At 39.6% G+C, this 144,179-nt stretch overlaps 7 protein-coding genes and 2 pseudogenes across 10 annotated transcripts; 6 read left to right on the top strand and 3 right to left on the bottom strand.

Annotated features, from left to right (window-relative positions):
• The window catches only part of LOC140549162 (uncharacterized), a 44,928-nt pseudogene extending 11,516 nt beyond the window's left edge, over positions 1–33,412 (top strand).
• A 62-nt stretch (positions 33,413–33,474) lies between these two features.
• Positions 33,475–37,921, top strand: LOC140537918 (uncharacterized; annotated as a pseudogene).
• Positions 37,922–50,797: 12,876 nt separating this feature from the next.
• LOC140549180 (myosin heavy chain, fast skeletal muscle-like) lies at positions 50,798–60,734 on the top strand. The gene is made up of 38 exons (XM_072672566.1): positions 50,798–51,004; positions 51,100–51,243; positions 51,357–51,513; positions 51,651–51,678; positions 51,779–51,890; positions 51,982–52,074; positions 52,185–52,248; positions 52,338–52,436; positions 52,536–52,639; positions 52,732–52,870; positions 52,978–53,096; positions 53,185–53,334; positions 53,418–53,588; positions 53,678–53,978; positions 54,070–54,140; positions 54,219–54,306; positions 54,403–54,520; positions 54,611–54,734; positions 54,824–54,960; positions 55,059–55,314; positions 55,411–55,653; positions 55,751–55,927; positions 56,011–56,156; positions 56,272–56,362; positions 56,461–56,850; positions 56,963–57,089; positions 57,239–57,357; positions 57,734–57,930; positions 58,050–58,233; positions 58,345–58,510; positions 58,663–58,787; positions 58,917–59,225; positions 59,378–59,581; positions 59,664–59,789; positions 59,872–60,042; positions 60,197–60,301; positions 60,387–60,482; positions 60,594–60,734. The coding sequence occupies exons 1-38, from the start codon at positions 50,798–50,800 to the stop codon at positions 60,732–60,734; spliced, it is 5,799 nt and encodes a 1,932-aa protein (XP_072528667.1).
• A 4,225-nt stretch (positions 60,735–64,959) lies between these two features.
• On the top strand, positions 64,960–74,900 carry LOC140549167 (myosin heavy chain, fast skeletal muscle-like). Its single transcript, XM_072672539.1, has 38 exons — positions 64,960–65,166; positions 65,262–65,405; positions 65,519–65,675; positions 65,813–65,840; positions 65,941–66,052; positions 66,145–66,237; positions 66,346–66,409; positions 66,499–66,597; positions 66,697–66,800; positions 66,893–67,031; positions 67,140–67,258; positions 67,347–67,496; positions 67,582–67,752; positions 67,842–68,142; positions 68,234–68,304; positions 68,383–68,470; positions 68,573–68,690; positions 68,781–68,904; positions 68,993–69,129; positions 69,228–69,483; positions 69,580–69,822; positions 69,919–70,095; positions 70,179–70,324; positions 70,438–70,528; positions 70,628–71,017; positions 71,127–71,253; positions 71,403–71,521; positions 71,911–72,107; positions 72,223–72,406; positions 72,518–72,683; positions 72,821–72,945; positions 73,075–73,383; positions 73,575–73,778; positions 73,861–73,986; positions 74,069–74,239; positions 74,369–74,473; positions 74,558–74,653; positions 74,760–74,900. The coding sequence occupies exons 1-38, from the start codon at positions 64,960–64,962 to the stop codon at positions 74,898–74,900; spliced, it is 5,799 nt and encodes a 1,932-aa protein (XP_072528640.1).
• Positions 74,901–80,999: 6,099 nt separating this feature from the next.
• On the top strand, positions 81,000–91,176 carry LOC140549175 (myosin heavy chain, fast skeletal muscle-like). Its single transcript, XM_072672551.1, has 38 exons — positions 81,000–81,206; positions 81,294–81,437; positions 81,779–81,935; positions 82,127–82,154; positions 82,232–82,343; positions 82,435–82,527; positions 82,635–82,698; positions 82,788–82,886; positions 82,986–83,089; positions 83,181–83,319; positions 83,428–83,546; positions 83,635–83,784; positions 83,868–84,038; positions 84,128–84,428; positions 84,520–84,590; positions 84,669–84,756; positions 84,859–84,976; positions 85,067–85,190; positions 85,279–85,415; positions 85,514–85,769; positions 85,866–86,108; positions 86,205–86,381; positions 86,465–86,610; positions 86,724–86,814; positions 86,915–87,304; positions 87,414–87,540; positions 87,679–87,797; positions 88,187–88,383; positions 88,499–88,682; positions 88,794–88,959; positions 89,097–89,221; positions 89,351–89,659; positions 89,851–90,054; positions 90,137–90,262; positions 90,345–90,515; positions 90,645–90,749; positions 90,834–90,929; positions 91,036–91,176. The coding sequence occupies exons 1-38, from the start codon at positions 81,000–81,002 to the stop codon at positions 91,174–91,176; spliced, it is 5,799 nt and encodes a 1,932-aa protein (XP_072528652.1).
• Positions 91,177–97,282: 6,106 nt separating this feature from the next.
• On the top strand, positions 97,283–107,426 carry LOC140537908 (myosin heavy chain, fast skeletal muscle-like). The gene is made up of 39 exons (XM_072660225.1): positions 97,283–97,489; positions 97,577–97,720; positions 97,878–98,034; positions 98,222–98,249; positions 98,327–98,438; positions 98,530–98,622; positions 98,731–98,794; positions 98,884–98,982; positions 99,082–99,185; positions 99,277–99,415; positions 99,524–99,642; positions 99,731–99,880; positions 99,964–100,134; positions 100,224–100,524; positions 100,617–100,687; positions 100,766–100,853; positions 100,956–101,073; positions 101,164–101,287; positions 101,376–101,512; positions 101,611–101,866; positions 101,963–102,205; positions 102,302–102,478; positions 102,562–102,707; positions 102,817–102,907; positions 103,008–103,397; positions 103,507–103,633; positions 103,784–103,902; positions 104,290–104,486; positions 104,606–104,789; positions 104,901–105,066; positions 105,196–105,320; positions 105,450–105,758; positions 105,907–106,110; positions 106,193–106,318; positions 106,401–106,571; positions 106,704–106,808; positions 106,893–106,988; positions 107,095–107,226; positions 107,412–107,426. Exons 1-39 carry the CDS (start codon positions 97,283–97,285, stop codon positions 107,424–107,426), a joined length of 5,805 nt encoding a protein of 1,934 aa, XP_072516326.1.
• Positions 107,427–119,925: 12,499 nt separating this feature from the next.
• Positions 119,926–121,688, bottom strand: hspb15 (heat shock protein, alpha-crystallin-related, b15). Its single transcript, XM_072692820.1, has 3 exons — positions 120,921–121,688; positions 120,638–120,701; positions 119,926–120,174 (listed from the first exon to the last, which is right to left on the bottom strand). Exons 1-3 carry the CDS (start codon positions 121,324–121,326, stop codon positions 120,030–120,032), a joined length of 615 nt encoding a protein of 204 aa, XP_072548921.1. The 5' UTR covers positions 121,327–121,688; the 3' UTR covers positions 119,926–120,029.
• Positions 121,689–122,036: 348 nt separating this feature from the next.
• On the bottom strand, positions 122,037–139,683 carry dab2 (DAB adaptor protein 2). 4 transcript variants are annotated; one of them, XM_072692815.1, is made up of 15 exons: positions 139,572–139,683; positions 131,281–131,581; positions 130,593–130,732; positions 130,105–130,203; positions 129,879–130,010; positions 129,302–129,385; positions 128,496–128,522; positions 128,358–128,408; positions 128,149–128,211; positions 127,940–127,963; positions 125,633–125,768; positions 124,464–125,108; positions 124,160–124,371; positions 123,903–124,003; positions 122,037–122,410 (listed from the first exon to the last, which is right to left on the bottom strand). In XM_072692815.1, exons 2-14 carry the CDS (start codon positions 131,453–131,455, stop codon positions 123,929–123,931), a joined length of 1,863 nt encoding a protein of 620 aa, XP_072548916.1. In that variant the 5' UTR covers positions 131,456–131,581; positions 139,572–139,683; the 3' UTR covers positions 122,037–122,410; positions 123,903–123,928. The 4 variants fall into 4 exon arrangements, with proteins under 4 accessions (XP_072548916.1, XP_072548918.1, XP_072548919.1 ...); XM_072692817.1 differs by having other exon boundaries at positions 124,160–124,317; XM_072692818.1 differs by having other exon boundaries at positions 124,160–124,290.
• Positions 125,724–127,477, bottom strand: LOC140570756 (disabled homolog 2-like; the record flags this gene model as incomplete). Its single annotated transcript, XM_072692637.1, has 1 exon — positions 125,724–127,477. A coding segment is annotated over one exon (699 nt), but the record flags the coding sequence as incomplete, so codon positions are not given.
• Positions 139,684–144,179: the final 4,496 nt, after the last annotated feature.

Below are 144,179 nucleotides of genomic sequence, written 5' to 3'. Positions count from 1 at the left end.
TTATAATGCAATTCTAATGCCAGGTAATGCTTGCATATCCCTTAAATTAGCAATTAAAAAACATGATTATTAAGTCAACGATGTAAGGAATGGACGTTTGGACCTACTGGCCCATCAGTGGATGTTTTAAAGAAAGAGGTCAAGGTAAGATAAGAAAGACTTGTCAAACCATGTCTGCTGCAACGAGGGAAAAATATGAAAGATGTATTTGCTGTAGCCAGCATTAAAATGAAAAAAAAAAAAAAAACTGAACTGATAGTATTCTGAACACTGTCAATTTTATTAAAAACGTACAAATAAATACATTTAACTAATATTAAAGATATTAAAATGGTAGAATAAAATCATGTCATATATAGAAATTAACTGTAAATATCTAAGCAAGGACCATGGCAAAAAGCCTACATTCCTTGTAATGAATCTGTCCCTTACATTTGGATTGTAGCCATAAACATTGCATGCACCACTTCATCCAAAAAGGGAATCATGTGTTCTTTGGAACCGAACAGGCTACTTCAGGAGGTTAATAATAGGTTTTAAATCATCTTAATGCTTGTCAATGAGTTAAGTAATATTTATTTAAATGTATTCCTGACTGAAAATTACTGAAATATTTAATGCAGAATTATGTTTGTGCAAGTTGTCTTGTATGCGTTTCCCAAATTCTCCTAGCATGTCATGAATTAGTAACAAATTAAATGAATAAATTAAAAAATGACAAATGAAAAATAATAAAAATTAAAATTATTAAGCAATTAATTTTACAATAAAAAAGGTCTGAAATTGACCACAAGCATACTCCTAAATGATTTACAAATAAATTATACACATACTAAAAGCATTAAGTAGACTTTGATGTAGGTTGAATACATATACACCATTTAACTAGGATAGCAAACTCGAGAACCAGTAAGGCAGGCAGTTTTATGATACCTTAAAATAAATCAAAAGGTCTGAGCCTGCCTTTAATGGATTCTGCTTAGTATGCACATTGACCTTAATATAAGCTTGAGGGGAGCTGCAAGGGCTGCAGAGGAGACCTGAGAAGTTGCTGCCAGTGGTAAGAGACTGCATGACCTGTTACTGAAATCTATGGTACTTGTAATAGAAGTAACTGCGCATGAAATTCATTTCAGTATTTTCATTTCAAGGGCTGTGGAAATTTCATCTGGTCTCAGGCGAGAAAAAAGTGAGATACATGGCTTCTCCTACAAATATAAACAATACAATTTAAATAATAATCAGAGCTTTAGAGAAAATGTATGTATTGTATGCAAAACATGCAATGACTTTCATTTATTCTTAACACACGCCTAGATTTACATTGGCTAGCAGTTTCAGAATAACACTACACGAAGATTCTTAAAATAATATTACATTAAAACCTAGTACTGAATGTAGACATGATCCTACAAAAGATATAAAACAATAAAATTAGAAGTGAACTGAATTCTGGTTTTGTATACATGTGGATCACACAAATAGTTGCATCTACGGCTCATTAGAGGCTTTGTAAAGTATATAAACAGAATGCATGTTTTTAAATATAATGAACTTATCAGATGTAAAAGTAATTTTATGTATCATTGGCGAATTAACAGTAAGCCGCCACCATGAGTACGGATGCGGAGATGGCCGTTTACGGCAAAGCTGCTGTCTACCTCCGAAAGCCTGAGAAGGAGAGAATTGAGGCTCAAAGCAAGCCCTTCGATGCAAAGACTGCTTGCTATGTAGCTGATACAAAAGAGCTGTACCTGAAGGCTACAATCAAGAGCAGAGACGGTGGCAAAGTCACTGTTGAACTGCTCAACACCAAGGAGGTGAGAGTTATTGCAGAAATATACATTACTGTATCATCATTTCTGTCTAATGAACTAACCATACCTTATCCTATTCACTAACAGGAGAGAACAGTTAAGGAGGATGATGTCAGCCCCATGAATCCTCCCAAATTCGACAAGATTGAGGACATGGCCATGATGACCCATCTCAATGAAGCCTCTGTGCTCTATAACCTCAAAGAGCGTTATGCAGCATGGATGATCTACGTAAGTCATAAGTAGCACAGCTTCACTGGTTAATAGCAAAATCATGTAGTGCCAATTTCTAAGAACTGTAATTTTGTAGCTTAATAACAATGATCTGTACATATCTGCTTCAGACCTACTCTGGATTGTTCTGCGCTACTGTGAACCCCTACAAGTGGCTCCCAGTGTATGATGCAGAAGTGGTGGCTGCCTACAGAGGCAAAAAGCGCATGGAGGCCCCACCCCACATCTTCTCTGTCTCTGATAATGCCTATCAGTTCATGCTTACTGGTAAGATCATATCGAGAAAAACTTCTGAGATAAAAAAAATATATGCATACAGAACATGTGACTACTATATTTACTATATATTTACAATATTATATTTTTATCTAACAGACAGAGAGAACCAGTCAGTCCTGATTACGTAAGTATACATTACAGATTTTTTTCAAACTGCTGCATCTACTTATGTTACACAGCTTTAAAGACTAATTTTCATTTTGTCTAAACCAGCGGAGAATCCGGTGCTGGAAAGACTGTGAACACCAAGCGTGTCATCCAGTACTTTGCAACAGTTGCAGTACAAGGTGACAAGAAGAAGGAGCAAGCTTCCGGCAAAATGCAGGTAAAATATACATCTATAACTAAAAACACTTACCTGTAAGATCACCAAACTTTAAAACACTCATTAAAATGATACATTTTTGTGTGCTGCAGGGATCTCTTGAGGATCAGATCATTGCTGCTAACCCTCTGCTTGAGGCCTATGGTAATGCCAAGACTGTGAGAAATGACAACTCCTCTCGTTTTGTAAGTAATTCACTTCAACACGTTTCAGCCTAACAAAATTATTGAGGAGTTTAGTGATGTTCCCACTCTACAACTTTATTCTCACCATATTTTATTTTTGTTCTAAAAAGGGTAAATTCATCAGAATCCACTTTGGCACAAGTGGCAAACTGGCCAGTGCTGATATTGAGACCTGTAAGTTACTCATTTTTACATTAAAAGTGTAATTCTACAGATCGGTCTGTTGATAATTAGTAGATAAAATTCCTGAATTGTCTGAACAGATCTGCTGGAGAAGTCTAGAGTAACATTCCAGCTTCCAGATGAGAGAGGCTACCACATCTTCTACCAGATGATGACCAACCATAAGCCTGAGTTGATTGGTAGGACACTATCCAGAAACTGCATTTCTTACCTTTTTCTGTCCCAAAATATACCAAAATATCTGTGAACCAGTTTAAAATGAAGTCTCTGTGTTGCAGAAATGACACTCATCACCACCAACCCCTATGACTTCCCCATGTGCAGTCAGGGTCAGATCACAGTGGCAAGCATTGATGACAAGGAAGAGCTGGTTGCCACAGATGTAATATGCTGTTGAAACCAAAGCAATGACAGATTATTAATTTGATCTTTTCATTCATGACATTTTTATAATGATGATTTTTATTGTTCAGACTGCTATTGACATTCTGGGCTTCACGGCTGAGGAGAAGATGGGCATCTACAAATTTACTGGAGCTGTCCTCCATCATGGTAACATGAAGTTCAAGCAAAAGCAGCGTGAGGAGCAGGCTGAGCCTGACGGCACAGAGGGTGAGACTGTTACTCAGAGGTTGTGTTTTTGTTCAAACTGCAAATTTGCTCTGGTTATTAAGCACAAATGAAAATGGATCATAGTGACTGATGGTGCATATTTGTGCTGCTCCTAACAGAGGCTGACAAAGTTGCCTATCTTCTGGGCTTGAACTCAGCTGATATGCTGAAGGCTTTGTGCTACCCAAGAGTGAAGGTCGGAAATGAGTTTGTCACAAAGGGGCAGACCGTGCCACAGGTAATATTCATATTTACTACAAAATGTTTCATAATAATGGTTTATTGAGATGGAAAAATATTAATAGAAAAATAAGATGTTCAGGAAATAAAATCTTTCTTTTTTTTTTTTAGGTCTACAATTCTGTGAGCGCCTTGGCCAAATCCATCTATGAGAGGATGTTCTTGTGGATGGTCATTCGTATCAACCAGATGTTGGACACAAAACAAGCCAGAAATTTCTTCATTGGTGTGCTGGACATTGCTGGATTTGAAATCTTTGATGTAAGTTTGTTCAATGATCACCAGCTACATTTGATCAGATCATGCTGAACACAGACTCTACTGACTTTATTTTATACACCTGTAGTTCAACAGCATGGAGCAGCTGTGTATCAACTTCACCAATGAGAAGCTGCAGCAGTTCTTCAACCACCACATGTTTGTCCTGGAGCAAGAAGAGTACAAAAAGGAGGGCATTGTCTGGGAGTTCATTGACTTCGGCATGGACTTGGCCGCTTGCATTGAGCTCATTGAGAAAGTGAGTTCATAATGTACATTCTTATACACTACATGATTTGCATTCCAGTCAATGTATTGCTTCATAAACCTGTTTATTTCTGAAAACAGCCCATGGGCATCTTCTCCATCCTTGAAGAGGAGTGCATGTTCCCCAAGGCTACAGACACCAGCTTCAAGAACAAGCTGTATGATCAGCATCTTGGAAAGTGCAATGCTTTCCAGAAGCCCAAGCCTGCCAAAGGCAAGGCTGAAGCCCACTTCTCCCTGGTTCACTATGCTGGTACTGTGGACTACAACGTTGCTGGCTGGCTGGATAAGAACAAGGACCCACTGAACGAGTCTGTTGTGCAGCTGTACCAGAAGTCCTCAGTGAAACTGCTGGCTACCCTCTACCCACCTGTTGTTGAAGGTATTTTCCTTTTCTTTAATAATATACTTACTGAAATCATTTAGTTGTCTGCTGAAAATTGTCCACATTTCTAAATGAACTATTTTACACAGAGGCTGGTGGCAAGAAGGGAGGCAAGAAAAAGGGTGGTTCCATGCAGACTGTGTCCTCACAGTTTAGGGTATGTTACATTTACAGGTCATTACACCAACGCATTTCTTTATAATATGAGAATGCCAATAATATGTTCACTCTGCAGGAGAACTTGGGCAAGCTGATGACCAACTTGAGGAGCACACATCCTCACTTTGTGCGTTGCCTGATTCCTAATGAGTCTAAGACTCCAGGTAAAATATAACACATAAAAATACAATGAAAAGGAGTGTTTAAGCATATTATGTGGAATGACATATATTTATTTTGTGAGATTAATGTTTATTGTTGCTGTAATTGTCAGGTCTCATGGAGAACTTCCTGGTTATCCACCAGCTGAGATGTAATGGTGTGCTGGAAGGTATCAGAATCTGCAGAAAGGGATTCCCCAGCAGAATCCTTTACGGTGACTTCAAACAAAGGTAGAGAGAAACATAAAGAAATGTAAGGCTGTAGTTTTCGATTTGTATGAAGCAGAGTTGAAACCTTTATGTGTTCACAGATACAAAGTGCTGAATGCCAGTGTCATCCCCGAGGGCCAGTTTATTGACAACAAGAAGGCCAGTGAGAAGCTTCTAGGGTCCATTGATGTTGACCATGACCAGTACAGATTTGGACACACTAAGGTGATTACTTACCACAGGAGCTTAAGATATCAATAAAAAAAGTAATACTCAATGTGATACAAGTAGTAAATTGCTTTCCTTTCATTCAGGTGTTCTTCAAAGCTGGTCTGCTTGGTACTCTTGAAGAGATGCGAGATGAGAAACTGGCTAGTCTGGTCACAATGACTCAGGCTCTTTGCCGTGGATACCTCATGAGAAGGGAGTTTGTCAAGATGATGGAGAGGAGGTATTTACAAAGACATGTGATCTGAATAGTCTGCACGATATTGGAAAACATAATTTGTTTTCATGCCATTTATATTACCACTATTAAACCGGAAATTTTAAGAGATTATGCAATATCAAATTAATAGTGTCCTTTGTGTATCAAAGAGTGTAGAAAATATAGCAATGTTAATTATCAGAAAAGCAGAGTGTAATGAACTACTTTATTTCCCAGGGAATCCATTTATACCCTTCAGTACAACATCCGCTCATTCATGAATGTCAAACACTGGCCATGGATGAAGGTGTACTACAAGATCAAGCCTCTGCTGAAGAGTGCTGAGACCGAGAAGGAACTGGCTAACATGAAAGATGACTTTATCAAATGCAAAGAAGATCTGGCCAAAGCTGAGGCCAAAAAGAAGGAGCTTGAGGAGAAAATGGTGTCACTGCTGCAAGAGAAGAATGATCTGCAGCTTCAAGTGGCATCTGTCAGTATTACCTCAATACCAACATAATCCAAACCCAAAATTTATAAAGTACATTAGATATTTATATAATTAAATCTATTTTTTTCCAAAAAAAGGAAGCTGAGAATCTTTCAGATGCTGAAGAGAGATGTGAGGGTCTGATTAAGAGCAAAATCCAGCTTGAGGCTAAACTCAAAGAGACCACTGAGAGACTGGAGGATGAGGAAGAAATCAACGCTGAGCTGACTGCTAAGAAGAGGAAACTGGAGGATGAGTGCTCAGAGCTGAAGAAGGACATTGATGACTTGGAGCTTACCTTGGCTAAAGTGGAAAAGGAGAAACACGCCACTGAAAACAAGGTCAGAACAACAAGAGAGCAAAGAAATACATTCAAATTGAATTTAACAATAACTGGTTTCCTAATAATATGTCAAATGTGGAATCAAAAATGCAGGTCAAGAACCTCACTGAGGAGATGGCAGCTCAAGATGAGAGCATTGGTAAACTCACAAAGGAGAAGAAAGCCCTCCAAGAGGCACACCAGCAAACTCTTGATGATCTTCAGGCAGAGGAGGACAAAGTCAACACTCTGACCAAGTCCAAGACTAAGCTTGAGCAACAAGTGGATGATGTGAGTTACATGACATGAACATGCAACTGGACTTCACATAAGATAATTCTGCTTACCTCTAAACAAGCATTGTGTTTTTACAGCTGGAGGGTTCTCTGGAGCAAGAGAAGAAGCTCCGTATGGACCTGGAGAGAGCCAAGAGAAAGCTTGAGGGTGACCTGAAACTGTCTCAGGAATCCATCATGGACCTGGAGAATGACAAGCAGCAGTCTGATGAGAAGCTGAAGAAGTAATTTTGAACAGAAAAACTACAGAAACAAATAAATAACACAAAATTAGATTTCTTATTATTATAAGATGTTTTCTATGTATGATATAACACAGATTCTGTTTAATTTCCTCAGGAAAGACTTTGAAATAAGCCAGCTTCTTAGCAAGATTGAAGATGAGCAGTCTCTGGGTGCTCAGCTTCAGAAGAAGATCAAGGAACTTCAGGTAGTTATATGTTTCTGTTATAATGAGGCAGTTTTGGAGCAAATGTAGCTTTTTATCATTTAAACATGATACTTAAACATGAAAAAAATAACATTTCTTTTTACTAATAGGCTCGTATTGAGGAGCTGGAGGAAGAGATTGAGGCTGAGCGTGCTGCTCGTGCCAAGGTTGAGAAACAGAGAGCTGATCTGTCCAGGGAACTTGAGGAGATCAGCGAGAGGCTTGAGGAGGCTGGAGGAGCAACTGCTGCTCAGATTGAGATGAACAAGAAGCGTGAAGCTGAGTTCCAGAAGCTGCGTCGTGATCTGGAAGAGTCCACTCTGCAGCATGAGGCAACTGCCGCTGCCCTCCGCAAGAAGCAGGCCGACAGCGTGGCTGAGCTTGGAGAACAAATCGACAACCTCCAGCGTGTCAAGCAGAAGCTTGAGAAAGAAAAGAGTGAATACAAAATGGAGATTGATGATCTCTCCAGCAACATGGAGGCTGTTGCTAAGGCCAAGGTCTCTGTTACAAACACCAAGCTTATACATAGACAGAATCATTTCATATACATACAAATAATATACTCTAAAACTGGCTTTAAAATAGCAATGATTGTTGAATTTACAGACAAACCTTGAGAAGATGTGCAGAACCCTTGAGGATCAACTGAGTGAAATCAAGACCAAAAATGATGAGAATTTGCGCCAAATCAATGACCTCAGTGCTCAGAAGGCTAGGCTCCAGACTGAGAACGGTAAATGTTATTTACCACAATTACTGCATTCAATGACTTACATCTCTTGTAAAAACATGTAGGTTTTCATAAGAAAACCTAATCTTAGTTACCTTTTACCTCTTACCTTTACTGTAACTCTGATGAGGTACATACAGAGATACTTCTCCACTGTGCAGATAATGCTGATAAATATAAAGATGATTGAAAATTCATTTTAGTCATGTTCAATGATGTGCAGGTGAGTTTGGACGCCAGCTAGAAGAGAAAGAGTCTCTGGTTTCTCAGCTGACCAGAGGCAAACAGGCTTTCACTCAGCAAATCGATGAGCTGAAGAGACAGATTGAGGAGGAGGTTAAGGTAAGCAAAAGGTTTCCTTATGAAATAGATGATGAATCAGATGATCTGAAATGAATGAATGGCACAAAAAAACATGGTCTTTTCTACATCACAGGCAAAGAATGCCCTGGCCCACGGACTGCAGTCTGCTCGTCATGACTGTGACCTTCTCAGGGAGCAGTTTGAGGAGGAGCAGGAAGCAAAGGCTGAGCTTCAACGCTCAATGTCCAAGGCCAACAGTGAGGTTGCCCAGTGGAGGTCTAAATATGAAACTGATGCCATTCAACGCACTGAGGAGCTTGAAGAGTCAAAGTAGGAACAAATAGCTGATTTATTGTATTGTTTATGGATACAGATGTTCATCATTTACAGAAAATATTCACACCTCTAAAACAAACATTCAAAACTATTATGAAATCTTAATAGGAAGAAGCTGGCACAGCGTCTGCAGGAGGCTGAGGAACAGATTGAGGCTGTGAACTCCAAGTGTGCCTCTCTAGAGAAGACCAAGCAGAGACTCCACGGTGAGGTGGAGGACCTCATGATTGATGTGGAAAGAGCCAATGCCTTGGCTGCCAACCTTGACAAGAAACAGAGGAACTTTGACAAGGTAAACTTTTGCAATAATTCAGTGATATAATCATTTGACATAGACTCATCATTGTATTGGTGGTTACATATTATGTTTTCTGAATAGAGGATTGTGTCTCTACAAACAGGTGTTGGCAGAATGGAAGCAGAAGTATGAGGAGGGTCAGGCAGAGCTGGAGGGAGCCCAGAAGGAGGCTCGTGCTCTCAGCACTGAGCTCTTCAAGATGAAGAACTCTTATGAGGAAGCTCTTGACCAACTGGAGACCCTCAAGAGAGAGAACAAGAATCTGCAACGTATGTTACAACAGTCCAGAAATATTTTAGATGCTGTTTTTACTAAATTACTAGAATTTATGTTCTTCACAGATAAAAATATGTGTTAGAAATATTAATTAAAATAAACTGTGTTGTCATTTCATTACAGAGGAGATCTCAGACCTGACTGAACAGATTGGTGAGACTGGAAAGAGCATTCATGAGCTGGAGAAGGCCAAGAAGACAGTAGAGACTGAGAAGGCAGAGATTCAGACTGCCCTGGAAGAGGCTGAGGTAGATTCATACACTAAATGAAAACAGTAAACTGCTGTAATTTGTGTTAATGTGTTTGTGCTCATCTAAGTTTGTTTGAAACCAGTATACTCAACTGAAGAAAACTGAACTTACCTAACACTCTTACAGGGCACTCTGGAGCATGAGGAGTCCAAGATTCTTCGTGTCCAGCTTGAGCTCAACCAGGTCAAGGGTGAGATTGACAGGAAGCTTGCAGAGAAGGATGAGGAGATTGAGCAGATCAAGAGGAACAGCCAGAGAGTGATTGAATCCATGCAGAGCACTCTGGACTCTGAGGTCAGGAGCAGGAATGATGCTTTGAGAATCAAGAAGAAGATGGAAGGAGATCTCAATGAGATGGAAATTCAGCTGAGCCACGCCAATCGCCAAGCTTCTGAGGCCCAGAAACAGCTGAGGAATGTGCAGGGACAACTGAAGGTATTAGCCTTTAAAATACAAACCTTTGTTTAATAGGCTACCCACCTTTATTTGTACCTAGAATATTTACAGGCCCAAATGTTTCACAGTTTTTTACCTATTTTACTGTTGTTTGCAAAGTGACCGCATACATGTTATGAGTCATCTCAGATGGGTCACCTCAATCTAATGCAGTATGTTGCATTTGTATCTTTTCTGATCTGTAGGATGCCCAACTGCACCTTGATGATGCTTTGAGGGGACAAGAAGACATGAAGGAGCAGGTGGCCATGGTGGAGCGCAGGAACACTCTGATGTTGGCTGAAATTGAGGAGCTCAGAGCTGCCCTGGAGCAGACAGAGAGAGGTCGTAAGGTGGCTGAGCAAGAGCTGGTGGATGCTAGTGAGCGTGTTGGACTGCTTCACTCTCAGGTATTTTAACTGTCTTGTTACACTATTGAGAAATGAACACCTGTTTGGGAAAATTATTAATGATTTACATAATTTATTCCAGAACACAAGTCTGATGAACACCAAGAAGAAGCTTGAGGCTGACCTTGTTCAAATCCAAAGTGAGGTTGATGACACTGTGCAGGAAGCAAGAAATGCAGAGGATAAGGCCAAGAAAGCTATCACTGATGTGAGTGCTTTTCCTCATTTAGTTGATGGTCTTGTTTTATGCTTTACTCCAAAATCTGATCACATTTTGTTTGACTGGTCAGGCTGCCATGATGGCAGAGGAACTCAAAAAGGAGCAGGACACCAGTGCTCACCTTGAGAGGATGAAGAAGAACATGGAGGTCACAGTGAAGGACCTGCAGCACCGCCTGGATGAGGCTGAGAATCTGGCCATGAAGGGTGGAAAGAAACAACTCCAGAAACTGGAGTCCAGGGTTAGTCTAACCTGGATGCTAATATTTACTCAGTGCTCAGTTACGGTCTTTGAACATCAGATATATTGTCAGTGATGTTTGTTTCATTAAATATAACCTAAAGAGTTTTTATGTATATATGTATGAACTAATCCAGGTGCGCGAGCTGGAAGCTGAGGTTGAGGCTGAACAGAGACGTGGAGTTGATGCTGTTAAGGGTGTCCGCAAATACGAGAGAAGAGTGAAGGAACTCACTTACCAGGTATGTGTAATCTTCATGTCCATGTTAAATCATGAGGGTACTTTTCTCATTAATATAAACTAATAGCTGTATGATCTGTAGACTGAGGAAGACAAGAAGAATCTCACCAGACTCCAGGATCTGGTTGACAAGCTGCAGCTGAAGGTCAAGGCTTACAAGAGACAAGCTGAGGAGGCTGTGAGTCACATTTCTTGAGGCACATTGGTACAGGAAATAATGTCTTTGCTAAAAAATAAAAATATCACAAAACTAAATTGCAAATGTGCAACAATTCTACATTTAGGAGGAACAAGCCAATGGCCACTTGTCCAAGCTCAGGAAGGTGCAGCATGACCTGGAGGAGGCTGAGGAGCGTGCTGACATTGCTGAGTCTCAAGTCAACAAGCTCAGAGCCAAGAGCCGTGATAGTGGCAAGGTGATGTAGACAAAGACTTTTACTCACTAAGGCATACTCATAGCACATACTCAATGTCAACATGAGGGTTAACAAATACGTTCTCTCTTCCCTAGGCCAAAGAAGAGTAAATCTCTAAGGCGGGATTCTGCTGTGGTTGTACAATATGACTGTACCAGAATAACTTTGTCAAATCCTGTTTAATAAAATTGTATATAACTGCATCAATCACTTGTGTTCAAGTCATTCATAACACAAAGCATGTCAGATAGCAAATGAGATATATCTTGGTTAATGTTTCCTGTTGACTGGTTGAGCTCTGCTGTTTTATGAGGAAAATGTACACAGTATGTGTAAGTGGTATAAGTTCAATTTCCAGCTTTTTTCAACATTATTGAGCAGTGTTTACATTATCTGCAAATGCGAGATGCATAGCACCTTGTACAGCAGCAAGACTGAATTGCTCCAGTGCTCAAGTCACAAAACCCAAAAGGCCAAAGGCCAAAAGCTTCTTCAGGAAAAAGGGACTTTTTTCCACCAGACTTTGTCTAGTGCTGATAGTGCTGTGCTTCACTTAGTCATTTTCCATAGGTATCCTTTCATTCTCAGAGTCTCCAAATCTCTTATGCTTCAGTTTCACATGACTTGCAAGCACTGGGACTGGGACAGACATGGATATGTCTGCTCAAGTCACAAAACCCACCAGAGGAACTTAAACATCACAAACTAACACAGTCTTTCATACAAATAAAATCTGAACTACAGATTAATTATAAATATTTCTCATATATAAAAATAGTCAATGGTAATTTGTTGCAGATTTAAAGTCAGCACCTATTAACATTTTGCAAAAAGCAGCAAACATCAGTTGCATTAATAGCAACCGGTACACTCAAAACATTTTAAGGTGTTAGTGTGAAAATGATTTTGTTTTAAGGGCAGGAATTTGCTAATGTCTAAAACACTTCAAATCATATTTTGACTGTGTGCATCTGCAATGTTGTAATATTTACAAATAGACTCTGCACCGTACAAACCAGACACGCCTCCTTCTTTCAGATCAAACGTCTCAGACCGCCATCAAGCTTACTATACAGCCCCAAGGGCCAAAAGCTTCTTCAGGAAAAAGGGACTTTTTCTAGTGTTGATAGTGTTGTAGTGCTTTAGTTATGGCTCTCCCAGTGTTTCTGCAGCATCTGCCTCCTTAGCTTTCAAGTTTCTAACCAGGCCAGGTTCCAAATGGCTGGAAAGTGAGTAGACCGCAAATCCCCTCATGCTAGTTTTATTGCTACGTGACCTGCTGTAGATCATTTCCATGGCTTTGCTGGCCTTCAAAGGAAAAACTGAAATAATAAACTTTGCTTTCCTATTACTTTTACAATGTACTTGTCTTGTGTCTTATATTTGGCATGCAGAGATAAAAATGCTTTGTCAATTAAGGTTGTCTTATCCTATAGAGAACTGTGAGAACAAATGATTCAGAAAATAATGATATAAGGAAAATATATATGAACAAAACCTCTTACCCGTGTGTATGGTTTTAGATCTCTTGAATGTTTCTTTGGAGTGACTAATACAAAAGAGGACAAGTGCTAAGTGCTTCAGCACAGGCCCACCTTGAATTTATGTGGTCTACTGCCTCATAGCTGAATGTACACACGTCAATCTAACAAACAAGACAGAAGCTTTCCTAAACTAGCTTGTGGAAAATGAAAGTCCTACATTTAATGTTACTGACCTATTATAATGCAATTCTAATGCCAGGTAATGCTTGCATATCCCTTAAATTAGCAATTAAAAAACATGATTATTAAGTCAACGATGTAAGGAATGGACGTTTGGACCTACTGGCCCATCAGTGGATGTTTTAAAGAAAGAGGTCAAGGTAAGATAAGAAAGACTTGTCAAACCATGTCTGCTGCAACGAGGGAAAAATATGAAAGATGTATTTGCTGTAGCCAGCATTAAAATGAAAAAAAAAAAAAAAAACTGAACTGATAGTATTCTGAACACTGTCAATTTTATTAAAAACGTACAAATAAATACATTTAACTAATATTAAAGATATTAAAATGGTAGAATAAAATCATGTCATATATAGAAATTAACTGTAAATATCTAAGCAAGGACCATGGCAAAAAGCCTACATTCCTTGTAATGAATCTGTCCCTTACATTTGGATTGTAGCCATAAACATTGCATGCACCACTTCATCCAAAAAGGGAATCATGTGTTCTTTGGAACCGAACAGGCTACTTCAGGAGGTTAATAATAGGTTTTAAATCATCTTAATGCTTGTCAATGAGTTAAGTAATATTTATTTAAATGTATTCCTGACTGAAAATTACTGAAATATTTAATGCAGAATTATGTTTGTGCAAGTTGTCTTGTATGCGTTTCCCAAATTCTCCTAGCATGTCATGAATTAGTAACAAATTAAATGAATAAATTAAAAAATGACAAATGAAAAATAATAAAAATTAAAATTATTAAGCAATTAATTTTACAATAAAAAAGGTCTGAAATTGACCACAAGCATACTCCTAAATGATTTACAAATAAATTATACACATACTAAAAGCATTAAGTAGACTTTGATGTAGGTTGAATACATATACACCATTTAACTAGGATAGCAAACTCGAGAACCAGTAAGGCAGGCAGTTTTATGATACCTTAAAATAAATCAAAAGGTCTGAGCCTGCCTTTAATGGATTCTGCTTAGTATGCACATTGACCTTAATATAAGCTTGAGGGGAGCTGCAAGGGCTGCAGAGGAGACCTGAGAAGTTGCTGCCAGTGGTAAGAGACTGCATGACCTGTTACTGAAATCTATGGTACTTGTAATAGAAGTAACTGCGCATGAAATTCATTTCAGTATTTTCATTTCAAGGGCTGTGGAAATTTCATCTGGTCTCAGGCGAGAAAAAAGTGAGATACATGGCTTCTCCTACAAATATAAACAATACAATTTAAATAATAATCAGAGCTTTAGAGAAAATGTATGTATTGTATGCAAAACATGCAATGACTTTCATTTATTCTTAACACACGCCTAGATTTACATTGGCTAGCAGTTTCAGAATAACACTACACGAAGATTCTAAAAATAATATTACATTAAAACCTAGTACTGAATGTAGACATGATCCTACAAAAGATATAAAACAATAAAATTAGAAGTGAACTGAATTCTGGTTTTGTATACATGTGGATCACACAAATAGTTGCATCTACGGCTCATTAGAGGCTTTGTAAAGTATATAAACAGAATGCATGTTTTTAAATATAATGAACTTATCAGATGTAAAAGTAATTTTATGTATCATTGGCGAATTAACAGTAAGCCGCCACCATGAGTACGGATGCGGAGATGGCCGTTTACGGCAAAGCTGCTGTCTACCTCCGAAAGCCTGAGAAGGAGAGAATTGAGGCTCAAAGCAAGCCCTTCGATGCAAAGACTGCTTGCTATGTAGCTGATACAAAAGAGCTGTACCTGAAGGCTACAATCAAGAGCAGAGACGGTGGCAAAGTCACTGTTGAACTGCTCAACACCAAGGAGGTGAGAGTTATTGCAGAAATATACATTACTGTATCATCATTTCTGTCTAATGAACTAACCATACCTTATCCTATTCACTAACAGGAGAGAACAGTTAAGGAGGATGATGTCAGCCCCATGAATCCTCCCAAATTCGACAAGATTGAGGACATGGCCATGATGACCCATCTCAATGAAGCCTCTGTGCTCTATAACCTCAAAGAGCGTTATGCAGCATGGATGATCTACGTAAGTCATAAGTAGCACAGCTTCACTGGTTAATAGCAAAATCATGTAGTGCCAATTTCTAAGAACTGTAATTTTGTAGCTTAATAACAATGATCTGTACATATCTGCTTCAGACCTACTCTGGATTGTTCTGCGCTACTGTGAACCCCTACAAGTGGCTCCCAGTGTATGATGCAGAAGTGGTGGCTGCCTACAGAGGCAAAAAGCGCATGGAGGCCCCACCCCACATCTTCTCTGTCTCTGATAATGCCTATCAGTTCATGCTTACTGGTAAGATCATATCGAGAAAAACTTCTGAGATAAAAAAAATATATGCATACAGAACATGTGACTACTATATTTACTATATATTTACAATATTATATTTTTATCTAACAGACAGAGAGAACCAGTCAGTCCTGATTACGTAAGTATACATTACAGATTTTTTTCAAACTGCTGCATCTACTTATGTTACACAGCTTTAAAGACTAATTTTCATTTTGTCTAAACCAGCGGAGAATCCGGTGCTGGAAAGACTGTGAACACCAAGCGTGTCATCCAGTACTTTGCAACAGTTGCAGTACAAGGTGACAAGAAGAAGGAGCAAGCTTCCGGCAAAATGCAGGTAAAATATACATCTATAACTAAAAACACTTACCTGTAAGATCACCAAACTTTAAAACACTCATTAAAATGATAAATTTTTGTGTGCTGCAGGGATCTCTTGAGGATCAGATCATTGCTGCTAACCCTCTGCTTGAGGCCTATGGTAATGCCAAGACTGTGAGAAATGACAACTCCTCTCGTTTTGTAAGTAATTCACTTCAACACGTTTCAGCCTAACAAAATTATTGAGGAGTTTAGTGATGTTCCCACTCTACAACTTTATTCTCACCATATTTTATTTTTGTTCTAAAAAGGGTAAATTCATCAGAATCCACTTTGGCACAAGTGGCAAACTGGCCAGTGCTGATATTGAGACCTGTAAGTTACTCATTTTTACATTAAAAGTGTAATTCTACAGATCGGTCTGTTGATAATTAGTAGATAAAATTCCTGAATTGTCTGAACAGATCTGCTGGAGAAGTCTAGAGTAACATTCCAGCTTCCAGATGAGAGAGGCTACCACATCTTCTACCAGATGATGACCAACCATAAGCCTGAGTTGATTGGTAGGACACTATCCAGAAACTGCATTTCTTACCTTTTTCTGTCCCAAAATATACCAAAATATCTGTGAACCAGTTTAAAATGAAGTCTCTGTGTTGCAGAAATGACACTCATCACCACCAACCCCTATGACTTCCCCATGTGCAGTCAGGGTCAGATCACAGTGGCAAGCATTGATGACAAGGAAGAGCTGGTTGCCACAGATGTAATATGCTGTTGAAACCAAAGCAATGACAGATTATTAATTTGATCTTTTCATTCATGACATTTTTATAATGATGATTTTTATTGTTCAGACTGCTATTGACATTCTGGGCTTCACGGCTGAGGAGAAGATGGGCATCTACAAATTTACTGGAGCTGTCCTCCATCATGGTAACATGAAGTTCAAGCAAAAGCAGCGTGAGGAGCAGGCTGAGCCTGACGGCACAGAGGGTGAGACTGTTACTCAGAGGTTGTGTTTTTGTTCAAACTGCAAATTTGCTCTGGTTATTAAGCACAAATGAAAATGGATCATAGTGACTGATGGTGCATATTTGTGCTGCTCCTAACAGAGGCTGACAAAGTTGCCTATCTTCTGGGCTTGAACTCAGCTGATATGCTGAAGGCTTTGTGCTACCCAAGAGTGAAGGTCGGAAATGAGTTTGTCACAAAGGGGCAGACCGTGCCACAGGTAATATTCATATTTACTACAAAATGTTTCATAATAATGGTTTATTGAGATGGAAAAATATTAATAGAAAAATAAGATGTTCAGGAAATAAAATCTTTCTTTTTTTTTTTTAGGTCTACAATTCTGTGAGCGCCTTGGCCAAATCCATCTATGAGAGGATGTTCTTGTGGATGGTCATTCGTATCAACCAGATGTTGGACACAAAACAAGCCAGAAATTTCTTCATTGGTGTGCTGGACATTGCTGGATTTGAAATCTTTGATGTAAGTTTGTTCAATGATCACCAGCTACATTTGATCAGATCATGCTGAACACAGACTCTACTGACTTTATTTTATACACCTGTAGTTCAACAGCATGGAGCAGCTGTGTATCAACTTCACCAATGAGAAGCTGCAGCAGTTCTTCAACCACCACATGTTTGTCCTGGAGCAAGAAGAGTACAAAAAGGAGGGCATTGTCTGGGAGTTCATTGACTTCGGCATGGACTTGGCCGCTTGCATTGAGCTCATTGAGAAAGTGAGTTCATAATGTACATTCTTATACACTACATGATTTGCATTCCAGTCAATGTATTGCTTCATAAACCTGTTTATTTCTGAAAACAGCCCATGGGCATCTTCTCCATCCTTGAAGAGGAGTGCATGTTCCCCAAGGCTACAGACACCAGCTTCAAGAACAAGCTGTATGATCAGCATCTTGGAAAGTGCAATGCTTTCCAGAAGCCCAAGCCTGCCAAAGGCAAGGCTGAAGCCCACTTCTCCCTGGTTCACTATGCTGGTACTGTGGACTACAACGTTGCTGGCTGGCTGGATAAGAACAAGGACCCACTGAACGAGTCTGTTGTGCAGCTGTACCAGAAGTCCTCAGTGAAACTGCTGGCTACCCTCTACCCACCTGTTGTTGAAGGTATTTTCCTTTTCTTTAATAATATACTTACTGAAATCATTTAGTTGTCTGCTGAAAATTGTCCACATTTCTAAATGAACTATTTTACACAGAGGCTGGTGGCAAGAAGGGAGGCAAGAAAAAGGGTGGTTCCATGCAGACTGTGTCCTCACAGTTTAGGGTATGTTACATTTACAGGTCATTACACCAACGCATTTCTTTATAATATGAGAATGCCAATAATATGTTCACTCTGCAGGAGAACTTGGGCAAGCTGATGACCAACTTGAGGAGCACACATCCTCACTTTGTGCGTTGCCTGATTCCTAATGAGTCTAAGACTCCAGGTAAAATATAACACATAAAAATACAATGAAAAGGAGTGTTTAAGCATATTATGTGGAATGACATATATTTATTTTGTGAGATTAATGTTTATTGTTGCTGTAATTGTCAGGTCTCATGGAGAACTTCCTGGTTATCCACCAGCTGAGATGTAATGGTGTGCTGGAAGGTATCAGAATCTGCAGAAAGGGATTCCCCAGCAGAATCCTTTACGGTGACTTCAAACAAAGGTAGAGAGAAACATAAAGAAATGTAAGGCTGTAGTTTTCGATTTGTATGAAGCAGAGTTGAAACCTTTATGTGTTCACAGATACAAAGTGCTGAATGCCAGTGTCATCCCCGAGGGCCAGTTTATTGACAACAAGAAGGCCAGTGAGAAGCTTCTAGGGTCCATTGATGTTGACCATGACCAGTACAGATTTGGACACACTAAGGTGATTACTTACCACAGGAGCTTAAGATATCAATAAAAAAAGTAATACTCAATGTGATACAAGTAGTAAATTGCTTTCCTTTCATTCAGGTGTTCTTCAAAGCTGGTCTGCTTGGTACTCTTGAAGAGATGCGAGATGAGAAACTGGCTAGTCTGGTCACAATGACTCAGGCTCTTTGCCGTGGATACCTCATGAGAAGGGAGTTTGTCAAGATGATGGAGAGGAGGTATTTACAAAGACATGTGATCTGAATAGTCTGCACGATATTGGAAAACATAATTTGTTTTCATGCCATTTATATTACCACTATTAAACCGGAAATTTTAAGAGATTATGCAATATCAAATTAATAGTGTCCTTTGTGTATCAAAGAGTGTAGAAAATATAGCAATGTTAATTATCAGAAAAGCAGAGTGTAATGAACTACTTTATTTCCCAGGGAATCCATTTATACCCTTCAGTACAACATCCGCTCATTCATGAATGTCAAACACTGGCCATGGATGAAGGTGTACTACAAGATCAAGCCTCTGCTGAAGAGTGCTGAGACCGAGAAGGAACTGGCTAACATGAAAGATGACTTTATCAAATGCAAAGAAGATCTGGCCAAAGCTGAGGCCAAAAAGAAGGAGCTTGAGGAGAAAATGGTGTCACTGCTGCAAGAGAAGAATGATCTGCAGCTTCAAGTGGCATCTGTCAGTATTACCTCAATACCAACATAATCCAAACCCAAAATTTATAAAGTACATTAGATATTTATATAATTAAATCTATTTTTTTCCAAAAAAAGGAAGCTGAGAATCTTTCAGATGCTGAAGAGAGATGTGAGGGTCTGATTAAGAGCAAAATCCAGCTTGAGGCTAAACTCAAAGAGACCACTGAGAGACTGGAGGATGAGGAAGAAATCAACGCTGAGCTGACTGCTAAGAAGAGGAAACTGGAGGATGAGTGCTCAGAGCTGAAGAAGGACATTGATGACTTGGAGCTTACCTTGGCTAAAGTGGAAAAGGAGAAACACGCCACTGAAAACAAGGTCAGAACAACAAGAGAGCAAAGAAATACATTCAAATTGAATTTAACAATAACTGGTTTCCTAATAATATGTCAAATGTGGAATCAAAAATGCAGGTCAAGAACCTCACTGAGGAGATGGCAGCTCAAGATGAGAGCATTGGTAAACTCACAAAGGAGAAGAAAGCCCTCCAAGAGGCACACCAGCAAACTCTTGATGATCTTCAGGCAGAGGAGGACAAAGTCAACACTCTGACCAAGTCCAAGACTAAGCTTGAGCAACAAGTGGATGATGTGAGTTACATGACATGAACATGCAACTGGACTTCACATAAGATAATTCTGCTTACCTCTAAACAAGCATTGTGTTTTTACAGCTGGAGGGTTCTCTGGAGCAAGAGAAGAAGCTCCGTATGGACCTGGAGAGAGCCAAGAGAAAGCTTGAGGGTGACCTGAAACTGTCTCAGGAATCCATCATGGACCTGGAGAATGACAAGCAGCAGTCTGATGAGAAGCTGAAGAAGTAATTTTGAACAGAAAAACTACAGAAACAAATAAATAACACAAAATTAGATTTCTTATTATTATAAGATGTTTTCTATGTATGATATAACACAGATTCTGTTTAATTTCCTCAGGAAAGACTTTGAAATAAGCCAGCTTCTTAGCAAGATTGAAGATGAGCAGTCTCTGGGTGCTCAGCTTCAGAAGAAGATCAAGGAACTTCAGGTAGTTATATGTTTCTGTTATAATGAGGCAGTTTTGGAGCAAATGTAGCTTTTTATCATTTAAACATGATACTTAAACATGAAAAAAATAACATTTCTTTTTACTAATAGGCTCGTATTGAGGAGCTGGAGGAAGAGATTGAGGCTGAGCGTGCTGCTCGTGCCAAGGTTGAGAAACAGAGAGCTGATCTGTCCAGGGAACTTGAGGAGATCAGCGAGAGGCTTGAGGAGGCTGGAGGAGCAACTGCTGCTCAGATTGAGATGAACAAGAAGCGTGAAGCTGAGTTCCAGAAGCTGCGTCGTGATCTGGAAGAGTCCACTCTGCAGCATGAGGCAACTGCCGCTGCCCTCCGCAAGAAGCAGGCCGACAGCGTGGCTGAGCTTGGAGAACAAATCGACAACCTCCAGCGTGTCAAGCAGAAGCTTGAGAAAGAAAAGAGTGAATACAAAATGGAGATTGATGATCTCTCCAGCAACATGGAGGCTGTTGCTAAGGCCAAGGTCTCTGTTACAAACACCAAGCTTATACATAGACAGAATCATTTCATATACATACAAATAATATACTCTAAAACTGGCTTTAAAATAGCAATGATTGTTGAATTTACAGACAAACCTTGAGAAGATGTGCAGAACCCTTGAGGATCAACTGAGTGAAATCAAGACCAAAAATGATGAGAATTTGCGCCAAATCAATGACCTCAGTGCTCAGAAGGCTAGGCTCCAGACTGAGAACGGTAAATGTTATTTACCACAATTACTGCATTCAATGACTTACATTCTCTTGTAAAAACATGTAGGTTTTCATAAGAAAACCTAATCTTAGTTACCTTTTACCTCTTACCTTTACTGTAACTCTGATGAGGTACATACAGAGATACTTCTCCACTGTGCAGATAATGCTGATAAATATAAAGATGATTGAAAATTCATTTTAGTCATGTTCAATGATGTGCAGGTGAGTTTGGACGCCAGCTAGAAGAGAAAGAGTCTCTGGTTTCTCAGCTGACCAGAGGCAAACAGGCTTTCACTCAGCAAATCGATGAGCTGAAGAGACAGATTGAGGAGGAGGTTAAGGTAAGCAAAAGGTTTCCTTATGAAATAGATGATGAATCAGATGATCTGAAATGAATGAATGGCACAAAAAAACATGGTCTTTTCTACATCACAGGCAAAGAATGCCCTGGCCCACGGACTGCAGTCTGCTCGTCATGACTGTGACCTTCTCAGGGAGCAGTTTGAGGAGGAGCAGGAAGCAAAGGCTGAGCTTCAACGCTCAATGTCCAAGGCCAACAGTGAGGTTGCCCAGTGGAGGTCTAAATATGAAACTGATGCCATTCAACGCACTGAGGAGCTTGAAGAGTCAAAGTAGGAACAAATAGCTGATTTATTGTATTGTTTATGGATACAGATGTTCATCATTTACAGAAAATATTCACACCTCTAAAACAAACATTCAAAACTATTATGAAATCTTAATAGGAAGAAGCTGGCACAGCGTCTGCAGGAGGCTGAGGAACAGATTGAGGCTGTGAACTCCAAGTGTGCCTCTCTAGAGAAGACCAAGCAGAGACTCCACGGTGAGGTGGAGGACCTCATGATTGATGTGGAAAGAGCCAATGCCTTGGCTGCCAACCTTGACAAGAAACAGAGGAACTTTGACAAGGTAAACTTTTGCAATAATTCAGTGATATAATCATTTGACATAGACTCATCATTGTATTGGTGGTTACATATTATGTTTTCTGAATAGAGGATTGTGTCTCTACAAACAGGTGTTGGCAGAATGGAAGCAGAAGTATGAGGAGGGTCAGGCAGAGCTGGAGGGAGCCCAGAAGGAGGCTCGTGCTCTCAGCACTGAGCTCTTCAAGATGAAGAACTCTTATGAGGAAGCTCTTGACCAACTGGAGACCCTCAAGAGAGAGAACAAGAATCTGCAACGTATGTTACAACAGTCCAGAAATATTTTAGATGCTGTTTTTACTAAATTACTAGAATTTATGTTCTTCACAGATAGAAATATGTGTTAGAAATATTAATTAAAATAAACTGTGTTGTCATTTCATTACAGAGGAGATCTCAGACCTGACTGAACAGATTGGTGAGACTGGAAAGAGCATTCATGAGCTGGAGAAGGCCAAGAAGACAGTAGAGACTGAGAAGGCAGAGATTCAGACTGCCCTGGAAGAGGCTGAGGTAGATTCATACACTAAATGAAAACAGTAAACTGCTGTAATTTGTGTTAATGTGTTTGTGCTCATCTAAGTTTGTTTGAAACCAGTATACTCAACTGAAGAAAACTGAACTTACCTAACACTCTTACAGGGCACTCTGGAGCATGAGGAGTCCAAGATTCTTCGTGTCCAGCTTGAGCTCAACCAGGTCAAGGGTGAGATTGACAGGAAGCTTGCAGAGAAGGATGAGGAGATTGAGCAGATCAAGAGGAACAGCCAGAGAGTGATTGAATCCATGCAGAGCACTCTGGACTCTGAGGTCAGGAGCAGGAATGATGCTTTGAGAATCAAGAAGAAAATGGAAGGAGATCTCAATGAGATGGAAATTCAGCTGAGCCACGCTAATCGCCAAGCTTCTGAGGCCCAGAAACAGCTGAGAAATGTGCAGGGACAACTGAAGGTATTAGCCTTTAAAATACAAACCTTTTTTTTAATAGGCTACCCACCTTTATTTGTACCTAGAATATTTACAGCCCCAAATGTTTCACAGTTTTTTACCTATTTTACTGTTGTTTGCAAAGTGACCGCATTCATGTTATGAGTCATCTCAGATGGGTCACCTCAATCTAATGCAGTATGTTGCATTTGTATCTTTTCTGATCTGTAGGATGCCCAACTGCACCTTGATGATGCTCTGAGGGGACAAGAAGACATGAAGGAGCAGGTGGCCATGGTGGAGCGCAGGAACACTCTGATGTTGGCTGAAATTGAGGAGCTCAGAGCTGCCCTGGAGCAGACAGAGAGAGGTCGTAAGGTGGCTGAGCAAGAGCTGGTGGATGCTAGTGAGCGTGTTGGACTGCTTCACTCTCAGGTATTTTAACTGTCTTGTTACACTATTGAGAAATGAACACCTGTTTGGGAAAATTATTAATGATTTACATAATTTATTCCAGAACACAAGTCTGATGAACACCAAGAAGAAGCTTGAGGCTGACCTTGTTCAAATCCAAAGTGAGGTTGATGACACTGTGCAGGAAGCAAGAAATGCAGAGGATAAGGCCAAGAAAGCTATCACTGATGTGAGTGCTTTTCCTCATTTAGTTGATGGTCTTGTTTTATGCTTTACTCCAAAATCTGATCACATTTTGTTTGACTGGTCAGGCTGCCATGATGGCAGAGGAACTCAAAAAGGAGCAGGACACCAGTGCTCACCTTGAGAGGATGAAGAAGAACATGGAGGTCACAGTGAAGGACCTGCAGCACCGCCTGGATGAGGCTGAGAATCTGGCCATGAAGGGTGGAAAGAAACAACTCCAGAAACTGGAGTCCAGGGTTAGTCTAACCTGGATGCTAATATTTACTCAGTGCTCAGTTACGGTCTTTGAACATCAGATATATTGTCAGTGATGTTTGTTTCATTAAATATAACCTAAAGAGTTTTTATGTATATATGTATGAACTAATCCAGGTGCGCGAGCTGGAAGCTGAGGTTGAGGCTGAACAGAGACGTGGAGTTGATGCTGTTAAGGGTGTCCGCAAATACGAGAGAAGAGTGAAGGAACTCACTTACCAGGTATGTGTAATCTTCATGTCCATGTTAAATCATGAGGGTACTTTTCTCATTAATATAAACTAATAGCTGTATGATCTGTAGACTGAGGAAGACAAGAAGAATCTCACCAGACTCCAGGATCTGGTTGACAAGCTGCAGCTGAAGGTCAAGGCTTACAAGAGACAAGCTGAGGAGGCTGTGAGTCACATTTCTTGAGGCACATTGGTACAGGAAATAATGTCTTTGCTAAAAAATAAAAATATCACAAAACTAAATTGCAAATGTGCAACAATTCTACATTTAGGAGGAACAAGCCAATGGCCACTTGTCCAAGCTCAGGAAGGTGCAGCATGACCTGGAGGAGGCTGAGGAGCGTGCTGACATTGCTGAGTCTCAAGTCAACAAGCTCAGAGCCAAGAGCCGTGATAGTGGCAAGGTGATGTAGACAAAGACTTTTACTCACTAAGGCATACTCATAGCACATACTCAATGTCAACATGAGGGTTAACAAATACGTTCTCTCTTCCCTAGGCCAAAGAAGAGTAAATCTCTAAGGCGGGATTCTGCTGTGGTTGTACAATATGACTGTACCAGAATAACTTTGTCAAATCCTGTTTAATAAAATTGTATATAACTGCATCAATCACTTGTGTTCAAGTCATTCATAACACAAAGCATGTCAGATAGCAAATGAGATATATCTTGGTTAATGTTTCCTGTTGACTGGTTGAGCTCTGCTGTTTTATGAGGAAAATGTACACAGTATGTGTAAGTGGTATAAGTTCAATTTCCAGCTTTTTTCAACATTATTGAGCAGTGTTTACATTATCTGCAAATGCGAGATGCATAGCACCTTGTACAGCAGCAAGACTGAATTGCTCCAGTGCTCAAGTCACAAAACCCAAAAGGCCAAAGGCCAAAAGCTTCTTCAGGAAAAAGGGACTTTTTTCCACCAGACTTTGTCTAGTGCTGATAGTGCTGTGCTTCACTTAGTCATTTTCCATAGGTATCCTTTCATTCTCAGAGTCTCCAAATCTCTTATGCTTCAGTTTCACATGACTTGCAAGCACTGGGACTGGGACAGACATGGATATGTCTGCTCAAGTCACAAAACCCACCAGAGGAACTTAAACATCACAAACTAACACAGTCTTTCATACAAATAAAATCTGAACTACAGATTAATTATAAATATTTCTCATATATAAAAATAGTCAATGGTAATTTGTTGCAGATTTAAAGTCAGCACCTATTAACATTTTGCAAAAAGCAGCAAACATCAGTTGCATTAAAAGCAACCGGTACACTCAAAACATTTTAAGGTGTTAGTGTGAAAATGATTTTGTTTTAAGGGCAGGAATTTGCTAATGTCTAAAACACTTCAAATCATATTTTGACTGTGTGCATCTGCAATGTTGTAATATTTACAAATAGACTCTGCACCGTACAAACCAGACACGCCTCCTTCTTTCAGATCAAACGTCTCAGACCGCCATCAAGCTTACTATACAGCCCCAAGGGCCAAAAGCTTCTTCAGGAAAAAGGGACTTTTTCTAGTGTTGATAGTGTTGTAGTGCTTTAGTTATGGCTCTCCCAGTGTTTCTGCAGCATCTGCCTCCTTAGCTTTCAAGTTTCTAACCAGGCCAGGTTCCAAATGGCTGGAAAGTGAGTAGACCGCAAATCCCCTCATGCTAGTTTTATTGCTACGTGACCTGCTGTAGATCATTTCCATGGCTTTGCTGGCCTTCAAAGGAAAAACTGAAATAATAAACTTTGCTTTCCTATTACTTTTACAATGTACTTGTCTTGTGTCTTATATTTGGCATGCAGAGATAAAAATGCTTTGTCAATTAAGGTTGTCTTATCCTATAGAGAACTGTGAGAACAAATGATTCAGAAAATAATGATATAAGGAAAATATATATGAACAAAACCTCTTACCCGTGTGTATGGTTTTAGATCTCTTGAATGTTTCTTTGGAGTGACTAATACAAAAGAGGACAAGTGCTAAGTGCTTCAGCACAGGCCCACCTTGAATTTATGTGGTCTACTGCCTCATAGCTGAATGTACACACGTCAATCTAACAAACAAGACAGAAGCTTTCCTAAACTAGCTTGTGGAAAATGAAAGTCCTACATTTAATGTTACTGACCTATTATAATGCAATTCTAATGCCAGGTAATGCTTGCATATCCCTTAAATTAGCAATTAAAAAACATGATTATTAAGTCAACGATGTAAGGAATGGACGTTTGGACCTACTGGCCCATCAGTGGATGTTTTAAAGAAAGAGGTCAAGGTAAGATAAGAAAGACTTGTCAAACCATGTCTGCTGCAACGAGGGAAAAATATGAAAGATGTATTTGCTGTAGCCAGCATTAAAATGAAAAAAAAAAAAAAAAACTGAACTGATAGTATTCTGAACACTGTCAATTTTATTAAAAACGTACAAATAAATACATTTAACTAATATTAAAGATATTAAAATGGTAGAATAAAATCATGTCATATATAGAAATTAACTGTAAATATCTAAGCAAGGACCATGGCAAAAAGCCTACATTCCTTGTAATGAATCTGTCCCTTACATTTGGATTGTAGCCATAAACATTGCATGCACCACTTCATCCAAAAAGGGAATCATGTGTTCTTTGGAACCGAACAGGCTACTTCAGGAGGTTAATAATAGGTTTTAAATCATCTTAATGCTTGTCAATGAGTTAAGTAATATTTATTTAAATGTATTCCTGACTGAAAATTACTGAAATATTTAATGCAGAATTATGTTTGTGCAAGTTGTCTTGTATGCGTTTCCCAAATTCTCCTAGCATGTCATGAATTAGTAACAAATTAAATGAATAAATTAAAAAATGACAAATGAAAAATAATAAAAATTAAAATTATTAAGCAATTAATTTTACAATAAAAAAGGTCTGAAATTGACCACAAGCATACTCCTAAATGATTTACAAATAAATTATACACATACTAAAAGCATTAAGTAGACTTTGATGTAGGTTGAATACATATACACCATTTAACTAGGATAGCAAACTCGAGAACCAGTAAGGCAGGCAGTTTTATGATACCTTAAAATAAATCAAAAGGTCTGAGCCTGCCTTTAATGGATTCTGCTTAGTATGCACATTGACCTTAATATAAGCTTGAGGGGAGCTGCAAGGGCTGCAGAGGAGACCTGAGAAGTTGCTGCCAGTGGTAAGAGACTGCATGACCTGTTACTGAAATCTATGGTACTTGTAATAGAAGTAACTGTGCATGAAATTCATTTCAGTATTTTCATTTCAAGGGCTGTGGAAATTTCATCTGGTCTCAGGCGAGAAAAAAGTGAGATACATGGCTTCTCCTACAAATATAAACAATACAATTTAAATAATAATCAGAGCTTTAGAGAAAATGTATGTATTGTATGCAAAACATGCAATGACTTTCATTTATTCTTAACACACGCCTAGATTTACATTGGCTAGCAGTTTCAGAATAACACTACACGAAGATTCTAAAAATAATATTACATTAAAACCTAGTACTGAATGTAGACATGATCCTACAAAAGATATAAAACAATAAAATTAGAAGTGAACTGAATTCTGGTTTTGTATACATGTGGATCACACAAATAGTTGCATCTACGGCTCATTAGAGGCTTTGTAAAGTATATAAACAGAATGCATGTTTTTAAATATAATGAACTTATCAGATGTAAAAGTAATTTTATGTATCATTGGCGAATTAACAGTAAGCCGCCACCATGAGTACGGATGCGGAGATGGCCGTTTACGGCAAAGCTGCTGTCTACCTCCGAAAGCCTGAGAAGGAGAGAATTGAGGCTCAAAGCAAGCCCTTCGATGCAAAGAGTGCTTGCTATGTAGCTGATACAAAAGAGCTGTACCTGAAGGCTACAATCAAGAGCAGAGACGGTGGCAAAGTCACTGTTGAACTGCTCAACACCAAGGAGGTGAGAGTTATTGCAGAAATATACATTACTGTATCATCATTTCTGTCTAATGAACTAACCATACCTTATCCTATTCACTAACAGGAGAGAACAGTTAAGGAGGATGATGTCAGCCCCATGAATCCTCCCAAATTCGACAAGATTGAGGACATGGCCATGATGACCCATCTCAATGAAGCCTCTGTGCTCTATAACCTCAAAGAGCGTTATGCAGCATGGATGATCTACGTAAGTCATAAGTAGCACAGCTTCACTGGTTAATAGCAAAATCATGTAGTGCCAATTTCTAAGAACTGTAATTTTGTAGCTTAATAACAATGATCTGTACATATCTGCTTCAGACCTACTCTGGATTGTTCTGCGCTACTGTGAACCCCTACAAGTGGCTCCCAGTGTATGATGCAGAAGTGGTGGCTGCCTACAGAGGCAAAAAGCGCATGGAGGCCCCACCCCACATCTTCTCTGTCTCTGATAATGCCTATCAGTTCATGCTTACTGGTAAGATCATATCGAGAAAAACTTCTGAGATAAAAAAAATATATGCATACAGAACATGTGACTACTATATTTACTATATATTTACAATATTATATTTTTATCTAACAGACAGAGAGAACCAGTCAGTCCTGATTACGTAAGTATACATTACAGATTTTTTTCAAACTGCTGCATCTACTTATGTTACACAGCTTTAAAGACTAATTTTCATTTTGTCTAAACCAGCGGAGAATCCGGTGCTGGAAAGACTGTGAACACCAAGCGTGTCATCCAGTACTTTGCAACAGTTGCAGTACAAGGTGACAAGAAGAAGGAGCAAGCTTCCGGCAAAATGCAGGTAAAATATACATCTATAGCTAAAAACACTTACCTGTAAGATCACCAAACTTTAAAACACTCATTAAAATGATACATTTTTGTGTGCTGCAGGGATCTCTTGAGGATCAGATCATTGCTGCTAACCCTCTGCTTGAGGCCTATGGTAATGCCAAGACTGTGAGAAATGACAACTCCTCTCGTTTTGTAAGTAATTCACTTCAACACGTTTCAGCCTAACAAAATTATTGAGGAGTTTAGTGATGTTCCCACTCTACAACTTTATTCTCACCATATTTTATTTTTGTTCTAAAAAGGGTAAATTCATCAGAATCCACTTTGGCACAAGTGGCAAACTGGCCAGTGCTGATATTGAGACCTGTAAGTTACTCATTTTTACATTAAAAGTGTAATTCTACAGATCGGTCTGTTGATAATTAGTAGATAAAATTCCTGAATTGTCTGAACAGATCTGCTGGAGAAGTCTAGAGTAACATTCCAGCTTCCAGATGAGAGAGGCTACCACATCTTCTACCAGATGATGACCAACCATAAGCCTGAGTTGATTGGTAGGACACTATCCAGAAACTGCATTTCTTACCTTTTTCTGTCCCAAAATATACCAAAATATCTGTGAACCAGTTTAAAATGAAGTCTCTGTGTTGCAGAAATGACACTCATCACCACCAACCCCTATGACTTCCCCATGTGCAGTCAGGGTCAGATCACAGTGGCAAGCATTGATGACAAGGAAGAGCTGGTTGCCACAGATGTAATATGCAAGCAATGACAGATACATACCAAAGCAATGACAGATTATTAATTTGATCTTTTCATTCATGACATTTTTATAATGATGATTTTTATTGTTCAGACTGCTATTGACATTCTGGGCTTCACGGCTGAGGAGAAGATGGGCATCTACAAATTTACTGGAGCTGTCCTCCATCATGGTAACATGAAGTTCAAGCAAAAGCAGCGTGAGGAGCAGGCTGAGCCTGACGGCACAGAGGGTGAGACTGTTACTCAGAGGTTGTGTTTTTGTTCAAACTGCAAATTTGCTCTGGTTATTAAGCACAAATGAAAATGGATCATAGTGACTGATGGTGCATATTTGTGCTGCTCCTAACAGAGGCTGACAAAGTTGCCTATCTTCTGGGCTTGAACTCAGCTGATATGCTGAAGGCTTTGTGCTACCCAAGAGTGAAGGTCGGAAATGAGTTTGTCACAAAGGGGCAGACCGTGCCACAGGTAATATTCATATTTACTACAAAATGTTTCATAATAATGGTTTATTGAGATGGAAAAATATTAATAGAAAAATAAGATGTTCAGGAAATAAAATCTTTCTTTTTTTTTTTTTAGGTCTACAATTCTGTGAGCGCCTTGGCCAAATCCATCTATGAGAGGATGTTCTTGTGGATGGTCATTCGTATCAACCAGATGTTGGACACAAAACAAGCCAGAAATTTCTTCATTGGTGTGCTGGACATTGCTGGATTTGAAATCTTTGATGTAAGTTTGTTCAATGATCACCAGCTACATTTGATCAGATCATGCTGAACACAGACTCTACTGACTTTATTTTATACACCTGTAGTTCAACAGCATGGAGCAGCTGTGTATCAACTTCACCAATGAGAAGCTGCAGCAGTTCTTCAACCACCACATGTTTGTCCTGGAGCAAGAAGAGTACAAAAAGGAGGGTATTGTCTGGGAGTTCATTGACTTCGGCATGGACTTGGCCGCTTGCATTGAGCTCATTGAGAAAGTGAGTTCATAATGTACATTCTTATACACTACATGATTTGCATTCCAGTCAATGTATTGCTTCATAAACCTGTTTATTTCTGAAAACAGCCCATGGGCATCTTCTCCATCCTTGAAGAGGAGTGCATGTTCCCCAAGGCTACAGACACCAGCTTCAAGAACAAGCTGTATGATCAGCATCTTGGAAAGTGCAATGCTTTCCAGAAGCCCAAGCCTGCCAAAGGCAAGGCTGAAGCCCACTTCTCCCTGGTTCACTATGCTGGTACTGTGGACTACAACGTTGCTGGCTGGCTGGATAAGAACAAGGACCCACTGAACGAGTCTGTTGTGCAGCTGTACCAGAAGTCCTCAGTGAAACTGCTGGCTACCCTCTACCCACCTGTTGTTGAAGGTATTTTCCTTTTCTTTAATAATATACTTACTGAAATCATTTAGTTGTCTGCTGAAAATTGTCCACATTTCTAAATGAACTATTTTACACAGAGGCTGGTGGCAAGAAGGGAGGCAAGAAAAAGGGTGGTTCCATGCAGACTGTGTCCTCACAGTTTAGGGTATGTTACATTTACAGGTCATTACACCAACGCATTTCTTTATAATATGAGAATGCCAATAATATGTTCACTCTGCAGGAGAACTTGGGCAAGCTGATGACCAACTTGAGGAGCACACATCCTCACTTTGTGCGTTGCCTGATTCCTAATGAGTCTAAGACTCCAGGTAAAATATAACACATAAAAATACAATGAAAAGGAGTGTTTAAGCATATTATGTGGAATGACATATATTTATTTTGTGAGATTAATGTTTATTGTTGCTGTAATTGTCAGGTCTCATGGAGAACTTCCTGGTTATCCACCAGCTGAGATGTAATGGTGTGCTGGAAGGTATCAGAATCTGCAGAAAGGGATTCCCCAGCAGAATCCTTTACGGTGACTTCAAACAAAGGTAGAGAGAAACATAAAGAAATGTAAGGCTGTAGTTTTCGATTTGTATGAAGCAGAGTTGAAACCTTTATGTGTACACAGATACAAAGTGCTGAATGCCAGTGTCATCCCCGAGGGCCAGTTTATTGACAACAAGAAGGCCAGTGAGAAGCTTCTAGGGTCCATTGATGTTGACCATGACCAGTACAGATTTGGACACACTAAGGTGATTACTTACCACAGGAGCTTAAGATATCAATAAAAAAAGTAATACTCAATGTGATACAAGTAGTAAATTGCTTTCCTTTCATTCAGGTGTTCTTCAAAGCTGGTCTGCTTGGTACTCTTGAAGAGATGCGAGATGAGAAACTGGCTAGTCTGGTCACAATGACTCAGGCTCTTTGCCGTGGATACCTCATGAGAAGGGAGTTTGTCAAGATGATGGAGAGGAGGTATTTACAAAGACATGTGATCTGAATAGTCTGCACGATATTGGAAAACATAATTTGTTTTCATGCCATTTATATTACCACAATTAAACCGGAAATTTTAAGAGATTATGCAATATCAAATTAATAGTGTCCTTTGTGTATCAAAGAGTGTAGAAAATATAGCAATGTTAATTATCAGAAAAGCAGAGTGTAATGAACTACTTTATTTCCCAGGGAATCCATTTATACCCTTCAGTACAACATCCGCTCATTCATGAATGTCAAACACTGGCCATGGATGAAGGTGTACTACAAGATCAAGCCTCTGCTGAAGAGTGCTGAGACCGAGAAGGAACTGGCTAACATGAAAGATGACTTTATCAAATGCAAAGAAGATCTGGCCAAAGCTGAGGCCAAAAAGAAGGAGCTTGAGGAGAAAATGGTGTCACTGCTGCAAGAGAAGAATGATCTGCAGCTTCAAGTGGCATCTGTCAGTATTACCTCAATACCAACATAATCCAAACCCAAAATTTATAAAGTACATTAGATATTTATATAATTAAATCTATTTTTTTCCAAAAAAAGGAAGCTGAGAATCTTTCAGATGCTGAAGAGAGATGTGAGGGTCTGATTAAGAGCAAAATCCAGCTTGAGGCTAAACTCAAAGAGACCACTGAGAGACTGGAGGATGAGGAAGAAATCAACGCTGAGCTGACTGCTAAGAAGAGGAAACTGGAGGATGAGTGCTCAGAGCTGAAGAAGGACATTGATGACTTGGAGCTTACCTTGGCTAAAGTGGAAAAGGAGAAACACGCCACTGAAAACAAGGTCAGAACAACAAGAGAGCAAAGAAATACATTCAAATTGAATTTAGCAATAACTGGTTTCCTAATAATATGTCAAATGTGGAATCAAAAATGCAGGTCAAGAACCTCACTGAGGAGATGGCAGCTCAAGATGAGAGCATTGGTAAACTCACAAAGGAGAAGAAAGCCCTCCAAGAGGCACACCAGCAAACTCTTGATGATCTTCAGGCAGAGGAGGACAAAGTCAACACTCTGACCAAGTCCAAGACTAAGCTTGAGCAACAAGTGGATGATGTGAGTTACATGACATGAACATGCAACTGGACTTCACATAAGATAATTCTGCTTACCTCTAAACAAGCATTGTGTTTTTACAGCTGGAGGGTTCTCTGGAGCAAGAGAAGAAGCTCCGTATGGATCTGGAGAGAGCCAAGAGAAAGCTTGAGGGTGACCTGAAACTGTCTCAGGAATCCATCATGGACCTGGAGAATGACAAGCAGCAGTCTGATGAGAAGCTGAAGAAGTAATTTCAAACAGACAAAGAACAGAAACAAATAAATAACACAAAATTAGATTTCTTATCATTAGAATGTTTTCTATGCCTGATATAACAAAGATTCTGTTTAATTTCCTCAGGAAAGACTTTGAAATAAGCCAGCTTCTTAGCAAGATTGAAGATGAGCAGTCTCTGGGTGCTCAGCTTCAGAAGAAGATCAAGGAACTTCAGGTAGTTATTTATTTCTGTTATAATGAGGCAATTTTGAAACAAATGTAGCTTTTTATCATTTAAACATGATACTTAAACATGATTTTCTTTTTATTGATAGGCTCGTATTGAGGAGCTGGAGGAAGAGATTGAGGCTGAGCGTGCTGCTCGTGCCAAGGTTGAGAAGCAGAGAGCTGATCTGTCCAGGGAACTTGAGGAGATCAGCGAGAGGCTTGAGGAGGCTGGAGGAGCAACTGCTGCTCAGATTGAGATGAACAAGAAGCGTGAAGCTGAGTTCCAGAAGCTGCGTCGTGATCTGGAAGAGTCCACTCTGCAGCATGAGGCAACTGCCGCTGCCCTCCGCAAGAAGCAGGCCGACAGCGTGGCTGAGCTTGGAGAACAAATCGACAACCTCCAGCGTGTCAAGCAGAAGCTTGAGAAAGAAAAGAGTGAATACAAAATGGAGATTGATGATCTCTCCAGCAACATGGAGGCTGTTGCTAAGGCCAAGGTCTCTGTTACAAACACCAAGCTTATACATAGACAGAATCATTTCATATACATACAAATAATATACTCTAAAACTGGCTTTAAAATAGCAATGATTTTTAAATTTACAGGCAAACCTTGAGAAGATGTGCAGAACCCTTGAGGATCAACTGAGTGAAATCAAGACCAAAAATGATGAGAATTTGCGCCAAATCAATGACCTCAGTGCTCAGAAGGCTAGGCTCCAGACTGAGAACGGTAAATGTTATTTACCACAATTACTGCATTCAATGACTTACATTCTCTTCTAAAAAAATGTAGGTTTTCATAAGAAAACCTAATCTTAGTTACCTTTTACCTCTTACCTTTACTGTAACTCTGATGAGGTACATACAGAGATACTTCTCCACTGTGCAGATAATGCTGATAAATATAAAGATGATTGAAAATTCATTTTAGTCATGTTCAATGATGTGCAGGTGAGTTTGGACGCCAGCTAGAAGAGAAAGAGTCTCTGGTTTCTCAGCTGACCAGAGGCAAACAGGCTTTCACTCAGCAAATCGATGAGCTGAAGAGACAGATTGAGGAGGAGGTTAAGGTAAGGAAAAGGGTTCCTTATAAAATAGATGATGAAACAGTTGATCTGAAATGAATGAATGGCACATAGGAACATTGTATTTTCTACATCACAGGCAAAGAATGCCCTGGCCCACGGACTGCAGTCTGCTCGTCATGACTGTGACCTTCTCAGGGAGCAGTTTGAGGAGGAGCAGGAAGCAAAGGCTGAGCTTCAACGCTCAATGTCCAAGGCCAACAGTGAGGTTGCCCAGTGGAGGTCTAAATATGAAACTGATGCCATCCAACGCACTGAGGAGCTTGAGGAGTCAAAGTAGGAACAAATAGCTGACTTATTGTATTGTATTGCTGTCTTATGGATATAGAAGATGTTCATCATTTACAGGAAATATTCACACCTCTAAAACAAACATTCAAATCTATTATGAAATCTAATTTTAATAGGAAGAAGCTTGCACAGCGTCTGCAGGAGGCTGAGGAACAAATTGAGGCTGTGAACTCCAAGTGTGCTTCTCTAGAGAAGACCAAGCAGAGACTCCACGGTGAGGTGGAGGACCTCATGATTGATGTTGAGAGAGCCAATGCCTTGGCTGCCAACCTTGACAAGAAGCAGAGGAACTTTGACAAGGTAAACTTTCTGAATAATTCAGTGATGAATAATCTATTCACGTAGAATCATTGTTCTGGTCTTTGCATATTATGCTTTGTGAATTAAGGATTGTGTCTCTACAACTAGGTGTTGGCAGAATGGAAGCAGAAGTATGAGGAGGGTCAGGCAGAGCTGGAGGGAGCCCAGAAGGAGGCTCGTGCTCTCAGCACTGAGCTCTTTAAGATGAAGAATTCTTATGAAGAAGCTCTTGACCAATTGGAGACCCTCAAGAGAGAGAACAAGAATCTGCAACGTATGTTACAACAGTCCAGAAACATTTTAGATGCCATTTAAATTATTAGAATTTTTATTCTTCTCAGATATTTGTGTTAGAAATATTAATTGAAAATAAACTGTGTTGTCATTTCATTACAGAGGAGATCTCAGACCTGACTGAACAGATTGGTGAGACTGGAAAGAGCATTCATGAGCTGGAGAAGGCCAAGAAGACAGTAGAGACTGAGAAGGCAGAAATTCAGACTGCCCTGGAAGAGGCTGAGGTAGATTCATACACTAAATGAAAACAGTAAACTGCTGTAATTTGTGTTAATGTGTTTGTGCTCATCTAAGTTTGTTTGAAACCAGTATACTCAACTGAAGAAAACTGAACTTACCTAACACTCTTACAGGGCACTCTGGAGCATGAGGAGTCCAAGATTCTTCGTGTCCAGCTTGAGCTCAACCAGGTCAAGGGTGAGATTGACAGGAAGCTTGCAGAGAAGGATGAGGAGATTGAGCAGATCAAGAGGAACAGCCAGAGAGTGATTGAATCCATGCAGAGCACTCTGGACTCTGAGGTCAGGAGCAGGAATGATGCTTTGAGAATCAAGAAGAAGATGGAAGGAGATCTCAATGAGATGGAAATTCAGCTGAGCCACGCTAATCGCCAAGCTTCCGAGGCCCAGAAACAGCTGAGGAATGTGCAGGGACAACTGAAGGTATGAGCCTTTAAAAAACAAATTCTATCTGATAGAAAACTAATTCACATATTTCATTATTTACCAAGGTTTAGTAGATAAGCAAGTATGTGTAATATAATGTGATATAATGTTTACAATGGCAGATGCTCTTTTGTCAATCTGCTACACATTTATATAAACTACAATAGAAACTACAAAAGATATCATAAATACTACCCGTATATGGTTCTTAGGATGCCCAACTGCACCTTGATGATGCTCTGAGGGGACAAGAAGACATGAAGGAGCAGGTGGCCATGGTGGAGCGCAGGAACACTTTGATGTTGGCTGAAATTGAGGAGCTCAGAGCTGCCCTGGAGCAGACAGAGAGAGGTCGTAAGGTAGCTGAGCAAGAGCTGGTGGATGCTAGTGAGCGTGTTGGACTGCTTCACTCTCAGGTATTTTAACTGTCCTGTTACACTATTGAGAAATGAACACCTGTTTGGGAAAATTATTAATGATTTACATAATTTCTTCCAGAACACAAGTCTGATGAACACCAAGAAGAAGCTTGAGGCTGACCTTGTTCAAATCCAAAGTGAGGTTGATGACACTGTGCAGGAAGCAAGAAATGCAGAGGATAAGGCCAAGAAAGCCATCACTGATGTGAGTGCTTTTCGTCATTTAGTTAATGGTCTTGTTTTATGCTTTACTCCAAAATCTGATCACATTTTGTTTGACTGGTCAGGCTGCCATGATGGCAGAGGAACTCAAAAAGGAGCAGGACACCAGTGCTCACCTTGAGAGGATGAAAAAGAATCTGGAGGTCACAGTGAAGGACCTGCAGCACCGCTTGGATGAGGCTGAGAATCTGGCCATGAAGGGTGGAAAGAAACAACTCCAGAAACTGGAGTCCAGGGTTAGTCTTACCTGGATGCTATTATTTACTCAGTGCTCAGTTACAGTCTTTGAAATACAGAGAGAGGGGGTAGGAACACCAGAAATATTGTCAGTGATGTCTGTCTCATTAAAATATGAACTAGTTTATAAACTGAGTTTTTATGTATGTATGAACTCATCCAGGTGCGCGAGCTGGAATCTGAAGTTGAGGCTGAACAGAGACGTGGAGTTGATGCTGTTAAGGGTGTCCGCAAATACGAGAGAAGAGTGAAGGAACTCACTTACCAGGTATGTGTAATGTTCATGTCCATTTTAAATCATGAGGGTACTTTTCTCATTAAAAAATATAAACTAATAGCTGTATGATCTGTAGACTGAGGAAGACAAGAAGAATCTCACCAGACTCCAGGATCTGGTTGACAAACTGCAGCTGAAGGTCAAGGCTTACAAGAGACAAGCTGAGGAGGCTGTGAGTCACATTTCTTTAAGCACATTAGTACAGGTAATAATGCCTTTGCTAAAAAATAAAAATATCACAAAACTAAATTGCAAATGTGCAACAATTCTACATTTAGGAGGAACAAGCCAATGGCCACCTGTCTAAGCTCAGAAAGGTGCAGCATGATTTGGAGGAGGCTGAGGAGCGTGCTGACATTGCTGAGTCTCAAGTCAACAAACTCAGAGCCAAGAGCCGTGATAGTGGCAAGGTGATGTAGACCAAGACTTTTACTCAATAAGGCATACTCATAGCACATACTCAATGTCAACATGAGGGTTAACAAATACGTTCTCTCTTCCCTAGGCCAAAGAAGAGTAAATCTCTACCGCGAGATTCTGCTGTGGTTGTACAATATGACTGTACCAGAATAACTTTGTCAAATCCTGTTTAATAAAATTGTATATAGCTGCATCAATCACTTGTGTTCAAGTCATTTATAACACAAAGCATGTCAGATAGCAAATGAGATATATCTTGGTTAACGTGACCGGTTGACTGGTAAAGCTCTGCCGTTTCATGAGGATAAAATACAGAGTATGTGGTATATGTTCCATTTCAGTTTTGAGGGGGATACACAACTTATGCTTACTTATGCTTACGTACTTACTTCCCACTGGTGATAAGCTGTTTTTTTAATCATAATATTAAGCAGTGTTTATATTATCTGCAAATGCAAAATGTGTAGCACCTTTTACAGCAGCAAGACTGAATCGCTCCAGTGCTTAAGGCAGAAAAATGCCATCAGAGAAACTTAAACACCCCAACCAAACAGTTTTTATACAAATAGAATCAGAACTACAGATTTATTACACATATTAATCATATACACTGCTTAAAAAAGTAAAGGGAACACTCAAATAACATCATCCTAGATCTGAATGAATTAAATATTCTCATTGAATACTTTGTTCTGTACAAAGTTAAATGTGCTGACAACAAAATCACACAAAAATCATCAATGAAAACCAAATTTATTAACCAATGGAGGCCTGGATTTGGAGTCACACACAAAATTAAAGTGGAAAAACACACTACAGGCTGATCCAACTTTGATGTAATGTCCTTAAAACAAGTCAAAATGAGGCTCAGTATTGTGTGTGGCCTCCATGTGCCTGAATGACCTCCCTACAATGCCTGGGCATGCTCCTGATGAGGATCTCCTCCCAGACCTGGACTAAAGCGTCCGCCAACTCCTGGACAGTCTGTGGTGCAACGTGACGTTGGTGGATGGAGCGAGACATGACAGGTCTGGGGAACGGGCGAGCCAGTCCATAACTTCAATGCCTTGATCTTGCAGGAACTGCTGACACACTCCAGCCACATGAGGTCTAGCATTGTCCTGCATTAGGAGGAACCCAGGGCCAACCGCACCAGCATTTTGGTCTTACAAGGGGTCTAAGGATCTCATCTCGGTACCTAATGGCAGTCAGGCTACCTCTGGCGAGCACATGGAGGGCTGTGCGGCCCTCCAAAAAAATGCCACCCCACACCATTACAGACCCACTGCCAAACCGATCATGCTGAAGGATGTTGCAGGCAGCAGATCGCTCTCCACTGCGTCTCCTGAAACATCTGTCACATGTGCTTAGTGTGAACCTACTTTCATCTGTGAAGAGCACAGGGCGCCAGTGGCGAATTTGCCAATCCTGGTGTTCTCTGGCAAAAGCCAAACGGTGTTGGGCTGTGAGCACAACCCCCATCTGTGGACGTCGGGCCCTCATACCATCCTCATGGAGTCGGTTTCTAACCGTTTGTGCAGACACATGCACATTTGTGGCCTGCTGGAGGTCATTTTGCAGGGCTCTGGCAGTGCTCCTCCTGTTCCTCCTTGCACAAAGGCGGAGGTAGCGGTCCTGCTGCTGGGTTGTTGCCCTCCTACGGCCTCCTCCACATCTCCTGGGTTACTGAGAGACTTATATTGTGTTGTTTAAGTGTTCCCTTTAATTTTTTGAGCAGTGTATATATAAACAGCCAACTGTAGTTTGCTGCAGATTTGAGGTCAGCACCTATAATTTTCACTAAACACTGCAAACATCATATACTCAAAACATGGTGCTAGTGTGAATGCTGCTTTAGTTTTAAGGATAGAAATTTGCTGAACACTTTAAATCGCACTTTGTGCATTCCTATAGATCCAAGTTTGCATAAAACACAGAAGTGATTGGTCACATCAGTAATGGATGAACTGGCCTACAAGGAGGAGATCAAGCAGCTCATTGTGGACTACCAGAAAACCAAAGGCTATACACACCCTCCTGTCCAAATAACTGGGACAGAGGTAGTGATTGTCTCTAACATCAAGTTCCTGGGGGTCCACATCTCTGAGGAGCGTTTATTAAAAATGTCCTGACCAACTGTATCACAGTGTGGTAGGGCAGCTCCACTATGACTGACAGGAGACTCGCCTACTTATTGGGTTAGATGCCTACTTCTTTCAGATCAAGTGTGTCAGGATTCAGACTCATGCATTTTCTAGTATTGATAGTGTTGTGCTTCCCATAGGTATCTTTGGGACATTGCTGGATTTGAAATCTTGAAAATGATGTAAGTTTTTTCAGTGATCACAAGGTACATTTGATCAAATCATGCTGAACACGGACTCTACTGACTTTATTTTATACACCTGTAGTTCAACAGCATGGAGCAGCTGTGTATCAATCATTGCTGGCTGTCTGGATAAGAACACCAAAGCTGCAGATATGAAAGGCTGCCAGGGACGAACGCTGGCCACCTCTAAACCTTGAGGAAAACAAAAACTAAAGAAAAAAATGACCCCCTTAAAGAAATAAAAGAACTGAGAGGTTACAGAGAAGGCAGACACTCTTGCCTTCCTCTGTTAAACGAGTGTATGTGAGCAAACGCACACACACACACACACACACACACACACACACACACACTACACAGATACAGGGAACTCAAGGGAAAGAGGGGGGGGGCTCGGAGTTCAGACAGAGGAAGAACACACAAAGGAGAGTGAGACCCACTCAGCCTTCCACTCGAACATGGCTAATACAAACCCCTCCCAAAAAAGGGGGATGGCACCTGACGTCCCCAACTCAGCCGCACGGCCCCAACAAAACGATTGGATGAGCTCGGGGTCCAGAATGTGGGATCCGGCGGATCGGCGGGACCCACAGAACATGACAGGTTTGATGCAGGACATGTGGAAGGTGGGGTTAATGCACATTGAAGGGGGAAGGGCGAGGTGGTAGGCGACAGGATTGACATGGCGAAAGATCTTGAACGGCCCAATGTAACGAGGAGCCAACCTGCGGGGAGCACCACATATGGGCAAATACTGAAAGCCAAACCCATTGCCCATGGCGATAGGTCGGAGCTGGCATCTGACTCCTGTCTGCACAGCATTTCTGAGCAGCTGCCTCAGACAGGAGGGACCTGCAGGTCCTCTGCCAGGTCATTTGTTCAGCCAAACAGACCGCCGTTCCCGTCTCCTGTCCGAGGAACATGGGCAGAGCGTATCCGTACTGGCACTCAAAGGCTGACATTACCAGGGACAAGTGCCAGAGAGTGTTTTGTGCATACTCAGCCCAAATCAGTTGATCAGACCAGGTAGACCGTGAGGAGGAGGCCAAACAGTGGAGGGTACGCTCCAGGTCTTGATTGACCCTCTCTGTCTGGCCATTAGACTAGGGGTGGAAGCCAGACGAGAGGCTGGCCTCTGCCCCCAACAGTTGACAAAAGGCTCCAGCTGGTGAATTGTCTCCGTCCATGCGGGGCCACCAGAATTGCTGTTGCAGAAGCTGAAGCGTGCGTGTAGTCCCTGGGTTTGCTGCCTGGGAGGACGCATGGTCCCACTAAAGCACCCGTTCCCTTAGCCCTATGGTTGTGGGCGAGTTCGACAGAGGAGGGGGTTCCCACTGGCAAGAGAGAGCATCAGGCTTGAGGTTCTTTAAGCTGGGTCAGAACGATAATTTTGCGAATGCGGACCACGCTAGCTGGGGCAAGGAGGAGACCTTCAGAAATTTGAGCTGGAGTTCTGGGGGGCTTCAAGCTGATGGGACCCGAAGCCAGACCCCCCTTGCCAGGTAGAGTATGACTGGATAATCAGGAAGAGCAGGGGCGGTGGTAGGGTGCAAGTTTTTGTCACGAGAATAAGAAGGGAGAGAAACAGTTTTATAGTGTGTAGAAATGGAGGGCAGGAGTTTGGGCGTAGTCATTCACCCAAACTTTCAGTCATAACATAACTTCATTTTGCAAATGCAGACCACGAAAGCTGAGGCAAGGAGGAGAACTTAAGAAATTTGTCCTGGAATTCTGGGGGGCTTCAAGCTATGGGACACGAAGACAGACCCCAAAAGTTCTGGCTTACAGTGAGGAAAGTTGCTCATGTACTCTGACTTTTAAATTTCTTTGAGAAGAAGCAAGATCTGGGGGTGGTTAGAGGACGAATGAGGTAAACCGGTGATGAGTTTTATGAAGAAATTGATGGCAGCTAGATATACTTTTAAGGTGGAGGATCAGATTGAGTGCAGTGAGCTGGCAGATGTGAGGAAGGCTGAGGTTATGAAGGGGTTGTTTGAGGGGAAGGTAACGTTGTGCAAGGTGTGGAAGTTCTGGAAGGATTTCCAGCCTGTCCAGTAGGTTGACAGCGTTCGCTGGGAAACGGCAGAGAGGATAGTATCCTGGGCTTGGGATATAAGTTGTACTAGCTGAGGGTTAGATGGAGAATAGTGAAATGGAGTTACTGGCGTTGGTTGAAAGTCTGCTTGAGGCACTAAGGATCCAAATTTCTGAAACTGAAAACAAGAGAGAGAATCAGCAATGGCATTTGACATGAGCGGCCCTAAGAATGTATTTGTGTATTACTGAATGCCAAGTGAGGCGACGGATAAAGGGTGTGAAAGATAAGGTTCTGGATGATTATGTGGCAAGATTATCAAGGTGGATTCGGATTGCCTTTTTTTGTCCACGCATGTCCCCAAAGAAGGGCGGCGACAACGACAACTGGGTAGAGCTCCCAGAGGGCTGAAGAATTATCAGGCCTGGACACAATGCAAATGAACTGAGTAGGCCAGGGAGAGGCAAACCAGCGGCCATTATAGTAGCCCCCGAAGCCGGTAGAAGAGGTCGCGTCTGTAAAGAGCTGAATGTCTGCAGGGTCGATGATGACATCTTCGTAAAAGAAGGATATGTCATTCCAGTGACGAAGCAAGGCAAGACAAAACTTAAGCTTCAGGAGGCAGAAGTTGTCCAACATGACGATGATGTGTGATGCAAGGATTGGACTGAAGAAGCGAGGTGAAGGAGGTGAGCTATGAAGGAGCGACCCTGTGGAATGATTTGAGTCGCGTAGTTAAGGTGGCCCAGAAGGGAGAAGAGCTGCTGGAGAATTGAGAAAATCGAAAGACTGAGTAATGCGGCCATGCTTCTCCTGAGGAAGGGAAGCTTGGAACAAAACATTCAAGGTGATGCCAAGGAACTCAAGGGAGGTTGAAGGGCCCATAGTTTTCTCATCAGAGAATCCCCAGGTGACAAAAGGTGTTGGAAAGGGCTGTGAGACTGCGTGCTGGGGGTGGAGAAGGGGGGTGGATGACTAGAAAATCATCAAGGAGGTGGAGAACAAAAGGCAACCTTTGTAAATTAAGCAAGATCCAACAGAGGGCTTCAGCAAGGGTATCAAAAATCTTTGGACTACTTTTACTACCAAAGGTAAGACAAACTGAAAAGAACAATTTGCCATCCCAGAAGACCCCAAAGATTTGCCAGAAATCAGGGTGGAGAGGTAGGACCTTGAAGGCAGAGACAACATCAGCCTTGGACAGCCAAGCACCAAGGCCAGCCAGTTTAATCAAGGCGATGACGTGGCCCACGGTGGCATAGCTGCGATAGAAATTCGAACTGGGGATAAGGCTGTTGACAGAGGGCTCAGAGGAACCATGGGGGGCAAAAAGATCAATGAAAAGGCACTTCTTGCCAGAGTACTTGCGAGTAGCAATGCCATGGGGCTGATCTGGTAAGATGAAAAGGGGAGAGAGGAGAAAGAGCCAATCATTAAACCCTCAGATACTTCCTTCTTCAAAAGTGACAAGACGACATCAGGCTCGGAGAAGGCAGAGAGAAGGTTGCGACACGAGAGGGAGAAAGCAGGTAGTGCAATGAGGCCAGGGAAGAACCCAAAAAAGAAGACCATCGAGAAGGTAACAGGCAAAGGACGCATCAGGATGTCCTGCCAGATGAGCAGCTAGGGCAAGCATGTTGACAGGAGTGGAGAGAAACTGGAGCAGTTAGCTACTGCCGAACTTCAGGGGGGCACCAAGGGCAGGAGGAGCGAGAGTGTGCCTGACCACAATATGAGCTGACATGCAGCAGTCTGCAAGAGAACGTGAAACAGCCAAGATGGTTGAAGTTATTGCAGACCATCTGTCCGTTCAGGAAATACACAAGATGGCCGTGGCTATCGCGAGCACTGTAGGAGGACAGCCGGGCTGCCGGAACAAGGTTGTAAAGAGGGCGCATCAATAAGGGAGTAGGAGGAAGCGGGATGAGTGGGGCAGCCACAAGCCTCGCAGGAAAGCGCAGTGCGGACAGCAAAGACCCGGCAGAAGAGCTCCAAGTCCAGTACCCCAGTACGTGGGGAGATTCCACTGCTGAAGTCAGAAAAGAGCTGTTGGTACTCATAAAAAACAGTCCCACCGAAACGAACAGCCAGATCCAGAATGGTGGCCAAACAGTCATCCAATTCCTGGCAACAAGAAGGGAAGGCAGAGCACAGAACATCTCGATAAATAGAGAAAGGTGAGGGCAAATTCAGGAACAGAGAGAAATTTGGAGGTGCGAAGGTGAGAGGAACGGACAGTGAGCGACACGTCACCTGTATCTACAGTGTGAGGGACAGGAGAAAGAGAGACGAGAATAAACAGAAGGCGGATACAGAAGAGACAGAAGCACATGCAGGCTGCACAGACCCAACAGAAACAGCAGGGGGCAGCAAAACCCCGCCGGAGGCATGACGTCATCGGGAAGCGCAGAGGCCGCATGAGCGGGTTGTTTACCTCCTAAGGAGACGAAGATGATTCTCCAGGAGCAACTGGAGAACCCACCGGACGTGGGTGACGTCTTCGTCTACGGACCTACTATAGATGTACCTGACCTACTATACACGTACCCGTCCAAGGCCTTCTTAAGGACCTCATTAATGTAATGTAGGTTTACAGTGGGCGTGTTCATCAATCTGAATGGCATGACGAGGTTCTTAGAACCAACCGAAAGTCAGAAGCGCTGATAATGCAAAACACTATCTGTGTCAGGACCGACTCACAGCGTGAGAGGGTGGGTTTGGTGGAACACCACCCCGGGCTCCAGTGACCGACCGTCTATAGCCGCTAGGGGCATGGGCTTAAGGGGACCAGCGGTAGGGCTAGCTTTCTGGCGAGGCCGGCATCCAGAAAGTTTCCTGCTGCTCCAGAGTCCAAAAAGGCAGGCAGGTGGGGTGGCGCAGGCTAATGCCCTACCAGTGAGGAGAGTGATGATGTATGCCACCTTAGCACGCTATGGCGGAAAGCGGGATGGCTGCTGCTCGAAAGCCAGTGAACACTGAAGGAGGAACCCTCTACAGCCTCCTGGTTCACCAGCATACCTGCTCTAGGGCTGGTAGAGAGGGCTCAGCATGAGGCACCACGGCTGCCTGGGCAGCTGCAGGAGTTTGCTGGCTAGGAAGTTGTCCTACTAAATTTGTCAGACCCTGAGAAAGAATCTGCTGCAGGGCCTGCTCATGTCTCCATACAGTTGCCCCCTGGCTAGGTAGAGCGATTTTTGTCTGCGATGTTTGTAAATGTCTCTGCTGAGTTCATGTTTTGGCTGGATCTTTCTGTAATGTGATGCTCACCTACACCTGGGTTTAAACCCAGGCTGCCATGTTTGCCGGGCATGAGTCAAAAGATCTAGCAGTGGGCAACTAGATCTGAGTGCTTATATAGCCTCTTGGCAAGATGTGGTACATCAGGCTTAATTGCTAGCTGGCATGACTCGGGACCTCCCCCTGTTGGCAGGAGGAGGCCTTGCCTTAGAGCTACCCCTTACACTTTCTTAATGACCCCCACACCCTGATTACTCTTTTGTACAGATATTACAAAAAATGCTCCAAATTACACATTCTGATAATAAAAAATTGCTCATATTTTTAATGATGTGCAGGTGAGTTTGGACACCAGCTGGAGGAGAAAGAGTCTCTGGTGTCTCAGCTGACCAGAGGCAAACAGGCTTTCACTCAGCAAATCGAGTTTAAGAGACAGATTGAAGAGGAGGTTAAGGTAAAAACATCATAAATAAAACCATTCAAAACTCTTATGATGAAGCTCTTGACCAACTGGAGACCCTCAAGCAAGAGAACAAGAATCTGAACCGAATGTTACAACAGTCCAGAAACATTTTTTTCAATGCAGTTTTAAAAATATAAACTAATAGCTATACGATCTAGACTAAGAAAGACGAGAAAGAATCTCACCAGACTCCAGGATCTGTTTGACAAGCTGCAGCTAATGGTCAAAGCTTACAAGAGACGAGCTGAGAGGCTGTGAGTAATTTTTTAGAACACTTTGGTACAGGAAGTAATGTCTTTGCTAAAATATGTAAAATACTACAAAAATCTCACATCCATATTATGAAAACTGTACAATTAGGAGAAACAAGCCAATGGCCACCTGTCCAAGCTCAGGAAGGTGCAGTATGACCTGGAGGAGGCTGAAGAGCGTGCTGACATTGCTGAGTTTCAGGTCAACAAGTTCAGAGCCAATAGCTGAGATAGTATCAAGGTGAGACAGAAGAAGAAATGTATTGATCAAGGCACACAGAAACCCTTTAGGAAACAATGTACACAAAAATAACACACATATATATACAAGGGACCATGAAGAAGTACATAGATCCAGACAATTAGTTTTACCTGAATATGAAAAGAAATTTCAAAGAAATGGAACATTAAAAGTAAATACATAAATAAATCATTAATCAAAATTTCCTTTCTCATACTTTAGTTAAGAGACATTTCATAGGGGCATAGGTTTGGGGATTTAAAGTTTGGGGATTTAAATTTGGGGATGTACATTTGGCAAGGAGTCATTTCACTGCACTTCATGAAATTCTGCACAATACACACACACACACACACACACATTTTGTATATATAATTACCCATTAGTAATCCTTAGGGTGTAATAAAAGACATGGAGGGGTTAAAGTTTTGGAAAACACTCAAAGCACATGCTTAAACAGAAAATTTCACAAGTGAAATGCTTACCTGGTCACATTTTTCTCCTCTCTCTGTTCACTCTTTCACTCTCTCTTTTTTTCTGCTCCTATCTCTCTCTAGCACCTGTATGGACAACAATTATGTAATAAACTGATAATTACAACCATATTTGTTGCGTTTCAGTGTTAAACATTGGATATATTTATTTTTAAATTAAAGGAATGTGCTCAATTAGATCATGTAAAACTACATAGGTCTGTCTACAATACTTGTATTCACAAGCACTGACTGATACGCCTTAACTAAGAATCTGTTCATGCACTTTCAATGAGTGATAGAAAAAACTTGTTCAACACAATGCTCCAATCAGAATTATGTGCTCTTTAAGGCAGCATTACAGCTTATATTGCAAATTCCAACTTGTTCACTTTTCTTGTTTTTACCTTAACTGATCTGGGTCGTCTCTCTTTCTTTTTCTCTCGAATGCTAATTAGAACAATTATCACTGGACTGAAGAAGTAGCCAAACAGTTCATTGCATTACACAACCCTATTTTGGTATAATGACAATAATGTTTAACTGAACAAAGATAAATAAAAATGAATGAATCTCTTAGTTTTCTATACATCAGACTGTGCTTTTGATGTGTGTGTACCTAAACTATAGGAAAATTGGGGAAAATTTGAGATTTCACTTCAACAGAAATCAATAATCTAACGCATAATGATATTAATTATATGCTCCATGTGTCCAAGACTAGTAAAATAATAATAATAATAATAATTATTATTATTATTAAGAAAATCATTCACTCTATTTAACAATCCATTCCCTCAAGAGAAGCAACAGTTTAAGTCTCTAAATATTATATTTCTGCCTAACTTGATACTTTAGAGGCTCTGTAGAATAGCTAGCTAGCTTGCAAACCGAAAAAGAATTGGCTAGCTAATAATTCTCCACTTATTTGGCAGCTATTTTATTACAGATGTTTTAAATGTTCATTAAAGAACAGGTAATGTTTTCAAAGTTATAAAATAAGTAATAAAAGCCTAAGGTAAAACCACATATCACCCTACAGCAAATTCACTTAGTCACAACGTTTATTCTGCTAGTTCATGTTCATCAGTTCATGTTAAGTTTAACTTATAGACTATACGAGCTTGTATAACACAAATATGTGCTGCTAACCATAGCAAGACAATTGCAAATCCTGCTCTGAATGAACAGGACAGCAGACAGTGAAGACACTTAAGTGTTTGCAGAGATGATGGAAATTACAGCATATTTAATTTTTATTTAGATATGGGATATGATTTCAACATATATTCATATATTCATAATTTAAGACATCTGAAATGCAGCATAAAGCTGCATAAATTACACCCACGTGTGTTAAAACACATACAGAGGCTGGACTGTAAAAAAAATCTTTCTAAAATGAGTTTTCTTTCTGAGATTATTTTTTTTACTACAGAAAAGACATATACACACATACAGTAAATTACACACATTACATTACATCAAAGCTACATGAAATCTCATCAAAATATTTTAAGGATTACAGATTTAGGAGAATAGTAAAGGTTACTTTTAAATGGACCCAACAAAATTGCAAATCCAAAAAATGAATGATGGGTTTCTGTGAAAGCAAGAACGTGACACAAGTTGGTTAATATGTTTTAAATAATTGACATTTCTGACCAATACATTATTGGCAACATGTATGTATATTTATATCTATATGTTTAAATCTGTTTTAGGTTTTGTTGTTCCTTGTAATTGAAGGCAAAATCTGTAAAATCTGAAAACTATATCACCAGCATAATAGCATCATTGTGGAATTGGGTGAAAAGTGACTTGAGATGATTTAAGAACATGGACCTGAATGAAAGTGACTGCTGCAGGTGTCATTATTCATGTCATTTCCATTAGAGACATTACTATAGGCTCTGTGTTTGTGAGCCAGTCCAAGTATGCATTTTATTAGATTTGATATATAATAATGTTCATAAAGCTAAAGCTGCTTGGACCATATGTATGCTATGTGAGGAGAGAAAACTATGCTATTTGTTCCATTTGAAATTCTATCTTTAAAGTCTTCACTTGTGAGGATATGTGAACTCAAAGACTGTGACAGTTATTCTCAGTTATTATCCTAAAAATTATAGGTTCCCAAACTAAACACTGAAAAGAGCTTTTTCTAAGATGTTTTACAATATGGAGGTATGAAATAACTGAAATACCCTCCCAACACAACATCCTATAAATTCACATTTCTACCTTGTCCATGATCACATTTTCCCACCCCACCAACATCACATCTCCTCCCTTTAGAGTCATATGGCTCTGTCCTACGTCCAGTTATCAGAGGGGGGTCTGGCCTTTTAGAACCTGACAAATCAAAGTTGTCAGAGTCACCTCCCACATTACCATATACAGAAGGTATGATCCGAAATCAAAATTGGTGTTCAGGTTTATTACATAATGTGTTTTTCATATTTCCTGTATTTCAAAAATAGTCTTGCTCTGCTGAACAAAAAAAAATACACAAGACCCAGAAAAGGTATTGCAAGAAGCCAAAAAAAAAAATCTTTCACGTTCCTTTATTTCTAACGTGACTAGACTGTCATTGTTTAATTACTTCAACAGCAGTTTGACTGTCAGTAAAAAGTCTGAGATAAAGAATCTCTAGTATGCATATAGTAAGCATTAACAACTGTTGAGAACTGTCCATGCATGGTGAGGGTACAGGAGCAGCACAAGAATCTTACAGTGTCACATTTCACAGATAAGCATTTTCAACACAGCCATACGATAAAATAAATAAATAAAATAAATAAATAAAATAAATAAATACATGTAGAAAATGTGTTAGTAACTCAAATGCTTTCTGATTAATTATTTATTCCTTATTATTTATTTAATTAGAACTCTGCATATTCAAACATCACAATGAAAACTGAAGAAGTAAAGACCACATTTACTCTTTTTAAATACAAATTGTTTGGGCAAAAAGTTGGGCTTAATTCTTTAAACTTAATACAATTATTTCAAATGAATACACATATATCATTTGCTATAACTTAAATAAGCATGCCAGTTTGTCTACAAAAGTGTTCGCTCGACATCCAGTAAGGCAGCTATCACTTCTGTTTGTGACTGTAGATGGCTGAGACTACTCAAAATAAATCAAAAGGCTTGTGCTTGCCCTTAATGGATTCTGCTTAGTCTGCACAAAGACCTCAATATAAGCCTGACTGGGGCTGAAAGAGCTGCAGAGGAGACCTGAGAACCTGCCTGTGGTAAGAGGCTGTGCTGCCTGTCAGTAAAATCTGTTCATTACAAATCTTTACATACATATGTAATTAGTAACTATTAAATTTTGAATGTTCATTTTCAGGGCTGTGAAAATTTCCTCTGGTCTCTGGCAAGAATAAAGTAAGACATATTTTGGTTAATTGCTCTAATATTCATTACTAATTGTACTAATAATGATTGTCAGTTATCTATAAAACATGTTTAGCAAAATATGTTAGTATATTTGTTTTACATAATGCAGGTGGAATAACATTTAAAAACTGAATGACTTGATGAAGGCATAGATTAAGAGGCAGCTAAATACAAACCATTCAAACTCAACAATAATTGAGGAGGAATGATTTCTCACATTGGTCTAATATTCTATGCATGGACAATACAACAATACATATAAACAATATCTTATACATATAAAATTAGAGATTAAAGTAGTATAAATAACTGTACTGTAATACACAGTACTACAACTATACTTTAGAGATATGAAGAGAAGCAGCTCTGAAATACAATGAATGTAATTTTAGTTTTTACTGTAATCAGCTTGCCAAGTGAAACATTAATCTTATTGTCTCATATATTTTCAGTGAAATTTTGGAAAACAAATGAGCTTGTCACATGTAAGAACAATTTTTATTTTCTAATCCTACTCTTAGCAAGCCGCCACCATGAGTACGGACGCGGAGATGGCCGTTTATGGCAAAGCTGCCATCTACCTCCGAAAGCCTGAGAAGGAGAGAATTGAGGCTCAAAGCAAGCCCTTCGATGCAAAGAGTGCTTGCTATGTAGCTGATACAAAAGAGCTGTACCTGAAGGCTACAATCAAGAGCAGAGATGGTGGCAAAGTCACTGTTGAACTGCTCGACACCAAGGAGGTGAGAGATGGTGAAAAATTGCAGAAATATACATTACTGTATCATCATTTCTGTCAAACCATGAACTAACCATACCTTATCTTATTCACTAACAGGAGAGAACAGTTAAGGAGGATGATGTCAGCCCCATGAATCCTCCCAAATTCGACAAGATTGAGGACATGGCCATGATGACCCATCTCAACGAAGCCTCTGTGCTCTATAACCTCAAAGAGCGTTATGCAGCATGGATGATCTACGTAAGTAATAAGTAGCATAGCTTCACTGGTCAATGGCAAAATGATGTAGTACCAATTTCTTAGAACTGTAATTTTGTAGCTTAATAACAATGATCTGTACATATCTGCTTCAGACCTACTCTGGATTGTTCTGCGCTACTGTGAACCCCTACAAGTGGCTCCCAGTGTATGATGCAGAAGTGGTGGCTGCCTACAGAGGCAAAAAGCGCATGGAGGCCCCACCCCACATCTTCTCTGTCTCTGACAATGCCTATCAGTTCATGCTCACTGGTAAGATATAAAAAAGGATATACACCCACAGTTACATTTTTCCATTTCCTCATAAAATATAAGGAAACAGTGTACTTTACAATGTATCAAACATAAATGAGAGTAATGTGACTCAATACTATATTTTCATCTCATAGACAGGGAGAACCAGTCTGTCCTGATTACGTAAGTATCCACAAGAAAAAATGTCTTAAAATAACTCAAACTGCTGCATCTCCTTCTGTTACACAGCTTTAAAGACTAATTTTCATTTTGTCTAAACCAGCGGAGAATCTGGTGCTGGAAAGACTGTGAACACCAAGCGTGTCATCCAGTACTTTGCCACAGTTGCAGTACAAGGTGACAAGAAGAAGGAGCAAGCTTCCGGCAAAATGCAGGTAAAATATACATCTTTAACTAAAACACTTACCTGTAAGATCACCAAACTTTAAAACACTCATTAAAATAATACATTTTTGTGTGCTGCAGGGATCTCTTGAGGATCAGATCATTGCTGCTAACCCTCTGCTTGAGGCCTATGGTAATGCCAAGACTGTGAGAAATGACAACTCCTCTCGTTTTGTAAGTAATTCACTTTAACACATTTCAGCTTAACAAAATTATTGAGGAGTTTAGTGATGTTTCCACTCTACAACTTTATTCTCACCGTTTCTTATTTTTGTTCTAAAAAGGGTAAATTCATCAGAATCCACTTTGGCACAAGTGGCAAACTGGCCAGTGCTGATATTGAGACCTGTAAGTTACTCATTGTTACATTAAAAGTGTAATTCTACGGATCAGTCTGTTGATAATTAGTGGATAACATTCCTGAATTGTCTGAACAGATCTGCTGGAGAAGTCTAGAGTAACATTCCAGCTTCCAGATGAGAGAGGCTACCACATCTTCTACCAGATGATGACCAACCATAAGCCTGAGTTGATTGGTAGGACACTATCCAGAAACTGCATTTCTTACCTTTCTCTGACCCAAAATATGCCAAAATATCTGTGAACAAGTTTAAAATAAAGTCTCTGTGTTGCAGAAATGACACTCATCACCACCAACCCCTATGACTTCCCCATGTGCAGTCAGGGTCAGATCACAGTGGCAAGCATTGATGACAAGGAAGAGCTGGTTGCCACAGATGTAAGATACTGTTGAAACCAAAGCAGATGGCAGATTATTAATATGATCTTTTTATTCACAGCATTTTTATAATGATGATTTTTATTGTTCAGACTGCTATTGACATTCTGGGCTTCAGTGCTGAGGAGAAGATGGGCATCTACAAATTTACTGGAGCTGTCCTCCATCATGGTAACATGAAGTTCAAGCAAAAGCAGCGTGAGGAGCAGGCTGAGCCTGACGGCACAGAGGGTGAGACTGTTAGTCAGAGGTTCTGTGTTTTTGTTCAAACTGCAGATTTGCTCTGGTTAAAATGGATCATAGTGACTGATGGTGCATATTTTTGCTGCTCTTAACAGAGGCTGACAAAATTGCCTATCTTCTGGGCTTGAACTCAGCTGAAATGCTGAAGGCTTTGTGCTACCCAAGAGTGAAGGTCGGAAATGAGTTTGTCACAAAGGGGCAGACCGTGCCACAGGTAATATTCATATTTACAATAAAATGTTTAAAAATAAAGGAAGATTTTCTGGAAATATGATCAAATTTTTCATTTATTGTACTTGTAGGTGTACAATGCTGTCAGCGCCTTGTCCAAATCCATCTATGAGAGGATGTTCTTGTGGATGGTCATTCGTATCAACCAGATGTTGGACACAAAACAAGCCAGAAATTTCTTCATTGGTGTGCTGGACATTGCTGGATTTGAAATCTTTGATGTAAGTTTTTTCAGTGATCACCAGCTACATTTGATCAGATCATGCTGAACACGGACTCTACTGACTATTTTATACACCTGTAGTTCAACAGCATGGAGCAGCTGTGTATCAACTTCACCAATGAGAAGCTGCAGCAGTTCTTCAACCACCACATGTTCGTCCTGGAGCAAGAAGAGTACAAAAAGGAGGGCATTGTCTGGGAGTTCATTGACTTCGGCATGGACTTGGCTGCTTGCATTGAGCTCATTGAGAAAGTGAGTTCATAATGTACATTCATATACACTACCTGATTTGCATTCCAGTCAATGTATTGCTTCATAAATTTGTTTATTTCTGAAAACAGCCCATGGGCATCTTCTCCATCCTTGAAGAGGAGTGCATGTTCCCCAAGGCTACAGACACCAGCTTCAAGAACAAGCTGTATGATCAGCATCTTGGAAAGTGCAATGCTTTCCAGAAGCCCAAGCCTGCCAAAGGCAAGGCTGAAGCCCACTTCTCCCTGGTTCACTATGCTGGTACTGTGGACTATAACATTGCTGGCTGGCTGGATAAGAACAAGGACCCACTGAACGAGTCTGTTGTGCAGCTGTACCAGAAGTCCTCAGTGAAACTGCTGGCTACCCTCTACCCACCCGTTGTTGAAGGTAATTTCCTTTTCTTTAATAATATACTTACTAGACTCATTTAATTTTCCCCAAAAAATTGTTCACATTTCTCATTTAACTATTAACAAAGAGACTGGTGGCGGCAAGAAGGGAGGCAAGAAGAAGGGTGGTTCCATGCAGACTGTGTCATCACAGTTTAGGGTATGTTACATTTACAGGTCATTACATCAAAGCATTTCTTTATAATATGAGAACGCCAATAATATGTTCACTCTGCAGGAGAACTTGGGCAAGCTGATGACCAACTTGAGGAGCACACATCCTCACTTTGTGCGTTGCCTGATTCCCAATGAGTCTAAGACTCCAGGTAAACATTTCAATCTGAGCTGTAAAAGTTGCAAAAATTTGTATTTACCTGCATAATTTAATATTTATGAATGTTTACCACTACTGTATTTGTCAGGTCTCATGGAGAACTTCCTGGTTATCCACCAGCTGAGATGTAACGGTGTGCTGGAAGGTATCAGAATCTGCAGAAAGGGATTCCCCAGCAGAATCCTTTACGGTGACTTCAAACAAAGGTAGAGAGAAGAAGAGTATAGAGTGATACAATTTAAGGCTGTAGTTTTCGTTTTGAATGAAGCAGAGCTGAAACCTTTATGTGTTCACAGATACAAAGTGCTGAATGCCAGTGTCATCCCCGAAGGCCAGTTTATTGACAACAAGAAGGCCAGTGAGAAGCTTCTAGGGTCCATTGATGTTGACCATGACCAGTACAGATTTGGACACACTAAGGTGATTACTTACCACAGGAGCTTAAGATATCAATAAAAAAAGTAATACTCAATGTGATACAAGTAGTAAATTGCTCTCCTTTCACTCAGGTGTTCTTCAAAGCTGGTCTGCTTGGTACTCTTGAAGAGATGCGAGATGAGAAACTGGCTAGTCTGGTCACAATGACTCAGGCTCTTTGCCGTGGATACCTCATGAGAAGGGAGTTTGTCAAGATGATGGAGAGGAGGTATTTAAAAAAACATGAAGACATATAAACAATGAATTTTGTACTGTTGATGTTACTAGAGTAGAACAGTGGGACAACAAGTTATTTTATTTCTTCAGGGAATCCATTTATACCCTCCAGTACAACATCCGCTCATTCATGAATGTCAAACACTGGCCATGGATGAAGGTGTACTACAAGATCAAGCCTCTGCTGAAGAGTGCTGAGACCGAGAAGGAACTGGCTAACATGAAAGAGGACTTTATCAAATGCAAAGAAGATCTGGCCAAAGCTGAGGCCAAAAAGAAGGAGCTTGAGGAGAAAATGGTGTCACTGCTGCAAGAGAAGAATGATCTGCAGCTTCAAGTGGCATCTGTCAGTATTACCTCAATACCAACATAATCCAATCCCAAAATTCTATAAAGTACAGTAGATATTTATGAGATGTTTGTTTAATGAATTCTTTTCCAGGAATCTGAGAATCTTTCAGATGCTGAGGAGAGATGTGAGGGTTTGATTAAGAGCAAAATCCAGCTTGAGGCTAAACTCAAAGAGACCACTGAGAGACTGGAGGATGAAGAAGAAATCAACGCTGAGCTGACTGCTAAGAAGAGGAAACTGGAGGATGAGTGCTCAGAGCTGAAGAAGGACATTGATGACTTGGAGCTTACCTTGGCTAAAGTGGAGAAGGAGAAACATGCCACTGAAAACAAGGTCAGAACTACAAGAGAGCAACGAAATGCATTCAAATTGATTTTAACAATAACTGGTTTCCTAATAATATGTAAAATGTGGAATCACAAAAATGTAGGTCAAGAATCTCACTGAGGAGATGACAGCTCAAGATGAGAGCATTGGTAAACTCACAAAGGAGAAGAAAGCCCTCCAAGAGGCACACCAGCAAACTCTTGATGATCTTCAGGCAGAGGAGGACAAAGTCAACACTCTGACCAAGTCCAAGACTAAGCTTGAGCAACAAGTGGATGATGTAAGTTACATGACATGAACATGCAACTGGACTTCTCATAAGATAATTCTGCTTAACTCTAAACAAGCTTTGTGTTTTTACAGCTGGAGGGTTCTCTGGAGCAAGAGAAGAAGCTCCGTATGGACCTGGAGAGAGCCAAGAGAAAGCTTGAGGGTGACCTGAAGCTGTCTCAGGAATCCATCATGGACTTGGAAAATGACAAGCAGCAGTCTGATGAGAAGCTGAAGAAGTAATTTTAAACAGAAAAACAACAGAAACAAAAAAATAACACAAAATTAGATTTCTTCTTATTATAAGATGTTTTCTATGTATGATATAACACAGATTCTGTTTAATTTCCTCAGGAAAGACTTTGAAATAAGCCAGCTTCTTAGCAAGATTGAAGATGAGCAGTCTCTGGGTGCTCAGCTTCAGAAGAAGATCAAGGAACTTCAGGTAGTTATATGTTTCTGTTATAATGATGCAGTTTTGGAACAAATGTAGCTTTATCATTTAAACATGATACTTAAACATGATTGTCTTTTTATTGATAGGCTCGTATTGAGGAGCTGGAGGAAGAGATTGAGGCTGAGCGTGCTGCTCGTGCCAAGGTTGAGAAGCAGAGAGCTGATCTGTCCAGGGAACTTGAGGAGATCAGTGAGAGGCTTGAGGAGGCTGGAGGAGCAACTGCTGCTCAGATTGAGATGAACAAGAAGCGCGAAGCTGAGTTCCAGAAGCTGCGTCGTGATCTGGAAGAGTCCACTCTGCAGCATGAGGCAACTGCCGCTGCCCTCCGCAAGAAGCAGGCCGACAGCGTGGCTGAGCTTGGAGAACAAATCGACAACCTCCAGCGTGTCAAGCAGAAGCTTGAGAAAGAAAAGAGTGAATACAAAATGGAGATTGATGATCTCTCCAGCAACATGGAGGCTGTTGCTAAGGCCAAGGTCTCTGTTACATTAAAAACACCAAGTCAATACATATAGAATCATTTCATATACATACAAATAATATAGTCTAAAAATGGCTTTAAAATAGCAATGACTGTTGAATTTACAGGCAAACCTTGAGAAGATGTGCAGAACCCTTGAGGATCAACTGAGTGAAATCAAGACCAAAAATGATGAGAATTTGCGCCAAATCAATGACCTCAGTGCTCAGAAGGCTAGGCTCCAGACTGAGAATGGTAAATAAAAATTGCACTGCACTTTACAGACATGTTTTCTTCGTAAATTAGCATTCCCTAACTATCCTCACACCCTGATTACCATTTCGTACAGATAATGCTCATAATATCCTGACAATTAAAAATTACATATTTTCAATGATGTGCAGGTGAGTTTGGACGCCAGCTGGAGGAGAAAGAGTCTCTGGTGTCTCAGCTGACCAGAGGCAAACAGGCTTTCACTCAGCAAATCGATGAGCTTAAGAGACAGATTGAGGAGGAGGTTAAGGTAAAAACATCATAAATAAAACTATTAAAAACACTTCAATTAAGTGAATGCCACAAAGAAACATTGGGCCAGATTCATACATCTCATAAGCCATGTGAAGTGTACAGTACAGTACAGTAATTTATCAAAGCTTTTCACCTTCACAAAGCTAAGCAAATGACTTTTTTTCAGAGGAGCAAAATCATATCTCTCCTCACTAGTTTTATTTTGAATAGTTGAGCAACATCCTAAACCATGCAAAATACTCAATTTTACAATCACTTTGACTTGCTATTGTCTTTTGTAATGAATCACTAATAACACAAGCATAAATGCATGCATGCTATATTTAACTGTGTTGTTTATGAATCTGGACTACTGCTTTTGTATTTCCCAGGCTAAGAATGCCCTGGCCCACGGACTGCAGTCTGCTCGTCATGACTGTGACCTTCTCAGGGAGCAGTTTGAGGAGGAGCAGGAAGCAAAGGCTGAGCTTCAACGTTCAATGTCCAAGGCCAACAGTGAGGTTGCCCAGTGGAGGTCTAAATATGAAACTGATGCCATCCAGCGCACTGAGGAGCTTGAAGAGTCCAAGTACGAACAAAAAGCTGACTTATTATATTGTTTATGGATACAGATGTTCATCATTTACAGAAACTATTCACACCTCTAAAACAAACATTCAAATCTATTATGAAATCTAATTTTAATAGGAAGAAGCTTGCACAGCGTCTGCAGGAGGCTGAGGAACAAATTGAGGCTGTGAACTCCAAGTGTGCCTCTCTAGAGAAGACCAAGCAGAGACTCCAGGGTGAGGTGGAGGACCTCATGATTGATGTTGAGAGAGCCAATGCCTTGGCTGCCAACCTTGACAAGAAGCAGAGGAACTTTGACAAGGTAAACTGTCTGAATAATTCAGTGACGAATAATCTATTCACATAGAATCATTGTTTTTCTGGTCTTTGCATATTATGCTTTGTGAATTAAGGATTGTGTCTCTACAAACAGGTGTTGGCAGAATGGAAGCAGAAGTATGAGGAGGGTCAGGCAGAGCTGGAGGGAGCCCAGAAGGAGGCTCGTGCTCTCAGCACTGAGCTCTTCAAGATGAAGAACTCTTATGAGGAAGCTCTTGACCAACTGGAGACCCTCAAGAGAGAGAACAAAAATCTGCAACGTATGTTTCAAAAGTCCAGTTCAGAAGTCCATTTTTTTTATGCAGTACTAGTACAATTTTTAGTTCAATTACTAACATTTTTGTTTTGCTCAGATGAAAACATTTTATTAGAAATATTAACCAAATTACAATATTTGTTCATTTTATTACAGAGGAGATCTCAGACCTGACTGAACAGATTGGTGAGACTGGAAAGAGCATTCATGAGCTGGAGAAGGCCAAGAAGACAGTAGAGACTGAGAAGGCAGAAATTCAGACTGCCCTGGAAGAGGCTGAGGTAGATTCATACACTAAATGAAAACAGTAAACTGCTGTAATTTGTGTTAATGTGTTTGTGCTCATCTAAGTTTGTTTGAAACCAGTATACTCAACTGAAGAAAACTGAACTTACCTAACACTCTTACAGGGCACTCTGGAGCATGAGGAGTCCAAGATTCTTCGTGTCCAGCTTGAGCTCAACCAGGTCAAGGGTGAGATTGACAGGAAGCTTGCAGAGAAGGATGAGGAGATTGAGCAGATCAAGAGGAACAGCCAGAGAGTGATTGAATCCATGCAGAGCACTCTGGACTCTGAGGTCAGGAGCAGGAATGATGCTTTGAGAATCAAGAAGAAGATGGAAGGAGATCTCAATGAGATGGAAATTCAGCTGAGCCACGCTAATCGCCAAGCTTCCGAAGCCCAGAAACAGCTGAGGAATGTGCAGGGACAACTGAAGGTATTAGCCTTTAAAATACAAACACCCATTTTTGGAAAACCTTTGTTTAATGAGCTACCCATGTCTATGGTACTCTTAAAGCTCAAATATTTATTTAGCCATAACCTCAATCTCATGCAATATGTTGTATTTTTAACATTTCTGATCTTTAGGATGCCCAACTGCACCTTGATGATGCTCTGAGGGGACAAGAAGACATGAAGGAGCAGGTGGCCATGGTGGAGCGCAGGAACACTCTGATGTTGGCTGAAATTGAGGAGCTCAGAGCTGCCCTGGAGCAGACAGAGAGAGGTCGTAAGGTGGCCGAGCAAGAGCTGGTGGATGCTAGTGAGCGTGTTGGACTGCTTCACTCTCAGGTATTTTAACTGTCCTGTTACACTATTGAGAAATGAACACCTGTTTGGGAAAATTACTAATGATTTACATAATTTCTTCCAGAACACAAGTCTGCTGAACACCAAGAAGAAGCTTGAGACTGACCTTGTTCAAATCCAAAGTGAGGTTGATGACACTGTGCAGGAAGCAAGAAATGCAGAGGATAAGGCCAAGAAAGCTATCACTGATGTGAGTGTTTTTCCTAATTTAGTTAATGGTCTTGTTTTATGCTTTACTCCAAATTCTGATCACATTTTGTTTGACTGGTCAGGCTGCCATGATGGCAGAGGAACTCAAAAAGGAGCAGGACACCAGTGCTCACCTTGAGAGGATGAAGAAGAACCTTGAGGTCACAGTGAAGGACCTGCAGCACCGCTTGGATGAGGCTGAGAATCTGGCCATGAAGGGTGGAAAGAAACAACTCCAGAAACTGGAGTCCAGGGTTAGTCTTACCTGGATGCTAATATTTACTCAGTGCTCAGTTACTGTCCTTGGATTACAGGGAGAGGGGGCAGGAACACCAGATATATTGTCAGTGATGTTTGTCTCATCAAATATAAACGAAAGAGTTTTTATGTATGTATGAACTCATCCAGGTGCGCGAGCTGGAATCTGAAGTTGAGGCTGAACAGAGACGTGGAGTTGATGCTGTTAAGGGTGTCCGCAAATACGAGAGAAGAGTGAAGGAACTCACTTACCAGGTATGTGTAATGTTCATGTCCATGTTAAATCATGAGGGTACTTTTCTCATTAAAAAATATAAACTTATAGCTGTATGATCTGTAGACTGAGGAAGACAAGAAGAATCTCACCAGACTCCAGGATCTGGTTGACAAGCTGCAGCTGAAGGTCAAGGCTTACAAGAGACAAGCTGAGGAGGCTGTGAGTCCATTTTTAGAACACTTTTTTAGAACACAGGAAGTAACATCTTTGCTAAAATATGTAAAATACTACAAAATTCTCACATACATATTTTGAAAACTGTACAATTAGGAGGAACAAGCCAATGGCCACCTGTCCAAGCTCAGGAAGGTGCAACATGACCTGGAAGAGGCTGAAGAGCGTGCTGACATTGCTGAGTCTCAGGTCAACAAGCTTAGAGCCAAGAGCCGTGATAGTGGCAAGGTGAGGTAGAAGAAGAAATTTATTGACCAAGGCACAAAAACACCTTTTAGCAAAAAATGTACACAATGTATATATGTAAATATATGTTGCTTGTGCTCTTTGACAAGAAAGACATCAGAGTAAATAAATAATTTCTCTTTTTCCTAGGCTAAAGAAGAGTAAATCTTTACGGCGGGATTCTACAACATGACTGTAGCAGCATAACTTTGTCCAATCCTGTTCAATAAAATTGTACATACCTGCATCACTTGTGTCCAAGTCATTTATAAGGAAACCCATAGGAAACCATACCGTTGTGTAGAGTTCATAGCAATCAGCTATAACTAGCATACACAAAAATTCCTTTATATTAAATGGTGTCAGATACTGCTGGAAAAAATATCTAAAAAAATAAATAAAAAAAATTTATAAAATAAATAAATCCTTCTATTCCGGTTTTTGCATACCTATTACTTGAGCCTATGCTCTGCAGCACTGTATGAAAGAGGCTGGTAATAGGGACCTTGAAGAAGTAAACAGATCCAGGCAATTAGTTTCACCAGATTATAAAAAGAAATATCTAAGAAATGGAACCTCAGATAGCAGACATTTCATAGGGATATAGGTTTGATTTAGAATTAAATTTGGGGATGTACATTTGGCAAGGAGTCATTTCACTGCACATCATGAAATTCTGCACAATATACACACACATATTTTGAATATATAATTACCCATTAGTAATCCTTAGGGTGTAATAAAAGACATGGAGGGGTTAATAAAGTTTTGGAAAACACTCAAAGCAGGAATTCAAATTAGACAGCACCAAATCTCACAAGTGAAATGCTTACCTGGTCACATCTCTCTGCTCTCTCTGTTCCTGGCCTGGACTCTCTCTTTCTTTCTGCTTCTATCTCTCTCTAGCGCCTGTATGGACAGTGTTGAACATTGGATAAATTATTTTTAACAATTCATTCCCTCAAGAGAAGCAACCTTTTAAGTCTCTAAATTTCATATTTCTGCCTACCTTGATACTTTAGAGGCTCTGAAGAATAGCAAGCTAGCTTGCAAAACGAAAAGAATTGGCTAGCTAATAATTCTCCACTTATTTGGCAGATATTTGATCTGCCAAATATAAAGATATCTTTTAAATGTTCATTAAAGAACAGGTAATGTTTTCAAAGTTATAAAATAAGTAATAAAAGCCACATATCACCCTACAGCAAATGACTAAACTGACACTATCAGTTCATGTTAAGTTTAACTTATAGAGACTATATGATTTTGCAAAACACAAATATGTGCTGCTAACCATATCAAGACAATTACAAATTCTGCTCTGAATGAACAGGACAGCAGACAGTGAATTTCATATTACAAAACAGTGAATGTTAGCTACCTGTTTAATTTGATACTGGTACCATAACAGGCTCCAGCTCTGTCTCCTTTTACTGGACAGCGCACACACAAGATTCCAGCATCAACATCAACTTCATGGCATGTTTAGGTGGGAACACTATTAACCCATAAACACGAGACACTGTTTGCAGAGCTAATGGAAATTCTAGCATATTTAATTTCGATTTAGATGTGATATGATTTCAACATATATACAGTTAGTAGGATATCAAATAGTGGTGAGTATAATTTAAGACATCTGAAATGTGGAATAAAGGTGCACCCACATGCTTTGGTGTTAAAACACATATATAGAGGCTGGACTGTAATAAAATCTTTCTAAAATGAGTTTTCTGCCTGACATTTTTTTTTTACTCCAGAAAAGACAGTCACATACATACATACAGTAAATTACATACATTACATCAAAGTTACATAAAAAACTCAAAATATTCTTACAGATTTAAGAGACTAGTAAAGATTACTTTAAAATAGACCCAACAAAATTGCCAATACAAAAAATGAATGATGGGTTTCTGTGAAAGCAAGATGGTTATTAATGTTTTAAAAATGTATATTTCTGACCAATACATTATTGACTTAAGCAACATACATGTATATTTAAATCTGTTTTAGGTTTTGTTGTTCCTTGTAATTGAAGGCAAAATCTGAAAACTATATCACCAGCATAATACCATCATTGTGGAATTGGGTGAAAAGTGACTTGAGATGATTTAAGAACATGGACCTGAATGAAAGTGACTGCTGCAGGTGTCATTATTCATGTAACTTCCATTAGAGACATTACTATAGGCTCTGTGTTTGTGAGCCAGTCCAAGTCTCCATTTTATTAGGTTTGATATATAATAATGTTCATAAAGCTAAAGCTGCTTGGACCATATGTATGCTATGTGAGGAGAGAAAACTATGTTATTTGTTCCATTTGAAATTTTATCTTTAAAGTCTTCACTTGTGAGGATATGTGAACTCAAAGATTGTAACTCAGTTATTCTCTTAAAAATTATAGGTTCTCAGAATTAACACTGAAAAGAGCTTTTTCTAAGATGTTAAGAAGACAATTTTCTAAGATGTTCTAAGATGACGATATGGAGGTATGAATACTTTCCCAATCCAACATCCTATAAATTGACATTTCTACCTTGTCCATAACGATGTTTTACCACCCCACCAACATCACATCTCCTCCCTTTAGAGTCATATGGCTCTGTCCTACATTCACTTATCAGAGGGGGGTCTGGCCTTTTAGAACCTGACAAATCAAAGTTGTCAGAGTAACCTCCCACATTACCATATACAAAAGGTATGAACCGAAATCAAAATTGATGTTCAGGTTTATAACATCATGTGTTTTTTCATATTTCCTGTATTTCAAAAATAGTCTTGCTCTGTGGAAAGAATTAGATACACAAGACCCAGAAAAGGTATTGCAAAGGTATTGTAAAAAAAAAATCTCTCACCTTTATTTCTAACGTGACTAGACTGTCATTGTTTAATTACTTCAACAGCAGTTTGACAGTCAGTGAAAAGCCTGATAAATCTCTAGTATGCATATAGTAAGCATTAACAACTGTTGAGAACTGTCCATGCATGGTGAGGGTACAGGAGCAGCACAAGAATCTTGTCACAGTGTCACATTTCACAGATAAGCATTTTCAACACAGCCATACGATAAAATAAATAAATAAAATAAATAAATAAATTAAATAAATACATGTAGAAAATGTGTTAGTAACTCAAATGCTTTCTGATTAATTATTTATTCCTTATTATTTATTTATTTAGAACTCTGCATATTCAAACATCACAATGATAACTGAAGAAGTAAAGACCACATTTACTCTTTTTAAATACAAATTGTTTCAAAGTTGGGCTTAATTCTTTAAACTTAATACAATTATTTCAAATGAATACACTGAACATATATCATTTGCCAAACTCAAATAAGCATGCCAGTTTGTCTACAAAAGTGTTCGCTCGACATCCAGTAAGGCAGCTATCACTTCTGTTTGTGACTGTAGATGGCTGAGACTACTCAAAATAAATCAAAAGGCTTGTGCTTGCCCTTAATGGATTCTGCTTAGTCTGCACAAAGACCTCAATATAAGCCTGACTGGGGCTGAAAGAGCTGCAGAGGAGACCTGAGAACCTGCCTGTGGTAAGAGGCTGTGCTGCCTGTCAGTAAAATCTGTTCATTACAAATCTTTACATACATATGTAATTATTAACTATTAAATTTTGAATGTTCATTTTCAGGGCTGTGAAAATTTCCTCTGGTCTCTGGCAAGAATAAAGTAAGACATATTTGGCTAATTGCTCTAACATTCATTACTAATTGTACTAATAATGATTGTCAGTTATCTATAAAACATGTTTAGAAAAATATCCGTTAGTATATTTGTTTTACATAATGCAGGTGGAATAACATATTTAATAACTGAATGACTTGATGAAGGCATAGATTAAGAGGCAGCTAAATACAAACCATTCAAACTCAACAATAATTGAGGAGGAATGATTTCTCACATTGGTCTAGTATTCTATGCATGGACAATACAACAATACATATAAACAATATCTTATACATATAAAATTAGAGATTAAAGCAGTGTAAATAACTGTACTGTAATACACAGTACAACTACACTTTAGAGATATGAAGAGAAGCAGCTCTGAAATACAATGAATGTAATTTTAGTTTTTACTGTAATCAGCTTGCCAAGTGAAACATTGATCTTATTGTCTCATATATTTTCAGTGAAATTTTAGAAAACAAATGAGCTTGTCACATGTAAGAACAATTTTTATTTTCTAATCCTACTCTTAGCAAGCCGCCACCATGAGTACGGACGCGGAGATGGCCGTTTATGGCAAAGCTGCCATCTACCTCCGAAAGCCTGAGAAGGAGAGAATTGAGGCTCAAAGCAAGCCCTTCGATGCAAAGAGTGCTTGCTACGTAGCTGATGCAAAAGAGCTGTACCTGAAGGCTACAATCAAGAGCAGAGATGGTGGCAAAGTCACTGTTGAACTGCTCGACACCAAGGAGGTGAGAGTTGGTGAAAAATTGCAGAAATATACATTACTGTATCATCATTTCTGTCAAACCATGAACTAACCATACCTTATCTTATTCACTAACAGGAGAGAACAGTTAAGGAGGATGATGTCAGCCCCATGAATCCTCCCAAATTCGACAAGATTGAGGACATGGCCATGATGACCCATCTCAATGAAGCCTCTGTGCTCTATAACCTCAAAGAGCGTTATGCAGCATGGATGATCTACGTAAGTCATAAGTAGCACAGCTTCACTGGTTAATAGCAAAATCATGTAGTGCCAATTTCTAAGAACTGCAATTTTGTAGCTTAATAACAATGATCTGTACATATCTGCTTCAGACCTACTCTGGACTGTTCTGCGCTACTGTGAACCCCTACAAGTGGCTCCCAGTGTATGATGCAGAAGTGGTGGCTGCCTACAGAGGCAAAAAGCGCATGGAGGCCCCACCCCACATCTTCTCTGTCTCTGACAATGCCTATCAGTTCATGCTCACTGGTAAGATATAAAAAAGGATATACACCCACAGTTACATTTTTCCATTTCCTCATAAAATATAAGGAAACAGTGTACTTTACATTGTATCAAACATAAATGAGAGTAATGTGACTCAATACTATATTTTCATCTCATAGACAGGGAGAACCAGTCTGTCCTGATTACGTAAGTATCCACAAGAAAAAATGTCTTAAAATAACTCAAACTGCTGCATCTCCTTCTGTTACACAGCTTTAAAGACTAATTTTCATTTTGTCTAAACCAGCGGAGAATCCGGTGCTGGAAAGACTGTGAACACCAAGCGTGTCATCCAGTACTTTGCCACAGTTGCAGTTCAAGGTGACAAGAAGAAGGAGCAAGCTTCCGGCAAAATGCAGGTAAAATATACATCTATAACTAAAAACACTTACCTGTAAGATCACCAAACCTAAAAACACTCATTAAAAGAATACATTTTTGTGTGCTGCAGGGATCTCTTGAGGATCAGATCATTGCTGCTAACCCTCTGCTTGAGGCCTATGGTAATGCCAAGACTGTGAGAAATGACAACTCCTCTCGTTTTGTAAGTAATTCACTTTAACACATTTCAGCTTAACAAAATTATTGAGGAGTTTAGTGATGTTTTCTCTACAACCTTATTCTCACCGTTTCTTATTTTTGTTCTAAAAAGGGTAAATTCATCAGAATCCACTTTGGCACAAGTGGCAAACTGGCCAGTGCTGATATTGAGACCTGTAAGTTACTCATTGTTACATTAAAAGTGTAATTCTACGGGTCAGTCTGTTGATAATTAGTGGATAACATTCCTGAATTGTCTGAACAGATCTGCTGGAGAAGTCTAGAGTAACATTCCAGCTTCCAGATGAGAGAGGCTACCACATCTTCTACCAGATGATGACCAACCATAAGCCTGAGTTGATTGGTAGGACACTATCCAGAAACTGCATTTCTTACCTTTATCTGACCCAAAATATACCAAAATATCTGTGAACCAGTTTAAAATGAAGTCTCTGTGTTGCAGAAATGACACTCATCACCACCAACCCCTATGACTTCCCCATGTGCAGTCAGGGTCAGATCACAGTGGCAAGCATTGATGACAAGGAAGAGCTGGTTGCCACAGATGTAAGATGCTGTTGAAACCAAAGCAGATGGCAGATTATTAATATGATCTTTTTTTTCACAGCATTTTTATAATGATGATTTTTATTGTTCAGACTGCTATTGACATTCTGGGCTTCAGTGCTGAGGAGAAGATGGGCATCTACAAATTTACTGGAGCTGTCCTCCATCATGGTAACATGAAGTTCAAGCAAAAGCAGCGTGAGGAGCAGGCTGAGCCTGACGGCACAGAGGGTGAGACTGTTAGTCAGAGGTTCTGTGTTTTTGTTCAAACTGCAGATTTGCTCTGGTTAAAAATGGATCATAGTGACTGATGGTGCATATTTTTGCTGCTCCTAACAGAGGCTGACAAAATTGCCTATCTTCTGGGCTTGAACTCAGCTGAAATGCTGAAGGCTTTGTGCTACCCAAGAGTGAAGGTCGGAAATGAGTTTGTCACAAAGGGGCAGACCGTGCCACAGGTAATATTCATATTTACAATAAAATGTTTAAAAATAAAGGAAGGTTTTCTGGAAATATGATCAAATTGTTCATTTATTGTACTTGTAGGTGTACAATGCTGTCAGCGCCTTGTCCAAATCCATCTATGAGAGGATGTTTTTGTGGATGGTCATTCGTATCAACCAGATGTTGGACACAAAACAAGCCAGAAATTTCTTCATTGGTGTGCTGGACATTGCTGGATTTGAAATCTTTGATGTAAGTTTTTTCAGTGATCACCAGCTACATTTGATCAGATCATGCTGAACACGGACTCTACTGACTTTATTTTATACACCTGTAGTTCAACAGCATGGAGCAGCTGTGTATCAACTTCACCAATGAGAAGCTACAGCAGTTCTTCAACCACCACATGTTCGTCCTGGAGCAAGAAGAGTACAAAAAGGAGGGCATTGTCTGGGAGTTCATTGACTTTGGCATGGACTTGGCCGCTTGCATTGAGCTCATTGAGAAAGTGAGTTCATAATGTACATTCATATACACTACCTGATTTGCATTCAAGTCAATGTATTTCTTCATAAACTTGTTTATTTCTGAAAACAGCCCATGGGTATCTTCTCCATCCTTGAAGAGGAGTGCATGTTCCCCAAGGCTACAGACACCAGCTTCAAGAACAAGCTGTATGATCAGCATCTTGGAAAGTGCAATGCTTTCCAGAAGCCCAAGCCTGCCAAAGGCAAGGCTGAAGCCCACTTCTCCCTGGTTCACTATGCTGGTACTGTGGACTACAACATTGCTGGCTGGCTGGATAAGAACAAGGACCCACTGAACGAGTCTGTTGTGCAGCTGTACCAGAAGTCCTCAGTGAAACTGCTGGCTACCCTCTACCCACCCGTTGTTGAAGGTAATTTCCTTTTCTTTAATAATATACTTACTAGACTCATTTAATTTTCCCCAAAAAATTGTTCAGATTTCTCATTTAACTATTAACACAGAGACTGGTGGCGGCAAGAAGGGAGGCAAGAAGAAGGGTGGTTCCATGCAGACTGTGTCCTCACAGTTTAGGGTATGTTACATTTACAGGTCATTACATCAACGCATTTCTTTATAATATGAGAACACCAATAATATGTTCACTCTGCAGGAGAACTTGGGCAAGCTGATGACCAACTTGAGGAGCACACATCCTCACTTTGTGCGTTGCCTGATTCCCAATGAGTCTAAGACTCCAGGTAAAGATGAACATTTCAATCTGAGCTGTAAAAGTTGCAAAAATTTGTATTTACCTGCATAATTTAATATTTATAAATGTTTACCACTACTGTATTTGTCAGGTCTCATGGAGAACTTCCTGGTTATCCACCAGCTGAGATGTAACGGTGTGCTGGAAGGTATCAGAATCTGCAGAAAGGGATTCCCCAGCAGAATCCTTTATGGTGACTTCAAACAAAGGTAGAGAGAAGAAGAGTATAGAGTGATGCAATTTAAGGCTGTAGATTTAGTTTTGAATGAAGCAGAGGTGAAACCTTTATGTGTTCACAGATACAAAGTGCTGAATGCCAGTGTCATCCCTGAAGGCCAGTTTATTGACAACAAGAAGGCCAGTGAGAAGCTTCTAGGGTCCATTGATGTTGACCATGACCAGTACAGATTTGGACACACTAAGGTGATTACTTACCACAGGAGCTTAAGATATCAATAAAAATGTAATACTCAATGTGATACAAGTAGTAAATTGCTTTCCTTTCATTCAGGTGTTCTTCAAAGCTGGTCTGCTTGGTACTCTTGAAGAGATGCGAGATGAGAAACTGGCTAGTCTGGTCACAATGACTCAGGCTCTTTGCCGTGGATACCTCATGAGAAGGGAGTTTGTCAAGATGATGGAGAGGAGGTATTTAAAAAAACATGAAGACATATAAACAATGAATTTTGTACTGTTGATGTTACTAGAGTAGAACAGTGGGACAACAAGTTATTTTATTTCTTCAGGGAATCCATTTATACCCTCCAGTATAACATCCGCTCATTCATGAATGTCAAACACTGGCCATGGATGAAGGTGTACTACAAGATCAAGCCTCTGCTGAAGAGTGCTGAGACCGAGAAGGAACTGGCTAACATGAAAGAGGACTTTATCAAATGCAAAGAAGATCTGGCCAAAGCTGAGGCCAAAAAGAAGGAGCTTGAGGAGAAAATGGTGTCACTGCTGCAAGAGAAGAATGATCTGCAGCTTCAAGTGGCATCTGTCAGTATTACCTCAATACCAACATAATCCAATCCCAAAATTCTATAAAGTACAGTAGATATTTATGAGATGTTTGTTTAATGAATTCTTTTCCAGGAATCTGAGAATCTTTCAGATGCTGAGGAGAGATGTGAGGGTCTGATTAAGAGCAAAATCCAGCTTGAGGCTAAACTCAAAGAGACCACTGAGAGACTGGAGGATGAAGAAGAAATCAACGCTGAGCTGACTGCTAAGAAGAGGAAACTGGAGGATGAGTGCTCAGAGCTGAAGAAGGACATTGATGACTTGGAGCTTACCTTGGCTAAAGTGGAGAAGGAGAAACACGCCACTGAAAACAAGGTCAGAACTAAAAGAGGAGCAAAGAAATACATCCAAATTGAATTTAACAATAACTCGTTTCCTAATAATATGTAAAATGTGGAATCAAAAATGCAGGTCAAGAACCTCACTGAGGAGATGACAGCTCAAGATGAGAGCATTGGTAAACTCACAAAGGAGAAGAAAGCCCTCCAAGAGGCACACCAGCAAACTCTTGATGATCTTCAGGCAGAGGAGGACAAAGTCAACACTCTGACCAAGTCCAAGACTAAGCTTGAGCAACAAGTGGATGATGTGAGTTACATGACATGAACATGCAACTGGACTTCACATAAGATAATTCTGGTTATCTCTAAACAAGCTTTGTGTTTTTACAGCTGGAGGGTTCTCTGGAGCAAGAGAAGAAGCTCCGTATGGACCTGGAGAGAGCCAAGAGAAAGCTTGAGGGTGACCTGAAACTGTCTCAGGAATCCATCATGGACCTGGAGAATGACAAGCAGCAGTCTGATGAGAAGCTGAAGAAGTAATTTCAAACAGACAAAGAACAGAAACAAACAAATAACACAAAATTAGATTTCTTATCATTAGAATGTTTTTTATGCCTGATATAACAAAGATTCTGTTTAATTTCCTCAGGAAAGACTTTGAAATAAGCCAGCTTCTTAGCAAGATTGAAGATGAGCAGTCTCTGGGTGCTCAGCTTCAGAAGAAGATCAAGGAACTTCAGGTAGTTATTTATTTCTGTTATAATGAGGCAATTTTGAAACAAATGTAGCTTTTTATCATTTAAACATGATACTTAAACATGATTTCCTTTTACTGATAGGCTCGTATTGAGGAGCTGGAGGAAGAGATTGAGGCTGAGCGTGCTGCTCGTGCCAAGGTTGAGAAGCAGAGAGCTGATCTGTCCAGGGAACTTGAGGAGATCAGCGAGAGGCTTGAGGAGGCTGGAGGAGCAACTGCTGCTCAGATTGAGATGAACAAGAAGCGTGAAGCTGAGTTCCAGAAGCTGCGTCGTGATCTGGAAGAGTCCACTCTGCAGCATGAGGCAACTGCCGCTGCCCTCCGCAAGAAGCAGGCCGACAGCGTGGCTGAGCTTGGAGAACAAATCGACAACCTCCAGCGTGTCAAGCAGAAGCTTGAGAAAGAAAAGAGTGAATACAAAATGGAGATTGATGATCTCTCCAGCAACATGGAGGCTGTTGCTAAGGCCAAGGTCTCTGTTACAAACACCAAGCTTATACATAGACAGAATCATTTTATATACATACAAATAATATACTCTAAAACTGGCTTTAAAATAGCAATGATTGTTGAATTTACAGGCAAATCTTGAGAAGATGTGCAGAACCCTTGAGGATCAACTGAGTGAAATCAAGACCAAAAATGATGAGAATTTGCGCCAAATCAATGACCTCAGTGCTCAGAAGGCTAGGCTCCAGACTGAGAATGGTAAATAAAAATTTAACTGCACTTCACAGACATGTTTTCTTTGTAAATTAGCATTCCCTAACTATCCTCACACCCTGATTACCATTTCGTACAGATAATGTCCATAATGGTCTGACAATTAAAAATTACATATTTTTAATGATGTGCAGGTGAGTTTGGACGCCAGCTGGAGGAGAAAGAGTCTCTGGTGTCTCAGCTGACCAGAGGCAAACAGGCTTTCACTCAGCAAATCGATGAGCTTAAGAGACAGATTGAGGAGGAGGTTAAGGTAAAAACATCATAAATAAAACTATTAAAAACACTTCAATTAAGTGAATGCCACAAAGAAACATTGGGCTAGATTCATACATCTCATAAGCCAGTACAGTACAGTACTGTACAGTACAGTAATTTATCAAAGCTTTTCACCTTCACAAAGCTAAGCAAATGACTTTCCGTTTTCTTTAAAGTCAGAGGAGCAAAATTATATCTCTCCTCACTAGTTTTATTTTGAATAGTTGAGCAACATCCTAAACCATGCAAAATACTAAATTTACAATCACTTTGACTTGCTATTGTCTTTTGTAATGAATCACTAATAACACAAGCATAAATGCATGCATGCTATATTTAACTGTGTTGTTTATGAATTTGGATTACTGCTTTTGTATTTCCCAGGCTAAGAATGCCCTGGCCCACGGACTGCAGTCTGCTCGTCATGACTGTGACCTTCTCAGGGAGCAGTTTGAGGAGGAGCAGGAAGCAAAGGCTGAGCTTCAACGTTCAATGTCCAAGGCCAACAGTGAGGTTGCCCAGTGGAGGTCTAAATATGAAACTGATGCCATCCAGCGCACTGAGGAGCTTGAAGAGTCCAAGTACGAACAAAAGGCTGATTATATTTTTTATGGATACAGATGTTCATCATTTACAGAAACTATTCACACCTCTAAAACAAACATTCAAATCTATTATGAAATCTAATTTTAATAGGAAGAAGCTTGCACAGCGTCTGCAGGAGGCTGAGGAACAAATTGAGGCCGTGAACTCCAAGTGTGCCTCTCTAGAGAAGACTAAGCAGAGACTCCAGGGTGAGGTGGAGGACCTCATGATTGATGTGGAGAGAGCCAATGCCTTGGCTGCCAACCTTGACAAGAAACAGAGGAACTTTGACAAGGTAAACTGTTGGAATAATTCAGTGACGAATAATCTATTCACAGAGAATTATTGTTGTTCTGGTCTTTGCATATTATGCTTTGTGAATTAAGGATTGTGTCTCTACAAACAGGTGTTGGCAGAATGGAAGCAGAAGTATGAGGAGGGTCAGGCAGAGCTGGAGGGAGCCCAGAAGGAGGCTCGTGCTCTCAGCACTGAGCTCTTCAAGATGAAGAACTCTTATGAGGAAGCTCTTGACCAACTGGAGACCCTCAAGAGAGAGAACAAGAATCTGCAACGTATGTTTCAAAAGTCCAGTTCAGAAGTAAAATTTTTTTCGATGCAGTTTTAATTACTAACATTTTTGTTCTGCTCAGAAGAAAACATTTTATTAGAAATATTAACCAAATAACAATATTTGTTCATTTCATTACAGAGGAGATCTCAGACCTGACTGAACAGATTGGTGAGACTGGAAAGAGCATTCATGAGCTGGAGAAGGCCAAGAAGACAGTAGAGACTGAGAAGGCAGAGATTCAGACTGCCCTGGAAGAGGCTGAGGTAGATTCATACACTAAATGAAAACAGTAAACTGCTGTAATTTGTGTTAATGTGTTTGTGCTCATCTAAGTTTGTTTGAAACCAGGATACTCAACTGAAGAAAACTGAACTTACCTAACACTCTTACAGGGCACTCTGGAGCATGAGGAGTCCAAGATTCTTCGTGTCCAGCTTGAGCTCAACCAGGTCAAGGGTGAGATTGACAGGAAGCTTGCAGAGAAGGATGAGGAGATTGAGCAGATCAAGAGGAACAGCCAGAGAGTGATTGAATCCATGCAGAGCACTCTGGACTCTGAGGTCAGGAGCAGGAATGATGCTTTGAGAATCAAGAAGAAGATGGAAGGAGATCTCAATGAGATGGAAATTCAGCTGAGCCACGCTAATCGCCAAGCTTCCGAAGCCCAGAAACAGCTGAGGAATGTGCAGGGACAACTGAAGGTATTAGCCTTTAAAATACAAACCTTTGTTTAATGGGCTACCCACCTCTATTTGTACCTAGAATATGTACAGTTTTTTTTACCTATTTTACTGCTGTTTACAAAGTGACCGCATACATGTTATGAGTCATCTCAGATGGGTCACCTCAATCTCATGCAGTATGTTGCATTTGTATCTTTTCTGATCTTTAGGATGCCCAACTGCACCTTGATGATGCTCTGAGGGGACAAGAAGACATGAAGGAGCAGGTGGCCATGGTGGAGCGCAGGAACACTCTGATGTTGGCTGAAATTGAGGAGCTCAGAGCAGCCCTGGAGCAGACAGAGAGAGGTCGTAAGGTAGCTGAGCAAGAGCTGGTGGATGCTAGTGAGCGTGTTGGACTGCTTCACTCTCAGGTATTTTAACTGTCTTGTTACACTATTGAGAAATGAACACCTGTTTGGGAAAATTACTAATGATTTACATAATTTCTTCCAGAACACAAGTCTGGTGAACTCTAAGAAGAAGCTTGAGGCTGACCTTGTTCAAATCCAAAGTGAGGTTGACGACACTGTGCAGGAAGCAAGAAATGCAGAGGATAAGGCCAAGAAAGCCATCACTGATGTGAGTGCTTTTCGTCATTTAGTTAATGGTCTTGTTTTATGCTTTACTCCAAAATCTGATCACATTTTGTTTGACTGGTCAGGCTGCCATGATGGCAGAGGAACTCAAAAAGGAGCAGGACACCAGTGCTCACCTTGAGAGGATGAAGAAGAACCTTGAGGTCACAGTGAAGGACCTGCAGCACCGCCTGGATGAGGCTGAGAATCTGGCCATGAAGGGTGGAAAGAAACAACTCCAGAAACTGGAGTCCAGGGTTAGTCTTACCTGGATGCTACTATTTACTCAGTGCTCAGTTACAGTCTTTGAACACCAGGAATGTTTGTTTCATTAAATATAAACTGGTTTATAAACTGAGTTTTTATGTATGTATGAACTCATCCAGGTGCGCGAGCTGGAAGCTGAGGTTGAGGCTGAACAGAGACGTGGAGTTGATGCTGTTAAGGGTGTCCGCAAATACGAGAGAAGAGTGAAGGAACTTACTTACCAGGTATGTGTAATGTTCATGTCCATGTTAAATCATGAGGGTACTTTTCTCATTAAAAACATAAACTTATAGCTGTATGATCTGTAGACTGAGGAAGACAAGAAGAATCTCACCAGACTCCAGGATCTGGTTGACAAGCTGCAGCTGAAGGTCAAGGCTTACAAGAGACAAGCTGAGGAGGCTGTGAGTCCATTTTTAGAACACTTTGGGACAGGAAGTAACGTCTTTGCTAAAATATGTAAAATACTACAAAATTCTCACATACATATTTTGAAAACTGTACAATTAGGAGGAACAAGCCAATGGCCACCTGTCCAAGCTCAGGAAGGTGCAACATGACCTGGAAGAGGCTGAAGAGCGTGCTGACATTGCTGAGTCTCAGGTCAACAAGCTCAGAGCCAAGAGCCGTGATAGTGGCAAGGTGAGGTAGAAGAAGAAATTTATTGACCAAGGCACAAAAACACCGTTTAGCAAACAATGTACACAATGTATATATGTTAATGTATGTTGCTTGTGCTCTTTGACAAGAAAGACATCAGAGTAAATAAATAATTTCTCTTTTTCCTAGGCTAAAGAAGAGTAAATCTTTACGGCGGGATTCTACAACATGACTGTAGCAGCATAACTTTGTCCAATCCTGTTCAATAAAATTGTACATACCTGCATCACTTGTGTCCAAGTCATTTATATGGAAAACCATAGCAAACCATACCATTGTGTAGAGTTCATAGCAATCAGCTATAACTATCATACACAAACATTCCTTTTATATTAAATGCTGTCAGATACTGCTGGAATGTACAGCTTCTGAAAATAAATCATTTTATTTATATTTTTACATACCTATTACTTGAGCCTATGCTCTCCTCAGAATGTCCTTCTCACACCTGCCATCTTTCTCTTCGCTGTTTTTTGAAGCTGAAAGAACAAAACACTCAAGCTATGCATTCAGCTTAATTTACAACTGCTCTACCCTAGAGATCCAGTCTAACTTCAGAAGAACCTTGAGTCTACAGACAAGGCTCTGCAGCACTGTAGGGCTGAAACGATTATTTAAATAACTCGAATAATTTGATTACAAAAAATGTCTTTGCACAGCTCCTGTCTCATTGTTTTACACGGGCTGTTATAACTGACGCGCATTTCAAAGAATAAAGGTGGCATGATATATTTTGCTCTTTTTGGCAATGGCAGAAGATGAAGGTACTGGTGTGCGAGTGTGGAACCATTTTATGCTGAGTAAGGCAGGCAATGATGTGCAGTGTATACACTGTGAAACGGACCTGGACTACCAAAGTAGTACTTCGTCAATTTTGCAGCACCTGAACCGAAAGTCTCCTCACATGAACTGCACTTTACCAAGCGGACATGAAGCTGCTACAGCGTATGTTTTTGTAAAAAAATTGTAGACAGTATTATAAGTCGATAGTGACTAGGCATGCTAAGTAGCAAGACAGCAAATGCACTAAGATCTCACTCATGTAATTTATCCCTCTTCATCTCTCCCTCCCACACACACACACCAAGATAGGTTACAGCTCATAACACCCCTTTCCCATATATAAGGTAGTAAAAATAAATGCAACAGATGGGCAAATACATTTATAACTACATAAATGACTACATTCTTTAGCTTATAGATTTACTTTTGGAGATGATTGGGAAATGAAGTACCTTTACACTTTTTGTTATTTATTATTTATTCTCAAATGGGCTTTTGCCTTAGTTTTTAAATGATGGACAAATATGTTTGTGAAATTGTATTTCAGAGTTTTTTCATGTACATCATAAAAGATAAAAAAAATAAAAATCTTTTTAAGAGAAAAACAGCCAGTTGCTGTATAGTTGTTTAAAAACACAAAAGTATGATTTATCCAATTACTCAATTAAGCAATGAAAAAAATTAAGCAATGAAAAAAATAAACAGAATACTCAATAAAAATATTCAATAGTTGCAGCCCTACAGCACTGTATGACAGAGACTGGAAATAGGGAGAATATAAAGCAACACACACTCAATATAGATATGTTAAAGAACACAGAGACAATTAGTTTCACCTGAATATGAAAAGAAATATCAAACTGAGATTTGGGTTTAAATAAATCATGTAAGAAAACAAATGCATTTGGAATTGCTCAAATGTGTGGATAAACTTGCTTTTAACAACAATTTAGAAAAGAAAATCAAAAAAAGGAATTTCCTATTCTTTCTTATACTTCAGATGAGAGACATTTCATGGGGGCATAGGTTTGATTTAGAATTAAATTTGGGGATGTACATTTGGCAAGGAGTCAATGCCCTTCATGAAATTTCACACTATACACACACACACACACACACACACACACACATTTCATTTCTAGAATTACCCATTAGTAATCTTTAGGGTGTAATAAAAGACATGGAGTGGTTAATAATGTTAGATAACACCAAATCTCATAAGTGAAATGCTGACCTGGTCACGTCTTTCTCCTCTTTCTTCCTGTCCTGGACTCTCTCTCTTCCTTTCTGCTGATGTCTCTCTAGCGCCTGTATGGACAACAATTATGTAATAAACTGACAACGACAACCATATTTGTTGAGTTTTAGTGTTGTGCATTGGCTAAATTATTTTTAACAATTACATTAAAGGAATGTGCTTCACCAAATTTTACTTCAACAGAAATCAATGACGCATCATGATATTAACAATGCGCTCCATGTGTCCAAGACTGGAGTAAAATAAACAATACAAGGCATATATAATCTGCCTTTGGCAGAAACAGTGGAAAATAAGAACCAGGTAAATTGTTGTTGCATCTGATATAATTTGCCGCTGCTTCTTACAGTCCTGAAATGTGACTAATACACATGTGCACATTTCGATGGTGATGCTGAAATGTTATAATGTGTAGCCCTATATGTAATATCAAACTTTCAATATCAGACTTTCTTAATCTACATTTTCTTTTAGAAACACTTCAAGACCCATGTTTGTTCTCTAGCTTTTAAGTTGTGATCACTGCTAATGTGCTTGACTGTGTCTGTCTTGTTCCTTCCTCTTTTTGTGTTAATTAAGTTATTGTGAAGCACTTTGTAGCTCTTACTTACCAAGAAATAAGACCTGTCTCATGTTTATTCCATGTTGCTAATCCCAGAGGAGGAATATATCTGTCAGAAATAAAAAAAAATAATAAATAATAGGTAAAAAAAATAATTAATAATAATTAAGAAAATCTCTCTCTTTTTAACAATCCATTCCCTCAAGAGAAGCAACATTTTAAGTCTCTAAATATTATATTTTGGCCTAACTTGATACTTTAGAGGCTCTGTAGAATAGCTAGCTAGCTTGCAAATCGAAAAAGAATTGGCTAGCTAATAATTCTCCACTTATTTGGCAGATATTTTATTACAGATGTTTTAAATGTTCATTAAAGAACAGGTAATGTTTTCAAAGTTATAAAATAAGTAATAAAAGCCTAAGGTAAAACCACATATCACCCTACAGCAAATTCACTTAGTCACAACGTTTATTCTGCTAGTGTTAGCTATCCAGCTAGCTGACTAACTAACTAGCTAACATTACAATATCAGTTCATGTTAAGTAACTTATAGAGACTATACGAGCTTGTATAACACAAATATGTGCTGCTAACCATAGCAAGACAATTACAAATCCTGCTCTGAATGAACATGACAGCAGACAGTGAATTTCATATCACAAAACAGTGAATGTTAGCTACCTGTTTAAATTGATACTGGTACCATAACAGGCTCCAGCTCCCTGTCCTGTTACTGGACAGCGCGCGCCGTGATTCCAGCATCAACTTCCCTGCATGTTTAGGCGGGAACAAACACGAGACACTTAAGTGTTTGCAGAGATGATGGAAATTACAGCATATTTAATTTTTATTTAGATATGGGATATGATTTCAACATATATTCAGTTAGTAGGATATCAAGTAGTGGTGAGTATAATTTAAGGACATCTGAAATGCAGCATAAACCTGCATAAATTACACCCACGTGCTTTGGTGTTAAAACACATATATAGAGGCTGGACTGTAATAAAATCTTTCTAAAATTAGCTTTCTTCCTGAGATTATTTGTTATTCCTTAAGACGTTTTCCCCCTTCTTTTTCTATGAGGAAAAACTACAGAAAACTACAGTTTTATTACAGAAAAGACATTTACATATATACATACATAAAGTAAATTACACACATTACATTACATAGAAGTCCATCAATCATCAATATTCTTAAGGATTACAGATTTAGGAGATTAGTAAATGTTACTTTCTTCAACTTTAAATGATGGGTTTTTGTGAAAGCAAGAATGTGACAGGTAAGTTATTTATATGTTTTACATAACATAAAATACACTGACCAATACACTATTGACTACAACACACATGTATATTTAAATCTGTTTTAGGCTTTGTTGTTCCTTGTCATTGAAGGCAAAATCTGTAAAATCTGAAAACTATATCACCAGCATAATAGCATCATTGTGGAATTGGGTGAAAAGTGACTTGAGATGATTTAAGAACATGGACCTGAATGAAAGTGACTGCTGCAGGTGTCATTATTCATGTAATTTCCATTAGAGACATTACTATAGGCTCTGTGTTTGTGAGCCAGTCCAAGTCTCCATTTTATTATTAGTAGTATGCTATGTGAGGAGAGAAAACTATGCTATTTGTTCCATTTAAAATGCTTGATTTGAAGTCTTCGCTTGTGAGGATATGTGAACTCAAAGATTGTAACTTAATTATTCTCTTAAATATTATAGGTTCCCGAGCTCAACACTGAAAAGAGCTTTTTCTAAGATGTTTTATAATATGGAGGTATGAAATAACTGAAATACCTCCCAACACAACATCCTATAAATTCACATTTCTACCTTGTCCATGATCACATTTTCCCACCCCACCAACATCACATCTCCTCCCTTTAGAGTCATATGGCTCTGTCCTACGTCCAGTTATCAGAGGGGGGTCTGGCCTTTTAGAACCTGACAAACCAAAATTGTCAGAGTCACCTCCCACAGTACCATATACAGAAGGTATGATCCGAAATCACAATTGGTGTTTAGGTTTATTACATTATGTGTTTTTCATATTTCCTGTATTTCAAAAATAGTTCTGTGGAAAAATGCTCTGTGGAAAAAATTAGATACACAAGACCCAGAAAAGGTATTGCAAGAAGCCAAAAAAAAAAAATCTCTCACGTTTCTTTATTTCTAACGTGACTTGACTGTCATTGTTTAATTACTTCAACAGCAGTTTGACTGTCAGTAAAAAGTCTGAGATAAAGAATCTCTAGTATGCATATAGTAAGCATTAACAACTGTTGAGAACTGTCCATGCATGGTGAGGGTACAGGAGAAGGACAAGAATCTTGTCACAGTGTCACATTTCACAGATAAGCATTTTCAACACAGCCATACGATAAAATAAATAAATGAAGAAATGAAGAAAATCTGTTAGTGACTCAAATAAGTGCAGACTAATTATTTATTTATTCATATTTATTTAATTATTACTATTCTGATTGCTATGCATATTCAAACATCACAATGATAACTGAAGAAGTAAAGACCACATTTACTCTTTTTAAATACAAATTGTTTCAAAGTTGGGCTTAATTCTTTAAACTTAATACAATTATTTCAAATGAATACACTGAACATATATCATTTGCCAAACTCAAATAAGCATGCAAGTTTGTCTACAAAAGTGTTCGCTCGACATCCAGTAAGGCAGCTATCACTTCTGTTTGTGACTGTAGATGGCTGAGACGACTCAAAATAAATCAAAAGCTTTGCACTTGCCTTTAATGGAGTCTGCTTAGTCTGCACAAACACCTCAATATAAGCCTGACTGAGGCTGATAGAGCTGCACAGGAGACCTGAGAACCTGCCTGTGGTAAGAGGCTGTGCTGCCTGTCAGGGAATCTATTGTTATTGTACATTATAAATCTTTACATACATATGTAATTAGTAACTATGATATTCTGAATGTTCATTTTCAGGACTGTGAAAATTTCCTCTGGTCTCTGGCAAGAAGAAAGTAAGACATATTTGGCTAATTGCACTAATATTACAACATATTCTTCAGTATATTTGCTTTGCATAATGGTGGATAAAATTTTAAATAAATGAATTACTTGATCAGGGCATAGACTAAAAGGCAGCTAAATACAGACCATTCAAATTCAACAATAATTGAGGCGGAATGATTTCTCACGTTAGTCTAATATTCTATGCATGGATAATACATATGGATAACAATACATACAAACAATATCTTATGAATATAAGATTTAAGATTAAAATACAATAAATAACTGCACCATGATACACAGTACTACAGCTATCCTTTAGAAGTACTAAGAGAAGCAGCAGTTTTTACTGTAATCAGCTTGCCAAGTGAAACATTAAATTTACTGTCTAATCTATTTTCAGTGAAATTTTAGAAAACAAATGAGCTTGTCACATGTAAGAACAATTTTTATTTTCTAATCCTACTCTTAGCAAGCCGCCACCATGAGTACGGACGCGGAGATGGCCGTTTACGGCAAAGCTGCCATCTACCTCCGAAAGCCTGAGAAGGAGAGAATTGAGGCTCAAAACAAGCCCTTTGATGCAAAGAGTGCTTGCTATGTAGCTGATGCAAAAGAGCTGTACCTGAAGGCTACAATCAAGAGCAGAGACGGTGGCAAAGTCACTGTTGAACTGCTCAACAACAAGGAGGTGAGAGTTATTGCAGAAATATACATTACTGTATCATCATTTCTGTCAAACCATGAACTAACCATACCTTATCTTATTTACTAACAGGAGAGAACAGTTAAGGAGGATGATGTCAGCCCCATGAATCCTCCCAAATTCGACAAGATTGAGGACATGGCCATGATGACCCATCTCAATGAAGCCTCTGTGCTCTATAACCTCAAAGAGCGTTATGCAGCATGGATGATCTACGTAAGTAATAAATAGCACAGCTTTACTGGTCAATGGCAAAAGAGATGACTCCTATATATGACTGTGATTCAAAGAGTTGCATAAAGATAAGATAAGATAAGATAAGATAGTCCTTTATTAGTCCCGCAGTGGGGAAATTCACAGTGTAACAGCAGAAAGGGATAGCAGGACACTCAGTTACAAAAAATTTAGATAAATAAATAATTTACACTATATACACACAATATAGATAAGAATTAAAAAAGCAATAAACAATATTATTTACAGAATCATGTAGTGACAATTTCTTAGAACTGTAATTTTGTAGCTTAATAACAATGATCTGTACATATCTGCTTCAGACCTACTCTGGATTGTTCTGCGCTACTGTGAACCCCTACAAGTGGCTCCCAGTGTATGATGCAGAAGTGGTGGCTGCCTACAGAGGCAAAAAGCGCATGGAGGCCCCACCCCACATCTTCTCTGTCTCTGACAATGCCTATCAGTTCATGCTCACTGGTAAGATATAAAGAAAATGAAATGTATATATACCCACAGTAAAAAAACACACATTTTCCATTTCCTCACAGAATAAACCAACGTCCTTTACATTGTATCAAATATAAATGAAAAACAAATTAAGTTACCATTCTGGAGATAAGAGGTTTTGTTCATGTAATGTGACTCAATACTATATTTTCATCTCATAGACAGGGAGAACCAGTCTGTCCTGATTACGTAAGTATCCACAAGAAAAAATGTCTTGGAATAACTGAAATTGCTGCATCTCCTAATTTGCATTTTGTCTAAACCAGCGGAGAATCCGGTGCTGGAAAGACTGTGAACACCAAGCGTGTCATCCAGTACTTTGCCACAGTTGCAGTACAAGGTGACAAGAAGAAGGAGCAAGCTTCCGGCAAAATGCAGGTAAAATATACATCTATAACTAAAACACTTACCTGTAAGATCACCAAACTTTAAAACACTCATTAAAATAATACATTTTTGTGTGCTGAAGGGATCTCTTGAGGATCAGATCATTGCTGCTAACCCTCTGCTTGAGGCCTATGGTAATGCCAAGACTGTGAGAAATGACAACTCCTCTCGTTTTGTAAGTAATTCACTTCAAAACGTTTCAGCTTAACAAAATTATTGAGGAGTTTAGTGATGTTTTCTCTACAACTTTATTCTCACTATATTTAATTTTTGTTCAAAAAGGGTAAATTCATCAGAATCCACTTTGGCACAAGTGGCAAACTGGCCAGTGCTGATATTGAGACCTGTAAGTTACTCATTGTTACATTAAAAGTGTAATTCTACGGGTCAGTCTGTTGATAATTAGTGGATAACATTCCTGAATTGTCTGAACAGATCTGCTGGAGAAGTCTAGAGTAACATTCCAGCTTCCAGATGAGAGAGGCTACCACATCTTCTACCAGATGATGACCAACCATAAGCCTGAGTTGATTGGTAGGACACTATCCAGAAACTGCATTTCTTACCTTTCTCTGACCCAAAATATACCAAAATATCTGTGAACAAGTTTAAAATAAAGTCTCTGTGTTGCAGAAATGACACTCATCACCACCAACCCCTATGACTTCCCCATGTGCAGTCAGGGTCAGATCACAGTGGCAAGCATTGATGACAAGGAAGAGCTGGTTGCCACAGATGTAAGATGCTGTTGAAACCAAAGCAATGACAGATTATTAATTTGATCTTTTTATTCACAGCATTTTTATAATGATGATTTTTATTGTACAGACTGCTATTGACATTCTGGGCTTCAGTGCTGAGGAGAAGATGGGCATCTACAAATTTACCGGAGCTGTCCTCCATCATGGTAACATGAAGTTCAAGCAAAAGCAGCGTGAGGAGCAGGCTGAGCCTGACGGCACAGAGGGTGAGACTCTTACTCAGAGGTTCTGTGTTTTTGTTCAAACTGCAAATTTGCTCTGGTTAAAAATGGATCATAGTGACTGATGGTGCATATTTTTGCTGTTTCTAACAGAGGCTGACAAAATTGCCTATCTTCTGGGCTTGAACTCAGCTGAAATGCTGAAGGCTTTGTGCTACCCAAGAGTGAAGGTCGGAAATGAGTTTGTCACAAAGGGGCAGACCGTGCCACAGGTAATATTCATATTTACAATAAAATGTTTAAAAATAAAGGAAGTTTTTCTGGAAATACGATCAATTTTTTCATTTATTGTACTTGTAGGTGTACAATGCTGTCAGCGCCTTGTCCAAATCCATCTATGAGAGGATGTTCTTGTGGATGGTCATTCGTATCAACCAGATGTTGGACACAAAACAAGCCAGAAATTTCTTCATTGGTGTGCTGGACATTGCTGGATTTGAAATCTTTGATGTAAGTTTGTTCAGTGATCACAAGCTACATTTGATCAGATCATGCTGAACACGGACTCTACTGACTATTTTATACACCTGTAGTTCAACAGCATGGAGCAGCTGTGTATCAACTTCACCAATGAGAAGCTGCAGCAGTTCTTCAACCACCACATGTTCGTCCTGGAGCAAGAAGAGTACAAAAAGGAGGGCATTGTCTGGGAGTTCATTGACTTCGGCATGGACTTGGCCGCTTGCATTGAGCTCATTGAGAAAGTGAGTTCATAATGTACATTCTTATACACTACATGATTTGCATTCAAGTGAATGTATTTCTTCATAAACCTGTTTATTTCTGAAAACAGCCCATGGGTATCTTCTCCATCCTTGAAGAGGAGTGCATGTTCCCCAAGGCTACAGACACCAGCTTCAAGAACAAGCTGTATGATCAGCATCTTGGAAAGTGCAATGCTTTCCAGAAGCCCAAGCCTGCCAAAGGCAAGGCTGAAGCCCACTTCTCCCTGGTTCACTATGCTGGTACTGTGGACTACAACATTGCTGGCTGGCTGGATAAGAACAAGGACCCACTGAACGAGTCTGTTGTGCAGCTGTACCAGAAGTCCTCAGTGAAACTGCTTGCTACCCTCTACCCACCCGTTGTTGAAGGTAATTTCCTTTTCTTTAATAATATACTTACTAGACTCATTTAATTTTCCCCAAAAAATTGTTCAGATTTCTCATTTAACTATTAACACAGAGACTGGTGGCGGCAAGAAGGGAGGCAAGAAGAAGGGTGGTTCCATGCAGACTGTGTCCTCACAGTTTAGGGTATGTTACATTTACAGGTCATTACATCAACGCATTTCTTTATAATATGAGAACACCAATAATATGTTCACTCTGCAGGAGAACTTGGGCAAGCTGATGACCAACTTGAGGAGCACACATCCTCACTTTGTGCGTTGCCTGATTCCCAATGAGTCTAAGACTCCAGGTAAAGATGAACATTTCAATCTGAGCTGTAAAAGTTGCAAAAATGTGTATTTACCTGCATAATTTAATATTTATAAATGTTTACCACTACTGTATTTGTCAGGTCTCATGGAGAACTTCCTGGTTATCCACCAGCTGAGATGTAACGGTGTGCTGGAAGGTATCAGAATCTGCAGAAAGGGATTCCCCAGCAGAATCCTTTATGGTGACTTCAAACAAAGGTAGATAGAAGAAGAGTATAGAGTGATGCAATTTAAGGCTGTAGATTTAGTTTTGAATGAAGCAGAGCTGAAACCTTTATGTGTTCACAGATACAAAGTGCTGAATGCCAGTGTCATCCCTGAAGGCCAGTTTATTGACAACAAGAAGGCCAGTGAGAAGCTTCTAGGGTCCATTGATGTTGACCATGACCAGTACAGATTTGGACACACTAAGGTGATTACTTACCACAGGAGCTTAAGATATCAATAAAAAAGTAATACTCAATGTGATACAAGTAGTAAATTGCTCTCCTTACATTCAGGTGTTCTTCAAAGCTGGTCTGCTTGGTACTCTTGAAGAGATGCGAGATGAGAAACTGGCTAGTCTGGTCACAATGACTCAGGCTCTTTGCCGTGGATACCTCATGAGAAGGGAGTTTGTCAAGATGATGGAGAGGAGGTATTTAAAAAAACATGAAGACATATAAACAATGAATTTTGTACTGTTGATGTTACTAGAGTAGAACAGTGGGACAACAAGTTATTTTATTTCTTCAGGGAATCCATTTATACCCTCCAGTACAACATCCGCTCATTCATGAATGTCAAACACTGGCCATGGATGAAGGTGTACTACAAGATCAAGCCTCTGCTGAAGAGTGCTGAGACCGAGAAGGAACTGGCTAACATGAAAGAGGACTTTATCAAATGCAAAGAAGATCTGGCCAAAGCTGAGGCCAAAAAGAAGGAGCTTGAGGAGAAAATGGTGTCACTGCTGCAAGAGAAGAATGATCTGCAGCTTCAAGTGGCATCTGTCAGTATTACCTCAATACCAACATAATCCAATCCCAAAATTCTATAAAGTACAGTAGATGTTTATGAGATGTTTGTTTAATGAATTCTTTTCCAGGAATCTGAGAATCTTTCAGATGCTGAGGAGAGATGTGAGGGTCTGATTAAGAGCAAAATCCAGCTTGAGGCTAAACTCAAAGAGACCACTGAGAGACTGGAGGATGAAGAAGAAATCAACGCTGAGCTGACTGCTAAGAAGAGGAAACTGGAGGATGAGTGCTCAGAGTTGAAGAAGGACATTGATGACTTGGAGCTTACCTTGGCTAAAGTGGAGAAGGAGAAACACGCCACTGAAAACAAGGTCAGAACTAAAAGAGGAGCAAAGAAATACATCCAAATTGAATTTAACAATAACTCGTTTCCTAATAATATGTAAAATGTGGAATCAAAAATGCAGGTCAAGAACCTCACTGAGGAGATGACAGCCCAAGATGAGAGCATTGGTAAACTCACAAAGGAGAAGAAAGCCCTCCAAGAGGCACACCAGCAAACTCTTGATGATCTTCAGGCAGAGGAGGACAAAGTCAACACTCTGACCAAGTCCAAGACTAAGCTTGAGCAACAAGTGGATGATGTGAGTTACATGACATGAACATGCAACTGGACTTCACATAAGATAATTCTGGTTACCTCTAAACAAGCTTTGTGTTTTTACAGCTGGAGGGTTCTCTGGAGCAAGAGAAGAAGCTCCGTATGGACCTGGAGAGAGCCAAGAGAAAGCTTGAGGGTGACCTGAAATTGTCTCAGGAATCCATCATGGACCTGGAGAATGACAAGCAGCAGTCTGATGAGAAGCTGAAGAAGTAATTTCAAACAGACAAAGAACAGAAACAAACAAATAACACAAAATTAGATTTCTTATCATTAGAATGTTTTCTATGCCTGATATAACAAAGATTCTGTTTAATTTCCTCAGGAAAGACTTTGAAATAAGCCAGCTTCTTAGCAAGATTGAAGATGAGCAGTCTCTGGGTGCTCAGCTTCAGAAGAAGATCAAGGAACTTCAGGTAGTTATTTATTTCTGTTATAATGATGCAGTTTTGAAACAAATGTAGCTTTTTATCATTTAAACATGATACTTAAACATGATTGTCTTTTTATTGATAGGCTCGTATTGAGGAGCTGGAGGAAGAGATTGAGGCTGAGCGTGCTGCTCGTGCCAAGGTTGAGAAGCAGAGAGCTGATCTGTCCAGGGAACTTGAGGAGATCAGCGAGAGGCTTGAGGAGGCTGGAGGAGCAACTGCTGCTCAGATTGAGATGAACAAGAAGCGTGAAGCTGAGTTCCAGAAGCTGCGTCGTGATCTGGAAGAGTCCACTCTGCAGCATGAGGCAACTGCCGCTGCCCTCCGCAAGAAGCAGGCCGACAGCGTGGCTGAGCTTGGAGAACAAATCGACAACCTCCAGCGTGTCAAGCAGAAGCTTGAGAAAGAAAAGAGTGAATACAAAATGGAGATTGATGATCTCTCCAGCAACATGGAGGCTGTTGCTAAGGCCAAGGTCTCTGTTACAAACACCAAGCTTATACATAGACAGAATCATTTTATATACATACAAATAATATACTCTAAAACTGGCTTTAAAATAGCAATGATTGTTGAATTTACAGGCAAATCTTGAGAAGATGTGCAGAACCCTTGAGGATCAACTGAGTGAAATCAAGACCAAAAATGATGAGAATTTGCGCCAAATCAATGACCTCAGTGCTCAGAAGGCTAGGCTCCAGACTGAGAATGGTAAAAAAAAAAAACTAACTGCACAAAAATTTAAATTTAGCATTCCCTAACTATCCTCACACCCTGATTACCATTTCGTACAGATAATGTCCATAATGGTCTGACAATTAAAAATTACATATTTTTAATGATGTGCAGGTGAGTTTGGACGCCAGCTGGAGGAGAAAGAGTCTCTGGTGTCTCAGCTGACCAGAGGCAAACAGGCTTTCACTCAGCAAATCGATGAGCTTAAGAGACAGATTGAGGAGGAGGTTAAGGTAAAAACATCATAAATAAAACTATTAAAAACACTTCAATTAAGTGAATGCCACAAAGAAACATTGGGCTAGATTCATACATCTCATAAGCCAGTACAGTACAGTACTGTACAGTACAGTAATTTATCAAAGCTTTTCACCTTCACAAAGCTAAGCAAATGACTTTCCGTTTTCTTTAAAGTCAGAGGAGCAAAATTATATCTCTCCTCACTAGTTTTATTTTGAATAGTTGAGCAACATCCTAAACCATGCAAAATACTAAATTTACAATCACTTTGACTTGCTATTGTCTTTTGTAATGAATCACTAATAACACAAGCATAAATGCATGCATGCTATATTTAACTGTGTTGTTTATGAATTTGGATTACTGCTTTTGTATTTCCCAGGCTAAGAATGCCCTGGCCCACGGACTGCAGTCTGCTCGTCATGACTGTGACCTTCTCAGGGAGCAGTTTGAGGAGGAGCAGGAAGCAAAGGCTGAGCTTCAACGTTCAATGTCCAAGGCCAACAGTGAGGTTGCCCAGTGGAGGTCTAAATATGAAACTGATGCCATCCAGCGCACTGAGGAGCTTGAAGAGTCCAAGTACGAACAAAAGGCTGATTATATTTTTTATGGATACAGATGTTCATCATTTACAGAAACTATTCACACCTCTAAAACAAACATTCAAATCTATTATGAAATCTAATTTTAATAGGAAGAAGCTTGCACAGCGTCTGCAGGAGGCTGAGGAACAAATTGAGGCCGTGAACTCCAAGTGTGCCTCTCTAGAGAAGACTAAGCAGAGACTCCAGGGTGAGGTGGAGGACCTCATGATTGATGTGGAGAGAGCCAATGCCTTGGCTGCCAACCTTGACAAGAAACAGAGGAACTTTGACAAGGTAAACTGTTGGAATAATTCAGTGACGAATAATCTATTCACAGAGAATTATTGTTGTTCTGGTCTTTGCATATTATGCTTTGTGAATTAAGGATTGTGTCTCTACAAACAGGTGTTGGCAGAATGGAAGCAGAAGTATGAGGAGGGTCAGGCAGAGCTGGAGGGAGCCCAGAAGGAGGCTCGTGCTCTCAGCACTGAGCTCTTCAAGATGAAGAACTCTTATGAGGAAGCTCTTGACCAACTGGAGACCCTCAAGAGAGAGAACAAGAATCTGCAACGTATGTTTCAAAAGTCCAGTTCAGAAGTAAAATTTTTTTCGATGCAGTTTTAATTACTAACATTTTTGTTCTGCTCAGAAGAAAACATTTTATTAGAAATATTAACCAAATAACAATATTTGTTCATTTCATTACAGAGGAGATCTCAGACCTGACTGAACAGATTGGTGAGACTGGAAAGAGCATTCATGAGCTGGAGAAGGCCAAGAAGACAGTAGAGACTGAGAAGGCAGAGATTCAGACTGCCCTGGAAGAGGCTGAGGTAGATTCATACACTAAATGAAAACAGTAAACTGCTGTAATTTGTGTTAATGTGTTTGTGCTCATCTAAGTTTGTTTGAAACCAGTATACTCAACTGAAGAAAACTGAACTTACCTAACACTCTTACAGGGCACTCTGGAGCATGAGGAGTCCAAGATTCTTCGTGTCCAGCTTGAGCTCAACCAGGTCAAGGGTGAGATTGACAGGAAGCTTGCAGAGAAGGATGAGGAGATTGAGCAGATCAAGAGGAACAGCCAGAGAGTGATTGAATCCATGCAGAGCACTCTGGACTCTGAGGTCAGGAGCAGGAATGATGCTTTGAGAATCAAGAAGAAGATGGAAGGAGATCTCAATGAGATGGAAATTCAGCTGAGCCACGCTAATCGCCAAGCTTCCGAAGCCCAGAAACAGCTGAGGAATGTGCAGGGACAACTGAAGGTATTAGCCTTTAAAATACAAACCTTTGTTTAATGGGCTACCCACCTCTATTTGTACCTAGAATATGTACAGTTTTTTTTACCTATTTTACTGCTGTTTACAAAGTGACCGCATACATGTTATGAGTCATCTCAGATGGGTCACCTCAATCTCATGCAGTATGTTGCATTTGTATCTTTTCTGATCTTTAGGATGCCCAACTGCACCTTGATGATGCTCTGAGGGGACAAGAAGACATGAAGGAGCAGGTGGCCATGGTGGAGCGTAGGAACACTCTGATGTTGGCTGAAATTGAGGAGCTCAGAGCAGCCCTGGAGCAGACAGAGAGAGGTCGTAAGGTAGCTGAGCAAGAGCTGGTGGATGCTAGTGAGCGTGTTGGACTGCTTCACTCTCAGGTATTTTAACTGTCTTGTTACACTATTGAGAAATGAACACCTGTTTGGGAAAATTACTAATGATTTACATAATTTCTTCCAGAACACAAGTCTGGTGAACTCTAAGAAGAAGCTTGAGGCTGACCTTGTTCAAATCCAAAGTGAGGTTGACGACACTGTGCAGGAAGCAAGAAATGCAGAGGATAAGGCCAAGAAAGCCATCACTGATGTGAGTGCTTTTCGTCATTTAGTTAATGGTCTTGTTTTATGCTTTACTCCAAAATCTGATCACATTTTGTTTGACTGGTCAGGCTGCCATGATGGCAGAGGAACTCAAAAAGGAGCAGGACACCAGTGCTCACCTTGAGAGGATGAAGAAGAACCTTGAGGTCACAGTGAAGGACCTGCAGCACCGCCTGGATGAGGCTGAGAATCTGGCCATGAAGGGTGGAAAGAAACAACTCCAGAAACTGGAGTCCAGGGTTAGTCTTACCTGGATGCTACTATTTACTCAGTGCTCAGTTACAGTCTTTGAACACCAGGAATGTTTGTTTCATTAAATATAAACTGGTTTATAAACTGAGTTTTTATGTATGTATGAACTCATCCAGGTGCGCGAGCTGGAAGCTGAGGTTGAGGCTGAACAGAGACGTGGAGTTGATGCTGTTAAGGGTGTCCGCAAATACGAGAGAAGAGTGAAGGAACTTACTTACCAGGTATGTGTAATGTTCATGTCCATGTTAAATCATGAGGGTACTTTTCTCATTAAAAACATAAACTTATAGCTGTATGATCTGTAGACTGAGGAAGACAAGAAGAATCTCACCAGACTCCAGGATCTGGTTGACAAGCTGCAGCTGAAGGTCAAGGCTTACAAGAGACAAGCTGAGGAGGCTGTGAGTCCATTTTTAGAACACTTTGGGACAGGAAGTAACGTCTTTGCTAAAATATGTAAAATACTACAAAATTCTCACATACATATTTTGAAAACTGTACAATTAGGAGGAACAAGCCAATGGCCACCTGTCCAAGCTCAGGAAGGTGCAACATGACCTGGAAGAGGCTGAAGAGCGTGCTGACATTGCTGAGTCTCAGGTCAACAAGCTCAGAGCCAAGAGCCGTGATAGTGGCAAGGTGAGGTAGAAGAAGAAATTTATTGACCAAGGCACAAAAACACCGTTTAGCAAACAATGTACACAATGTATATATGTTAATGTATGTTGCTTGTGCTCTTTGACAAGAAAGACATCAGAGTAAATAAATAATTTCTCTTTTTCCTAGGCTAAAGAAGAGTAAATCTTTATGGCGGGATTCTACAACATGACTGTAGCAGCATAACTTTGTCCAATCCTGTTCAATAAAATTGTACATACCTGCATCACTTGTGTCCAAGTCATTTATATGGAAAACCATAGCAAACCATACCATTGTGTAGAGTTCATAGCAATCAGCTATAACTATCATACACAAACATTCCTTTTATATTAAATGCTGTCAGATACTGCTGGAATGTACAGCTTCTGAAAATAAATCATTTTATTTATATTTTTACATACCTATTACTTGAGCCTATGCTCTCCTCAGAATGTCCTTCTCACACCTGCCATCTTTCTCTTCGCTGTTTTTTGAAGCTGAAAGAACAAAACACTCAAGCTATGCATTCAGCTTAATTTACAACTGCTCTACCCTAGAGATCCAGTCTAACTTCAGAAGAACCTCGAGTCTACAGACAAGGCTCTGCAGCACTGTAGGGCTGAAACGATTATTTAAATAACTCGAATAATTTGATTACAAAAAATGTCTTTGCACAGCTCCTGTCTCATTGTTTTACACGGGCTGTTATAACTGACGCGCATTTCAAAGAATAAAGGTGGCATGATATATTTTGCTCTTTTTGGCAATGGCAGAAGATGAAGGTACTGGTGTGCGAGTGTGGAACCATTTTATGCTGAGTAAGGCAGGCAATGATGTGCAGTGTATACACTGTGAAACGGACCTGGACTACCAAAGTAGTACTTCGTCAATTTTGCAGCACCTGAACCGAAAGTCTCCTCACATGAACTGCACTTTACCAAGCGGACATGAAGCTGCTACAGCGTATGTTTTTGTAAAAAAATTGTAGACAGTATTATAAGTCGATAGTGACTAGGCATGCTAAGTAGCAAGACAGCAAATGCACTAAGATCTCATTCATGTAATTTATCCCTCTTCATCTCTCCCTCCCATACACACACACCAAGATAGGTTACAGCTCATAACACCCCTTTCCCATATATAAGGTAGTAAAAATAAATGCAACAGATGGGCAAATACATTTATAACTACATAAATGACTACATTCTTTAGCTTATAGATTTACTTTTGGAGATGATTGGGAAATGAAGTACCTTTACACTTTTTGTTATTTATTATTTATTCTCAAATGGGCTTTTGCCTTAGTTTTTAAATGATGGACAAATATGTTTGTGAAATTGTATTTCAGAGTTTTTTCATGTACATCATAAAAGATAAAAAAAATAAAAATCTTTTTAAGAGAAAAACAGCCAGTTGCTGTATAGTTGTTTAAAAACACAAAAGTATGATTTATCCAATTACTCAATTAAGCAATGAAAAAAATTAAGCAATGAAAAAAATAAACAGAATACTCAATAAAAATATTCAATAGTTGCAGCCCTACAGCACTGTATGACAGAGACTGGAAATAGGGAGAATATAAAGCAACACACACTCAATATAGATATGTTAAAGAACACAGAGACAATTAGTTTCACCTGAATATGAAAAGAAATATCAAACTGAGATTTGGGTTTAAATAAATCATGTAAGAAAACAAATGCATTTGGAATTGCTCAAATGTGTGGATAAACTTGCTTTTAACAACAATTTAGAAAAGAAAATCAAAAAAAGGAATTTCCTATTCTTTCTTATACTTCAGATGAGAGACATTTCATGGGGGCATAGGTTTGATTTAGAATTAAATTTGGGGATGTACATTTGGCAAGGAGTCAATGCCCTTCATGAAATTTCACACTATACACACACACACACACACACACACACACACATTTCATTTCTAGAATTACCCATTAGTAATCTTTAGGGTGTAATAAAAGACATGGAGTGGTTAATAATGTTAGATAACACCAAATCTCATAAGTGAAATGCTGACCTGGTCACGTCTTTCTCCTCTTTCTTCCTGTCCTGGACTCTCTCTCTTCCTTTCTGCTGATGTCTCTCTAGCGCCTGTATGGACAACAATTATGTAATAAACTGACAAGGACAACCATATTTGTTGAGTTTTAGTGTTGTGCATTGGCTAAATTATTTTTAACAATTACATTAAAGGAATGTGCTTCACCAAATTTTACTTCAACAGAAATCAATGACGCATCATGATATTAACAATGCGCTCCATGTGTCCAAGACTGGAGTAAAATAAACAATACAAGGCATATATAATCTGCCTTTGGCAGAAACAGTGGAAAATAAGAACCAGGTAAATTGTTGTTGCATCTGATATAATTTGCCGCTGCTTCTTACAGTCCTGAAATGTGACTAATACACATGTGCACATTTCGATGGTGATGCTGAAATGTTATAATGTGTAGCCCTATATGTAATATCAAACTTTCAATATCAGACTTTCTTAATCTACATTTTCTTTTAGAAACACTTCAAGACCCATGTTTGTTCTCTAGCTTTTAAGTTGTGATCACTGCTAATGTGCTTGACTGTGTCTGTCTTGTTCCTTCCTCTTTTTGTGTTAATTAAGTTATTGTGAAGCACTTTGTAGCTCTTACTTACCAAGAAATAAGACCTGTCTCATGTTTATTCCATGTTGCTAATCCCAGAGGAGGAATATATCTGTCAGAAATAAAAAAAAATAATAAATAATAGGTAAAAAAAATAATTAATAATAATTAAGAAAATCTCTCTCTTTTTAACAATCCATTCCCTCAAGAGAAGCAACATTTTAAGTCTCTAAATATTATATTTTGGCCTAACTTGATACTTTAGAGGCTCTGTAGAATAGCTAGCTAGCTTGCAAATCGAAAAAGAATTGGCTAGCTAATAATTCTCCACTTATTTGGCAGATATTTTATTACAGATGTTTTAAATGTTCATTAAAGAACAGGTAATGTTTTCAAAGTTATAAAATAAGTAATAAAAGCCTAAGGTAAAACCACATATCACCCTACAGCAAATTCACTTAGTCACAACGTTTATTCTGCTAGTGTTAGCTATCCAGCTAGCTGACTAACTAACTAGCTAACATTACAATATCAGTTCATGTTAAGTTTAACTTATAGAGACTATACGAGCTTGTATAACACAAATATGTGCTGCTAACCATAGCAAGACAATTACAAATCCTGCTCTGAATGAACATGACAGCAGACAGTGAATTTCATATCACAAAACAGTGAATGTTAGCTACCTGTTTAAATTGATACTGGTACCATAACAGGCTCCAGCTCCCTGTCCTGTTACTGGACAGCGCGCGCCATGATTCCAGCATCAACTTCCCTGCATGTTTAGGCGGGAACAAACACGAGACACTTAAGTGTTTGCAGAGATGATGGAAATTACAGCATATTTAATTTTTATTTAGATATGGGATATGATTTCAACATATATTCAGTTAGTAGGATATCAAGTAGTGGTGAGTATAATTTAAGGACATCTGAAATGCAGCATAAACCTGCATAAATTACACCCACGTGCTTTGGTGTTAAAACACATATATAGAGGCTGGACTGTAATAAAATCTTTCTAAAATTAGCTTTCTTCCTGAGATTATTTGTTATTCCTTAAGACGTTTTCCCCCTTCTTTTTCTATGAGGAAAAACTACAGAAAACTACAGTTTTATTACAGAAAAGACATTTACATATATACATACATAAAGTAAATTACACACATTACATTACATAGAAGTCCATCAATCATCAATATTCTTAAGGATTACAGATTTAGGAGATTAGTAAATGTTACTTTCTTCAACTTTAAAAGATGGGTTTTTGTGAAAGCAAGAATGTGACAGGTAAGTTATTTATATGTTTTACATAACATAAAATACACTGACCAATACACTATTGACTACAACACACATGTATATTTAAATCTGTTTTAGGCTTTGTTGTTCCTTGTCATTGAAGGCAAAATCTGTAAAATCTGAAAACTATATCACCAGCATAATAGCATCATTGTGGAATTGGGTGAAAAGTGACTTGAGATGATTTAAGAACATGGACCTGAATGAAAGTGACTGCTGCAGGTGTCATTATTCATGTAATTTCCATTAGAGACATTACTATAGGCTCTGTGTTTGTGAGCCAGTCCAAGTCTCCATTTTATTATTAGTAGTATGCTATGTGAGGAGAGAAAACTATGCTATTTGTTCCATTTAAAATGCTTGATTTGAAGTCTTCGCTTGTGAGGATATGTGAACTCAAAGATTGTAACTTAATTATTCTCTTAAATATTATAGGTTCCCGAGCTCAACACTGAAAAGAGCTTTTTCTAAGATGTTTTATAATATGGAGGTATGAAATAACTGAAATACCTCCCAACACAACATCCTATAAATTCACATTTCTACCTTGTCCATGATCACATTTTCCCACCCCACCAACATCACATCTCCTCCCTTTAGAGTCATATGGCTCTGTCCTACGTCCAGTTATCAGAGGGGGGTCTGGCCTTTTAGAACCTGACAAACCAAAATTGTCAGAGTCACCTCCCACAGTACCATATACAGAAGGTATGATCCGAAATCACAATTGGTGTTTAGGTTTATTACATTATGTGTTTTTCATATTTCCTGTATTTCAAAAATAGTTCTGTGGAAAAATGCTCTGTGGAAAAAATTAGATACACAAGACCCAGAAAAGGTATTGCAAGAAGCCAAAAAAAAAAAAAAAAATCTCTCACGTTTCTTTATTTCTAACGTGACTAGACTGTCATTGTTTAATTACTTCAACAGCAGTTTGACTGTCAGTAAAAAGTCTGAGATAAAGAATCTCTAGTATGCATATAGTAAGCATTAACAACTGTTGAGAACTGTCCATGCATGGTGAGGGTACAGGAGAAGGACAAGAATCTTGTCACAGTGTCACATTTCACAGATAAGCATTTTCAACACAGCCATACGATAAAATAAATAAATGAAGAAATGAAGAAAATCTGTTAGTGACTCAAATAAGTGCAGACTAATTATTTATTTATTCATATTTATTTAATTATTACTATTCTGATTGCTATGCATATTCAAACATCACAATGATAACTGAAGAAGTAAAGACCACATTTACTCTTTTTAAATACAAATTGTTTCAAAGTTGGGCTTAATTCTTTAAACTTAATACAATTATTTCAAATGAATACACTGAACATATATCATTTGCCAAACTCAAATAAGCATGCAAGTTTGTCTACAAAAGTGTTCGCTCGACATCCAGTAAGGCAGCTATCACTTCTGTTTGTGACTGTAGATGGCTGAGACTACTCAAAATAAATCAAAAGCTTTGCACTTGCCTTTAATGGAGTCTGCTTAGTCTGCACAAACACCTCAATATAAGCCTGACTGAGGCTGATAGAGCTGCACAGGAGACCTGAGAACCTGCCTGTGGTAAGAGGCTGTGCTGCCTGTCAGGGAATCTATTGTTATTGTACATTATAAATCTTTACATACATATGTAATTAGTAACTATGATATTCTGAATGTTCATTTTCAGGACTGTGAAAATTTCCTCTGGTCTCTGGCAAGAAGAAAGTAAGACATATTTGGCTAATTGCACTAATATTACAACATATTCTTCAGTATATTTGCTTTGCATAATGGTGGATAAAATTTTAAATAAATGAATTACTTGATCAGGGCATAGACTAAAAGGCAGCTAAATACAGACCATTCAAATTCAACAATAATTGAGGCGGAATGATTTCTCACGTTAGTCTAATATTCTATGCATGGATAATACATATGGATAACAATACATACAAACAATAGCTTATGAATATAAGATTTAAGATTAAAATACAATAAATAACTGCACCATGATACACAGTACTACAGCTATCCTTTAGAAGTACTAAGAGAAGCAGCAGTTTTTACTGTAATCAGCTTGCCAAGTGAAACATTAAATTTACTGTCTAATCTATTTTCAGTGAAATTTTAGAAAACAAATGAGCTTGTCACATGTAAGAACAATTTTTATTTTCTAATCCTACTCTTAGCAAGCCGCCACCATGAGTACGGACGCGGAGATGGCCGTTTACGGCAAAGCTGCCATCTACCTCCGAAAGCCTGAGAAGGAGAGAATTGAGGCTCAAAACAAGCCCTTTGATGCAAAGAGTGCTTGCTATGTAGCTGATGCAAAAGAGCTGTACCTGAAGGCTACAATCAAGAGCAGAGACGGTGGCAAAGTCACTGTTGAACTGCTCAACAACAAGGAGGTGAGAGTTATTGCAGAAATATACATTACTGTATCATCATTTCTGTCAAACCATGAACTAACCATACCTTATCTTATTTACTAACAGGAGAGAACAGTTAAGGAGGATGATGTCAGCCCCATGAATCCTCCCAAATTCGACAAGATTGAGGACATGGCCATGATGACCCATCTCAATGAAGCCTCTGTGCTCTATAACCTCAAAGAGCGTTATGCAGCATGGATGATCTACGTAAGTAATAAATAACACAGCTTCACTGGTCAATGGCAAAAGAGATGACTCCTATATATGACTGTGATTCAAAGAGTTGCATAAATCATGTAGTGACAATTTCTTAGAACTGTAATTTTGTAGCTTAATAACAATGATCTGTACATATCTGCTTCAGACCTACTCTGGACTGTTCTGCGCTACTGTGAACCCCTACAAGTGGCTCCCAGTGTATGATGCAGAAGTGGTGGCTGCCTACAGAGGCAAAAAGCGCATGGAGGCCCCACCCCACATCTTCTCTGTCTCTGACAATGCCTATCAGTTCATGCTCACTGGTAAGATATAAAGAAAATGAAATGTATATATACCCACAGTAAAAAAAACACACATTTTCCATTTCCTCACAGAATACACCAACGTCCTTTACATTGTATCAAATATAAATGAAAAACAAATTAAGTTACCATTCTGGAGAGGTTTTGTTCATGTAATGTGACTCAATACTATATTTTCATTTTATAGACAGGGAGAACCAGTCTGTCCTGATTACGTAAGTATCCACAAGAAAAAATGTCTTGGAATAACTGAAATTGCTGCATCTCCTAATTTGCATTTTGTCTAAACCAGTGGAGAATCCGGTGCTGGAAAAACTGTGAACACCAAGCGTGTCATCCAGTACTTTGCCACAGTTGCAGTACAAGGTGACAAGAAGAAGGAGCAAGCTTCCGGCAAAATGCAGGTAAAATATACATCTATAACTAAAACACTTACCTGTAAGATCACCAAACTTTAAAACACTCATTAAAATAATACATTTTTGTGTGCTGAAGGGATCTCTTGAGGATCAGATCATTGCTGCTAACCCTCTGCTTGAGGCCTATGGTAATGCCAAGACTGTGAGAAATGACAACTCCTCTCGTTTTGTAAGTAATTCACTTCAAAACGTTTCAGCTTAACAAAATTATTGAGGAGTTTAGTGATGTTTTCTCTACAACTTTATTCTCACTATATTTAATTTTTGTTCTAAAAAGGGTAAATTCATCAGAATCCACTTTGGCACAAGTGGCAAACTGGCCAGTGCTGATATTGAGACCTGTAAGTTACTCATTGTTACATTAAAAGTGTAATTCTACGGGTCAGTCTGTTGATAATTAGTGGATAACATTCCTGAATTGTCTGAACAGATCTGCTGGAGAAGTCTAGAGTAACATTCCAGCTTCCAGATGAGAGAGGCTACCACATCTTCTACCAGATGATGACCAACCATAAGCCTGAGTTGATTGGTAGGACACTATCCAGAAACTGCATTTCTTACCTTTCTCTGACCCAAAATATACCAAAATATCTGTGAACAAGTTTAAAATAAAGTCTCTGTGTTGCAGAAATGACACTCATCACCACCAACCCCTATGACTTCCCCATGTGCAGTCAGGGTCAGATCACAGTGGCAAGCATTGATGACAAGGAAGAGCTGGTTGCCACAGATGTAAGATGCTGTTGAAACCAAAGCAATGACAGATTATTAATTTGATCTTTTTATTCACAGCATTTTTATAATGATGATTTTTATTGTACAGACTGCTATTGACATTCTGGGCTTCAGTGCTGAGGAGAAGATGGGCATCTACAAATTTACCGGAGCTGTCCTCCATCATGGTAACATGAAGTTCAAGCAAAAGCAGCGTGAGGAGCAGGCTGAGCCTGACGGCACAGAGGGTGAGACTCTTACTCAGAGGTTCTGTGTTTTTGTTCAAACTGCAAATTTGCTCTGGTTAAAAATGGATCATAGTGACTGATGGTGCATATTTTTGCTGTTTCTAACAGAGGCTGACAAAATTGCCTATCTTCTGGGCTTGAACTCAGCTGAAATGCTGAAGGCTTTGTGCTACCCAAGAGTGAAGGTCGGAAATGAGTTTGTCACAAAGGGGCAGACCGTGCCACAGGTAATATTCATATTTACAATAAAATGTTTAAAAATAAAGGAAGTTTTTCTGGAAATACGATCAAATTTTTCATTTATTGTACTTGTAGGTGTACAATGCTGTCAGCGCCTTGTCCAAATCCATCTATGAGAGGATGTTCTTGTGGATGGTCATTCGTATCAACCAGATGTTGGACACAAAACAAGCCAGAAATTTCTTCATTGGTGTGCTGGACATTGCTGGATTTGAAATCTTTGATGTAAGTTTGTTCAGTGATCACAAGCTACATTTGATCAGATCATGCTGAACACGGACTCTACTGACTATTTTATACACCTGTAGTTCAACAGCATGGAGCAGCTGTGTATCAACTTCACCAATGAGAAGCTGCAGCAGTTCTTCAACCACCACATGTTCGTCCTGGAGCAAGAAGAGTACAAAAAGGAGGGTATTGTCTGGGAGTTCATTGACTTCGGCATGGACTTGGCCGCTTGCATTGAGCTCATTGAGAAAGTGAGTTCATAATGTACATTCATATACACTACCTGATTTGCATTCAAGTGAATGTATTTCTTCATAAACCTATTTATTTCTGAAAACAGCCCATGGGTATCTTCTCCATCCTTGAAGAGGAGTGCATGTTCCCCAAGGCTACAGACACCAGCTTCAAGAACAAGCTGTATGATCAGCATCTTGGAAAGTGCAATGCTTTCCAGAAGCCCAAGCCTGCCAAAGGCAAGGCTGAAGCCCACTTCTCCCTGGTTCACTATGCTGGTACTGTGGACTACAACATTGCTGGCTGGCTGGATAAGAACAAGGACCCACTGAACGAGTCTGTTGTGCAGCTGTACCAGAAGTCCTCAGTGAAACTGCTTGCTACCCTCTACCCACCCGTTGTTGAAGGTAATTTCCTTTTCTTTAATAATATACTTACTAGACTCATTTAATTTTCCCCAAAAAAATTGTTCAGATTTCTCATTTAACTATTAACACAGAGACTGGTGGCGGCAAGAAGGGAGGCAAGAAGAAGGGTGGTTCCATGCAGACTGTATCTTCACAGTTTAGGGTATGTTACATTTACAGGTCATTACATCAACGCATTTCTTTATAATATGAGAACACCAATAATATGTTCACTCTGCAGGAGAACTTGGGCAAGCTGATGACCAACTTGAGGAGCACACATCCTCACTTTGTGCGTTGCCTGATTCCCAATGAGTCTAAGACTCCAGGTAAAGATGAACATTTCAATCTGAGCTGTAAAAGATGCAAAAATTTGTATTTACCTGCATAATTGAATATTTATGAATGTTTACCACTACTGTATTTGTCAGGTCTCATGGAGAACTTCCTGGTTATCCACCAGCTGAGATGTAACGGTGTGCTGGAAGGTATCAGAATCTGCAGAAAGGGATTCCCCAGCAGAATCCTTTACGGTGACTTCAAACAAAGGTAGAGAGAAGAAGAGTATAGAGTGATAAAATTTAAGGCTGTAGTTTTCGTTTTGAATGAAGCAGAGCTGAAACCTTTATGTGTTCACAGATACAAAGTGCTGAATGCCAGTGTCATCCCCGAAGGCCAGTTTATTGACAACAAGAAGGCCAGTGAGAAGCTTCTAGGGTCCATTGATGTTGACCATGACCAGTACAGATTTGGACACACTAAGGTGATTACTTACCACAGGAGCTTAAGATATCAATAAAAATGTAATACCTAATGTGATACAAGTAGTAAATTGCTCTCCTTACATTCAGGTGTTCTTCAAAGCTGGTCTGCTTGGTACTCTTGAAGAGATGCGAGATGAGAAACTGGCTAGTCTGGTCACAATGACTCAGGCTCTTTGCCGTGGATACCTCATGAGAAGGGAGTTTGTCAAGATGATGGAGAGGAGGTATTTAAAAAAACATGAAGACATATAAACAATGAATTTTGTACTGTTGATGTTACTAGAGTAGAACAGTGGGACAACAAGTTATTTTATTTCTTCAGGGAATCCATTTATACCCTCCAGTACAACATCCGCTCATTCATGAATGTCAAACACTGGCCATGGATGAAGGTGTACTACAAGATCAAGCCTCTGCTGAAGAGTGCTGAGACCGAGAAGGAACTGGCTAACATGAAAGAGGACTTTATCAAATGCAAAGAAGATCTGGCCAAAGCTGAGGCCAAAAAGAAGGAGCTTGAGGAGAAAATGGTGTCACTGCTGCAAGAGAAGAATGATCTGCAGCTTCAAGTGGCATCTGTCAGTATTACCTCAATACCAACATAATCCAATCCCAAAATTCTATAAAGTACAGTAGATATTTATGAGATGTTTGTTTAATGAATTCTTTTCCAGGAATCTGAGAATCTTTCAGATGCTGAGGAGAGATGTGAGGGTCTGATTAAGAGCAAAATCCAGCTTGAGGCTAAACTCAAAGAGACCACTGAGAGACTGGAGGATGAAGAAGAAATCAACGCTGAGCTGACTGCTAAGAAGAGGAAACTGGAGGATGAGTGCTCAGAGCTGAAGAAGGACATTGATGACTTGGAGCTTACCTTGGCTAAAGTGGAGAAGGAGAAACACGCCACTGAAAACAAGGTCAGAACTAAAAGAGGAGCAAAGAAATACATCCAAATTGAATTTAACAATAACTCGTTTCCTAATAATATGTAAAATGTGGATTCAAAAATGCAGGTCAAGAACCTCACTGAGGAGATGACAGCTCAAGATGAGAGCATTGGTAAACTCACAAAGGAGAAGAAAGCCCTCCAAGAGGCACACCAGCAAACTCTTGATGATCTTCAGGCAGAGGAGGACAAAGTCAACACTCTGACCAAGTCCAAGACTAAGCTTGAGCAACAAGTGGATGATGTGAGTTACATGACATGAACATGCAACTGGACTTCACATAAGATAATTCTGGTTACCTCTAAACAAGCTTTGTGTTTTTACAGCTGGAGGGTTCTCTGGAGCAAGAGAAGAAGCTCCGTATGGACCTGGAGAGAGCCAAGAGAAAGCTTGAGGGTGACCTGAAACTGGCTCAGGAATCCATCATGGACCTGGAGAATGACAAGCAGCAGTCTGATGAGAAGCTGAAGAAGTAATTTCAAACAGACAAAGAACAGAAACAAATAACACAAAATTAGATTTCTTATCATTAGAATGTTTTCTATGCCTGATATAACAAAGATTCTGTTTAATTTCCTCAGGAAAGACTTTGAAATAAGCCAGCTTCTTAGCAAGATTGAAGATGAGCAGTCTCTGGGTGCTCAGCTTCAGAAGAAGATCAAGGAACTTCAGGTAGTTATTTATTTCTGTTATAATGAGGCAATTTTGAAACAAATGTAGCTTTTTATCATTTAAACATGATACTTAAACATGATTTTCTTTTTATTGATAGGCTCGTATTGAGGAGCTGGAGGAAGAGATTGAGGCTGAGCGTGCTGCTCGTGCCAAGGTTGAGAAGCAGAGAGCTGATCTGTCCAGGGAACTTGAGGAGATCAGCGAGAGGCTTGAGGAGGCTGGAGGAGCAACTGCTGCTCAGATTGAGATGAACAAGAAGCGCGAAGCTGAGTTCCAGAAGCTGCGTCGTGATCTGGAAGAGTCCACTCTGCAGCATGAGGCAACTGCCGCTGCCCTCCGCAAGAAGCAGGCCGACAGCGTGGCTGAGCTTGGAGAACAAATCGACAACCTCCAGCGTGTCAAGCAGAAGCTTGAGAAAGAAAAGAGTGAATACAAAATGGAGATTGATGATCTCTCCAGCAACATGGAGGCTGTTGCTAAGGCCAAGGTCTCTGTTACAAACACCAAGCTTATACATAGACAGAATAATTTCATATACATACAAATAATATAGTCCAAAACTGGCTTTAAAATAGCAATGACTGTTGAATTTACAGGCAAACCTTGAGAAGATGTGCAGAACCCTTGAGGATCAACTGAGTGAAATCAAGACCAAAAATGATGAGAATTTGCGCCAAATCAATGACCTCAGTGCTCAGAAGGCTAGGCTTCAGACTGAGAATGGTAAATAAAAATTGCCCTGCACTTCACAGACATGTTTTCTTGGGAAATTAGCATTCCCTAACTATCCTCACACCCTGATTACCATTTTGTACAGACAATGTTCATAATATTCTGACAATTAAAAATGACATATTTTTTAATGATGTGCAGGTGAGTTTGGACGCCAGCTGGAGGAGAAAGAGTCTCTGGTGTCTCAGCTGACCAGAGGCAAACAGGCTTTCACTCAGCAAATCGATGAGCTTAAGAGACAGATTGAGGAGGAGGTTAAGGTAAAAACATCATAAATAAATCCATTCAAAACACTTCAATTAAGTGAATGCCACAAAGAAACATTGGGCCAGATTCATACATCTCATAAGCCATGTGAAGTGTACAGTACAGTACAGTAATTTATCAAAGCTTTTCACCTTCACAAAGCTAAGCAAATGACTTTCCGTTTTCTTTAAAGTCAGAGGAGCAAAATCATATCTCTCCTTTCTAGTTTTATTTTGAATAGTTGAGCAACATCCTAAACCATGCAAAATACTCAATTTACAATCACTTTGACTTGCTATTGTCTTTTGTAATGAATCACTAATAACACAAGCATAAATGCATGCATGCTATATTTAACTGTGTTGTTTATGAATTTGGACTACTGCTTTTGTATTTCCCAGGCTAAGAATGCCCTGGCCCACGGACTGCAGTCTGCTCGTCATGACTGTGACCTTCTCAGGGAGCAGTTTGAGGAGGAGCAGGAAGCAAAGGCTGAGCTTCAACGTTCAATGTCCAAGGCCAACAGTGAGGTTGCCCAGTGGAGGTCTAAATATGAAACTGATGCCATCCAGCGCACTGAGGAGCTTGAAGAGTCCAAGTACGCACAAAAGGCTGACTTATTATATTGTTTATGGATACAGATGTTCATCATTTACAGAAAATATTCACACCTCTAAAACAAACATTAAAATATATTATGAAATCTAATTTTAATAGGAAGAAGCTTGCACAGCGTCTGCAGGAGGCTGAGGAACAAATTGAGGCTGTGAACTCCAAGTGTGCCTCTCTAGAGAAGACTAAGCAGAGACTCCAGGGTGAGGTGGAGGACCTCATGATTGATGTTGAGAGAGCCAATGCCTTGGCTGCCAACCTTGACAAGAAACAGAGGAACTTTGACAAGGTAAACTGTTGGAATAATTCAGTGACGAATACTCTATTCACATAGAATCATTGTTGTTCTGGTCTTTGCATATTATGCTTTGTGAATTAAGGATTGTGTCTCTACAAACAGGTGTTGGCAGAATGGAAGCAGAAGTATGAGGAGGGTCAGGCAGAGCTGGAGGGAGCCCAGAAGGAGGCTCGTGCTCTCAGCACTGAGCTCTTCAAGATGAAGAACTCTTATGAGGAAGCTCTTGACCAACTGGAGACCCTCAAGAGAGAGAACAAGAATCTGCAACGTATGTTACAACAGTCCAGAAACATTTTTTTCAATGCAGTTTTATCTACTAATATTGTTGTTCTGCTCAGATGAAAACATTTTATTAGAAATATTAACCAAATAACAATATTTGTTCATTTCATTACAGAGGAGATCTCAGACCTGACTGAACAGATTGGTGAGACTGGAAAGAGCATTCATGAGTTGGAGAAGGCCAAGAAGACAGTAGAGACTGAGAAGGCAGAAATTCAGACTGCCCTGGAAGAGGCTGAGGTAGATTCATACACTAAATTAAAACAATAAACTGCTGTCATTTGTGTTAATGTGTTTGTGCTCATCTGAGTTTGTTTGAAACCAGCATACTCAACTGAAGAAAACTGAACTTACCTAACACTCTTACAGGGCACTCTGGAGCATGAGGAGTCCAAGATTCTTCGTGTCCAGCTTGAGCTTAACCAGGTCAAGGGTGAGATTGACAGGAAGCTTGCAGAGAAGGATGAGGAGATTGAGCAGATCAAGAGGAACAGCCAGAGAGTGATTGAATCCATGCAGAGCACTCTGGACTCTGAGGTCAGGAGCAGGAATGATGCCTTAAGAATCAAGAAGAAGATGGAAGGAGATCTCAATGAGATGGAAATTCAGCTGAGCCATGCCAATCGCCAAGCTTCTGAGGCCCAGAAACAGCTGAGGAATGTGCAGGGACAACTGAAGGTATTAGCCTTTAAAATACAAACACCCATTTTTAGAAAACCTTTAATGAGCTACCCATGTCTATGGTACTCTTAAAGCTCAAATATTTATTTAGCCATAACCTCAATCTCATGCAATATGTCGTATTTTTAACTTTTCTGATGTTTAGGATGCCCAACTGCACCTTGATGATGCTCTGAGGGGACAGGAAGACATGAAGGAGCAGGTGGCCATGGTGGAGCGTAGGAACACTCTGATGTTGGCTGAAATTGAGGAGCTCAGAGCTGCCCTGGAGCAGACAGAGAGAGGTCGTAAGGTGGCCGAGCAAGAGCTGGTGGATGCTAGTGAGCGTCTTGGACTGCTCCACTCTCAGGTATTTTAACTGTCTTGTTACACTATTGAGAAATGAACACCTGTTTGGGAAAATTACTAATGATTTACATAATTTCTTCCAGAACACAAGTCTGGTGAACACCAAGAAGAAGCTTGAGGCTGACCTTGTTCAAATCCAAAGTGAGGTTGACGACACTGTGCAGGAAGCAAGAAATGCAGAGGATAAGGCCAAGAAAGCCATCACTGATGTGAGTGTTTTTCCTAATTTTGTTGATGGTCTTGTTTTATGCTTTACTCCAAAATCTGATCACATTTTGTTGGACTGGTCAGGCTGCCATGATGGCAGAGGAACTCAAAAAGGAGCAGGACACCAGTGCTCACCTTGAGAGGATGAAGAAGAACCTGGAGGTCACAGTGAAGGACCTGCAGCACCGCCTGGATGAGGCTGAGAATCTGGCCATGAAGGGTGGAAAGAAACAACTCCAGAAACTGGAGTCCAGGGTTAGTCTTACCTGGATGCTAATATTTACTCAGTGCTCAGTTACAGTCTTTGAACACTAGATATATTGTCAGTGATGTTTGTTTCATTAAATATAAACCAAAGAGTTTTTATGTATGTATGAACTCATCCAGGTGCGCGAGCTGGAAGCTGAGGTTGAGGCTGAACAGAGACGTGGAGTTGATGCTGTTAAGGGTGTCCGCAAATATGAGAGAAGAGTGAAGGAACTCACTTATCAGGTATGTGTAATGTTCATGTCCATGTTAAATCATGAGGGTACTTTTCTCATTAAAAATAGAAACTAATAGCTGTATGATCTGTAGACTGAGGAAGACAAGAAGAATCTTACCCGACTCCAGGATCTGGTTGACAAGCTGCAGCTGAAGGTCAAGGCTTACAAGAGACAAGCTGAGGAGGCTGTGAGTCCATTTTTAGAACACTTTGGTACAGGAAGTAACGTCTTTGCTAAAATATGTAAAATACTACAAAATTCTCACATACATATTTTGAAAACTGTACAATTAGGAGGAACAAGCCAATGGCCACCTGTCCAAGCTCAGGAAGGTGCAACATGACCTAGAGGAGGCTGAAGAGCGTGCTGACATTGCTGAGTCTCAGGTCAACAAGCTCAGAGCCAAGAGCCGTGATAGTGGCAAGGTGAGGTAGAAGTCACTAAGTCACACAAACAGCAGAATGCTGGTAAAAAGTGTTAAGAAATTCTAGAATGATCAGTAGATAAATAATTTGTTCATTAAGTCACAATATTTATTTTTACTATCAGTATTTTCTCAGTATTTACAAAAAAATTAACAAATGTTTTTTTTTTCTTTCCTTTCCACTAGGCCAAAGAAGAGTAAATCTCCAAGGCATGATTCTGCATTGGTTATACAATATGACTATGTAACAGAAGAAACATTTCAATTTATTGAATAACATTGTGTATAACAGCAGCACTCATGTGTGTTCAAGTCATTCATATATTAAAAAGCACACATTTCCTGGAGAACCACTATCTGATGCAGAGTAGTGTGTGACATTTCTAATGTCTAGAATGCAATCGGTCATAAATGCTTGAGGTGTTAACAGTTAATGATATGGCAAATAAGGGTGTAATTGATTAACATCAATCAAATATTTGCTAAACTAAGATACTATATATATATATATATATATATATATATATATATATATAATTAGTAATATAAAATTAGATAAATACAACCTCAGATGAACAAAAACACAACAAATTTCACTGTGAGCCCACAACCCTTTCATAAATGGACCAGTGCTCTAAGCGGTAAGCCACCACCACCATTTATCTCACAACCTGCTAAGGACCACATAAATCTCAAGACCTGCTAAGGACCAGATGTCATGAAACATAAAACCATAGAATTCAAATGGTGCATGTAGTTAGTTAGTCACATAACTATATGCAATTTCCACAAAAAGTAGGTGATGCAAATTTCCTAAAACCTTCCCAGCAACCTTTCCCAAACCGTCCCAGCAGTCAGCAGCAATGGCTCCCTTTAAGCAACTCCAAAGCACTTCATCATATCTTCATATACTTCAATCATAATAGTTGACTCCTACAAAACAAGATAAAGCATTTCAAGTACCTAATTAAATAAAGAAATGACACAAATTAACACAAATTGTGTAGAATTGTGTCAAGTTGAGGTCCGAAAGACAAAGTGGAGAGAACTGCCTGTACGATTGATAGAAAGGATAAAAAAAATATTGGTTGCAAAAAAAAGAAAGTTTTAATTTAGGGTGGTGGTGCACTGTTCTATTGTACAGCGACACCTGCACAAATATGAAGTAAGAACCATCAGAAGACACCTTTCCTGTGTTAAAAAGGGTAAAAAGAAAATATTATCTTGCTTAAAATATTAAATAAATGTATACTTTTTTACTTTTCTTTTGGAAAACAGGTCATTCACACACATTTATACACTTAGCACTCACAGTAACAGAAATTTTGGCCTTAACTTTTGCATGCCACTGTATGTGACTGACTAAATGCAGACCTCACCCAATTAAAAAACAAAGTGGAATATAGTCATATACAATAGCATTATCCTAAAGAAATTGCAGCCCTTTGTACTTGAGTTTACAACAGTTGTTTCAGAAGCAATCACAAAATCTGATCTTGTACCCTGAAATGCCTGAGGCCAACATGAGGCCAAACACATCAAAAGTGCAATGGATGAAATCATTTATGCAATTGTGGAGCTCAAATTGTCTGTCAGGGCTGTTTGTCTGTTTGCCACCTGCTCACTCAGAAACAGTGACATCTGTGCTGACGAAACTGCTCAAGAATATATTTTGCTAAATGTAATAAAATATAATCAGTCAAGATTGAGAAAATAAAAAATATACAATCTCAGGAAATTACTAGTTAATACAGTGGGGGGAAAAAAGTATTTAGTCAGTCACCAATTGTGCAAGTTCTCCCACTAAAAAAAATGAGAGAGGCCTGTAATTGACATCATAGGTAGACCTCAACTATGAGAGACAAAATGAGAAATAAAAATACTGAAAATTACAATTTACTTGCAAATAGTGGTGGAAAATAAGTATTTGGTCACCTTCAAACAAGCAAGATTTCTGGCTGTCACAGACCTGTAACTTCTTCTTTAAGAGGCTCTACTCATTACCTGTATTAATGGCACCTGTTTAAACTCTTTAACAGTGTAAAAGACACCTGCCCACAACCTCAAACAGTCACACTCCAAACTCCACTATGGTAAAGACCAAAGAGCTGTCGAAGGACACCAGAAACAAAATTGTAGACCTGCACCAGGCTGGGAAGACTGAATCTGCAATAGGCAAGCAGCTTGGTGTGAAGAAATCTACTGTGGGAGCATTAATCAGAAAATGGGAGACCTACAAGACCACTGCTAATCTCCCTTGATCAGGGGCTCCACACAAGATCTCAGTACGTTGGGTCAAAATGATCACAAGAACGGTGAGCAAAAATCCCAGAACCAAACGGGGGGACCTAGTGAATGACCTGCAGAAAGCTGGGACCAACGTTACAAAGGCTACTGTCAGTAACACACTACGCCGCCAGGGACTCAGATCTTGCAGTGTCAGACGTGTTCCCCAGCTTAAGCCAGTACATATCCGGGCGTGTCTGAAGTTTGCTAGAGAGCATTTGGATGTTCCGGAAGAGTATTGGGAGAATGTCTTATAGTCAGATGAAACCAAAGTAGAACTGTTTGGTACAAACACAACTCATCGTGTTTGGAGGAGAGTGAAAGCTGAGTTTCATCCAAAGAACACCATACCAACTGTGAAGCATGGGGGTGGCAACATCATGCTTTGGGGCTGTTTCTCTGCAAAGGGACTAGGACGACTGGTCTGTGTACATGAAAGAATGAATGGGGCCATGTATTGTGAGATTTTGAGTGCAAACCCTTCCATCAGCAAGGGCATTGAAGATGAAACATGGTTGATGAAATTTAATTTGCAAATGAATTCTTTAAAAATCAGACAATGTGATCTTCTGATTTTTTTTTCTCATTTTGTCTCTCATAGTTGAGGTCTACCTATGATGTCAATTTCAGGCCTCTCTAATCTTTTTAAGTGGGAGAACTTGCACAATTGGTGACTGACTAAATAATTTTTTCCCCACTGTATATAATTGCTCAAAATTGGAAAACTAAGCAATTGTTTGTACATAATGGCATCATTTTAATATACTACATCTGTGCCAATCATATTTTATGTCATAAGCCGTTTTATGAATGAACATATTTGTTCTTCACTGAAAGGTCTGAGTGGTTTTACTGGTCCGTAGCCTTGAGGATTATAGATGGCCTACTTGAAATTGAGCCATCCCTTTTATTGGCGTGCTATTTTATGCCAGCTAGACTTTCACAACTTTGCTTAACACTATTTATATCACCAGTGGCATTTACAAACTTGTGCCAGTAATTCTTGGAGTGCATGTTTACTATGGCATTTATGACGACACACGTTGTAGTGAATCCAATGATTTATTTCCGCTACAGTGCTACAGTAATTGATTACTGGCATTTTATTTTCTTTATTTATTTTTTTTGTTTTCTTTATAATTGCCAAACGATGTGGATAACCCATTTATGTGACTGACTCTTTAAAGACTTTAAAATGCTCCTGTTCTACCATAACATGATGAGTTAGGTTATGAGCAAGTTACCGAAGGAATGATTCATTTATACATACCCATGATTAATTTAGCTGATATTAGAATGATCATGGCTTGACCTAAACGAAGCCTTATTTTCATTGTCTTGGAGAGAACATATTCCTTAAATATCTAGCAAAACTACTGATAACTACACATTAAGTAATGGTAAAAGTAAGCGGGTTGTGCTGATTTATATACATTTTACATGTTACTTGTATGTCAGAAATCAGTAGTCCTAGCAAAATATTCCCTTTACAGCCAATTAAGTTACAAAATAAACAGCACTGCAAGGTTACAGAATTCAAGAGCTGAAAAACCTTGCTTCAAATAGTTTTACTTCATGCTTATGTTCATGTCAAATGAAATTATTCAGCATTGAAGTGAAAAGGCATTCAATATTCGATCCGTCATTTCTAAAATATGAAATTTCATGTAGAAACAGCCTTGACAGCATCACAGCTCTTGAACTTGTTGATTTTGCAATATCAGCATGTTCTTCAGCCTCCTGCAGGTCATGCTGCATCTTCCTGAGCAATATACAGTTGACAAAACTGTGTATTCTTAAAATTAATGTGAATTATTGATATGAACATATCAGTGATAAAATAATATATAAAATACATATTAAATAGTAATATGTTATATAAAGCATCTGTAATTCCGTCAGCCTTCTCTCATATTTTTGGACACCATCAACAACATCAGCTCCACATTTCTGACTCAAGTAAAAAAAAAAACTTATGAAATTAAACTAAGCAAGCAACCAGAAATGAATGCAAGCAATGTGTAACTTTAATTTAGATCAACGAACAAAAAATAGGATGTAAAATAACTGCCATCTGCTCATCTCTAACAAAACAGAGGTCCCTCTGCTTGGTCCAAAAGCTGCTAGAAACTGTTTGACTTAATGCTGAGAATCTTCACAACTGTGAAAAACCTGTTTTTTGTTATGACTGATTCTTATTTGTCTTTGGAGACACACCTTGCATATTGCTAAACTAAGAAACACATTACTTACACAGTGACACAGATATAGCAAGGCTGGACTACTGTAATGCCTTGCTGTCATAATGTTCTAGTAAGAGCCTAAAATAGCTCCAGTTAGTCCAGAACACAGTGGCCCAAAGTCCATACAAAAACTAGAAAACTAGTGCCGGGCAAGATGGATACAAGCAAGGATCGGGAAGGAGAAAACTTCATGAGTTCTGTTAGGAAAGCATCATCGCCGTACTTTATGGCCATGGTCAAAAGCCTTGTTCTCTTCACTAGCTTCCTGTAGCTGCATGCATCAGATTCAAAACCCTGACGCTGGCCTACAAAGCCAAGACAGACCAGCCCCTCCATACTTGATGGCAATGGTCAAAAGCCGATCCCATCAAGTACCCGCCATCCCTCAAAATCCACGGAAGACAAGCGTCCAGGCTTTTTTCTGTCCTGGCATCGAAGTGGTGGTGGAACAAGCTTCCCCTGGGTGTCCGAACAGCACAGTCGCTCGCTCCTCAAATGCAGACTGAAGACTCACCTCTTCAGAGAGTACTTGGATGATTAGAGTACTATGGTCACCTTATTGTCTTGTGCTTAGTAATGTCTAAGCTTAGAGGTATCCTTTGAATTACTGGTCTATTCTAACTAGCTAAGTTTTTTCTTGGGTAAATAACAAAGCACTTTGTAAGTCGCTCTGGATAAGAGCATCTGCTAAATGCCATAAATGTAAATGTAAATGTAAAAGCCGATCCGCACCAAGAGCCCTTCGAGCTTCAAGTACGGCTCGACTTTACCCACCATCCCTCAAAATCCACGGAAGACAAGCGTCTAGGCTTTTTCTGTCCTGGCATCGAAGTGGTGGTGGAACAAGCTTCCCCTGGGTGTCCGAACAGCACAGTCGCTCGCTGTCTTTAAATGCAGACTGAAGACCCACCTCTTCAGAGAGTACTTGGATGAATAGCAGAGTACTATGGTCACCTTATTGTCTTGTGCTTAGTAATGTATAAAGCTTAGAGGTATCTTTGAACTATTAGTCTATTCAAACTTGCTGAGGTTATTCTTGGGTAAATAGCAAAGCACTTTTGTAAGTTGCTCTGGATAAGAGCATCTGCTAAATGCCTTAAATGTAAAATGTAAATTGGACCTTTTAACAGGACAATGATCCCAAGCATACCCCAAAGTCCACCAAGTCTTGGGGTCATGAAGGGGTTGAATACATCTGAAACTGCAGTAGTTCATTAAAAGTGGCATTTTGTGTTGAATTTGGAGAAAGCACTTGGTTGAGTGGAATGAGTTGTGTTGAGCTATTTGGAATAATATTCCAGTCATTTTTGGTGTCTTATGCTTGGGGTCTTATTACTTAAAACATGATGGCATTTTGTGTTTAAATTCAGTCAGCAGGTCTAACATAAGGGAAATTAATTTAGGTTGTTCATTAGTTCTCCAAGCTCAGCCACACTATCAGTCTGCTGCTTGCAGAGGGCTGCAGCAGATCATGCTACAGAACTGGCTCTTTAAACGAATCTTAGATGACTCCATTCACAAATCAAAAGCATCTTACATGACATTGCATGAGCAAGCAAATGCAGGTCACATGCACACTATGAGCTGCAGGTGATTGTTAAGAGAAGCTGGCGGGTATAACTAATTACAAAGACAGTGGATGTGTTCCAATTGCATACTAATTAGCAATACTAACTTTTTTTTTATATGCAGCATGATGTATAAATAAAAGTGTCAAAGTTGACTATATTCAAATGTCCAATGTCTGATTTTTGAGTGTTTATCCCGCAACACGAAGTAAAAAGGGAGGAGCTACTTACCTGACCTACCTGCCAAACCCGCACTATTAAGATTAGTATACAGTACATAACTTATAGCATGTATATACTTCAAACTATAGTATTATTGTGTAGTATACAATTGGGACAGACAATGTTTCCGCTACAGAGTACCAAAATCAATAGTTATATCATGTGCCGCCTTCTTGGTTAGTCTAAAAATTCTGGACCTTTTAGCATTCAAGATCTCAACATCTAGCTTGAGAAAACAGGAAAACACAGTTATGGATTTGGCTAATGGGGTTTGATGGAGTTAGCAACTAACAGTGGCAGGCAATGTGAGAAACTAGTAAGTAAAGAGTATCAAGCATGAATCTAATGATAGCATTGTTTTTCTTTAGCAATAGGAGGAATGAACGAGTGAGACTTTATTTCGAGCAGTGAGGATGAAGAGGTAGTGGAGCATCTGAATACATTTGTAGAAGAACTGTAATTACCTGTGTTAATAAAATTTGTTTAGAATTGACTGAATCCAGCTTTTTTTTTATTTTAGTTAATGTCCAAGTTTATTTCTGTCTAGAATTATATTAACAAAAGAAATCCCAAAATGTCAGTGTTAACTGAGTTACAGGTGTTAACAAATATCTAATTGCAGAATAAATTCAATCATGTTGTAGACCTTAAGCAATAGAGAGGATCTTGAGAAGGCTGGAAGATTGAGATGAACAAAAAAGGTGAGTATAAGTTCCAGGAGCTGCATTGTGATCTTAAATAAAACTTACAAATGAGTGTTGACCTGAATCCTCGCAAATGTGCTCACTCTTCTGTTAAAGCGACTCTTAAAACAGCATTTTGTAGCATTTTTTCCTCAGTAAATGCTGTTAAAAGCTGCATAAACGGGTCATATTTGCAATTTTGCAAGTCAACAACTCATTTTTAAACTGCCACCAGTGCAAGATAAGGAGAACACACTTGGAGGAGAATGCCTCAACTGTCAATTCTGCTACATCAGCTAACAGAGGCCTGCATATTGTACTGAGTGATGGGGGAGAGGGAGGGTCGTCCAAGCAAAAAGAGTGAGGTCAATTATGCTTTCTTTGATTCATGGCCATGAATGGCTGTGGGATAACCAGAAGACGAACAGTTTTGGGAGATGTCTTTAGTCTTGTCCTAAAGAAGTCAAATACATGCTCAGTGCTTTTTGATGGATTATTGACCTGCTACTTCATGTAATATGGAATTTACAAAAGTTACTTCTAACTAGGACATGTTCTTGGATTATTTTCCTCTGACATTTATGGTCACAATATTGACATACGGTCATGATGACAGTCTGTAGCTTAATTTTTAAAGGGTGCTATAAATCTCACTTAGCTCAAGTAGGTCAGAGTGGAGTACCCTGCAGCTAGAGGTATGCTTGCTATTTCACACCCCTCTCTTTCCCTGACCACTCTAATCTTGTAATGTAACTGAAGATGCTGTCGACTGTATTTTTGGCAGTAGTACATTTGCTCACACTATGTTCACTTACCCAACAAATTATTTAGTACTACATGGCTTGTTGTGTATTTACAATACTAGTTCTGGACCTCCGTCAATAGGCGTACTTACAGGCAACATGCAACAGCAATTCAGAATAATACGTACTTCTTTTTGACAAGAATAAACAAGAATGGTTAGACAGATGGGCATTACAAGAAATAAATGACTTGACACACATTTTTCTTCCAAAATACTACTGTACTTTATACAATGGCTGGAGATGAGACTAAGTTAGAACTCAAAAACAATTTAATGTTATAGTTCTCACAGTTAACTAAATTATTATTGTAGGGCTTGTTCCTCATTTTATGAGCCATAAGGTAAAGGTTTTGTGAATATGGACTCACTTTACTGGCTTCTAATAGTATGCAATGCTGCCTTTCTTACAGCTTTCTTAATATTCCTGCAAAGTCAACTTCTTTTTTTTTTTTTGAATGAGCATGAGTCATATCCGGTTACGTTTGCATGCATGCAAAGACTGAACTAAAACTAAAAGAAATCAGGGTAAGGGGAATACATGTTCTGAGAAATCTGATTACTGAGCTAAAATCCAGTTCTCTTGATCAGATTTCTAGGTCTTAATCCGATCTATGAAATTGGAGCATGCTGTTTACATGAACATTGAATGATCAAATCACTGCAGACATCTGATTATTAAGTGCATATAAACACATTCACTATTTCAAATTGAATGAGAGTATTCCCCCATTATTACCCCTTTTACCAAGCACAGTGCTTAAAATCAATGTGTTCAAGTTCTTTATTTGCACTGAACATGTGCCTTCCAAAGGCAATGAATGACTCCTTCAGAACGCTCATCAGCAGTGCCCCAAGCCACAGAAAGTGGTACTACCTCCCAGCTATAGGGGAGGTGGATATATTTAGTTGGTCAAGATGGCTCTTGTTGCAAGTATAGAATAACATATGATGCATTGATACACCATGTTCCGTTGTACCAGATTTCAAGTTGGGGGAAAAAAAGATACTAGGATTTAGCTGAAAGGACAGCATGGAAAAGCATGGATTTAAAACAATCATTTTCCATACAGAACTATGATACACTTCTAACCACTCACCCTTGTCCTTAGTGCTGTACATGTTTAAATGCTGTCCTCTCATTTCTATAAAAGCTGTATGTAATATGTAAATATCCTTTCCATAAACAAAAAAAACAGGTATCAAGGTCTTTTCCTTGAACCTGACTACAGTCTCGCATTACTGCAGGGAAATGACCGATCAGCTAAACACGGATTGCTCTGCCAAATGCTATTCCGTTTTGTCAGTCACACTTAATCTGTACTTCTCAAGGTGTGAGTAAAAGGATATGTGGATCATTTACCAAAATAGTTTCTGGATAAGTATGGCTGTAACGCAAAACCTGTAGCCACGCATCTGTTGGTCCCAATATGGAATGCAAAAGGTAGGACGGGTCTGATTTCATAATCAGATGTGTCAGTGGCATAGCATGTCACACATGCATCCTAATTTCCAGAGCAGCTGGAGAACAGGCTCCAGCCTCAGCAGAGGTTGCATTCATGAGGGGAAAAGATGAATGACCTAAAGATCTGAGTCACAGGGTGTGTGTACAGACTAGAGCCTTTAGCTTAAACTCAGTTTAATATAACATTCAAACCACAATGTATACATGAACTTTACACCATGTTGGACCTGGAGTTTGTTCAGTTTGTTACATAGTACAGTATTTTACTTCTTATCCTTTTTCTACTCCCGGCTAACATGCCAATGTGGGGCCTGTATGAGTAGAATCGACTGGAACCAAAACATTTTGTTCTTGGCTTCCATGTTGGCCCCACATTTGGATGCCCACCAGGGTCAGTGATGGGACCAGGAGGGGGCTCCATCTTGGTTGTACACTACACATGGGGCAGTAACGATAAGGCCTATTTGGAAAGCCCAATTGAGTTTTAGAAACAAGTTCAAATCCACTCAGAACCCATGTCCACCTAGAACCCATGTAGCCCATGTTCCACCCATGCCAGCCCCACATGAGTATGTTGGCTGGGCTATTACACAAATTTTAGTAAAACAAAATTTATTTTAGGAGGTAACTGGAATTCAGTTGTAAACAAGTAGATCTGGGACCCTCTAAGACATCACAAAATAGCAAGCAACTGTGTTTCTTGTATCTGAGAGCCAGAAACCCTGAAAGCTATATGGCATATTTAGCAAAAGCAATAGTGCACACAAGCAAATGAATATGAAAAACTCCACAGAGATTCTAAAAGAACTAATTCAGGTCAGGCCAGCACTAATAAACCTTCTACATAGAGGTAAATAGAGAGACTAAGAACCTGATTTTGGTCTGGCCCAGTTTTATTCTGACTTAAACACCTTATTCATGTTAAGTGAGGGTTATTATTAAACCTAGTGTTCATCTAGCCCATGACCCAAGTTTCACACTTCAAAAGTAAATGTAAATCGGTTTAAGTGACAAACACCATTTTGAAGACCTTATGATAAGCTCAATAATGATAATGGGGAAAAATATTTTTAAATACAGTACTCGTCAAACATTATGAGGGAAATCTGAAATATATTTGGCCCAACCTAACTTCATATTTCAGAATTAACTGAAAAAAAGGCATGTTGAGTAATAGTGCACACTGGTAGATCAATATGAATCTGGTGTTCTAGAGGGTTTCTGAATGACCTAATTGATGTCGGACCATTTGGACATTTTTTTTTTTTACATGCTCATTAGAGTGCTTGTCTCCCACTGTAGGTGTTAGTTTAGCACAAGCTAATTCAATCATTTAACGTTAAGTGGAAACATGGTATGATGACCAACCCTGCACACAAGTAAAACAAAATTATAAACTTTATTCATGATGGCCCTGAACAATTCCACATGCTAAAAAAAGCACTACTCTCCCACTAACAAAGATCTGGCCCAAGCTTCTCACACTTCAAAAGTACATGGCAACGCAGCATTTTCAGGATTCATGCACAAAAACTGGAAAGTTGACATTGAGCAGGGATTTTGCGGACCATGTCTCATAAAAATGTATGCCAAAAGAACATGTTATTTTGGTGACTTTTTTCACAGAAGACTATAAACAATTACATCAGCTCAATGGCCCTCAATGGCCCTATGGTGGTCCCCTTTTATTGATTGACAAGGTAGCAGGGTGGCTAATAAACTACAACTAATTAGTAACTGCAATCCTGCAATGAAAACATTTTAGCCTGGGGTGGACAGAAGAAATTATTTTAGACTGAACTACATCAACAAATCAGCTCCAACCAGTGTCTCCTATGCATCTTATGGTCTCTGATTTTTTCTATTTGTACAAGTCTGCCCTCTATTGACCACTGCAACCTTACACTGCCACTTGTCTGAGGTAATCCTAACTGCAATGCAAATTACATTAAAACAATGTGCAGTTCATTCAATATATTTATTTTATGTATTGGCATTTTTATCATATGTATGTTAATGATGAGAAAACATTTTTAATGATGAGTAACATTTTGTAATCAAACCATTTATTAAAATATAAGACATCATGCATGTTAACATTAATATTAACATTACAGCAATTTGGTTTTCAGGAAGTTACTCTGTAAAATTAGAAGCAAAACTGTTGGTTAAAACTGTTAACAGGAACATAGGTGCAAGTAGTTAAGAATCATTAAAGAACAGACTTATGAAAACAATTGGGCAGCCCTGGTCAAATGGCATTTTGTTGATTTTCTAAGTGATTAATCAACATTTCCCATTTCACATGTTTTGACTAAACATGTGCCAGTTTAGTCAATTTGGCTAATTTTCAACTGCAGTCCCTAGGCAAGTAGAAAATGACTTTTTTTACCTTAAAATAAAAGTTAATAGTAATTATAAAAGTTAATAGTAATATTTGTGATGCACCACTGACCTGTAATGGGTAGAATAACTTCTCAATCGTTCCTACTTTGGTTATTCTCTGCTATCCGCAGCACTTTGGTGAAGCGGGCAGGATATTGCTTGTGAGAACAGCATAATGCAGAGTCATATTTGTGTCCTTATCCTGTAATATCACTCTACCTCCTCAGTCCACATACTTCTTTCACTTTCAGTGACTGTTCTGCATCACAGAAATGCATGTGTAAAGCGGTTTCTTTAGGGGTGGCTCAAAGTGCAAATTACATTTCCTGACGATATACCAATTCATGCACAGTGCTGCTTTAAATGGTGCATACAATAATAAAGGACAGCACATAGCATAAAATAATATTCAGCCCAGTGACAGAAGTTAAAATGCTTTACATATGATTATGTTTGCAAATATTTTTTGTCATGATATTTAATTAGTAAAAATGCTAAATGTCATGTGTCTATGTACAGGCAGCACATTTTTACTGTATGTACAGGCAGCACACAGTTTACTGACAGCAATTAAAGGATGAGGAGCCAAACCATTCAGGATGACATTATAACATGAATCTGCAAATGTAATGTAAATATTTCCAGCCTAATAAGTTTAAATTTTTTGTAAGTGTTGGACCATCAACTACAAGTTACCATCAAGTACAACTGTACAGATTTCAAAGCTGTACTATGGGCTTGACCCCTGGTATTTAGACCGTAAGTCTAAAATGAAATACTCATTGCATTAACATATAATGAATAAGTCCTCTATAGGAAGCAAACTTTAATACGGCATTTATCTGCACATTTTAGACCATTGCAGTTTATTTTGTGAAATGCATGTAATTTAACCTGGGTTGCCCAACACTTTGCACAAGACCATATACAGTATATACAGTGTGTTATTAGGGTTATTTGTAGTGCATCGTAGTACCAAAACAGTTATTCTATACTCAAATAAAGCATACTTAAACTTAACAAAATGATTTTTTTTTTTGGGGGGGGGGGGGGGGGGCAACAGTGCTGAACTTTATTTACAATTATCAAATTCAAAATATTCCACACTCACAAGCATCAAAGCTAGTAAAGCGTAAACACCTTTATAAACCTACTGCTTTTCCTGTCTCTGAATGGGAATCTCTGTCTCTGCAGGGAAGGTGACAGGAGAGGAACCAAGAGGTGCCTCAACTACAAGACTCCCTTCTGGAGAGAGCATGGAACTCATCTGGTGAAGATCGACCTCTGCTGGTAGCCTGATGGAGTAAACAAAAGTCAAGCAACAAAAGTCGCATAATGACAGAAACAATGTGTCCAAATGTTTGTGGACATCCGTTCTAATAAATGCATTCAGCTACATTTAGTTGCACCTATTGCTGACACTGATGTGTAAATGCACATACAGCTTGTCTAGTCCCTTAGCATTGTGCTGTGGAGCAGTGGACCTGTGTTCTCTGGAATAATGGTGCTCTATCCAATACTTTTGGGATGGAGTTGATCATCCAACATCCTGACCTCACTAACGCTCTTCTAGCTGAATACAAACCAAATCCAGAACAGTGCTCCAAAAGCCTAGACAGTCGAGGTAGCTACTCCAACAAAAACAGGATAAACTCAGACATTTAAAGAAACAATATTCATATTGCACATCGTGTATTTGAAAGGGAAGGTTGTGTAAGTAAAGGCTAGAACATAATGGGTCAAATGTGTTAGTCTTACTTGTATTTTCTTGTAAAGCTCCTGGAAATTATCCCATGTTCATCTTGCATTTCCTCATGTTTTCCTTTGATAGAAAAAAAGAAGCTCAAGGTCCAGCCAGATGCATTTCATTGACTGTCAAGGCATTGTATATGAAAATATTGTGCTAATCCCACAAATACCATAAACAACAATCTTAGGGTTGTAACTTTTGTACCAGTGAAGGCTGACTAGTCACACAAAAACCCTGTAAACGTGTCATTCATCAAAAAAGTATTAGTAAAGAGTAAACTGCATTAAATACCTGTTATTTCCAAGTAGCCCTCATTGGTTTTGACACTGATCTCTTCTGCCCCAAAATGACTGACATCCAGAGAAATCTTCCAGGTCTTACGGTCACATTCAACCTGTGAGATCTGCCTTTGCTGTCCAACTCCAAATGAAGGAGATATCTCAGGGCAAACAGAAGTTACCAGAGGGAAGCACAGGAATCCAGGCCAAGGTGATGTCTCCAGTGTTTTCCTGGCTGTGTCTAGCCAGCTAACATCACCTGGTTCAAGAAAAAAGGGTGGTCCAGCACACTGGTCTAAAAGGCTTGACTTTGGCCAGTCTCGGATAGAATCCCAGCTGCCGTTCCTCTTGAACAGAGGGCGAGGCATATTTGAAGGCGACTGCTCGGATGAATCCCTGGTTTTAGTCTGACTTAACATCAGGATGTGGTAGAAGCGTGTTATAAGTTAATAGTGCAGCTCTGGAAGGCTAAATTATTCCGAGGTTTTCCACAACAAACCCGTCCTATTTATACAGCGCTCGTCCGTTTGACCCTAGTCACGAACTTCCAGTTATCCAAGCCCCAGGCATCAACAGAAGTGTGAGGTAGAGCTTTCACCCCAATGCTACAGTCTGACATACGCACAGCGATGCAGTCCTCTCCGTATTAATAGCTCTGAAGGCATAATGGCAAATTCTTGGCAGATGACAATAGATGCTCTGGTGATGGGGTTTTATGCCTCTGTAAACTGGTCACATCTCCATGCTCTTTGCCTCACCACAGAAACTGCAAGCTTGCTAGCAGAACAGGAACGGTCTGTTCCCTTACTTCTAAATCAGCCAAAGAGAATGCAGGTCCCTTGTAAACAACGTCAAGAGCCAAACAAAGACGGCACAGTGCTTGGGGAGGCGAACTTACGTAATCCTCGGACATTGATACTTGTTTGTAACATTCAGTAAAATGGCCTTTCCAAAAGGTTAGGTCAAGGCCCCTGTTTATATAAAGGAAAGCTTTCGTTTTAATGACAAATTTAAGTATTAAATTAATCAGAGTTTTAGCAATTTATGGGCACATTATACAAATATGTTAAAAAGTATTGTTTTTATTTTAAGCATTTTAATAAAATGCTTTTTGAAAGGGCAAGAGAAAGTGGGGACACGAGACGAGCAGTCATTCTTGCTTTCTTTAATGCCAGATAGAATAAAGCATATTGTATTATCAAATACATGCACATACATCAATTGCCACCTTCTTTTTTTGTTGCCTCACACTCATTTCCAGATCCTGCATTCAATATGTGCTTACTTGATCATCACAGGCACTTTGGGAAATGGAACCAGTTGATTTATTAATGGGTTACGATGACCTGAGGTCAGTAACAAAAAGGCACAGAAAGGGAGAATGGGAGAAATATGCTGACGCAGTGGGGGCAGTGGAAGGTAGGAGTTCACAATGTCCATTGTTTTCAGTTCACAGCACTGAAAATGGTTGGTTTTTTGAGGCTCCAACTCCGGGTGAAGAAACTAAAGTGAAAACACGCAATACAAAAGGAGTTTAGAAGCAGTGAACTATGAGCTTTAACCATATGTTTTCAGCACCTTAAAACTGTGCCCTTATAATATAATACTATATATGTACAAGTTATAATACTATAGCAACACAGAATCATTTACATAGCCTGTCCAAATAAAGTCACTAGGTTTAGGCCAGAGTTTTAAATACAGATGTTGAATCCAATTTCCAGTCCTGGAATTATTGCTTGTAGTCAGTTTAACTGCTTCTGGGGGGATGGGCTGAATGAGCATTAACTGGGGAAAATCATAAAATTTTATGCTGATTATTGATGAACTAAGCCAATCACTGTCATTGTGTGCTAGGTCAGCCCATTTACACCTGAGCGCCTTACTGAAAGGATGTTCTATTCAACATCAACTACAAAACACTGAAAACACTGAGAATACATACATTTAAACAAGAAAATGAAAATGCATAGCTGATATAGCTGATATTGCTTGAATAATGTTCCAAGTCACAATCCCAATTTTACACAAATAATTTTTGAGAATAAGAAACAATGTGCAGCATGACCACTACAGCTTACATGCATTGTCCCTGCGTATACCAGTCACACACAGCGCTTGTTCTAGGGAAGAGAACAGGAGGCCTATTGCTGGAAGCACTGCATGTTTGTTATTTTGCTTACACTAACAATCTTAAGAAGGAAACCTTGCTTGCAACTTTACAAAACTGTCTGAAGTATGCTATATAAAAGCTATAGAAGCATTTTGGAAACTAGTGCTGAGGACTTTTGACTTATTTTACCTTCATGAATGGTACATTCATGTGGGGGAGAAAGGAACTGTGTTTCATGAAAGGAAATGCATATCAACTGTGACGCACAGTGGTGGATCTATCATGCTTTGGAGTTGTGTTGCTGCCAGTGGCATTGGCTACAATGCATGGGTAAAAGGAAAAATGGATTCCACAATATACCAAAATTTCTGGATGCAAATGGGAAAGTACATAAAAAGGCTGAATCAGAAAAGAAGATGGCTTTAGGAACAGGATAATGATCCAAAACATCTCAAAGTCCATCATTAACTACCTGATGAGACACAAAGCAAAGCTTTTGAAACAGCCCTTGTGTTTGCAAACTGCGATTTTTACCTAAAGGGTGTAACCTTGGTTATAACCATTGGTTATGAAAGAGTAACTGCATTACAGCTGGCCAAATAATGTGTTTTCATGCAGAGGGTGTGTTCTTTGCTCCAAAACAGTATAACAGCCAATGATTTGAAGGCACAGGACTGGAAAGTAGATTCAAGGTCTGAATGAAACACAGTGAGGTTGTAATTTTCACATGAGCATGTTTTCTGTACTAGATATAAATTAGCTGCTAGTTACTACTAGTTAAAGGACTATGGTCTGTCTGTATTTTACAAGCAGTCTTACAATCATGGGCAATGGGCAAGTGTGAGTAACTGAGTGAAGGAAAGCAAGTTATGGTTTATGCACCTCACACATGTAGGATAAGACAAAGCTTAGGCAAAAGGATTTCCTCCAAAGGGGTCTCCAAAAGGATCAGCTTTTACAGTTGTCTGTGTAGTTGGAGAAGTCTGTAGAAGAAAGGACATTTTAGTTTCAGTTTCACAAAAAAATCTGGTATTTCTATATTTCATTTTGAGCTGCTGACCAATTAATAATTCACTGCTACCATCAACATTGTCATCACAATGAGACATATTTGTGATCTAGTTTGACCTTCCCCTTACTATAGCTGTAGATGGTGTCCCAAAAGGATTGCTTCCAAAGGTGTCATCAAAAAGGTTGGCAGCTGGTGCAAGGACTGAGCCTGATGGGGCTGGAGCTGGATTAGGGGCAAAGGCAGCATCCAAAAGTCCTCCTGATGGGGTAGGAGTCAGGCTTTGAGCTAGAGATGGGTTAGCAGTTGCAGAGACTGGCTGAAGTGCAAGTTTGGATGGGTCTGGAAATAAAATACATGCAACCCAAATACAGATCTCCACCCAGTGCATTTTAATAACTTTACTTTAAGGTCATTCATCAGCCTCAACTTACCAGTGGTTTTTACAGAGAGCTGGTTGATGTCAAAGTCATCATGGTCTGCTGCTTCCTGGGGTACACCGACTTTGTTGGAAAAGTACTGGTCAAATGAGCCATTGGTGCTTGAACCAGGCAAGGGGGCATTTCCAGGTTTAGCCATCTGGAAGTCTTTGAACATCTCCTTCCCAGTCTTCTGCTGCTTTCCACCAAGGGGGTCCAAGGCTGTAAAGGCACTTTTAACGGCAGGTGGCTCTTCCTTCACGGGGGGGCGTGGCGGAGGTCGAGGAATTACCACTGAAGACTGTTGCCCTGCTATCATTCCTCCAGGAGGGGACATCATGGGAGGATATGGACCTGGTGGTATTGGGTTAGACATGGGACCAGATGGGGACCAGTTGCTCATCGGTGCTGCAGCAGCTACTGGTTGGCTCCAGACTTGGGAGGCAGCTGCGGGGCCAAAAGGAGAAGCAGTCTGCTGTCCCCACTGAGGTACTGATGCTCCTCCAAATGCAGGGGCCTGGGTGAAGGAATTTGGTGGTATACCTTGGACTGGTAGTTGAGGGACATGACCCGGAGATGGAAACATGGAGTGTGCTGGCTGACCCCATGGACTTGTCCCGGGTACTTGAGAAACTGATGGTTGTCCAAGTGTCATGGGACCTAAAGCATTGTAAAATATAATTGTTTGAAACACAAATCAGTTTCCCAGATATATATGTATCGGCTGTTGAAGTAAATGGGAGGTATGCAACTAATTAATTAAATTCTCTTAATTATCTATTTAATTACTGGGATCAAATTCTGTTAAGCACTGCCTGTCGTGTCAGCACCAATTACAACAAGGTAACACTATTACTGGGACATCTACAGCCTACAAGGTAGGTGTGTTATGTTTTTGTGCAAAATACAAAAAGGGCCATCATTCTACCTACACTCCCAATTAAACTACTCCAGCATTGCTTCTGGGTGTGAATTCTAAAATGATTATTGGAGACAGAACTGTGGATCTGACTGAAGTACTGTTTTGTGAATGTATTAACATCATATCTTACCATAAGCTGGGCCATACAAAACCATAAACATGCACAATTAACCTACTTTATGAATTTTAACGGAAATGTAGGTATTTCATTAATGGAATCCCTCAAACTAGGCAAACTTCAGTGAAAATTAAAATCACTGACCAAAAGTATTCGTGGAGGTGGTGACCGGATTGAACAGATCTGCTGGAATGGAAGAGCTGGACTGAGTTGAGGACATGCCGTTACTCTGGGATGGTGGAGCAAACAGGTTGGCCCCAAACAGGTCCTTTCCAGGAGACTGTGGAGGCAGTGCAAGTGTATAAAAGCCCAAGCCATTACTCACTTTTGTACTATTTACAAATCAAATGCTACAGATACTACTCAATTACCATAGTTCTACTGAGGCATCCTAAGCATATACATTTAAATAATTATGTATGCATTATGTATGCACTCACCAATCACTTTATTAGGAACACTTGTACACCTACTTGTTTTTGACAGGATCTACCCAGCTAAACCATATGGAAGTAGTGCATACAATTATGCAGCTTCAGGAAACGTTCACATTAACCATCAGATTTGAGAACAAACAATGTGATCAGAGATCCTGAGCATGGCAGGATTGTTTGTGCCAGACAGGCTGGTTTGAGTATTTCTAGAACTGCTGATCTCCTGGGTTTTTCAGCACAACAGTCTCTAGGGCTTACTCAGAATGGTGTAATAAAGAAAACACATCCAGTGGGTAGAAGTGCCTTTTTTTCAAATGGAAAATGGACAGACTGGTTCAAGCTGACAGAAAGGCCACAGTAACTCACTTAACCACTCTTTACAATTATGTTGAACAGAAAGAACATCCCAAAATGCTAAACATTTACACATCTTTTAACCATGCTACAACTTGCGGTTGAGTCAGTTTTGAGAGAAAGGGGAGGCCCTACCCAGTATCAGTGCAGTGTGCCTAATAAAGTGCTCAGTGAATGTACATGTACTGCATGCAAGTTACACATTTGCACACTGTTATTCTAAGCAGCAAGGCCATCAGTATGTTTTTTATGAGCAGGGACATCAATTAAGTAGTGTTAAAACATGGCTAAAAGCAACAAAAGAGCTTAAAACACCACTGACAAGCAAACACTCCCGGTCCTTTACAACAATGCCCCAAAAACACCTTCCTAACCGTGAAATGTGACACTACCCATCACCAAGAACTGCCACCATACACAAATTATAAAGGTGCAATGAATCGTGCCATCTGCAAGAACCTGTTTTGCAGAAAAGTGGGGAAAACGAGACAAGTAACAACTTTCAAAGGCAGTTGTCGTAGTGTGGAAGTTTGTGCAATGAAAGCCAGCACCCTCTAAGAAGTCTGCTCAATTTCAAAGCAATCACCTTCTCTCCTCTCCGTACACGTCTGCTCTTAGAGTTTGGAGGCGGGGGGCGAATAGTTTCGTTATTACAGAAGGGTGGAGTTTGAAAAACAGAGAGCTCTGATTTGCTGAGCCCATTAAATACAAGAGGGGGGGTTTGGGCCATTGAGACTATTTTATCAAGTGAGGAAGGAAGAGGGGGTGGCACTGACAGATTCAGGAGAGGGTTGTTGGCAAAAAACCCAACTGAGCCATTCATGCTCTTCACCAACTGTTTACTAAAAGATTGACCATCGGTGGCAGAATCTCCATCTAGGCGGTCATTTCCTACTATCCCATTCAAGAGACAGTCGAAAAGACTTGTTTGTTGATCGGACATTAGAACAGACTGGACATCAGTGGACAAAATGGCAGAAAGTGAGGCGTCTACTTGGCCATCTTTTGGAGCAAAGGGGTCATCACTGAATGGGTCAGGGCTGGGAGTGGGGAATAAGTCAAAGGAGGAAGACAAAGGGGTATCATTAGGCGTGTTGCAAGGGACGCTGGGACATGAGACAAAAAGGTTTCCTTTAATGTGGTTTTGATTGGCATCAATCACATCACCAAACTCCCTCAACAAAACGTCTTCAGGCTGAAATTAAGAGAGCACAAAAAAAGAAGAGGGAATTGGGGAATAAAAGATCAGTAAAGAGAAGGACAGCAGGAGGCAGTGGTTGTTCCTGTATACCATAAAAATGGGGAAATATTATTGGATGGGTATTCTAATAACTCTGAAAACAACATTAAGTGCAAATGACACCTCTTCTAATGATTGCACTCAACTACTAAGTTGAGTGCAATCATGAGAAGAGCTGACACACATGCAAAAGTGTACACACAGCTTGTCTTATCCCTGTAGAGAAGTAATGGCAATAGGACTCTCTGGAGCAGATCAACATGAACCTATTGGCACCATGCCTACTGCTAGTAGTGGACTAGAGGGGTACCACACTTATTTGGACTCAAAGTATAAAACAGGAGAAAGGATGGTAATTAAAGAGCTTTGTTAGCATGAAGCTTAGCATGACAGCGGCTGATTACAGACCAACAAAAACTTTACCCCTTTGTGATTTTTCCAAGCATCCTGATCACAAAACAAAAAAAAAAATAAAAAAAAGGAAAGATCATGAAGTACAAGAACAGGTATAAAACAAATCACACACATTAGATCTTACTTAGGTTGGGGATTTACTTGAATCATTGCAATTAAAGAAGTGTAAAACATGATCTGAGATCAGAGTTCGATAATTTGGCTATAATAAGTGTTACCGTCGGTGAGTTGATGTCAGGGGGTGTGGACATGTCTCCAAAAAGGTCCATCTGCTCTACAGTCTGCACACACACACACACACACACACACACACACACACACACACACACACACACACACACACATCATCATTCTGAATGTTTACTATAAAGCAAGTAATTCTGTAAACACCATATAATGCCAAGGAGGCTATTCAGAAGCAACTTACTTTAACAGTGTTGACCTCACCATCCAGATTAAGCAAGGCATCGCCTCCATTCTTTAAACAGAAAGCAAAGTCGGTTTTGTTTTATTAAAAATATGTGAATTACATAAGAAAAAAACAAAAAGGGGGTTAGAAACCTACCTCAACCACTGGATTACTGGTTTCATTCTGTTTTAAAAGAAAAGGGTCAGAGGAGAGGTGAAGTGACATGAAGAGGCACTTTGACAATCACAACAGTAGTTCAGCAGATCACCACTAGGGTGCAATAGCCCCTCAGAGTTTGTAGTTTGTTTGATTGCACAACACAGGCTCACATTCATAATGACTATGAGAAGGAGCAAAGTGTACCATTGTTTCACATCGTCAAATGAATGTAAGGGACATGGCCTTAGGGGAAAATGACTCAAAATGACATTCTACCAATGCTCCATTTATATTTAATATTTATATAAATTTTTCTACAGTCAAAAATGCCTACTTTTCCTCACTACGCAAGTACACACTCACCATTTGTGCAAGAGCAATACCGCAAACATTATAAGAACTCCTACTTTTGTTTGGGTTTGTTTTTTTAGAAAACACCACACAAACAAACTTTCCTCTGACATACTTCATCATAATGCGCCAATCTGTTTGGTTGTGTCATTTACAATGTATGCAATTGATGAGTGTTTTCTGGGCTGCTAAACCTGTACCATAAAGGTTATAAAGGTTTTGCTGGTTAAATTAACAGTCAAAATGAAATAATTCTCAGAGGTTTATCAGTCCAAGTCGGGATAGGGCAGCGTCTGGGTCAGGACCCGGACCATGGTCCGCCTACTGGTGACTTTTGGTGTACAATACCAGGGCTATATGACCCCTCACCCCCTACAGATACAGATCATACATACAACACATTGAAACATTAATACTCAATTGTAAAAAGTTGGGAATTAAAAGATCACTACCTTCTGTGCATCCTGAGTTTCTTTCTTCCTCATGTTCAAGATCAGCTCAAATAGATCTTTCAGATCCAACACCAAAGGCTCTGCCTGGAAGATTGATGAAAAAACAAAAAGGGAGAAATAATTAAAATAAAGTGTAAAACCTGCATATGACTGAATGCTGCAGAAATGTATAACTAGGTAGAATTTCCCTACTAGTTAAATCAGGTGTCCTTACAAACACATTCCAACAATGACTGTAGAAGACATTTATTTAAATGTATTCTAGTAATACAGAGGTTATACATGCAAAAACTGCAAGAGTACTACTAGGGCTGAATAACATTCTTGTTTTGTGTGAAGACAAATATTGCAGTGCTCTTTATATGCAATTCTTCTTTTTTTTCAATAATTTTCAATAATTTTCACAGAAACCACATGGAAATCATTTATCACAGAAAGGCTTAAAAACATTCCCCACCCCCAGATCACAGCCATATTTACTGCCAGATAAATAGTATGAAACAATTCTCAGGCAGTCTAATATTTTCACACACTGTATATTCATATAAAGTTGAACAAATGCACATGAGACAAAGACCTGCTGAGCCGTCTTGATGGCAAAGAACTGGTGCTGGCCTTCTGCCCCACACACATATCCAAATGCCCGGTTATCAGTGATATCCCGAGCAATAAAGGAGATCTTGTTGACTGCATGTTCATGTTCAATCACCTGTAGAAAGGATTAGAAAGTACAGAGGCATTGGCATCAGCAGACTAAAGGTAGATGTGGAATGTTGGAGATTAAAAAAAACTGAACGTCTTACACCAGTCTTCTCATCAATGATTCTAATCCCACTTAGAGAAATGGTCACCCAGATTCTCTGCTTGTGTTTGCCTTGGGAACGAGAAGCTACTGCCATGCCCTACAACAATGTGCACAACACACAGTCAGAAGCCATAAGTGACACATATATTATGCACATGCCATTTATTCAGAAATTCAGAAAACATGTCTTATAGCCAACAAGCTACCCATCTCATTGTGTAAGCCACAGGCCTTAAGGTCACACCTGCTTCAAACTAAAATAATTCATTTCTGATACTGTGACAATGTTAAGTACAAAAAATGTGTTGCATAACTAAAGTAGCGGTCATTGTGATGCCCAAATTGTATTCATTCTACATATATGCTTCTGAAACATTCAGGCTTATATTAGACTCATAGCTTATCAAAAACATGTGGGATAAGGGGAAACTGTATAAACTCATTCAACAACTCCGCTTTTTTTTGAGGACAACCCATTTTCTGTACCTTTAGCTTCATCATGGAGTCCTGGCTCATTTTGTCCCCTCTGGCTTCAGGCACGTCATCAATGCCAATCAACTTGGCCTTATACCGAACTCCATCACCCTGAAACCTGGCCAGCAGGTACTCATCGGTCTTCTCTGGAACTGAAGAACAGCAAAATTAAATAAACAGGTTTATAGATGCCTCAAATGAATCTCATTTCTGTGATTAGAAAGGCAGAGGTCTAGATCAGAAATGAAACAATTAGGAGGAGAAAAAAATATTTTTTAACTGTTTAAACCTGTCTTTCTTAAAATGCCTTTCTGCCATTTTTGTCCATTCCCACCACAATCACACAGTTTGGTTCAGCTTGTGCAAGGACATCCCTTTTTTTTTTTTTTTTTTTTTTTTTTACACACTCCTGACACATCTTTAGAAACTACATTTTTGTGAAAATGTTCTCTTCTACTAGAGCGAACACACTGTTTAATACTTATTTCAGTATCAATTAGCAGCACATCTAAATATTTTTGTACTTGCTGAATTTGACTGTGTGAAATAGCACGTAATATCAGAACATTATCATCAGTCGTTATAATCAATGTAAATATCAACAACAACTACAATTAACAGCTGTGTGAATTATTTGGAAAAAGATTAGACTTTTGTGAAGATCAGATTTAGATGTCTGCTCCAGACTCTTGAAAAATACCTTTCTTTTTGTCCCTGGAGAAGAATGGAGCCTTGTTTGGGGTTGGTGTTGTGATTGTTGTTGCAGCAGATGTTGCTGTGCTGGTCTCAGGAGCAGTATTGGGAGCAGTGGGCTCAGTGGTGGGTCCAGCAGGGGCCACGGGAACCACAGCAATGGGCTCTACTTCTGCTGACATGGTCACAGCACCACAAGACGAGGAAACAAACAAGACAAGGAGGAGGCAAAGGGGGCACAAGGCTCCTCGAAGCAAGGGGACACGTGCAGTCAGGATATTCAGCAAGTGCACATTTCCACACTCTGCCTAAAGCAAAAAGGAAAGGGGTTGGAGGTTACACTTATTAAAAATAAACAAAATCAATCAATTAATTAAAAAAAAAACATGAACCAAAATGAATAATAACAAAACTATTTATAAATAAAATAAAAAAAACTATAACAAAATATGCGGTTTGCAAAGTATTCAATAAAGCATTCAACTATGTGCATATATAAAAGATAAAATATTAAGGAAGGTGAACCCAAAAAGGTTAATTCAGGTATAATTGGTCAGAATGTAAATCTGAAGAAAAGCTACAAAAAAAAGAAGATCAAAGAGCATTCTACAGAATTCAGAGAAAAAGTTCTAGACATGCACAATAGAAAATGACTACAAAATAGCATCCAGTCATTTGTAGATTCCAGGGAGAACTATTATATCAGTTACATCAGTGAGAAAACTGAAACTGCATCAAAACCCAGACACAGTCAGTCTGCAAAACATCAGAGCAAGCAGGGCACTTGTAAAGGTAGAGGCCAACAATCACTTTGAAAGAGCTACAATGTTCAGTGGCTAAGGCGGACCTGAAGATGCACAAGTCAAGGACAAAAGTCACTTTTATTATTATTTTTGAAGATGAAGAAGAAAAGCTAGATTATAAATATATAAATTAAAAAAAAAAAGAAAAAAAAAACACCATAATTGATTTGACAGTCGATAACAGCTGATTTACAGTTCAGATATTGGAATTTGTAGTGAATCTGGGACGAGTGAATCTGCAACATGGAGACTCTGCACTCAAAATTTCCTTTACAAAAAGGTTTATTTTTTTAATAGAAACACACTTTAAATTGTTCCTTATAAAGTCAAAAGTGTTTTTTCTATGGCACTATTATTTTTAATAATGCAACATAGTGTAATTTAACCACTTCTAGAAGTGGTTGCCTGTGGTGTGGGAAAGGGAGGAAAAGCTACAGCACAGTCAGCCAAAAGGAGGTTTCCTGTCATATGGCTAGAGGAAGTCCGCTTGGCATTCAGACACACCTACCCACCACAACCTTTTCTGCCTTGCAGACATGACATGGTGACATTGAACCAAAGTCTGTAGCTGCTTTCCATTCAACGGCATTACGTTTCTATTCCCTACACACTGAGCTCGGGATGGGGCGAAGGGTACTGCATCTGATTAAACACCTTCAGTCAGAAAAGCTCTGAAACATCATTAAACTTGAAGCAACTTGACGTGCTCTATAACCGACATGCAACGACATACACAGTATTAAAATCACTGTTCACTGCTCCCTGCACAGACTCCCTGCGGTGTGAAACCACCTTTACAATGGCTGAAAACTGCTAGGGCAATTGGAATGCACATCATGAGACCGGAGGGACAACGGAAAAGCTGCAGAGTCAGTAGCTTACAATTTTGATAACCCCTTATGTCTCTTGTGGACAGCAAGAGTACTACATTTTGCCTCAAAGGTTCAGCCAAAGAATCATTCATCATGCACCCATTTGTCAATAAGGACAAAAATATTTCACTGTATGCTTCTACATTTTACCATTCTAAGGCCATAGGACATTTCTATTCCAAAAATCTGAGCTGACTTAAATCTCATCAGCTATAAATAAGACTAGATATCCCATTTTCGACTGCTAATTCTACAAAATACTTACATTAGAGCAATAATACTTTATATTAGCACAGTATTACTTCCTAATATTGTAAATAAACTACATTTATATATACACTACTATTACTGAATGCTGCCAATTATTAGGTTCACAGTTGTCCAATTCTTTATGATTACTTTTGAAGGTCCTAGCCAAACATCTTGCTGCCAAAAATCAAAGACTGTCATGTGCCATGTTCATATGATGCTTGGTCTACCATTAATCAGTAAACCAGTATAAAAAAGGCCTTTGGGACACCCACCTATTCACTGCCCTGTCCACAAGAGGACACTATTAGTACTCAAACAGCAAATAGCTTTAGATGCTTCACTAACGCTTTAATTACACAGTGCGCTTGTTTCAGACAAAAAAAAAATAAATAATTTTTTTTTTTTTTTTTTTTTTTTTTTTTTTTTTAAACTGCGTCTACCTCCCATGTGCTTATTGGACCAACTCACCTTATGCCAAGTCTTTAGCAGTGTTGTGGAATAAAATACCCACTTCAATAGAGAAACACTTTATTTCCCTTTCTTTTATTTCTGTAATGTGAAACCTGAAGAAAAAGCAGTCTACGCCTTTCTGCCACATATTGCTGCTAATGAAATGTCTATATTGTTGTGGAATGCCGCAGGCCGGCCTTATTTAAACCCACTCAGGCTGGTATACCATCTACTGCCTCCAAATAGCCAATGACTCTTCAGGATACTCAACAACATACCAGGTACTAAAACATGCACCACTGTACGGCAGATCCTTTGAGGGTGCATCAGTGATGTAGCTTCAAAATATATATTTTTAAAACACTGTAGTTGGAGGCTAATAAATAATAGTAAAAAAAAATAAAATAATAACAACAAAATTAAAAAGCAGCGTCAGTTAGGTTTTCTTATAGAACTCAATGAGTCTTTTAGAAATTACACACACTTCGTGTGGTTATGAGAAGGTCAGTATTGTTTATACACACACACACACACTCTGAGCCTGACTGTACTGCCTGTATACTAAAGGACCAGTAACAAAGGTCTTGAACATCTTACCAAAAACAGAAGCATAAACAAGTCCAAGAAATACTAAAGCCAAAAACACATAAATTAGAGATCAAAAAGAAAGAAAGGGAGGAAGCCTTAAGGGAGACCTACCTCCAGATGATGTGCCTGGCTGTCCACAGCTCAACAAGAAACACAAGAGTTTATGAGCAAAGGTTGGCCGAGACCAAAGGTTGAGTAATTAAACTCAGTTAATTTTATCCCAACTTGTGCTTGTCTCACTCACATCACAGGTTTGGCCTTATGATTCGCACCCTCAATGGACCAGTTTAATCCATTTTAATCATTCAGAATAATCACATATTTAAGAAAAATAACCACATAGCTGGTCTTAGAACACAGTGAGCTCCTATAAGCCAGCAACAGTTCAACACTGGCGTGGAACTTTTAGAATCTAGCGGATATCACAAAACACCTGTGGGCGCTAAACAAAACCTACAAGGAAAACATGCTGTGGTGAGCTAGCTTTATGCACACATCAAGGCCTATTCTACCAAGCTCCAACTTGGCAGAGACATCTGGCACAGGCTAAGCCAAACATGACACTTCCTAACACTGTGAGAAGTGGTGGCCAGTTTCCAAAAGGAGAACATTGGTAGACATGTGGGGAAACTGTGCATCTGCAGTTGCATCTCTGTTCAAAGAGTTTAATGAGTGTTTTCAGGCTAGAGGTGGAATATAGTGTTAAGACAGACATGGCTCTTGGCTTGGTTGCTGTGGACACAGCACCAGCTGCTAACAGACACAGTGTGATCAACTTCACAGTCAATTTCAGAAGGTATCTCCTTAGAACTTTGAACAATATCTAAATAAAGAAATTTCCGGAGATACGTGCACATGCCAAGAGGATGCTCTGAACAGACCTTCCTAACTACAAACATGATCTTGTGGGTCACAACTACAGCTGTTAAACCAGACCCCAGACGATGGGGCACGTTCCACCCTTCACATTAGTTTGTTATGAACAGTCGATTAGTCTAAACTGGTGTAAGGAGTCTTTAATTTGTTTTTTATTAGTAGGTTATGACTTGCTTTGTTAAAGATCCAGAGATATGCCAATGCACACAAAGTGAATAACTAAATATGACTAGTCACTTTGTGTGCACTGGCATATCTCTGGATGGCCATTGGCATATCTCTGGATGGCATATTTCTGGATGTTGGCCTGACACTCAACATGATGTACTAAAGCCCCAATTTACCCAATACGTTTGCAAAACTGTACTCTGTAGTATTGTTAACCTGCTGCAATTTGCAGTAATTCAAGAAATGTTGTTTTATATGTCTATGCATGCTACTATGTGTCCAACTGTTTATGGAGACGCCTTCTAATTAAAGCATTTGGCTACTTTAAGCACCCATTGCTGACACATATGTGCAACACACACACACACAGCTTGTCTAGTCCCTGTATTGCAAATAAAATGGGACTCTCTGGAGCAGATAAACATGAACGTATTGGCACCATGCCTAATGCCAGGCGTGAGCTAGAGGGGTATAAAGCCCCTCAGCATTGAGCTGTGGAACAGCGGACCTGTGTTTTCTGGAACGACAATGCACAACCTATGGGATGAGTTTGGAATGGGGTGAGGTGGTGATAATCAAACATCCTGACCTTATCAACACTCTTAATGCAATTAAGCCAATTCTCACAGCAATGCTCCTAGTATCTAGTAGAAAGCGTTCCCTGGACAAACCCTTTTCCGTTGATTTTGGAAGAAACCATGAATAAGCAGATGTTCCGATACTTTGTCTATATACTATATATTGAAGTCATATTGAGTGACCGGCACCTTTGGTATTTTACATGGTGCAATTCAGTGGAACAGGGGGAAAAAAAGAAGAGTGGACACCCCTGTGTTATACAGTGACCTGGCACTGGGACGTGGCAAAGACCTTAATTTGGTTGTTATAACCCTGAATGTGCATTTTAAAACCGATGAAGAATTTCCACCTTGAGGCAGATTCCTCAATTCAACTATGCCTTTTAAACTCTCATTTCAAAGAACCATTTAATCAACTGATTTGGAACCACTGCCATACTAACGAACCTTGAACATTTGTTTTAAGACTGTACCTAAACACCTCCAAATCTTGTGACCTGTTCATCTGCTGTGGTTTTAACATTAACTCGAGCTTCTCCTCAATCACATGAGAGCCATTCATTGGTCATGGCCAATGCTTTGTTAAGTTCACCTGGCAAGTCATTTTAACATTAACTTCATGAGGAAATGACATGAGATGTTTCACAACAACCAAGGCTTTAAGATTTTAAGCATTTCCTGCAATTGGGGATGGGGCGACAACACCTGATCATTCATTGTATTTTTTATATTATATATAGTAGGGTTCATGTTCATCTGCTCCAGAGAGTCCTATTATATTGGCAGTACTTCTGTGTCAGCAATGAGGGCAACTTAAAATATCTGAATAATTCATTAGAAGGGGTGTGCACAGACATTTGGACATATAGTGCACCACCCATGACCAAACGGAGATCTCCCAATGCCACCTATAAGTCATCTTACTGGCACGCATGCACACAGCCCTCATCTTTTTGCCAGGGTTGTGAGGGGTTGAACTCTGTGGTACTTTCCTGCTTTTGCAAACCACAGGCTAGCCTGGTAGGATACTCGATCACCGTTTCTGCTGAATGCAGTTCGCCTACTGAGACATCTCAGAAAGCTTGACATACAGCAAAACAGTTGGGGGCATGAGCCAGTGTGGTGAATTACGGTGTCTACATAGCTTCTGCAGTACTTTCATTGAGCACTAAAGTATGAAAACCCTTAATATGGACATATAGATTTACTTAACAAAGACATTTGGGACAGTTATTTGGTCAGTTTATCAAATTAACATAAAAACAACAAGCTCTACTTAACGGAAAGTGTTCCGTTAACACAAACTGTACAAACTGCAGTTCAACAAGTTGATTTACACATTCTTATCAGTTCTGCGTATCCGGATGTCTGTTATCTACATTGGATAGCAGTAGCAGGATGCTTTTTACATTACAGATAACACTGATTAGCTAAAGTAGAGCTGTGAAAGAGCATGATTTCTATAAATCTTTTGCCATTAAAATCAATTCTGAATGTCAGGTCAAGCAAGATGTGAAGCCTGTCCACAAACACTAAAACCATACTCAAATAATATAAACCAGAAATTCATGGGCTAGCCAGTTAAGAATTGGGACTAATGCCAAGGTTTCATACTATGTTTAGGATAAGTATTGCAGGACAATATTGCAGATCAGAATGGCAATATATAGCAGTATATGTGCAGTTATGGTATTTGGTCTATGTTGGCCAATCTTAGTCAGTAAATACTCATTCTAAAGCACAAGACTTGTGCAGCGCCAGTGTATCAAACACGTGATTTACAGATTTACAACTTGCACACAATGCTGCTGTCCGGTTCTGATAAGGCTTTGCTCTTCCCTTTGCCCCTCTATTGCCTTTCCCAAACAGATAATGCAGTAGTAGATCACTTGACCGTTGCCATGCATTAACTGCTGTATATATTAACTCCGAAAAATTCATGAGCTGTATGTGTCAATATGTGAACATCACAATTTCTCTCCCTTCACAGGGCGACACTAGGCCATGTATTTTTATCAGATGAAATTTAACACCCATGATAATGTGGCAAGAAGAGAAAAACAACTGTAATTACAAGCGTGGCAGAAAGCAGTCTATAAAACAGTAAAGTTCTTTTACAAGCAGTGGTATCATGACCATTTCCTTTATAAGAAGAAATAAAGGCTTACAGTGAGCAGTTTTCAAAACTGCCATCCACAAGTGCAATACTCCCTGCCCAAATATTCTCAGGACGAACCAGATACCTGTAGCAGAATTCTAAACCGGGCATGAGGTCACTGCCATCTCTAGAAATTAGGTAGATTATGCTAATCAAAATAATAGGCTGTTACTGAATTTATTCAGTAGATAACCAAAATGCTGTTGGCTGGACCTAGACCTGGAATTAGACCACAGTTACCTAGATCATTTTTTGGGGAACCAATGTACTATTGTCAGTTTGTGACTTTTACCACACATTCCATAGGCCTGGCTATATGCTTACCTCCATGCCAACACAAATGCGAGGAGAATTATGCAAGTATCACTTGAGGATGGCTGTTCAGTAACTTGGGAGATGAGCTCCACTAAGAAAACAACAGGAGTCAGCATCAATCAAGAGCGCTCATAAAAAAAAAACCTTTAGCTGTAAGTCACATATTTGTCAGAAGTTATATGTTAACCGATGTTACCATGCTAAAACTGCTGTTCTCATCACTTCTACAACCCTGTCCAACATTTCAGACACGCTCTTACCTGTCCACCACAGGATTTAGAGGACCACCAAATTAGTGGTCTAATGGGATTTCACTTCATAGAGATTACAGCTGGCCTTTACAAAACCATTTAATATCCATGTTAATATAATATTATTTTTATTAAGTACTGCTTAAGTCATCGATTGTCTTGAAGCAACACCATGAGTAACAAATTTAATATCATTTAGAGGTTAAGTTCCAGGACCACTCCTCTAAAATCTGACCAAAAGGGGAGATGAAAGTTTGCCTTTAGAAAGTGAGCAACCTATTTCTGCAATAACTTTTGAACTAGCCAACAGAGTGGACTAATACTTCAGAGGGTTAACTTGTGTATTGTACACTAACGGTACACACCTGCCCTCAATCCTTCTCTCCACATACACACAGCTTAGCTGTTCTACACAGAAAACAGCACTGGGGTTCAGCTGGAGGAGGATGATAAGTTGGTAACATGTCAAATATAAGATTATGAACTGGTTCTCGATCCAGGTCTTGAAGTATCACAGCTTTTTTTTTTCTTGATTTTACACCCAATTCACCTCAAGTTCTTTCAGAGGAAACCCCTTACTCAGGCCACTGGTACACCAGGACTCCAACTGAGAACCTCAAAAATAGCCCCTTTTAATTGCCTTAACAAGGATAATGTCTGTGAAAAAAACTACAATTACAATATAACTACAATACAAGCCACAGGAACGCCCACTGCTTGAATGCTGGGCTGTTTACAGGTGGGCAAAAACAGCCATTATGTCCATGTTTTTAGTATTTGTGAAGAGTTTGACGCGCGTGAACGGCGATGCTTTTTCTTGTACTGCGCATGCGCCACTCATCACCGGCCAACACCACCTGCAGCTTTTTGAACTAGCAAATAAAACCAATCTTACATCATTTAATAAAACAGAAACGTTACTACGACCAATTAAAGTTTGAAAGGGCAAAAACAGTAGGCTGCCAAAAGGTGAGCGAACTGATTTACCTGCAGATATTTAGGCGTTGCTGAGTTCCATATCCAAGAGAATGACCACAGCAAACGAACAACGCAGATGCAGCTCGGACCCCTTACTGGAGGAGATTCTGTTCACAGCAAACTCACACTCAAGTCAGAAAGTCTTGCCCGGCTGCCCCCCACACACAGCACAGCTTTCAACACTCGGGCGCCTCCCACCGGTAGCGCGCGTAGCATGCCGGACTGCCTTCGGTTAGTCTTTGAGGCGCACACTCACTCATTCACTCATTCACTCATTCACTCGCTCACTTACTCACTCACTCACTCACTCGCTCACTTACTCACCCATTCACTCGCTCACTTACTCACACTCATTCACTCGCTCATTCACTCTCTGACTTACTCATTCATTCACTCGCTCATTTACTCACTCATTCACTCGCTCACTTACTCACCCATTCACTCGCTCACTTACTCACTCATTAACTCGCTCACTTACTCTCTCATTCGCTTGCTCACTTACTCACTCATTCACTCATTCACTTGCTTACTTACTCACTCATTCACTCACTTTATCAATACACAGTTTTCCACTGTTTTTCTCATTTCTAAAGAATAAAGTTTCTTATCGAGAAAATTATAGGGAATATATATATATATATATATATATATATATATATATATATATATATATATATTTTTTTTTTTTTTTTTTTTTTTTTTTTTTTTACACCACCAGTTAATAATCACTCATTGACTGTAATTCATTTGTTCATTCATTCAGTTAAATTACAGTTAACAGTCTGTTCATTCACATTCCTGTCTGCGCTCCTTGATTTTTCCAGATCTGTTATCCATGTGGATCCATTTCCTAGTCAGCTCTGGCAGCACATTTACTGGCGAATGGGTTACAGATCCGATGAAATCAGGGAAAGCAGATAGGAAAGGACTTTTCCAGCCTTTCTCTCTGTGAAATCATGCATTTTAAACAATGTTCCAGGGGTTCCTTTCTTTTTGTCTTTGAAACCATTGCATAAACAAATGATGGATGTAGAGTGTTATCATACATTTATTCAGACTGATGGACTCCAATCAAGTTAACCATTGAATGTTAAGTTGGTGTTGTGAGTGTTACATATGCTTGAGAAAGAAGGATACCTGGGTTTTTGGAGTAACTGTCTCTATTTTACAAGGCTTTCTACTAGATTTTAGAGCATAGCTGTGAGGATTTGATGACATTCAAGGACAAGAGCGTTAGTGAGGTCAGTATGTTAGATAATCACCACCACACCTCATCCTCAACTGTCCAACTCATCCCAAAAGTACTGGATGGAGCACCAACCATTATTTCAGAGAACACAGTTGCACTGCTCCACAGCTCAGCTCACAGCCCACAGAATAAAGCCCCCCAGCTCGACAATGCTGCTTTGTACCCCTCTAGTCCATGCCTACCATTATGCATGATGACAGTAGGTTCATGTTTTTCAAGAAGTCTCTACAAACATGTTGGACATCCAGAGAACTCCAGAGAAAACATGTTTCCAGAAAGTGCCTCTAAATACTGGAATAAACTGGTGAGTGAAAAAACTCTCCTTGCTTCCTCTATCTGTGTATCTATCCATCCTTCCTATCCATTCTTCCTGTCCAGTTTCTGCTGACCGAGCTTTCATAGTCATCAGGCAGTGGGAACAGGAAATGCCAGTGAAGGTATGGAGAGAATTAACTTCTCACTGCTGCAGTCAGGAATGATATACCACAGCCTTGAGATCCACACCGAAAAAATATGCCAAAAGTACTAGATGGAGCACCTTCATTCCAGAGAACACAGTTACACTGATCCACAGCTCAGTGTTGGGAGGCTTTATATCCCTCTAGCCCACGCCTGGCATTACGCATGATGCCAATAGGTTCATGTTTATACAAGAACTTGACAAACTGTATGTGTGCAGCTAAATGCATTCATTAGAAGGGGTGTCCACAAACATTTGGACATATAATGTTGATGTATTTGTCATATTAGTTATCCTTCCTCACTGTTCTCTGCACAGCTCATAGTGTGTGCAAAACCTTCATAAACGAACACATGTACAGCCACTGCAATAAATACAAGCCCACAAATCCCATGGGAGCAAATGTGCATCGTTTATATGTCACGATGATAGACACCCAACACTACCCACTAATAATGGGGTACCACAGGATTCACCTGGCCACACCTGAGGCAACTGAGACACTATAGCAACCAACTGAGATGCCATAGCAAACACCTAGCAACACTGTAGCACTCACCTATGTCAGTATCACATATCAAGTCTCAGATAGCTTGCTGTACCATAGTTCATACTACTGCTGCAGTCCAAGCTTACTTGTTCATTTTCAGCACTGCCCAACACAGCAACAGTCCTGATCACAGCAAAACATTTCAGTCTCCTAAAAATATGAACATATTCTTCAAAGCAATCTCCTAAACAAGGCCTAAAAGTGGTCATATTGCTTTATTTCTTTTCATTTGGGTTGTTTATTTACTGATGAACATGCTGTAATGCTGCTGTGTGATAATTGCGCAAGTGTATAAAATGCACTGTATGCATTAAGCTGAGCTCAGCTGAACTGCATGTTACTCATTGTAGGAGGCTGTTGAAAAAGCCCTGAAATCACCCACAAACCATAGTCCTTCCTCTTACAACACCATGGGCCCTAGACGCAACTTCTCTTTGGGGAAGGTCAGTGAGTCACTGAAGCTCAGTTCCAGAAAACAAGCTTTCCACACTCACTCTGGTCATGTGTACAGGAAAATCTCCTGAACTAAAGAGCTGTTCGAAGTCAAACCTTTAAAAACATGGCCAAGCTACTGTACATGCCTGCAATTACAGGTTCATATTACAATCCATTTATCCATCCTCTTATCTGCTGCTTCCTTGTCAGGTTCACAGTGGGCCCTGGGCCTTCCTGGAATCATTGGCTGCAAGGCAGGAATATCTACTGGACAGGGCTCCAGTCCTAGCTAATTTACCTAGCATGTGGTTTTGGTGGGAGGAAACCAGGAGGAAGTACCATGAGGATACATACCCACACGGACACAGAAAGAACGCACTGTCCTCCTAACAGACAGTGAGTGAGCTGTGAACCTACAGTACAACCCCAGGCCCCTGGAGTTGTGCAGAACATACACTACCTGCTCTGCCACCCTCATTACAATCTTACCATTCTTATTAAAGCATAGCTTGGTTATCTTGTCTGAAGTGTAATTATGCTTATGCTCAGATCATGTTGCAAGTCTGACACTGGTGTCTTCTCTGTAATATCTGGAGGATTCAATCCCTTTCTAGGGAGGCTTCTCAGGTCCTTTCCAACTGTCTTGTCACGTTAAGGCTTGACTATCGCACCTCTCTCCTGGCTTGTCTTCTTATGCATGTAATCATGCCCTGGTAACTGATCCAGAAGTTCAGCCATGTCAATCCACTGGCTCTCAGTGACTTCCCACATCAGATTTAATACATTGAAGCTGGCCTACAAACCCAAAAGTGGGCCTGCACCTCAACACTTAATTCATACCTGGAGTTCTTTGAGCTTCAAGCAAGGTTTAGCATGACCGACCATTCTTCATGGTGGACGTTTATACAAAACAGGTTTTCAAAAGAGATCCTAAAAGGATAAAAAATGACTGATATGACACAAATCCGCCATAACATTAGGACCAGGTAAAGCAAGGACCCAGCAAGGACTTTTAATTTTGGCTTGATATGTATGCATTTCTGCGCAAGTCGTTGTTTGTTGAAGTTTGTTGAAGTGTTGAAGTTTTCTTTTGAGTTTTTGTCAACTTTTTTTTACATGTATATTGGTTCTTACAACTTTACCCACCTCTGCTTCAAAAACCTTTTCTGGTCCTACATAAAACCCTCTTTTTCCAAGAGTGAAGAAAAGAACGTGAAAAACAGGAAATTTGTCTTTAGAGAAGAGTCCATCCAGGGCACCTCGTGTCCCTTCACATTTCCTGAGAGGGCCAAAGGGAAGTAGCTCAAAGCAGGGAGGAGTGGTGAAAAATGCTAAAAAGCAGTGTCCTCAGCACATGGCACTGGTATAAATGACAGGATCTGTGTTCATAGCCCTCTGCTAGAGCAAATCCATCCTCTTCTTTGACCCCACTTACAGGCATCGTCACAGCCATATTGTTTTGAGTTGCAGCTGACGTGGGTTTCTGCTTGAAGGGGTGTGCTGACCTGGCAAAAAGAGTGCAGGATTTTTCTGGTTTGGTCAGCAGGTTTGTAGTCCAGAAGAAAAAAAAAAACAGACATTGGGAAATGCACTCAAGCTCTTTATTAGTAAGACTATTAATGCTCACTTTTCTGTGGCATGGATTTCACAAGATTTCTCTTGAAATTCTAGGCCTTGTTGACATGATTGCATCATGAAGATTTTGTCAAGTGCATTTCAATGCTGCAAATGTCTTATTCTACTACACTGATGATTTGGAAAGATAAAAAGACTCTTGAATCGCGATTTCAGCTGAGATTCGACAGACATGGTGGGGTCGAAATTTGATGCCAATAGCATAAATACCTGTGTCAACAGTCCAGGCTGGCGAACTGGAGGGGGAAGTGTTTTCTTGGCACAGTTTGGGCCCATTACTACCAATCA

The sequence above is a fragment of the Salminus brasiliensis genome, chromosome 1 (assembly GCF_030463535.1).
Source record: "Salminus brasiliensis chromosome 1, fSalBra1.hap2, whole genome shotgun sequence".
In the NCBI taxonomy this organism is placed as follows: domain Eukaryota; kingdom Metazoa; phylum Chordata; class Actinopteri; order Characiformes; family Bryconidae; genus Salminus; species Salminus brasiliensis.
This window is presented reverse-complemented; position numbering and strand designations above follow the sequence as displayed.

Coding starts and splice junctions, on each gene's coding strand:
- LOC140549180 (XM_072672566.1), top strand. CDS start 50,798: ATGAGTACGGACGCGGAGATGGCCGTTTATGGCAAAGCTGCCATCTAC. Junction 51,244..51,356: donor ATGCAGCATGGATGATCTAC/GTAAGTAATAAG, acceptor TATCTGCTTCAG/ACCTACTCTGGATTGTTCTG. Junction 53,335..53,417: donor CTGGATTTGAAATCTTTGAT/GTAAGTTTTTTC, acceptor ATACACCTGTAG/TTCAACAGCATGGAGCAGCT.
- LOC140549167 (XM_072672539.1), top strand. CDS start 64,960: ATGAGTACGGACGCGGAGATGGCCGTTTATGGCAAAGCTGCCATCTAC. Junction 67,259..67,346: donor AGGGGCAGACCGTGCCACAG/GTAATATTCATA, acceptor TTGTACTTGTAG/GTGTACAATGCTGTCAGCGC. Junction 73,779..73,860: donor TTGGACTGCTTCACTCTCAG/GTATTTTAACTG, acceptor AATTTCTTCCAG/AACACAAGTCTGGTGAACTC.
- LOC140549175 (XM_072672551.1), top strand. CDS start 81,000: ATGAGTACGGACGCGGAGATGGCCGTTTACGGCAAAGCTGCCATCTAC. Junction 81,207..81,293: donor AACTGCTCAACAACAAGGAG/GTGAGAGTTATT, acceptor ATTTACTAACAG/GAGAGAACAGTTAAGGAGGA. Junction 88,960..89,096: donor AGAGAACAAGAATCTGCAAC/GTATGTTTCAAA, acceptor ATTTCATTACAG/AGGAGATCTCAGACCTGACT.
- LOC140537908 (XM_072660225.1), top strand. CDS start 97,283: ATGAGTACGGACGCGGAGATGGCCGTTTACGGCAAAGCTGCCATCTAC. Junction 99,881..99,963: donor CTGGATTTGAAATCTTTGAT/GTAAGTTTGTTC, acceptor ATACACCTGTAG/TTCAACAGCATGGAGCAGCT. Junction 103,398..103,506: donor AGGCTGTTGCTAAGGCCAAG/GTCTCTGTTACA, acceptor TTGAATTTACAG/GCAAACCTTGAGAAGATGTG.
- hspb15 (XM_072692820.1), bottom strand. CDS start 121,326: ATGTTAAGTCAGACTAAAACCAGGGATTCATCCGAGCAGTCGCCTTCA. Junction 120,702..120,920: donor GGGCTACTTGGAAATAACAG/GTATTTAATGCA, acceptor TTTCTATCAAAG/GAAAACATGAGGAAATGCAA. Junction 120,175..120,637: donor AGCTTTACAAGAAAATACAA/GTAAGACTAACA, acceptor TTACTCCATCAG/GCTACCAGCAGAGGTCGATC.
- dab2 (XM_072692815.1), bottom strand. CDS start 131,455: ATGTCAGCAGAAGTAGAGCCCATTGCTGTGGTTCCCGTGGCCCCTGCT. Junction 130,204..130,592: donor ACTCCATGATGAAGCTAAAG/GTACAGAAAATG, acceptor ACATTGTTGTAG/GGCATGGCAGTAGCTTCTCG. Junction 130,011..130,104: donor TCATTGATGAGAAGACTGGT/GTAAGACGTTCA, acceptor TCCTTTCTACAG/GTGATTGAACATGAACATGC.